Source organism: Periplaneta americana, chromosome 11 (assembly GCF_040183065.1).
Source record: "Periplaneta americana isolate PAMFEO1 chromosome 11, P.americana_PAMFEO1_priV1, whole genome shotgun sequence".
NCBI lineage: Eukaryota > Metazoa > Arthropoda > Insecta > Blattodea > Blattidae > Periplaneta > Periplaneta americana.
The window spans coordinates 98,581,550-98,725,728 of record NC_091127.1 but is presented as its reverse complement, the minus strand read 5'-3'; positions in this window follow the sequence as shown (position 1 = coordinate 98,725,728).

Here is a 144,179-nt window from a genome sequence, read left to right as displayed (position 1 = left end):
GAGACATCGTAACTTCAGGATTAATCAACTCTCGAACGTCAAGCAGGCTTGAATCGCCACAGTTGTTTATACCAGACTGAACTTTTATCTACTTTGGCAACTGTTATATATGTATTAGCAATCAAGTCGCCTATTTGAATCATCAACTCTACCTTTCAGCGTATAATAATTCGTACCCGAGTCTTTATTTAATTACTAGGCCCTTATTAAAAGGCTAGGAATTTTCTTTTAGTATGTTTGACATCAAGTATACAATCTCAAGTAAACAAATATTAACGCTTTATTTAACGCTATGTTTCACGTTCCTTAGAAAGGTCAAATTTATTTGAGATTTGTTTTTTTTTTCTATTTATATAACCATAGGTAATATCATGTAATAGAACCAGACCATTTTGATAACTAAGATACTGTTTTCTTTTGTCTTTTTGCCTCAATTAAACATTTCCAATATTTATTTCAATGATTTATGTTATTCAAAGTTACGAAATCTTTCCACGCCGACTAAATGCTATTTCGAGAATGATGAGCGAGATTCGAAGTGCACGAGAGCTACGAGACGAGACTCGAAAGACAAATGCAACGAACACAGCGAACGAGAGCGACAGTTAGTTTTGTTCATCTAAAATTAATTAATTAATTAATTCTTTCATTATATTTATTCATTCATTCAGTGATCTGTCCAAGGACAGGTCTTTCACTGCAAACCCAGTTTTCTTCAATCTTCCCTATTTTATCCCTTCCTAGCATGAATAAATTGAAGTAACTTTATGCAATCATCACAATGGACATATTGATTGATATTGCACATAGAATAGTTCATCGAACCCAGAAGTGTCTGAATGCTAATGGAGAGCACTTCAAGCACTTATTGTGATCAGTTTTTAAACATATCTTACAGCAATCCCTTGATGTGTATCAATTTAATAACAAAATTTTACTCAGATATTTTGCACCTAGATGTGTGTCTTGGGTCGCTCTGTATTTATGAATTTTATCAATACACAATAAATAGGTACATAAAAAATTTATAATAAGTCCACAACTTAATATTAATTTGAGTTTTTTGTGTAATTCTTTACCATTGAGGTATGCACTACTTTTACAATTAATATTTATGGACAAAACTAAATATATTATTTTTAAATATAGGGTAGAAAAGACTGGAGAATGCTGGGCTTGCAATGAAAGACATGCCTTTTGGGCAGAAACTATAAATGAATGAATGAATGAATGAATGTAGTTATATTCTCTGCAGAAACTATAAATGAATGAATGAATGAATGAATGAATGAATGAATGAATGAATGAATGAATGAATGAATGAATGAATGAATGAATGAATGAATGTAGTTATATTCTCTGAAATAGAGTATACATGTCACGTGCAACCATAATCATGTACAGTAGTGGTAAAGAAAACCGGATCGACCCTTGTAGCTGATTTTAGAGCCTTGTTCACTCCAGAGCACGATAGACTGGTAACTAAGACTTTCGTGGTTCGAATCCTGCCTGGGAAGGAAACTTTTTTTGTTCATCATTCAAATTTATGTCCAATACTTTTCGATTGCAGCGATATTTTATTACTTAATTAACTTATTATTCCCAGAACACGAATTTTATCAGCAATCGAAACGTATTGGAAATAAATTTGAAAAAGGAACAAAAAAAAGTTTCCTGCCCAGGCAGGATTCGAACCACGAGAGTGTTAGTTACCAGTCTATCGTGCTCTGGAGTGAACAAGGCTCTGAAATCAACGACAAGGGTCGGTCCGTTTTTTTTTTTTTTCCACTACCGTACATTGGACACAAGTATGAAATTTATACATAGAGTACTTTACATGTTCAGACGTAGTGAGAAGAATAAAATTTAACTCTGAAACAGATAAATTAAACAAAAACTATCACCAGTTCTGAGAATATCACTAGAAACATAACTGCCGTACTGAAAACGATGCTCCAGGATGTGATTACGTAAGACAAACACATGTATTGCTGTTCCGCCGCCTTTGGTTATAAAACGTGTTGTAATTTCAAGCCCCTTTATCTCTTTCTCTTTCAATGACCACACACAATTTTAAATTCCACCCCTTTGCCTCCAGCTACCTTTGAATTCGGGAAAAATTTTACCCTTCTCCCAGCTTGCATTTAAAGAGCTCTGGTGCATAATTTAGATACTATTTAAGTTACACGGAAAACTTTCCGGTGTGGAAAAATATGTTTGTGATGCAAACTGACGCCCGCGAACCCGTTTACAAATGTTAGATTTTGCTCTCCATAGCTTTCGCCACTTCATGTAATTATTAGAGCCCAGTGTTTGGTCACGTTGAACTACAAGTTTAGTGAACGGATACCTATCCTCTCCACTGTTTTGAGCAACTAACGACGCAGCAATAATTCAACTACTGATACTGCGCATGTACAGGGATATCATTTTATTTTTACTATAATTTTTATTGTACCTAAGTTTTTTAATGTACTTCACTCCCACCCCTTGTACTAATAAATTTCCATTCGTCTTCCACACGTTCCAGAAAATTAAATATGGTCGCATTTTTCAGTGAAGAAAGAGCATTCATTCATTATTGAATCATATTTTCGCACATATACTGTGCGTCCGTTTGGCTGCATAACTTCTCGGTTTCCCCACCCGTTTCTGCTGGTCCCTCTGCAAAGGCTAGTGACTAGGTTTTTTAGCTCTTTCCTGAAAATATTTGCTGTTAGGAATTGGACGTCTACGTAACATTATACAACTGTTCAAAATAATTTAGATAAAAGGACCTCGATAAGTAACTGTCACGTGATTTTTTCCCCTTTCTACAACCCAGCGACATAACCACTTGGACGGACAGTAGATAGCATGTATGAGTAAATTAATCTGCACAGATCGAGCAGAAGTGAAGATTGAATTTACTGTACGTAAGTACTCTGTTATAGAGTAGGTAAGGTAAATATTATAGGCTATAAAATGAGGCGCAGGATTATGCACCCCCATGTCGCCTGATTGAAGTGCTTTGCATTATTTCTTTTGGAATTTACTGTAAACAGTTGTGTTTGCTAAACAACTTACAAGAGTAGAACAATTAAAGAATTATATTCAAGAAATCATACATTCAATAAATTTCAGAAAATATTCTTAAAAACTTTTTCGATAATATGCATAAAAGAGGCACTAGAGGCATGTATAATCCCAGTTTTGCTATACGGCTGCCAAACTTGGACACTGACCGAGAGACAACGCTCAAGTATACAAACATGCCAGAGGAAGATGCAAAGGAAAATACTGGGCACCACTCTACGAGACAGAATGACTAACGAAACACTACAAAGACTGACGAACACTACTGACGCAGCAGAACGAGCAACGGCAACGAAGTAGACCTGGGGGGGGACATGTGGCGAGACTACACCAGGCAAGATGGACCCATGCAGTCACGATGTGGGACCCCTACGTCGGAAGAGAGGACAGAGAAGACCACGGCTCAGATGGTCTGACATGTTTACCAGAGAGGCGGGGAAACAATGGTCGAGGACAGCAAAGAACAGAGTTTTGTGGAAAGAACTAGGGAAAGTCATTGTAAATAGATAACGCAATCAGTGTTAAGATATTGTAAATAGTAAAGTTAGTATTAGTGAAAGTGTAAGATAAGTTTTGTAAATAGTAAAGTCAGTGTTGAGAAAGTGTCAGTTAAATAGTGTAAATAACAATCAGTGTTTGTCAAAGTGCCAGTGTCAGTATAATGTGTGTAGTGCAAGAAAAAAAAATGAACAAAGAACAGTGCGGAGACTAGTTAAAGTTGAACAGGATTATTAATCATGTCACAAAAGTAGTATACACGACAAGCTCGCCTGGATTGGCTCACCAAGCGAGTACACTTGAGCCATCCCTGTCGAGGCGGTTCTAACCCCATCACAGGAGGCCTGTGCCCAACATGGTACATCATGGCTAACATTCATTCATTCATTCATTCATTCATTCATGCATAAAAGAAATTAAGCCTGTATTAAAATGAACGGCCACTGTTTTCAACAATTTGTTTAAATATCCAAATTTTGGCCATTTTTAAATTTAAATACACTCTCCATATTGCATGATAATGTGCTATACAGTGCATAATGAATGTGTCCACCTGGATAGTTCAGTTAGTCAGGAAAAACACTTATTGTTAATACTGTACTGTATTTTGATTATATAAAAACCTAAAAAGTGTTAAAGAACTCAAAATCGTAATATTTCCTAGTTTACGTAAATGGTTGCACTTCTTTTTTTCCCTCCTATACTTAGTGAAGAGATTTATTTGTATTTTACTCTAGTATCATAAAACCCCGATCGTGGAAGGGGATAACAAATACTAATTCCGGTTCTCAACGTTAATCCAAAGGTATAACAAGAATTATTATTAGAAATGTTACTAAAAACAAAATGATGTCCCGGTATAAATTTGTATAGTCAACTCACGAAATAAGTTAGTGTATTCATCTGCAGAACACTGTTTTCGGAAATGCTTGTTTATAATATAAGAAAACATAAAGCATTGTTTATTATTTTTAAAAGAAATTGGCCTATATAGTAAATTGTAATTGTTATTAACAAAAGATTGCAAGACTTCCACAACAATAAAAAATTGTAACCCTGATTAAACGTAAAACACGATAAATTTTATCACTGTAATATTCAGCAGTCATCTTTAAATACATTAAACCTGTAATGAATGTCTATGTAGGGTACGTTTTAAAATTTTCAAACATAAATGTTCTCCTTCTTTCGGATAAATAGCTAATGTTTGTATTTTTTAAAAACTGCTTTCATTTTCACAACCATACATAAAATGGGATACATCGATGTGTGTATTGGCATGACCCTCGTCCAACAAAACATTCAAAACTTTAATAATAAATAATCGACTGAGGTGAGGTGGGGTGTGTTGTGTGTTTATGATGTGGTTGATGTTTCAATTTTCTATAAATACATGTCGACAAAAAAACAGACTGATAAATAATCTACACCTAACTATGTTACCATTGGTACTCTTTTTTATATTATCTTCTGCGCTGACTGTACCGAACATCTCATGTGCGTCAGCTACGTATCATCTACATCCCATAGCACAGCTAACATGTTTTCTCCATTCAGTAACCAAATGCTGGCCTGTAGTAATTATATTCTAAAGCATAGATACTACCTGCCATTGCTAAACACAGGTACGTAAAGGAAAGAACGAATTAGTCTTGCATAGGTAGTAAATGAAATATACAGGTTACTCTCTTTAATATTCGGCCACTTAGGTTTGTAACCAAATCAATGTTTATTCTGATTATCTTAATGACAAATATGAACAACAAAAGATATAAAATCAACAGTTCCTCTTTCAAGATCCTACTAAGGAAAATAATCAGTTTATTCTTCATTATAAAGCATAGAAATAAATTCATAACAAAAAATTGACAATTATCACATTCACTTTAATATTCGGCTACTTCAACTTTTAACTAAATTCATCCTCTGTAGAAACTAAAGAAATAACATTTAGTGATCTGTAGCATATCCCCTTCTTCTTAAAACCTCTCTCTAGCATTGTGGCAGGTTAGAAATTTATTTCTTAATGCTTCCAGTGGGTATTTTATCCCATTTTCGTGTTCGTGATTTCAGCTCAGCCTAGAGATTTTATATGGGGTTCAGGCAAGGGTTTTGGGAGGGGTGTCAATAACTTTGAGACAATTACACAGGAGCCAGTTCCTCAAAAATAGGATTTGTGCTTAAGGTAATTATTCTGGTAAAATTTAAATGTGTCCCTTATGCCCAATTTGTCTGCACTTCTGTGAATTCTAAATGTTGCTTCAATATTCGAAGGCAATCTTCCTTCTTCATTATCCCCTCGATTTGTGTCATCTTTCCAACACCTGATTCACAGATGCAACCTCAGATCATGATGCTGCCTCCTTCATATTTCAAAGTTTGCTTTGCAAATTCTTAATTTCAAGTTCTTTGTTTGACTTCCGCCATACATTTAACTTGCCAACTGAATCAAAAACATTAGACTTACTCTCGTCTGAAAAAATTACGCCATTCCACTAAGAAATATCTTTATTTATATATTCCCTAGCAAACTGCAGCTTCTTTTTTCTGTTCACCTCACTAATGAAGGGCTTTTTTCTTGCCACTCTGCCATTGAACTCAACTTTTTTTATTATTCTTCGGACAGTTTCTGGATGGGCACTTTTTCTATTCTCATCAAAGAGTTCACCTGTTAATTTTGGAGCACTTAGTCTCGGGTTGTTCTTTATTTTACGAATTATTATTCTTTTTTCCCAATCAGTCAGTATTATTGGTTGTCATTTTTGAGGTGTCGACTTTAATCTATCTCCCTCATTACATTTCTTTATCTTTATTACGTCCCCAATTATGCTTCTTTATCTTTATTACGTCCCCAATTATGCTTCTTTATCTTTATTACGTCCCCAATTATGCTTCTTGGTATATTTAATATTTTATTGATTCCTCTTTCAGATTACCCCTTTGTATGATGGAAAATTACGAGTTGTCTCTGTTCAAATGTTGTATTCCGACCTTTACGCCCCATACTGCATCGGCAGATGCTTCAGAACACATGCAGACAGAACAGCAAGCACAGAAACACTGTGCCTACTGAGGCAGCAACCCCATGCTCAGGTAGACAAATGAAGTGGCCGAATATTAAAGTAACGCGCTCTTGTGCCAGTTAATAGAAAAATACTTTAAATTCATTTGTGTAATGGTCTGAAAATTTGTGTATTTGATATAATTACTACTAAGTATCAGAACATCGTTCTCAATTTTTATTTTGGACTTAGTCCAATTTCTACTGCAAAATAAAGATAATAAAACCTAAAAAAAAAAAAGGATCCGGGCGAATATTAAAGTGAGTAACTGTATTCTTTGCTTAACAGTGGTTACTATTCAAATAGTCCAGAGTTAATGAGATTGTTTTATGACATTAATAAAGCAATATATGAATACCAATCATAAATAAAGCCAAATGCAATTACGTGAATTCTGCTCAATAGCCAATTCCAAAGCCACTTATTTCACATAATCTTCATAGGATATGATTCATGCATATTCAGCAGTTTAGACATCTCATACACAGCGCAATGCACACATGTGGAAAAGCACATCATCAGCGTGTCACGAATTGTAGCAATGATCATCTCGTTCACCTGTATTTTGAATGTTGGGTTAGTGTAGGAAATGATCCGTGACAGCGACAGTAATCACAGTAACATGCCCATTTCAATAATTTTTTTATAAATATAATATATTTACTGCTTTTTCATTACATGTACCATATTGATATCAGTTCATCTCTCAAAAAATTTCCAAATGTTTATGAGTAAAAACATAAGCCTTCTGTAACGTCACGTACAACAGTAAACATGTCAAATAAAATTTAAATTGCTTTTCACTACAGTGAACAAATCAAAGTGGATTTAGTCGATAGAGCAGGAAGCTATAGCCTGCCCGGAATAACACATAATACATGAATCACAGAACTCTAAATGCGAGTGAAGTCTTACCAATAAAAACATGTTTGTTCTACTCGTAGACTAATACTCGGAGATCCACTCTAGTGATGGGAGATCGTGCGAAGTGCTTTGCAAAAAACGCTTACAATGATATAGTGTATAGATACTTTTACAGCTATTTACATCCATATGAGCGATATGAGATGTGTTCGTCACGTATGAAAAATGTGCAGGCTATAATTGAAGCGTCGGCTGGAACAACGTTGTAAGTTACAAAATTTTCATTCGGCGTGTTTCCGTGTAATAATGTTGTATTTCATGTTACCTTGCTATACTCTTTTGCTTGCAACTGTCCATCAATGCAGTAATTTTTCCACTCAAAAGTTTGCTACCCTATAAGATCAACGTTGTACGTGCACACATTTTTGCAGCTCCTGTAAATTTTACTAAATGTAAGTTATAACGTTGTTCCAGCCGACGCTTCAATTAATTGAAAATCTCCCGGTAAAAAGTATGTGACATCAAATTAGTGAAACATGTACTTCGATGGAAAAATTAATTTTGAAACATTAATTTATAACAATAAATTGTGCGTGTGTCTAACGCCTACGCACTTCACTTGCGTGATACGGGTTCCGCGTATTGCAGACAGATATCAGATTGCACACCACTTCGGCGGGCCGCGCTCTGCATGATGTGTATCTGTGGAGAGTTATGTCGCGTACTAGAGTAAGTGTATGTGTAAGTGTTTGTATAAGTGTAGTGTAGGGAATGGGTGAGTATGATGAACGAGATGGGGAAACACGGTTCCGGCATGTAGCCTACTCCTGTCGAATAGCACCAAGGGAACCGCCAGGCTTAACGTCCCAATCCGACGGACGAATCACTAAAAACAGTGACATATATCTTCTCTTCATATGCTCTGTGGAGAGATTTGGGATTTAATCCAGGCATAATGGTGCACAATTTAGTGATCAGAAGTTGTACACCACCATCTCTCCTAGTTCCGAGGTAGATTTTTACATGAAAATATCTGATCTCGCCGGGAATCAAACCCGGGATGGCTAGCCTGCAGGCAGATGTGCTACCACAAAGATAACTCGGCGGAATCATAAATTATTACAGCCAACAGCTGAATAACTTGAATTCTTGATTATTCAAATGGTTCTACAAGTAAATACAGGCCTAACTAAATGTGAGGCTCTTATATCCAATATATGAATAACTTGAATCCTAGATTATTCAAATGGTTCTGCATATATATGTCTAACTAAATATGAGGTTCTTACATCCAATAGCTGAATAACTTGAATTCTTGATAATTGAAATGGTTCTGCAAGTAAATATAGGCCTAATTAAATGTGAGGCTATTACAACCAATACCTGAATAACTGAAATCCTTGATTATTCAAATGGTTCTGCAAGTAAATATAGGCCTAACTAAATGTGAGGTTCTTATATCCAATAGCTGAATAACTTCTATCCGTGATTATTCAAATGGTTCTGCAAGTAAATATAGGCCTAAATAAATACGAGGCTCTTATATCCAATAGCTGAATAACTTGAATGCTTGATTATTCAAATGGTTCTGCGAGTAAACACAGGCCTAACTAAATATGAGGCTATTACATCCAATAGCTGAATAACTTGAATGCTTGATTATTCAAATGGATCTGCAACTAAATATAGGCTTAATTAAATGTGAGGCTATTACAACCAATAGCTGAATAACTTGAATGCTTGATTATTTAAATGGATCTGCAACTAAATATAGGCTTAATTAAATGTGAGGCTATTACAATCAATAGCTGAATAACTTGAATCCCTGATTATGCAAATGGTACTGTAAGTAAATATAGGCCTAAATAAATATGAGGCTCTTACATCCAATAGCTGAATAATTGAACCTTTGATTATTGAAGTCGTTCTGCAAGTAAATATAGGCCTAACTAAATGTAAGGCTCTTACATGCAATAGCTGATTAACTTGAATCCTTTATTATTCAAATGGTTCTGCAAGTAAATATAGGCCTAACTAAATATGTGGTTCTTACGTCCAATAGCTGAATAACTTGAATCCTTAAGTATTCAAATTGTTCTGCAAGTAAATGTAGGCCTAACTAAATATGAAGCTCTTATATCCAATAGCTGAATAACTTGAATCCTTGATTATTCAAATGGTTCTGCAAGTAAATATATGCCTAACAAAGTGTGAGGCGCTCAGCGCACAAATGACCTAATACGTAAAATTATATTTCCACTTTATTACACTGTAACAGTTATCGAAATGCGATACACAAATGAAAATTGTGCTCAAATCTCATGGATAAACTGGGAATGATGATTACGCCTATTTACATTTTGAAGAGAAATATATGAGAAGCTCTTCAAAGCAATAAACTTATATCCAAATTTTGTACGGGGACTATTTGTGCGCTGAGCGCCTCATATGCTCCTGTAATTATTATTTTTTCTTTTGAACGAGAATTATAGATTTGATATTACACCTCTACAATTTCGTTTTATATTTTCAGTTTTTGAAGACTATTAGGAAAATATGATAACTTTATAGTTAATTTATTTCTCTTTTTCATTGGCATGACGATGTGCTAAATGTACGACATATGATATGATATGATATATGATATGATATATGATATGTTATGATAAGATATGATATGATATATATGATATGATATAATATATGATATGATATATATGATATAGGGTAAACTAGGGTCTGTTGGACAATCGGGCATGTTGGACACTCCGTATTTTAACGTGTTACCACGCCACTTGTGGGCACCACATTCAGCTAGAAGTCAATGACGGAAGTAGGCACGAGTGGGGCTACTTCCGTCATTGACTTCTAGCTGAATGTGGTGCCCACAAGTGGCGTGGTAACACGTTAAAGTACAGAGTGTCCAACATGCCCGACTGTCCAACAGACCCTAGTTTACCCTATGATATATGATATGATATCTTATATATGATATGATATGATATGATATGATATAATATGATATATTTATTCATCTATCATATATCTGTAAGACAAACTTGGTACAATTCTATATTACCTGAGATCTGTCTTACTTTACAATTTTAATCACCTATGCTAAGTCTTAGAACTAAAAACAATAAACAAAGACAAAAAAGAAAAACAACACGCACATACACACTACAAGATTAATTTAATACACCATTACCTTTAACTTTCTCTTCCCATTTCATCCTAACTATCATCAAAAATTTTCCCAATTTATTTAATGTATCTGAATGAAAAAATACAAAATTCAGATAATAAGATTAAAACTATTTGGGATATTATTAAAAATGAAACTAATCGATATTCAAAGAGTGAAAATATTACTTGCATTAAAATCAATGATAGTAAAATAGATAATCCAAAATCAATTGCAAATCATTTTAATGACTTCTATATAAATATTATTCAGAACTTAAACATTCAAGATTGTCCAGAAGATGCTGCACTTGGTTACCTAACTGATGCATTTAACACTGAGTTTTTAGGTCTCAAATTTATTCCCACTACCGCAGCAGAAATCATGCATGTGATAAAACAACTAAAAACAAAATATTCCTCTGGATATGATGAAATTCCAAGTAAAGTTCTGAAAGCTTGTTCTGAAATATTATCCCATCCGTTAAGCTATCTATGCAATTTGTCAATGCAATGTGGTATTTTTCCAGAAAGACTCAAATATTCAATAGTAAAACCAATATACAAAAAGGGAGATAAATGTACTATTGCTAATTACAGACCCATATCATTATTAACAACATTTTCAAAAGTGTTTGAGAAAGTTATGTATAATAGATTATATCATTACCTGGAGTCCAACAATATATTAGTTTTAGAACAGTTTGGATTTAGAAAACAAAAATCGACAGAGAATGCTGCTTTTAGTTTGGTGGATGAAATACTAAATTCATTAAATTCGAAACTACATGTAGGTGGGATTTTTTGTGACTTGGCTAAAGCATTTGATTGTGTAGACCATAGTATATTAGTAAAAAAATTGAAGTTTTATGGTATTAAAGATGAGATGTTGGGTTGGTTTACATCGTACTTATCAAATAGAAAATAAAAAGTAGAAATAAATGTACCAAATAGTCATAAAGTTACTTATTCAGAATTTAGAAATATTAAACATGGTGTTCCGCAGGGGTCAATTTTAGGTCCATTGTTGTTTCTAGTTTATATTAATGATTTAGCCTTGACCATAAACAATTTATCTAAAGTAATTTTATTTGCAGATGATACAAGTGTAATTATTTCAAGCAAACAATACGATCATTTTATAAACACTTCTAATACAGTGCTGAATCTAATGAATGAATGGTTCCATGCAAATAAACTAGCACTTAATGTTGATAAAACCAGTGCAGTCAAATTTAGTACACACAATAGTGCTCAGGTTTCCTACAGTATTCGATTAAATGGAACTCATCTCAAAGAATCTATAAGCACAAAGTTTCTTGGTTTAGAATTGGATAATCACTTGAACTGGAAAACGCATATAGAATGTATTACTCGTAAATTGAGCTCTGCCTGTTATGCATTAAGATCCTTATCTACTATTGGTGATATAAACTTACTTAAAATGTCATACTTTGCATATTTTCACTCTGTAATGAAATATGGATTAATATTCTGGGGTAACTCGTCTGAAGCTAAACACGTTTTTGTTTTACAAAAGAAAGCTATAAGAATAATGGCCGGTGTGCATAAAAGGACCTCATGTAAAAATATTTTCCGAAACTTAGAAATCTTGACTTTACCTTGTGAATACATTCTTTCCCTAATGATGCTGTATATTAAGAACCAAGATAAATTCAGTACTAATCAAGACATTCATCATTTTAATACAAGACATAAATCAGATCTTCATCTACCCTCTGTTAGTCTAAACTGTTTTAAAAAAGGAGTTCGCTATTCATGTATAACAGTCTTCAATGCACTGCCTAATAATCTTAAAGATTTGAAGAACAACGAGAAAAGGTTCAGAAAAGAATTAACCAAATTTCTACATACTCATACCTTCTACACAATTGATGAATTGTTTATGCTTGTGAATTGAATTATTCTACTTAAATGACATGTACAATTTTATATAGCTCAACTAAAATATGTTTTTATATTGACTTAATCTGTTTACTATGTATTGTATTTTTTGTTTAGCATAACTGATGAATTGTATGTACTGTATACGTCAACTGATGAATTGTTTAAGCTTATAAATTGAATTAATCTACTTCATATGAATTGTATAGCTTAACGAAAATAAGTTTGTAAATTGAACTAATTTGATTGTATATGTTTGTATAGTTTGGCTGATGAATTGTATATGTTCTTAAAATGATTACTAGTCTGTGTAGCTCTACTGATGAATTGTATATAGACCTACTGTAAATTGAATGGTAATATGTATAGCTCAACTGATGAATTGTTTATGATTATAAATTGAATTAATCTACTTGATATTAATTGCACAAATTTGTATAGCTTAATGAAAGTATGCTACTTTGTATTGTATATATTTGTATAGTTTTGGCCGATGAATTGTATATGCTTTAAATTGAATAGTAATCTATATAGCTCTACTGATAAATTGTTTGTGTTTGTAATTTGAAGTAGTTTGCATGATATGTATTATCAATTTCTGTATATCACAACTGGTTGAATTGTTTATACCTTAAATTTAATTAAATTGTTTTGTATTATAATATAGCTCAACTTATGAATGATCGTTTGCGTTTGTAAATTTAATAATCTGATTGGCTATGTATTGTATACTTTTAGTAGAGCCATCGATGTAGCTCAGTCGGCAGACTCGCTGGGCTGCTGTTCCGGAGCTGCGTTCGGGCTTGGGTTGGATCCCCCTTTGGACTTTGGTTTCTTCCGAGGTTTTCCACAGCCGTGGACTGAAGCCGGATGGTCTATGGCGAGTCCTTGGCATCAACACCTTTGATTGATTACCCCCTTTGATTTGATTACCTGGTTGGGTTTTTCCGAGGTTTCCCCCACCGAAAAGGCAAATGCCGGGTAATATTTTGGCGAATCCTCGGACCTCATTTCATCTCACTACATCTCGCCAAAAAAAAAAAAAAAAAAAAAAAAAAAAAAAAAAAAAAAAAAAAATTGTACAACATTGTAAAAATTTTAGAAAATTACTAAATTGTAAAACTATAAAACTTTGTAAAAATTGTAATTGTAATATTGTAAAATGTTGACATGTTCCACATCTTAAAGCTTCATTGCTCATGTAAGATCTATGGAATAAAATAAATGAATGAAATGAAGTATGACATATTTTCTTATATGCTACATATTTGTTCATATTTAAAAATTATTATTTATCCACTTTTTCCTTGTATTGTCTATTTCTTGACATTCTAATAATATATGGAACGCGTCTTCTCCCATGTCGCAAAGGGGGCAGATATCCTTCCCTATGGTACTCCTTCTCTTTTTCAATTTCCATATTCCTAGTCTCCACCAAGCTAAGCCCATCCTCACTTTCCTATTACTTATTCTGACATATTCTTCTTGTTCCCATGACGTTTTAATGTCCTAATAATTACTTAATGTTCTTAATTCGTTGAGATTTTGATATAATTCCTGTCTCGTAGTTTCATTACACCTATCTTTTACGATTTTACAAATTACATTTAAATTAATTACTCCAATTTCCTCCCATAATCATCTTAGACCTAATCTACTCACCTTGCAGAAAGTATATTCTATTATCCATGTGCTGAAAAGGATAAATGTTCATCTTCCCTCTTGCTTAAGAAAGTCCCTTGTGCAGACGCTTGTATTTCCCTATTTTGACTATTCTGACATTTTACTCACTGACCTTTCCAGCGACAACAAAACGAAACTTCAACGTGCTCATAACTTGTGTGTACGTTTTGTAAGCAATGTTCGTAAATATGATCATATTACCCCATCCCTGGAAACAATAGGTTGGCTTAAACTAGATATGAAAAGAAATTTACATTCACTTCTCTTTCTCTTCGAAATATTGAACTCTTCTATTCCTTCGTACCTGTCGTCTCGCTTCACTTACCTTTCTTCTCACCACAATCTGAACACACGCTCTCGTCATGAAACAATACTAACAATACCATCCCATCGCACCTCCTCATACTCATCCTCTTTCACAATAGCCCTGCCAAGACTCTGGAATTCGTTACCTGCTAGCATCAGGGACTGTCGAAATAAAATTGAATTCAAACGCAAACTTACTAGGCGCTTGGTCAGTAATTGAGACTCGTTCAGACATGGTTTCTTGTAAATAGTTCTCTTAATCTATTTTTAAATATTTCGATATCCGATAATTCCATCACTATATAATTTTGTTATTATAGGTTTAATTTGTAATTCAGTAAATACAAAAATATTCTTTGTTCTTAACTTCTATGATAAAATGTCTAGCTTTCATTAATCAGGTAATCTTGTCGTACTTTAATTTTTATTGTAATTGTAATTGTAAATTTAATTTTAATTGCAATTTTATTGTTCATATTATAGTTGTAATCCCCTGGTAGAGGGGAAGAGAAGGCCTGACGGCCTTATCTCTACCAGGTTAAATAAATAAATACTAATACTAATACTTGTTCTTTAAATCTTGTAGCCAATTGGATTTCAAATTCTTGTCTTTGAAGAAATTGCAAACACTTCTTTTCAATAGCACTATCCTCCTCCTTCATAATATGACCTAAGAATTTTATTTTCCTTACTAGTATCATTCCTATAATACTATCTACTCCCATTTTGAATCTAGCAGCTAGGTTAGAGGCGTTCCACGGTATTCCTAGAAATTTCTTACAAAATTTAGATCTAATTCTATCAATAAGCTGGCTAGATAAATCATTACCCCAAATTTCTATATTATACAATATTTTCGATTCTACCATAGCTCTACAAATATTAAACAGGTTTTTTTTATCTCTATATTCTGTCATTTATTCAAGCACTTATCTATCGCTGTAAGTGCACCATCACCTTTATTAAATGTCATTTCATTTTGAGTCATCCATTTACACATCCCATATAATATTGCACCTAAATATGTGAATCTAGAAACGCAATCAATTGGGTCATTGTTCAAAAACTATTTCTCTCTCTCTCTCTCCCTCTCTCTCTCTCATTTTACTCCTGTTTTTACAAAGTAGGATTTTCGTTTTCTTTCCCGTTTATTTTCAGGTCCGATTTCATGCAATGATTTGAAATTTCGTTAATAGCATTTTGTAGACTATTAATCGAGAAAGAACCAATTGCACAATCATCAGCGAAAAGTTGTCCCGGCATCGTTTTGTTGAAAATGACTGGGCAATGAGTGTTAGCATTGTAAATATTGTCTAAAATATCATTAATACATATATTGAAAAGATATGGACTCATATTATATCCTTGCCTTACCCCTTTTGTCTAATGTATCTGGATAGTTTTTCTTCAGCGAGCTTGATCTTGAACTCTGCCTCTTCGTATAACATAGTCACATTTTCTATGAATTTAGAATTGACTCCCATATTTTCCATTTTAAACTATAATTTTTCCCTACTGACTGAATCAAAAGCTTTTTCTAAATCTATGAAACCCCAATACATACATCCCCTTTTTTGAGTTCACATATTTGTTGTTTATACTTTTAATAATGAAAATGTTGTCGCTCGTCCTTTTCATTTCTCTGAAACGACTCTGAAAATCCGAAATAATTTTATACTCGTTTAACCACTTCCTTAATCTACTTGATAATAAGCCAGTATAAATTTTCCTAAACACGTTAATAATGAGATTCCTCTATAATTATTTGGATCTTTTTCCTATCTCCTTTCCCTTTATACAGGGACATCATTTTATTTTTACTAACATTTTTAATATTAACCTGGCTATACCTTTCTATTAACGATTGAAACAGGAAACACCGTTTGCTACCCTTTCCACGACGGAGTTCGATGATACTGGCGTAAAATACAAATCACTTTACTAGGTATAGGAGGGAAGAAAAGTAGTTCATCCATTTATGTAAACTAGGAAATATCGCAATTTTGAGTTTGATAATTTTCATTAGGTTTTTGTTTAATCAAAATATAGTACAGTATTAACACTTAGTGTTTTACATACGAATTGAGCTATCCATTCGGAAGTATTAATTATGCAGTGTATATTGTACTGTTACGGCACATTAACGTACAATATAGAGAATGAAGTTAAATTGAAAAATAACCATAAGATGAATATTTAAACACACTTTTGAAAGTGGTGGCCGTTCATTTCGATACAGGCTTCAGTTCTTTTGTCCATATTATCGCACTATAGACTATTCTACCCAATTCCAATTACCAGTTTCGTCCTTCGTACGAGTAACTCATGTTGAAAAAATTCTGTACCTACTCTATAAAAGAGTACCTTACGTACTGTAAATTCAATCTTCACTTCTGCCCGATCCGAAAAGATAAAATCACTCAGAAATGCTATCTACTGTCCGTTCAAGTGGTTTTGTCGCAGGGTTGTAGAAAGGGGGGGGAATCACGTGACAGTTAATTACTTAAGGAGGCCCTTTTATTTAAGTTATTTTAAACACTTGAATAATATTACGTAGACGTCCAATTCCTAACAGAAATTAATGTTTTCAGAAAAGAGCTAAGATAGCCCAGCTACTAGACTTTACAAAGGGGGGAACAGAAGCAGATGGGGGAAACCGGGATGCGACATAAGGAAACGGACGACAGTACCCGTACGAAAATATGATTCAATATTGAAAGCTCTTTCGTCACTGGAAAACGCGAACATAGTTCTGAAACGTACTATACTCAGTAACCCAGTACTGCTTACGCGCCCTCGGCTCTGTGTCGTGAACGGTTGGAAGTTTACTAGTAGCAGGGGTGGGAGTGAAGTATATTCCAAAACTCATGTACAATAAAAATTGAAGTAAAAATAAAATGATGTCCCTGTATATTGGAACTAAAATGGCCACCTTCCATAGTTCCGGAAATGTACGGCATACAACATCACAATATTTGTAGTATATAGATTTCTTATACATCGTTATTCTTATTAAAAATGTGAGAGGAATTAAGCAAGTATAGGAGTTTGCGTTATCCGTGTGAACTTTGTGTTGATATTTCGCAATATTGCATTAAAAGTCCACAATAAATTATGTTTTACATCATTATTTATACGAAAGATATGAAGCGTGTTCTGCATGTATGATCACATGTTTAATCTAAAGATTCTTACCCGCATGAAAGCTGTGCGAGATGTTAGACATGTATATAAAACAACTTTATTTTGTAAATCATCGGTATGAACGATGTGCGAAGTATTTGGCATGTATCTCAACGTTTGCAGGCTGTAGTTCAGTGATCGGCAAAGATGGCGTCATATAAAATACATTTCGCAAAACATAGCAACGAGAATGGTGGAAGAAGGGAGGTGTAAGAGAATAAGTCGCGGAACACATTCACCATTTTAAGTTTTGCGTGCGCAGAGACAGACAGTGAACAAACCCAAACCAAGAAAAAGTTCAACTAAGTTCTCAGTATACAGATTGAACCGTAAGTAATCTCACTAATTTCAGGGGGTTGTTCTACGACAGGGATGTCGAACAGCGCTCTCGAGCTGTGAACTGCAGAGCCTTCACTCCTCCCTTATCGTGCAACGGTTGAACACAGCTAGCAGACAGACCGGGCGAATGATCGTAAACAAAAGCGAAACTGCGGCGGCTGGTACTTCGATAACTTTTATACATCTTACCAATTGATTAGGAACTCAGTTTACATTTGCACTTGAATCTAAACAAAGAATCTAGCCTACCTGAGGACGAATGATGATGATGATGATAATGATAATGGTAATAATAATAATAATAATAATAATAATAATAATAATAATAATAATAATAATAGAGTTTTATCTACTACGTCATTCTATGAATGTTGTTCGTTAGTGACGGAAATAAATCATAATAATAATAATAATAATAATAATAATAATAATAATAATAATAATGTTGTTAATATCATATTTAAAATATCAACTTAGTGGGTATGTGTTGTTCAAGTTCAAAAACGTAAACTGTTTTGATGCATAAAATTAATTACTTTGAGCGTCACTTGAAATTTCTTTCTAGTTTTTGTTATGGATTCAAAAATATCTTCTCCTCGAGTTCGATCCTTTAGTGAAATGGCATCTACAAGATCTCCATGAACATTGAAATATAATCGACACTCCTTATGAATATAGCTAGCTGCGCCGTATCTTTGCGGTCGGTACTTTCATCGAGAGCTTTAGTGAGTAATAAGTGAAAGTTTTCATTCTTGCTATCAGTTGTTCCTCTAAGTTATCTCTCATTTATGATACGCGCTCTGCAACAATATTACGAGACAAACATATAGATTTAAAATCATTAACGTATTCCGAAAATATCTTTTTTTCAGCACCTATGAGACAGCCTTTCACAAATTCTCCGTCAGTAAACAGCTTTGAAGCTGTTGCAATAATTTCACAAATTTTGTAGCTAGCACGAAGCAAGCTCGTTCTACTAACCCAGATGATGATGGAAGGTTTTCTGAATTCAATCTTGATTTTAATTCTTCTGCAGCCTTTTCACGAGTGAAACCAGATAACTTTTCTGATCCTTAAACTCCAGCATGACGTGTAGAATTAAAATGCCTTTTAATATTATGATGGCTAATGTATCCAACTTCCTTTCTACATATTAAGCAATGTGCCTTTCCGTCCTTTAAGATAAATAAATATTAGTCTGTCCACTGACTATTGAATCGTCGTTCCTTATCCTTATTTTTAATACCAGCCGCCAGAGTTGATAAACACACTGCGTACAGAACACTGCTACTGCGAGCTGAATGACTGTTGTTTCAGCTCAGCTACGGTAGGAAACAGTATTAATCGTTTCACAGTTAGAGAGCGCAGTTCGACATCCCTGTTCTACGACATATTTCAAACAAATTAAGTTTAATATAATTGGTAATACTGTGATACGAGTAATATTGTGTTAGTTCTTTTTAAGAATCTATTACAATTTTACTGAGCGAGAGAAGAACCAATATTACTGGTATCACAGTATTACTAACCTTTACACTATGAATAGTTTTTTTTTTTTTTTTAAGAATCATAGTCCAAAAAAAAGGAGATATGAAGCATGTGGGGAGCGTATTGTAGCGACCATATACTGAATCAATTGTTAAGAAAAAAAACACTATAGGTCTATGTTACGGAGTCTATAGGAGTGGAAATTTTCAGTGATTTTCGTAGAACAACCAAACAAGCCCGAAAGTTTTTTTTTTTTTTTTGTGAAAAGTTTTTGTCTGACCACTACTCTAGTCTGTTGATTAATTAGTTTTTTTCATCATTTTAATGATTGGAATGTCCAGCATGTGTAAGCCATGTACCTTCTTTACATTGCTATCCGTACGAATTATATGCTACGTAATCTACATCTATGACCAAGTTTTTATTCGGAGATTTGTTTTACATCGACGACCAAATAACTATAAGCGGTGTGTAGTCAGTGGATTTGCTGTACATCGTTATTTGTACGAATGTCGTGTGACATGTTCACAAATTCTTGTTAAAGTTGACTGTTTATGATTACAACATCGCCATTTCTATTAAATATTTCTGAGTGTTCTGTATGTATGGTTAGATATTTTGCAGTCTGTAGATGTGTTTTATATCGTTACGCTTACAATAATATGCGAGGTCTTGGATATGCATGGTCGCATTTTGTAGCGTGCTCTTATGTTTTACATCACTATCTGTATCAACGAATTGCAACATTTTCGGTATGTTTGGGCACATTTGCAATTTGTAGATCTGTTTTATATCCTTCAGCGTCTGATTGTTATTCAAGATGCTTTCTATATACATATGTGGTAACATTTGAAGGCTGAAGATCTGTATTACATTATTGTAATTGCAATGTTCGTGCTGTTATTCAAGTATGAAAACATATGAGGACAGGTAAATGTTTTGTTTTATTATATGAATAAGGTGCGAGGTGATCAGTATATGTGGTGAAATCTGTAGTCAATACTCTATAGCTTTCTTTAACTTCGTTATCAGTATGACAATATACGATTGTTCGTTGCGTGGTCGAATTTTTGTCAGATTTGTTTTAATGATTAAGGTGCAAAAATCATACTTATATTGTTTCATTTTTATGTTATATGCTATTCTACAGTTATATCCCTGCGATGTACTACATGTTCACAAACTAAGGTATATCATTATTTGAAGTCTATATTGTGGGCGAACTCGATTTCCTAGCGGTTGATGGTAAGTAGATAAAGGCACAATCGAATTCCTTCCCGTATCAACGAAATACACAACCGAATTCCTTGCCGTTCCTACCTGAAGCGTTCACAGGCAAGTCTATGGGCAGCGCAACTTTAGCCTTTTGAGTTACGGAAATGAAACAATTACATTTGAGTTTTTCACCAGATAACACTTAGACTTAGGTTTAGAAAGGGATCTGTATTTGACTGATCCCGAGGTTATACCCAACGTACATGTAAAGGGTTGAAGATTCCATTTAGTTCAGACATGGTGGCTGAAGTTCAGTTCCCTGGGTCTCAGTAATGTATGTAAAGGAACATAACACACTCTCTGAAGTCGGCGATAGAAAATCTGAAAAAGTACAATCTCCAGCTATCGATCAAATTCCAGCAGAATTAATACAAGATGGCGGAAACGCGTTATCTAGCGAAATTTATAAGCTTGTACTTGCTATTTGGGAAAAGGATATTGTACCAGAATAATGGAAGGAAGCCATAATTGTACCTATTTTTAAGAAGGGGGAAAAGACTAACTGTAGTAACTTTCGAGGAATATCTGTGAAGTGGGAAGAAAAATCTTAATTCATCTTATGGCCAGAAATTCGGTTGTATCCCATAATTATCCTATACGAAATTGGAGTAGCTTCGCGTTCTTCGCAAGAGAAATAATTTCTCTGTCGTATGGAACGTCTAAGAATTAATTCGTAAAGTAAGGAATATTATTTTACATTGTTATCTGCGTGAATTATGGACAAAGTTCTCGGCATATATTGGTATATTTTCTGTTAGTAATTTGTATATCATAATAATGCTTTGTGAGTTGGTCGCAATGTATATACACTGTCACATTTTTACTCCATTAACATTTTACCAGGCAGTAAGATAATGCCTGATTATTGTAGATTTTAAGTGTTGTATTGGAAAGTCAACACTAAGTATGTTCCTTTTCGAACGACCAAGTAATATTTGCCGAAAGTAAGAATTGATTGCAGAATTTGTACGTACATGAAATGAGATAATAACAATGTTCATTTTGAAATATCGACACAGAAAACGAAAGTTATGGAATTTAATGGCAAATACCACAAAATAACGAAAATAATTTTAAATTATATACCTTTATAACTCTTAAATTCTTCGAATGCAATCTTTCATATAATATTGCACAGTGATATACACAAATTATAAAAATATCAGCAAGTCGTTGCTGCAGTCAGATATATCCCGGTGAAGAAAATAAGGAAAGAAACAACACTAAAAATTTTATAAAACATTGGCATATGGTTCAGAAACATAGATATTAAGAAAACAAGAAGCAAGAACATTTGAAACCATGGAAATGAAGCTGCATAGACCTCTGGCTGGATAGAAACGTTTTGACCATAAATACAATGAAGAAATCAGAAAGACATTAGACATAGAAAATGTTACAGAAATTATATATATATATATATATATATATATATATATATATATGTATAGACATAGATCCTCGAAAGTTACTGCAGTTAGTCTTTTCCTGTTCTTAAAGACAGGTACAATTATGGACACTTTTCATTGATCTGGTACAATCTCATTTTCCCAAATAGCAAGTACAAGCTTATAAATTTCACTACGTAATGCGTTTCCACCATCCTGCATTAATTATACTGCAATTTGATCGATAACTGAAGACTTGTACTACTTTTTCAGTTTTTCTATCGCAATTTCGACTACAGAACGTGTGGGTTCGGGTATAACTGGCACAGCAGTTTGTATTTGAATTTCATCGCGATCATTTCTATTTGGCCCATTACATTTAGTAGTTGCCCAAAATAATTTTTTCACCTGTTCAGGTTGGAATGAGAGTCTGCAAGCATAATTAGGAACATTATATCCAGACGTTTGAGATGGGCAGGGCATGTAGCACGTATGGATGAATCCAGAAATGTATACAGAGTGTTAGGTGAAAGAGCTGAGGAAAAAAAGACATTTGGGAAGGCCGAGAAATAAATGGGAGGATAATATTAAAATGGATTTCAGGGAGGTGAGATATGATGCTAAGGATTGGACTAATCTTGCTCGGGATAGGAATCGATGACGGGCTTATGTGAGGGCGGCAATGAACCTCTGAGTTCCTTAAAAGTCATTGGTAAGTAAGTTTAGACATAGATGATTCACATATATGAGAATAATGGATAGCAGCAGAATACTACTAAAAGTGTGCAACTATAGACCTCAAGGGAGAATATCTGTTGGAAGACCACTTACAAGACGGAGAAAACAGATATGAAGTCAAATGCTGAAGACGGAACAGACTCAAGACTGCCTAAATCTTATGATGACGATTAGGCTTCGTATTCCAGCTACCTATAAACTGGAATGAAGTTGCCTGATTCGAAGTATATGTGACGTCACAGCGCAGGTACAGGTACATTCGTATACAAAATAGTTACGCACCCTCTGCTGTCTTCCTGTAGAAAGTGAAAATCGGGGCGCAGTCATAGTGAGTAGTCTTAACGATCACTGCTCTTATTAGTCGTATTATTTAAATAACTACATCTTTGTGGCTGATTGAAGGTTCATTGCAGAGGTAAAATGCCTTAAGTAAGAGACTCAACTATGTAATATTGCGGGGCATGGTTGAGGATATCTGAACTAATATTTTCACTCTCAATTTAGACATTACACATAAATTGTGTAAAATAAATGTAAACAGTGCACTGAAAGACAATGAAATACCAAGATGTACAGAAAGTGTATTGAACGTAATTCAAAACAATCAATACCATCACCTGTGGAGTAACGGTGGCCCGGGTTCGAATCCCGGTCGGGGCAAGTTACCTAGTTGAGGTTTTTTCCGGGGGTTTCCCTCAACCCAATATGAGCAAATCGTCGCTTAAGAACCAATGTAAATTTTACAGGAGAAGAAAAAAACCGAATAAAAACCATAAAAATAACTCTATAGTCTTGAAAAGTGGTGTATGTCTATGAAAGAGATTAACTAATTTGTAACTAAGTGAACATGGATGATCATGGCCGTAGACATTTGGCTATGTCACTTACGCGGTATTGGAACTCTGCCGTTGACTATATTTTGTTAGTTACGCGGTATTGTGAGACAACTTTAGCTGCTTCAGGACATATGTTGACATGCGTTTTCTTTACGTTAAAACTACCTTCTGGAAATATTATTCGTGCTCTTGTATATGTCATTGTGTTATCTGAATTGCTGTCCTGCCGTCTGACTTGAGGTCAAGGTCGATAGGCTGTAGCTTGAGTCAGCACTCGATCTACATTCCAGACAATGATTGCTGCATTCTTACAGTCAATCAAATGCTGAAACTATGGGAAAGGAAAAACGAAGACACAGTTCAGTGTTTATTGTTATAATAATAATAATAATAATAATAATAATAATAATAATAATAATAATAATAATAATAATAATGACAATCTGATAACAGGTAGGCCTACTTTATTTTCACACTACGTATTTGAATAGATAAGTAGAATTGTTACTAAAACGTTGCTGACAAATATAATTTTATAATAAAATGATGATAAATAATAATAATAATAATAATAATAATAATAATAATTATTATTATTATTATTATTATTGACTGACTTACGAATAATGAAAAGAAAATCATATAAAAATGTAATAATGACGATAACAATAATTTTTCAAGCACAATATCCGTTAAACACAATAAAGAAATAATTATAGGCCTACACTAAATCACAAAAAGTAATCCTTGACTAACCCTAGTGTAGAATACTATCATAAAAGCTATGGCAGTTTCTTGGAATAACATTCTTCAATTGCTGCAGAAGATTCCATTTTGAGTCATTAATCTTCAGCCTATTGTACATTTTTGGAAAAACGATATTCCTGGAGAGCTTCTTAAGGCGCCCAGGCATCTCTTGCAAGTCGTCATTGAAATTGCACTTGAAGGTGTTATACCATCAGGGCAATACTGAATGACTCTTAAGTCGGTGACCGTAGAGTCATTTTTATTCCTCCCAGTTCGAATAGAGTCATATAACCACAAATCTTTAGTCGAAAAGTTGATGAAGAAGTTATGAGTCAGATAATGGACTTCATAGGGGAATGGTTTCTTCCTAGCCTCTTTAGAAATCAAAGCATACTGGCTAGGAAGTATTATTTCACGCCCTTTCAGTTTACATTCAATAGAACTATGAACGGAATCGCATTCCATTTGCGTATGTCCTTTTTCCAAAAATTTCTGTGTTATTTTAACACCAGTATTAATGGCTAAACTTAATAAGGCATTTCTGTTCTGGTAATTACAACCAACATAATACAGAATGACTGGAAGTAGGCGATCTTTTAGTTGCTTGGTTAACGTATCTACCACGCAAGATGCAAACTTTGTCTCATCGAACCAGTAGCATACTGCTTCTTGAGTGGCTAGGTTGTACATTGTAAAATTATGCACAGCTAATTTTGTTTTATTATACATGGAATTAGCCTGCACAAATGGTGCTACTTTAACTGCTTGGATGTCCATTGTATAAACTATACACAAATTTTTCTGCCCATTTTCTTTGTCTTTATATTTTTATTTTCTTGCCAATTCTTTCCTTTCATTATGAGTTTTCCACTCTTTTTGCCAGGTCTTTTCGTAGGAGTGAAATTCACAAGATTTGATACGTAAACTTTCCTCTGTTCCCAAGTCATAGTTTTCCAGAATGCCTGAATGATGTGCCTTCTCTCATTAAAAATTAAATTACAGTCCCTTACTTTCGAATTTTGGCACATTTTATAACTATACTGTGGCCCCAAATTCCTTTCATTTCTTTCCGTATCATGTGTCACTTTGCCATCTTTTGATCTCGTGTAGCCAAGATAAGCTTCCCCTTCTATTCTAAGTTTTCTATTTTTCATTTTCTTCCTCTTACCTTTCTGTGGCTTTGAAATTCTTTTTCTCTTAAATGAAGTTTGCTGTTATGATTCTTTAACTGAAGAAACATAAATGTTTAACAACTCTAATACTTCTTGTTAATGTTGACACAAGTTTCTCCGGTCTTAAATGCAGAATATAGCACAGATAGGATTTCGTTCTCGCTAAACTGACCGTCGTCCGATTCATTGTCCATTTCTTTCCTTATATCTGTAGGCCTATATAATAATAAAATAATAAATGTACTACATTTCAGTGAATGAACTTGCTGTGAGATTCTGCGTGAATTCAGCTCAACTAACAATCAATTTACATTAGTGAAATAATTCTATTATATTTACCTTTTAAATAATTGAAACTGAACACTTCTTTAATCTTCTCAGAATATCACACACTGTTGGCACAATTTTACAAGGCAGTAACGAGAACCAGCTTCCGTACTGAGGGCGCGCAGGGAGTAGACATAATATCTGTTGTCAGATACGCGGTATTTTCAACAGACTTCTCGTGACTTCAGATACACGGTATTGTACCCCCCTCCTTCACACGCAGGCCATTCATGCAATCAAATTCCCGCGCTTGTCAATGCATGCAGATAACAGTGGAGGTACCATCTGTGCAAAAAAACAGTTCTGACCAAAAATGTCAGTTACGCGGTATTGTTTCTTAAGCGACGAAATGCTGAGTAACTTTCGGTGCTGGACCACGGCATTATTACCTTCACCTCATTTCAGACGCTAAATAACCTAAGATCTTGATATAGCGTCGTAAAATAACCTACTTAAATAAACAAATAAATAAATAAACCAATACCATCAAAATCTGAAAATTATGAAGATATTAAATCGACGTTTAATATGAATTTCTGTAGCCTACCATGATGTTCGGTGCAAACATCCCAATTAATAAATTAAATAATCAAAAGTTTATGAATTTCTGGAAAAGTACATAGAAAATTAGTGGGTTTCCAATGATGAGTGACATGCAATATCCTAATGAAAGACGAAAAATTGTCGGACAATAGAAATTTCTTATACTACATCATGCACCAATAACGTCATGTGCTATTGAAAGTATTTCTTGCAATATAAAACCATATCAAGTGACATCCGCAGATGTTCAACTTCCGTAACTTACGAATGCATGTTATTAGGCCTATTCACTGCAAAGATCACGACGAAAATGAATATCAAGGCTCAAGTATGTGTTTACTAGTATAGCTTCAGAATGTCGGGAATTGACTGTACTCCACGAACACGCAGCGACGATGTGTTTGTTTATATCCTTATCCGTTGCATTATCTGTGTTCAGCGTACCATATACCCAATGTGTCTTTAAGTTCAGTCTTTAGGTAGCTGGAATATGGAGCCTAATGATAATTATTATGAAATATATTTCATATCATAATATCCGTAGAAGCGATATATGCATTTTTCGACACGTGTGTAGATATGCAATATATTTGGCATATAATCGTCTTTTATAATGAAGACTCTAGGAATACGTTCTACAACTGTATCACAATGCATGACGTAAGAAAGATTAGGCATCTACAGTCACTTTTGTAGCTTGCAGTTATACAACGTTATCAGTAGGGAGCATATTTTAACATATTTGCATGTTTTATTCCTTAGTTGCAAATTATATGGTTCCATTATATAAATTCATTTCAAGTCACTTGAAACTAAAAGGCAAGATTTTATAATGAATATACATATACATGCATACATTATTTACGGGGTTAATGCATATTCCAGCTTTTAGCGCATATAAAATCATATTTTGTTATTCTTTTAGCAAAGTGACGCTTAAATCGTGACTAACAGTACGGAAAATCTAAAAAATGGAATACAGAAGAAACTCGGACATTTAAACGCACTACAGGAGCTATATTTATTTACTGCAATATGACAACATGCAGACAGTGCACTGTTGTCAGCGAATCATTTTGACAATGAACAAAGCACTGAATTATTGCTGGCTCTATGAAAATTTACAATATTAAGATGTTATGATGGATGAGAATTATGATTAAAAGAACAGTTATTCAAAACAATAAGATGGCTTCTTATTGCCTACTCCGCACGTGCAAAAGATTTTATCACTAGAACGCTGCAATATGATTGGAGCAGAAGTTGCAGGAAGTGTTCATAAGTTTCATGTTATGATGGATGAGAATTGTGATTAAAAGAACAGTTATTCAAAACAATAAGATGGCTTCTTATTGCCTACTCCGCACGTGCAAAAGATTTTATCACTAGAACGCTGCAATATGATTGGAGCAGAAGTTGCAGGAAGTGTTCATAAGTTTCATGTTATGATGGATGAGAATTGTGATTAAAAGAACAGTTATTCAAAACAATAAGATGGATTCTTATTGCCTACTCCGCACGTGCAAAAGATTTTATCACCAGAACGCTGCAATATGACTGGAGCAGAAGTTGCAGGAAGTGTTCATAAGTTTCTTTGCACTTGCTAAACTAGAAATTCGCCACCTGTCAACAATAATAATACACCATAATACAATTTTCTGTTTTTTACTTGCCGACGTGGCAAATCAGAATAATAATTCATTGTAATATGGTCTCAGGACTTAGACAACTTCGACATTGTCTAGAGTGCATTGTATTTTAGGTGCAAGAAAATTATTAATTTTGAATTAATTTTTATCAACGACGCCTAACGAAAAATGTAGTACAAGTAGCTTAAGTAGCTGGTTGAAGGACATGCAACTTTAGCAACTAATGGTGTCTCAATATTCTTATGTATAACAGAAAAACTTTGAATAATGGTAAATTGCAATTTTTTTTCAATTTTATTTTGTTATTTTTAGTGAATATACCGTGGTTTTTTTAATGCATACGTGCATGCACATTTTACCGATTTTAGTGCATATGAATCCGCCCCCTAGTTCTCAGAACGTGTGATATGTTCAACACCTACGACCACTTTTGTAGCTTTTACATTTACAACATTACCAGAATTTTTCGATATTCGATATATTCAGCATCTACGGTCAATTTTGTAGTAATCTGTGTTCCGTCATCCTTTTTATACGGCCAAACCATCTTAACTATGCTGTTTTAATGTCTTCGACAAGGAATCCTTTCAGCTTCATTTTTTCCCTTATCATGTTGTTTCTGATTTTTTCTCTCCCCGAAATCCTTGTAGATCGTTGCCAGAAATCCATTTCAGTCGAATGTAATTTATGTATTGTTCCTGATTTCAGATGCCATGTCTCTGATGGATTCCGACGGGAAGAAGAAAAAGAGGAAGATCGAACTTAACCTGGACAGAGGGAATAGTTAGAGATGAGTGGCCAGTGGCCATAAATTCTTGAAATGGGTACAAGAAGATGTCAAAGACATTGTAAACTTGTGAAATAAATGAATAAATCACACTTTTACCCGTTGAACTATGTGGAAACGAGATCATTTCATTTATAGTCGCATTTGTAGACTATTTATTTTGCATCATTCGTATGAGCGATATACGAAATATACGGTGCGTATTGCAACATTTTTAATCTCTATAAAAAATGTTCCATATCGTTATCCGTATAAAAGATATGCGAGATTTCCAGCTTTTACGGTCATAATTATTGTGTATACATTTGTTTTTGATTATCATTACTACAAAATTTATGAGCATTTGCAACATGTAGGACAGAGAAAAAATTTTAATCTATAAATTTATTTCACATTGTTATCCCAATGAACGTTGTGCATATGCTCGGCATGTATATCGCAGTATATATAAAAAGTTGTTTCACATCATTATTCTTGTGAACCATTTGCGAATTATTCAGCATACATGGTAAAAATTAAAACTTTAGGCAATAGAGTTTCTGTTTCGTTACCTCTATTCAAGATCCGTTTGGTGTTCGGCATATATGTTTGCACTTGTAAAATATGAATCCATTTTACGTCGGTATGAACGATGTGAGTGAAGTACGGCACTTACGGTGACATTAACGTCTAGAATTCTTGTATGTCTTTAACTATTCATTATATGAATAAAATTCTAGGTGTAAGGATAGCTTGCTCAAATATTTAATCTATAAATTTATTTTACATTAACATCCATATTAGTAATACGTGGACTATTGCATATACTCAATCACAATTTGTATAGATTTTTCTTTCATCTTTATCCATTTGGACAAAATGACACATTTTCAGCATGTAAACATATGATAACATTCGTACTTAAATGAAATATCCTAATATCATTACCCCTACGGATAATGTGCGAATATTTCAGCATACAGGGTGATTCAAACCACCCGTAACAGTAATTTATCTCGGAAACTATTGCATTAAAGTTTTCGAGACAAAAATATTTATTACTAAAGCACATGTGAAATTTCACTTGAACTTGATTTCATCAATCAGCCTTAACAGGAAGTAGGGTCAGCGGAGTATTACTTTAAAATTTCAAATGGGAGTCGGGGTCAAATATGGTACCTTTCGATAGAGCGCTTCAAAACAAACAACTTTCATAGGAAATGTTTTTATCAAATCCTACTCTTTCAAGGAGAAAACGTACAAAAAGACAATGCCATCAATATTGAGAAATGTTACAATACGAAAAAGTAAACAAGACAATTAATATTGATAGATGTTACTGAAAGACTGGACTATTCCATTAATTTTTATAAATGTTAAAACTCTCTGCCGTTCTGAGCAGCACACACCCGTACTCTCCTTCTAACACCGTCAGCAATTCTTAACATTTCGGCGTGGTCAAGTGACTGGAAAGTCTCTCGGATTCGCTGTTTCATGTCATCTCTTGTTGTGGAACAATCTTGATAGACGATGTTTTTTAACCGTCCCCAAAGATAGAAATTCAAGTATTCAAGTCAGGAGATCGTGCTGGCCATGCCACAGGACCGCATCTGTTTGTAGTACGTAGGAGGTATTTGTAATCACTCTTAACTTTTAGTTAATTATTTTATTAGTCACAAAAGTAATTGAAAAATTAGGCAAATGTACATACGTAGGTACAGAGAAAACAAAAAATTTCTTTCTTATTGTACATTGTTGGGCAAGACCATCTGAGCTTATTATCTGGCTAAGTGCAGTGTACATGTAGACCTGGCCGTAGAGACTGTATTGCGGTGACTAAAGGAAACACTGCTGAGCGAGCAAAGGGGAAGGGATAGTTTACTTATATTCACCCCTCGACGGTACTGCCCGCCACCAGGTTTACACTCAGCCAGGTAATTGTGCGTATGGACTAGCCTATATCAACATTAAATGTACTTATCAAGTTTACATTTTCTTCTCGTAACATTTGTCAGTATTAATGACATTATCTTTTCATGCGTTTTCTCATTGAAAGAATAGGAATTGATAAAAACTTTCCCTATGAAAGTCGTTTGTTTTGAAAAGCTCTGTCAAATGGTACCATATTTGACTCCGACTTCCATTTCAAATTTTAAAGTAATACGCCACTGACCCTACTTCCTGTTAAGGCTGATTGATGGAAACAAACTCAAGTGAAATTTCATATGTGCTTTAGTTACAAATATTTTTGTCTCGAAAATTTTAATGCACTAGATTCCGAAATAAATGACTTACGGGTAGTCTGAATCACCCATTGTCTTTTCATATGTTTTCTCATTGAAAGAGTAGGAATTAATAAAAACGTTCCCTATGAATGTTGTTTGTTTTGAAGAGCTCTATCAAATAGTACAATATTTGACCACGATTCCTATTTGAAATTTTAAATTAATGCGCCACTAACTCTACTCCCTGTTAAGGCTCATTGAATAAATCAAGCTCAAGTGAAAGCTTACATGTGCTTCAGTAATAAATATTTTTGTCTCGAAAATTTTGATGCACTACTTTCCGAAATAAATTACGGTTACGGTGGTCTGAATCATCCTGTATATCATCCATTTTACTTGTAGTCAATAGATTTGCTTTAGATACTTCGTTATCCATGTGAAGGTTGTGCACGTAGGTCCTATACGATCTATACGAACAATTGTCCTTCCTCTGTTGCGCATCATCAAGTGAGACATATTGCCTGATAAGAAATGTACTTATCAGCCAGGACCTTAGTCAGATGCAACGAAATGTATTAATGGAACTAAAACTGCAACAATCACTATTAGGTAGATATCAGTTAATTATAGTTGTTTAAACCTTCATTTTTATTTATTAAGTCCATCTGTGTTACAATGTGTTAACACGCTGAAAATTATATCAAATGCAGGTTTCTTCCTTTTACGAGTGTAACACAAAATAACTAATGCAACACCTTAACTAATGTCGCTTCCACATTTCTTCGCACATAGCAAAATTTCAGAAAGAAAGAATTCTTATATTTTATGGGAGGTATATTATCAAGATATTAACTGGTTCAAAGACAATCATAAGCTTGTGAAATGGTCCTGTCTACAGGCTCCTGAAAGAACTGTTAACGACAATCTTAAAATAACTCTTGTTACGATTAGTACGTAATTGTTAAGAATTATTATATATTATCGTTGAATTTATCCACTTTATAATCCCTAATTAAAATAATTGTATTGACATTTTTATCGTAGATAATATGAAACATACAAATAAATAGTCTAATACTGAAATGGAAGAGTATACAGAGTGAGTCAAAAGTAGGGACCCATAGTGTTAATCCGTTCAGCTTGTATTGTCTATATGATATGATTATCTCAAATGGTAACTCTCTTCAGCATATCACATGTACAAACGACGCTTCCAGTTCTTCAGGACAGTGAGAATTGTAGCAGGCGGTATTTTCAGCAGGCGATATTTGCACGCCATAGGTCACTGAAAGCAATCAATTTGTGTAAAGGTAGGGACTTGTACTCTTTGGCGGTCAGCGTACCTTCCTTAAAATGCGGACCAATGATCCTCCCACCCCATATTCGACAGCACACCATTATCTTCTCCGCAGCCTGCATCTTGAACGCATCTATCTAATTCCGATTGGTGTCACTCCACAGTCGCCAGTTTTGGGTGTTGACGAGGCCCCGCTCAGTAGTCCGCGAGGTCCCCTAACCCTACACAAATGGATTATTACCTATGGGGTTACATGAAAGTAATGATTTCTTCTACTGAGATTCGTGACCTACGCCATCTACAAGGGAGGAAAGTGGAATGTGCTGCTTTAACTGGGAGTGTCGTCTGAACGTGAGCCTTGCTGAATTGGATCACCATAGAGAGCATGTCATATAGACAATACAAGCTGAAATGAGTGACACTATGGTTGCTGACGCTTAGCTTACGCCGTATTTTGTACATGCCAAAATTTGCTTATAATAAATTTCGTTAAAATATGTACCTTTTCAAATGCGTCCCAGCGAGATCTGTAATTGGAGGTACCATCACACGAACAATTCCGCTGAAGAACAACGGCGTGCGGCTGGCACAAATCTCGCTGGGACGCCCTATTTTAACAAGTTGAAGACGAAAACGAAGTTTGCATATAAACCTACATTGGATATATACTTTACATGCAAATCTAGGTTAAATGTGTAAAATATTTGAAAGAGTATCGGCATGTATCATTTGGAGTTTATGGATTTGTTTCAGACATTTTTACTTATGAACGATGTTCCGTGTGTTTGACGTGAATAGTATGGTCACATTTATTGCAGTTTTTTTTTTCGTACTAACAATGTGTAAGGTATTCGGCATGCATGCCACATTTGTAGCTAGTTAACTTTATTGCATCGTTCTCCATTAACATTATGGGAGTTTTTCAACAAGCAAGGTTATATTTTGTATTATAGAAGTTTTGGTTTACTTATGAATCAGTATATATGATGAGTAGTATGTTCGGTGCGCATGAACACAATTTACATGCCGAGATTTATTTAGAATCCTCATTCAATGAAATAGAGGACTGGCGTATTGTCGAATGTTTATTCGACAGATGCTCTACATCGTTATGCATATGACCGACATAGGATGTGTTCGGCATGTTGAACCAGGCTGTCTATACTTTTTAATTTCATATCTATACGAAACACGTGCTTGTTCATGTTTTTACTCATATATTTTCATTTCGATGTACAGTGTAGTTTTGCATCGTTTTCTTATTATCTAGTAACATGTTTAACAACCATACTGATATGTGTAATATTTGAAGGGGAGTATTTCTCTCTAGCTAGCAGGAGGCATTTGCCCTTCACGAGACACAATAGACAACCTCTATCTGTATCCTAAAGTTGTAGAGTTCTCTTAAGGCCACCGTGTAGATTTCGGAGATAAGTATAATTATACAGAAATTTTTGCTGTGGTGACAGATAAAGTAACTGAAGAAAGGTAAGATGTATATATTTTTTTAATTTATACGGTTCAAGCTCTTTTAATTAGATACTTTATCTACACATGTTCTATCGCTTTGTGAACCCGCTTAGCTGTTAACGCTGCTGGACACAACATTGAACGAAGTCACTGTGAGTTCGTTTGATCCTTTAGTGCTATTTAATTTTGTGACTTTAAAGCTACATTTCTAATACAAACTGAATAAAAGATGTAATATTCTGACATAATATAATGAGGAAAATTTGAGCATTTAGAGCAGTCATGTCAAAGCAAGAGCATTTTTCTGAACTTGACGTCGTGCGCGGGCATCAAGCGCTAAGTATAGAAGGAGGAAGGATTATGTACAATACAGTATATGAATAAGCAGCATGTTGAATTACGAAAACAGTGATGTACAAACTTCAAACGGAACGTGGAATTTTATGTCGTTATTTTTATATGGTTTCTTTCTGTTCTATATTATATTATACCATATTATATTATACTATATTATATTATATTATATTATATTATTTTATTGTATTGTATTGCATTGTATTATATTATATTGTCTATAAAACGAAAGTACTAACACTGATTTCTTAATATTGCAGTTGTGTTTTAAACGTTAATAACATAATAAAGAGTTAAGAAGGAATATTCACATAAATTCCGCAGTAGCACCACTATACTATACTATACTAAGTGAATGAAACACATAATTTATCAAGAAAGCGATATCCCAAAGAAAGAGACTGAGTATGACATAATAAGTTGGAATTAATATTGGCTGGTATCTTTAGCCTTATAAACGTAATCAATACATTAATCAAAACAATATTATAGTACAAAGCAAAGTTACATAGGTATATGTTTTAACTGTAACTAATGTTACATAACAAAACTCTTATCGCATTATGCTTTTAAGGTGATATTGGTTTGCAACTTTCTATCATGAGAATATTAAATTATTTTTTCGAATTCTGCTGAAGCTATAGACCTGACGTTTTACCAACACATGGGCACATATCTTTTGTTTATGATGTGACAGTAGTTGCTTTGTTAATTCATTTCCTTACAAACATTTTCTATGCGAATATTTTCAAAATCTTCAATTCACTAACTTCAGTAATACATATTTACAATATATTAGATTTACGAAAACATTGTTTTAGTACCTATAAGGCTAGTAAATAAAACATATCTGAATATTTCAATTTTCTATAAAAAATTGAGAAAATATTCCTTTTGAATAAAAAGGCAAACTTGTGAAAAATGAGCAATAAAATTAAAACTTACATTCTTATAATTCACTTATACTTCTCAAACAAATCTAAAAATTAACATAGATACAATTTTAATAAGTAAGAAGCGGCATATGCTACCTCACTCGTCTATCTCTTTCCTTCCCGTTGTAAAGCGCTCAGGCTCTCCTAAGCTCTAAAGCGCGCGCTTGCGCCTATGGGCATCAATTGACATGACTGATTTAGAGTAAGAATTATATTGTAGAAATTTCTAAATGTTATAACACAACCAATTCTATTTGTTATCAAGTGATGTTGTTGATAATGAAGTTTAAAGTAAATAAGAGTCCAACAATAAGTGCCATTTTCGTGAAACTTGTGCTTCTAATGCAATAAACATAATATTTACATATCTTTCCCTGCAACATAAATAACAATAGAACTTCAGACTCTATCCTTTATCGTTTTATTGGGCGCTCACAGTTGGCGAAATGTCTATGCGCTAATAGTTCTATCGCATATTAAGACTGAATTCTCTCAGAAGATTGAAAATGGTAATTAGATTTTTATTTATTTCAAGTCTACTATTGTGAAAAGGAGTAGACTGTAATATGTTGTTAATAGACAATACTTATAATTATAACCAGGCAGTGAAACTCAGTGTCCGATGAAAATGGTTTGCTGTTCCATCACTATAAGCACGGATTTGTTTACTTGCGAGTAAGATGTTCAGCAGTGAAGACAGATAGGTAGAGACCACAAATTTTCACATAATGATCTGAAATGTAGAATTAATATATTTTTTGGTCATATAGGGGAGTCGGTAGGCAAATTAATTAATAATTTCAGTTTGAACTTCAAGACTGAAATACAATAATTATTTAAGCATGTTAGCAAACTAGTGCTTCAGTAAATTGAAAAATACGAGTTACATAATTCATATTATTTGTTTGTATAAATTTAAACGAATTATTCAACCCAGCAAACATTGTACAGATAAGGTTAGTGCACTCACACAAAGGGTTAAAACAATAAGTTAATGATATAAAACGAACTGATTGCAGTGTAAAATTTCTTAATTTGTAATAAATAATTTGAAACAATCGTCCAACACTCTCTACGTTAAAGTTGACGTGATTGAGGCATTAAGAGCTCTCGTGTTTAAATACCCTGAATTTACATCTGTTGTGTTACAATGTGTCTGTGTTCCTTGCACATCTGTTGACGCAAAAAGGTTTTTCTTAAAAGTATAATTGAATTGACAATGATCGTAGGAATAGAATGAAAGAAAATAATATTTTGACTTCTGTTATGGTTTCATTCCGAAGATATAAACAGCAGATGTTGCATAATACAAATAGGCCTAAAGTTTTTTTTCTGAATGTTGTAAAGTTGTATTTAATTTTTATAGGCCTATGTTAAATAAATTGACGTATGATTTTTTATCGTTATTTTGACGCCTAATACGTTATATAGGGTCATTTTTTCATGTCGAAGATCCCTTTCCAATTCATATGAAATTATTGCAATTATCTTAGAATTAATTAAAGATAAAATGAGAAATATAATATTATCAAGTTTTTTTTTCCGAATTTAATACGAAATTCTGTGGTTGCTAGCCCATGATGTAAGTTACTCGTCGACTGCAACACAAAGCAAGTAAACAGCAAACATCAGCTGTGGCACCGTCTTAGTAACAATTAACGCATAGCGTTCAACGACTAACACCGCCTTCTATTGTACACAGTGGAGGAACTCTAGAACACAATTAACCTGAAACCACCTTCCACAGACACACCGTCCAATCGTATATAGGCTAAGTCCACACATTATTTTGGACACTGTATTTAAAATCCACTATTTAAAAAAAAATCCAATCACTTTAAATCCCTTTATGTTTTGGTACACAGTTTTCAAGTCCATATTGAACAATGTCCGCTCATAATTATAACGTTCATATTCTCACGTATGTCACAATCTTGTTACATATCATTGTACCCGATGTGAAGGAATTAGCGTCATACATGGAAGGAATTTATGTAAGAGAAAAACAAACCGGTGGAAGAAGAGAGTCGCTACTCACTGTAGATTCCGATCTGACATACATACATACAGATACATACATACATACATACATACATACACGCATACATACATACATACATACATACATACATACATACATACATACATACATAGTATTCTGCTCCTGGGCAGGTCTCTCACTGCAAACCCAGCATTCTCCAATCGTTCCTATTTTCTGCCTTCCTCTTAGTCTCCGCATACGATCCACATATCTTAATGGCGTCTATCATCTGATAGGCTATCTTCTTCTGTCCCGAACTCTTCTCAGTTCACTGGTTGCAGATTTTCTTTCAAAGGATAAATTCTGTAGCTTATGGAATGTTTTTATGAAGTTCTAACAGATCAACCATGTCCTACTAACACCTTTGAAGTTTTGTGTAATATACTGTATATCAGAATCAAATAGTCACATATCATACGACAATTGAGTTTGTGGAGTACAATATAAAAAACCAAAGCAGTAACGAATTCGCATTACGTATCTGGTTAGCGGTCACCAAAATATCAGACAGCCCATTGAAAAGTCAAACGTCGTCTTCCGGTAAGCTTAATGTAACACTTTAATTAATTAAATATGAACATGAGTATAATGACTTAGCCTATCTACTTATTACAAAACAAATATTATATCATACAATAATTTGTTTTTATTCTAAATATGTTATGCAAAAGTTTTAACTTATTACCATAATCAGGCTATAAATTACACTATCAAAATGTTCATGCCAATGTTTGGTTACAATAATGATTGACAATAAGATAAAAAAGTCTGGATTTAATACTCCTAATCATGTCAGGTGAAGAATAAACTGCATACAGTTCTGCGTTGTGTAACTTTCTCCATTCTCCTGTAACTTCATCCCTCTTACCCCAAATATTCTCCTAAGCACCTTATTCTCGAATACCCTTAGCCTATGTTCCTCTCTCAAAGTAAGAGTCCAAGTTTCAGAACCATACAGAAGAACCGTTAATATAAATGTTTAGAAATTCTAACATTGAGCTTTTTTGTGCAGACTGGATGACAAATCTTCTCAACCGAATAAAATAGACATTTTCCATATTTATTCTGCGTTTAATTTCCTAAGTGTCAATTATATTCGTTACTGCTGCTCCAAAGTACTAGAATTTTTCTACCTCTTCGAACGATAAATTTCCAAATTTTATATTTCCATTTCGTAATATGTTCTGGGCTCGAGACATAATCATATACTTTATCTTTTCGGAATTTACTTCCAACCTAGCTCTGTACTTGCTTCAAGTAAAATCCCCTTGTTTATCCTAATAGTTTGTGAATTTTCTCCTAATACTGTATATTGAAGTTATCCGCATAGACAAGAAGCAGATATAACCCGTTCAATTACAAACCGTGTCTTTTGTTCTGGATTTTCCTAATGGCATATTCTAGAGCAAAGTTAAAAAGTAAAGGAATATTTATTTTTCAATCACTGACTTTACTGCAATATATGTAAAGTACAAAACCTTTACGTTACATGTTTTAAAAATCGTATGAACGTTTTCGTTGGATTATGCCAACATCATCAGATACGACATTCATTCTAGCAATATCATTAGTCTCTACAAATACAATACATGTTAAATAGCATACAGAGTAATAAAAACATACTAAAAGCCAACATAATTAGGATACAAAATGTTATTCTTGTGTGACTGCCCTTATTATCAAATATATATATATATCGTCGGACACTAAGACATCCATAATAATAATTTTGAACAAGCACTCAAGGCAAACCTACAAGATATACACCACGATGCACACATATCTGGACAGTGGAAAGACGTGCATCAATAAGAAATAAGAACACGAACATAAACAAATTCGCTAATGTAGTTCAAATACTGTAATTGCATCTCTTCACATTTTACAATATGCAGTTCATACCATTTTTTATTATTTTACTTGTGAAGACTTGCAAACACACACAAACACACACACACAAACATATATATATATATATATATATATATATATATATATATATATATATATAGGGTACAGAGGGGTAAATCAGATAGCAGGGCTATATGGATAATTTTAAGGTTTTTTCGCATGCTCTGTGTCTACCGATGACGCCATTTTGTCGTTTTTAGCTTCACAGTGAATGAAAGAGTTTTGTTAACATTTGTGGTTAGTTTGGTTAGAATTCTCCTATCCTGAGACAAGAAACACGAATTATTCTAACGGACAGTAAGTAACAAATATCTCTAGTATATGCAACATGTAATATTGTGGTCAGTGAACGTAAGATTTATTTGTCTTCAAATACTAAATATCATATCGCTTTTATCTGTGATGGTGTCCATGGTATGCAACAGTCCATCAGACTGGATGGTGACGCTATCCCTTGCATTGTCTTCATTCTCTTTGGTTATAGATAACCTGCGGGGCTATTTCAATACATTTTTGTGGGGCTATACGGATAATAAATATATTTTTTCTCGTGCATAATTACTAAAAGTTACTTTCCATTAACGAATGAATATTTGTGACATTTCTCCAGCATTTCTAGGAACATTGTGCACCAGGAAAAGTTCTTCTGATTGTAGATGGTCATTCATCCCATGCAGCACTTTCTGCTCTTGAATACTGCCAGAACAATGACATGGAAATCCTTTGTCTTCCCTCACACACAATGCATATTTTTGCAGCCCCTCGATCGTTGTATTTTCAAGACACTCAAAGCTAATTATCACTGTGAAGCAACATCACGACTACACAAGAATCCACGATCTAATATAACTAAGATCCAATTCTATTCATTATTTAGTGAAGCTTGGAAGGCAACTGCATCTGACAATAAATGGGTATTCCTGTACAGGAATTTTCCTCTTTAGATCTCAAGCAATCCAGGTCTTCCATTTTGCAGCTTCTGAGACATATAGACCTTCCATTACTGCCACTACTGAAGACATGCAAAACTAAGAAATAGTTCAACCTGAAGAACAGCTTAGTACTTCGCAGCCTCCTGTGCGAATCGCTTCTGAAAATCTTACAGAGGTTCTTCCTAGTCCCCAAAAGAAAAGAACGCAATAATCTTCTCGAACTAAACAAACAGCCTGTCACAGCACATCATCAGAGAATGTAGCAGCTGTTAAGGCAAAGAAAGAGGTCCAATTAAAGGGCAAACAAACTCGACTTCAATTCAGTGATAGGCCTTAGGAGAATGTCAAAGGAAGTGGAAGAAAAAATAAAAAAGCTAAAAAGGCAGGTGAAGAGAATAAGACTATAAATGTGTGTTTTGCATGATCAGTTACTACTTCAAGTCATCAACTCTGAAAGGTGAACGGATTCGCTCCTAGAAATGTAAGATATGGTTTCATGAGAAGTGCGTGGGAGCACAAGGAAGAAAACAATTCATTTGTGGTAAATGCTTATAAAATAACCATGTAATTAATAAATTAGTTTCAGTGCATAAAAATACCAACATTACATAGCTTTTTCATTATTATCCATATTACCCCGTAGCAGTATCCAATTAGCCCCACTTAATTTCTTCATTTCCAATTTGTCGGGTAATTCGGATAGCTTAATTTCAGTGTCAATAGTAATTTCCCTTTTGTGGAATTAATTCCACAGTACAACAAAATAATGTACTATTTGCATGTCTACTTGTTTTCTCTATACAAGATCAAGTTTTTTCTTAATTTCAAAATTGTTGTTAACCTATCCGAATTACCCCTCTATAACCTATATTAATTTTCACGTGTACTTTTAACTATTTGATAATAAGGGCAGTCACACAAGAATAACATTTTGTATCCTAATTATGTTGGTTTTTAGTATGTTTTTATTATTCTGTATGCTAATTAATATGTATTGTATTTGTAGAGACTAATGATATTGCTAGAATGAGTGTCGTATCTGATAATGTTGGAATAATCCAACGAAAACGTTCATACGATTTTTAAAACATGTAACGTAAAGGTTTTGTACCTTACATATATTGCAGTAAAGTTAGTGACTGAAAAATAAATATTCCTAATATATATTACAAACTTTTCTGAAAATCAATCAAAATGAATTGCAAAATAAAAAGTAAAGGTCATAGTGCATCTTCTTGCTTTCGCCCGGAGTGAATTGAAAAATTATCAGGCAGAAACTGGCCTATACGGACTCTGCTGTACTTTTCACTGAGACACTTTTCAATCAGTCGAAGTAGTTTCTTGGGAATACTAACTTCAGTAAGAATATTATATAAAACCTCTCGCTCAATCTAGTCATATGCCTTCTTGAAATCTATGAATAACTGATGTACTGTACCCTTATACTCAAATTTCTCCTCGTCAGTGATTGGAAGAATGTCTTCATAATATGCCGGACGGAGCTGCTGAGCTTGAACGATTTGGAGTGGTTCATACGTATTACTTTTCCCTCTTTTAAGTTTAGTTGTATCAAACATACTCCAGTGTTCTAGTACGTTGTGTCCCTTTCGCAGTCGAAGGACAGTACGGTCGTCTGAAGTTATCGGAAGCCACATTCCTGATGTAATTTTGCAATCTGCATTTTTTTTCTTCAGATTTTGCTCGAGAGACGAAAAATCTAGAAAATGTGTTCCATCCATTTTCTTAATAACAAATGGCTTAGGGGAGACTGTTGTACCTTTAAACACTTTTCACATTTTATTTTTTTTTATTTTTGGAAATGAAATTTTTGAAATGAAAAACTGCTTGAAATAATAAATTATTGAAAATTCCTTTACAACTTCATGTAAGTATTTTCGTATTTTACAGATCTGTTAAGGATGGAAAAAATAAAATGAAGGGATATGTAATGTGTTCAAAGGTACAACATGTTCATGTACCTTGGAACATACCCTCTTGCAAGTTGGAACACATGGACTATTGGTGGGAATGTAGCTGTAAAAACAGACAATTATATTTAAAATGTATTTGCCATCATAAACCAGAGCAGGTTTTCCTGATTGAGATATTATTTAGTAGAGGAGTAATAACTGTTTCAAGAGCTTTCTTCAAGGCATCCCTATCAATTGGGGGCCTCTTAACTCCAGACTTACTTCGTGACATGATCTTAGAATAAAAGAAGAACAAAAACCGATAGTATCGTGTACCTTGGAACATGTTCCATGGTACAAGATGTTTTGTGTTCAAAGGTACAAGAGGGTGCACGTTTAAACAAATATGGCTCCCAAAACTAGAGATTCGAATAAATCATGGAAATTAATATATGTTATTACTCACAGGTGATAGGGAACACAGTATACTTGATAGATAGTAACAAATATAATCTGGTTTTGTGTTAGAAAATATATATCAAAGAACCAAAAATTTACTTTCGGTACTAAAAAAAATATTTTATTCACAGAACTCACACTCCGTAATAAATCAAACTGATACCTACGACCAGAGCTACTTAGTGGCTTTCTCTACCATCTACTTCTACGGTAACAGAAAAAATTAAAGATTAAAAAAATGTTCAAAGGTACACTATGATAAAGGCACAACAGTCTCCCCTACTTGAGTTTCTAACTTGATAACATGTTTCCAATCTTCGCTTTTTCTTTTCAAGAAATGCGAAATTCCTGTCACGTGGCAGAAAAATAGCACACTTATTTTTAAAACAAACACCTCACAATGCCAGAAGAATTAGACACATTACATATTTAATTGCATAAAAGTAATAAAAACAAGCCACCAACAATAAAGAAAATTGCATAACTTATAAAATACCATGTTGGATATACAACATTTATGCACTGACTTGATTCCGAGGCTTCTTTCCAGGTACTATAATGTTCTTTCCTCTTTTATATTCCTCCCCGATGTTCCTCAGCATTTTGTTTTTCACATCCCTCCATTTCTGTATGTTTACCATCCGACGTTTTTCTTTATTAAAATGATTTCATGAGCTGCACGGTAGAGAAATGCTTTTTACGCCCGTCATGTTTCTCATCATATGCAACATCATTTTAGGGACTGCGAATTTCAAAGCCTTATAATATCTTCCACACTTAATAATTCGGTTTTCTGCCACTACAGTACTAACAGGGATGGAATATGCAACATTTTTCCCCTGTAACTAAAATCCGTAAAATGGATTGTGCAACATTATTCTGGGGAGATATTCAATTATAAATATTACAGAATTACGACACGGTCTAGAAACTTTAATTGTCTTGAAGAAGGATTCTAATATTTAATGTAATGTTCTTGAAGAAACAATTATTCTCGCACTAGTTGGAACCCTTTAATTTTTAATGTTATGTTTGTTCGCCTTATCGACGATAAAATATGAGCAAAGTTTTAAACGATAGCGATTTCTATTCATAGCTTTGCAGTGAGCTCATGTGGTCGTATTCTAATTAAAATCTAAAAATAAAGAAAAGTCACTTCAAAGTCGCTTTTGAGAGTCTTGTGTCGGTGTCCACAGCATTTTATCTACCATAAATAACCAACTCTTATAAAACGGAGATAAATATTAGATTTCCTGCATTATATACCGTCAGCTTTAGGCGCGAGTGCTGCGGGTTACGACGAATAGGAGACTAATGAGACATGAATGGAACATCTCACAGATAGAACGTCCTATTGAAAACATCACTTGGCTCGACCTCCGACCCCAAATTCCGAGTTCCGTGGAGAAAGAGGGATCCGCAGAGCCATGCGACTCCATTGATAATGTATATATGGAGATGGTGAGTGGAGGTCGAAGTTACAAATTTAATTCCGAAGTTCCGCAAAACGACTTGAAGAATTTTGATGCATTCATTGACGAGGGGAATGAAGAGGAACAAGGAAAACAAAGGGAAGAATGTGTTTGGTATAAGGAAGAAGGAATAAATGATAGAATGGAAGACGAAACGACGGATAATATGTCAGTGTTCATGAAAACATTAAAGCGACTTAAAAGTCAGTAACGAGAGAAATGAAGGTTGTGATAAAATATATTAGACATGAGGTGAATGAAGAATAGGAGGCAATAAATGTAAAGAAATAAAAGGAAGGTACAATTTAGAAGAAAAATAGCTGAAGAATAAGGAGACACAAGCGAAGTTAGAAAATAATTAATGTAAACAATATTAAATGAATGAATGAATGAATGAATGAATAAATAAATAGGTATAAATAATTATAATAACATGCATAATTAATGCATTCAGGAATGTTTGTCCAAATATTTTCGTTCAATACAACATTTCGTCCAAATTTCTTTGACAAACATATTTAAGGCCAGTGGAATAAGTCCATAGCATTTTCGTCCAAAAGTAAATTTCATCCAGAAATTTTTTAGTCCACAAAAATTTAGTCCAATGTACATACATGTTGTCCAATCGTGATTGATTCTGGATTTTCAGATACTAGAAGCACTTTTAAACAGATGCCAACAATATAGAACCAAAGAATGGAGAACTCAGAAAATGGACATGTGTTGCTAGGGAAATGCATACATTAGTTTTACTTAAAATTATCGGGTATGGATAGCAAAATACTTACTTAAAAAAGGAACAAACCACTACTTATAAAAGACGGCTACCGTTATCAACACCACTCTTATAATAAGGATCGCACCAGGATATATTGGCGATGTAAGAATCGGTCAATCTGTAATGAAATTACACAGCAACCCGCAGAACCCCGATGATGGAAATTAAAGAAGGAAATTACACTTTCTTAGAAATGGCTGCAATGACTGCATGATCTTTGTTCTTTGAAATAACTGAATATAAACCTTATGTTTTATTTCAGTGATTTTTTTTTTGTAATAAACATAGCTACGAAAATTTCAAGTAAATAAATTTAGATAAAATCAGATAAGGATAAAATATATATAGGACGAAATTTCACATAATACTAAAATGACATGGACAAAAGATTTGTGGACAAAATATGATGCAGAACAAGCATATAACTGGACAAACGTAAAATTAGGACCAAATTACGAATGGACGAAAACGTAATGGACTAACACTCTGCTAGCATAATTAATTATATAATTCAGTTAATAAGGGAGAAATCATATACAGGTTGTCTCAGAAACGCCGTCCACATAACTCGAATACACAACCCATATGACTCCAGAAGGGAATTCGGGCGTAGAAATTCGTTATCACTACTCGTATTTTACATTAAACCTTGTTTTGAAATTAAGATCATTATTGTTTTATAATAAATCAACCAAAATATTTGCGGATTATCGACTAAGAAGAAAATTTATAAAGATAAAAGTTACATTATTTCTCATTGCGTTGGAATGACATCCTAGAGATACATTATTGTCATTATAGGTTTTCGCGCATTAATACGTAACGTGACAAGCGCGGAAGTTTCAACATAAATTTTCAGACAATCATGGATGTCAGAAGTATGCCTACTGGATGTCATCCAAGCCTTTTCAAGAGGCAATGAGAATACGTTGAGAACTTTACAAGATATGAGATTGATAAGAAGAAGAGTAAGATGCAAAGTTAGAAATTGTAGGCGATATTGCTCTCTCGTAAGAAAAAGTGACTGCTATTTAGGATATGGTTGAGTGGAAGAGAAGGCCTTATGGCCTTAACTCTGCCAGTAGAAATAAATCTATTATTACTACTATTACTAGTCTACTAAATATAATAAATGCAAATTGCACGTCAGTGTACGGGAGGATAGTTTTTTAAAAGGAACAAATCTATCTACTGTGAACATGTTCGTGTTATTGTTGTGGTGTTAGAGCAGTAATTTCAAACATCATGAACATCTGAAAAAAAAATACAATATTACAGCACACAAGATAGGTAAAGTCCCTGATTCAACGATTTTAATATGTAAGCAATAAAGTAATTAGGCCTACATGCTTCATTTACTTCGTACAGATAGGCGTACATTTTAAATTGCATTTCTTTCATTTCCAAGGTTGTAATTCAAGACAAAAAGAGTCTTCATTTTATAACATTTCCTTTTGTCTCTTTCTATCGACGTATCTCTATCTTAGCGAATTATAATGGGTATTACTATTTTATTGCCTTTTGTCATCTAGTCTGCTGTCAAAAATTCTGGAAGTTAGAATTTATAAAACAGTTATATTACCGGTTGTTCTGTATGGTTGTGAAACTTGACCTCTCACTTTGAGAGAGGAATAGAGATTAAGGGTGTTTGAGAATAAGGTTCACAGGAAAATATTTGGGGCTAAAAGGAATGAAGTTACAGGAGAATGGAGAAAGTTACACAACACAGAACTGCACGCATTGTACTCTTCACCTGACATAAATAGTAATATTAAATCCAGACGTTTGAGATGGGCAGGGCATGTAGCACGTATGGGCGAATCCAGAAATGCATATCGAGTGTTAGTTGGGAGGCCGGAGGGAAAAAAGATCCTTGGGGAGGCCGAGACGTAGATGGGAGGAGAATATTAAAAAGGATTTGAGGGAGGTGGGATATGATGGTAGAGACTGGATTAATCTTGCTCAGGATAGGAACCAATGGCGGGCTTATGTGAGGGCGGCAATGAACCTCAGGATTCCTTAAAATCCAGTAAGTAAGTAGGTATTATTATTATTATTATTATTATTATTATTATTATTATTTTGTAATAATAGTAACAGGAGCTGTGCTACTATTATAGTCGTGTCGCTGTTATTTCCGGTGTGACTCCTCCCCTTTGCTTACGTCTTAGGAAGTGAAGGCTCTATAAAGTCTAGGTAGGTAGTATCGTTCGCCATTTTTGTTTTTTCATTGCCAAGCTACCAGATGAGGAATCTATTTGCTTCACCGTTAAACATTATCATGTCGTAGCTCCTATGATAATAAATCAAACGCACTGTAATTGAGCAAATAATTGAGCGGCAAATAACGTCCTCGTGTGATTTCTGCGAACGGCAACGATAGAGCCAAAATGGCGGGCGATTATATTAAGTATTAATCGAGCCTTAGGAAATGCATTACATCATCAGTAGCGAATGACAAGATCCACACATTTAAATGTAGCCGACCTGCAACATGATTGGCTGCCGGAAATAAGAGCGACGGGACAGGCCTAGTCATGTTTCAACAACTAACTCACGTGATTATCTGTTGCGCATAGAATTTGACGTTACCTTGCAAGCTGTCACTGTATAAAAACGGTTAGTGCAGCGGATTTTAACCACACTAGTTCCGGGGTCGATTTCCTCTCAAAGAAATACATTTTTAAACATAAAATACATTATAAAACCCACTGCAATGTTACTACACTTTTCGCTAAGCGCACTGTTTTCTCTCTTAGTCAAGAACAGTATGTTTCCAGATTATTCCATTCTGGTATAACGGCATAGAAATAGAGGAAAAATTCGTAATTTCTCTCTGAAGAGTGCTTCGTACAATACAGAAAGTAACAGTCTGCCTATAGGAAAACACACAAAGAGAATATAAAGCAATGATACAGATAGTTGGTGAGGTTGGAGGGAACTTCTCTGCAACAACGTTGTGTAAACAACAGTTTCCAAGTCGTCCTTTACCTTCATTGTCAGGATAGAGATACCCGGAATTTAAAAATCTATCTGCGCCCTGGGATAAGGCCTACTGTTGATAGGTGCAGAAAATGTGGTCTGGGTCTATTTAGAGAAAACACTCACGTTAGCAATAGATAAGCTGCAGCGAATTCAGGACTCTCTAAGGTGACCCTACATCGAATTCTCCAAGGAAATACGGAGTAAGTGACACCTTTATAAAATTCAGTTAGTACAAGAGTTGGGCGGTCATGACTTCAGACCACAGTTACCTATGTAATGAGATGTTACGATATATTCAACAGTCGGATTTCATTACGCAAGTACTCTGGTCAGATAAAAGTACCTTCACCAACACTGGATTCGTACATCATGGTTTGCTGGGCAGGCAACAATCCTCGTTGCGTCCGTAAGCATCATACCAAGATTCTGTGGAAGTTCAATGTGTGATGTGGTGTAGAGGTAATAAACCATTTTGTACGTGATTAGGAACATTTAATGTAGTTTCAATTCATTGGAAGAACCGTCCTTAATTATCATCATTTAATAACAAACAATAGTCTAGCAATAAAAATTAAATTATGGTTTATTTAACGACGCTCGCAATTGCAGAGGTCATATCAGCATCGCCGGTGTGTCGAAATTTTGTTCTGCAGGAGTTCTTTTACATGCCCGTAAATCTACGGACATGAGCCTGTCACTTATAAACACGCTTAAATGTTATCGACTTGGGCCGGGATCGAACCCGGAACCCAGAGCAGAGTAGCCAGCGCTATACCGACTACGTTACCCAGGCCGACAATAGCCATAAATTGTAGCGTGCATTAATAGTACATATTATGAAAAACAATATATTACGGTAAACATAAAAAAAAAACATCGACCATGACACTAAGAAAAGGAGCTGTGTTGAAAAGAGTGTATGAAGAAAGAAAGACGCTGAAGCTAATCAGGAAGAGAAAAAGGAATTAGTTGAGCCACTGGTTGAGAAGAAACTGCCTTCTGAAGGATGCACTGACGTATCAGATGATAGATGATAATAAGAAATATGGATCATATGCGGAAAGTAACAAGGAAGGTAGAAAATAGGAAAGACTGGAGAATGCTGGGTTTGGAGTGAAAGACCTGCCCTTGGAGAGAACACTATAAATGAGACCATGACACGTGAGCCGTGCGAGTATACTGCAATATGGCTTGAATAAATAGGCGGCATTTCAGGGAGAGCCTATACTAAAGTGGAACGACTTAAACTAAATAAAAAAAACTAAAATGGACATGTAAAGGCAGAAAGAAAAGTAAGATAACACGGCAAAGGAAATTGAAAAAAGTGAATATTGCGGAAATAATATATACTATTTGTTACTCAGGAGAACACGAACGAAAAAATTGTTAATTATTATAAACATCGCTCAAATAAACATCCTATGCCAAAAACGTCAGTAACAATATGAGTAGATATATAAATTGAAGGACACTATTTTTTTAATGAAGTAACTATTAATAATTGCCTAATCCAGCACGAATTGTAAATAATAGCTTAATTCTTCACTTCTTAAACAGAAAAGCAATGGTCAGCAACTGATGAAGTTTGTATATATTTAATGGATAGTATCGCTACTACGTTACACAATGTAAACATTGATATTTCTAACATACTTCTTCCTGCCGTTTCATCTCCCGCTCTTCATCTCATGAGTAACAAACAATACTTTCTCATCACTATGCTCAACGCGATTGTGAAAAGTGAGCCGGGCAAGTCTACGATAATGGAGCATCACATCAACAGCGAACACAGTCCAGTATTTTAGGTAGAAAGTCAGACTATTGTAGATGTGTAATTTGGGGGGTGGGCACTGAAATTCACGTATGTACAGTATATCTCAAAACATTGAACAGGGAGAACGGTTTCTAATTAAGAGAGATACGGAAACCGAAAAGTGTCACTCTAATATCAAAAGTATATCAGTTGTTTATTATAAGAACATTATGAGCTTATAATTTTCCAATGGTTCACCAACGAGTAACAAATTAGTTTACAAGCGAGAGGTAATTCCTCTTAAAATGGAGTTTTTCAAACCTAGTCACGGAGGGTCTTTAAATTAATTCAACTGCTAGGTATTATAGCATCAGCAAGACTTTATTTTGTCATAATGAGACAAGAAATCTCGCCATGAAATACTTGATACTGTCTACACAAAAGGGAAACACGGAAAACCTCAATCAACTAATCAGCCCGAACAATTTTCGCACCTGCGACAGCAGTCGCAGATTGCGAGATAGACTTCTTAATCCTGAGCTATGTCATTTCATACCTGTAAGAAGTAAGCGGATTATTGGTCTTTGTCAGTTAATTGAGTTCTCAGATATAACTGGCCCAGCAATTCTTGAGGTCGTTTTGTCACTTTGATGATAGAACCTGTATGAAGTTCATAAGTTCCAGAACATAGTCAAATGCCCAAAAGTCAGCTTCTGAACATATTTTCCGTGAAATTCTAAAATCTGAAACTATTAGAAATAATTGGTCGAATTCTATTTTTATCAGTACATTTAGAATATACGAGCGTCTATCATGTTAATATTCTTATACATAAAAAAGAGTCGGAGAGAGAGAGAGAGAGAGAGAGAGAGAGTGAGTGTATATACACTCTTCCTTCGCTCGATTGTGCAGTAAAACTTGTTAAAATGAATACTTACACTCCATGAGACTTCATTCTTGAAAGTGTTTAAATATATAGCCTACAGTTTTCTTTCTATGAAATCAGAGCGTATTAGCAGTATGTCATCATCATCATCATCATCATCATCATCATCGTCATCATCATCAATAACATTCTTGGATTAGTCCTCCTGGCGTGTTCCACTTCCAGAAGAAAGTTGGTCTTTCCAGCAGTATTGTCTTCACAGTATTTCAATGAATTCAACAATACGTGACTTCATTGTCACAAGTTCTAGATACATTCATTTTTAGTTCTACGACATCAGAACAAAAGGTGGTAAAAGTTTGAAAGACATTTAGGCGACGCGTATTTTAGCCCTGGCTTCTGAAAAATTATGTTACATGGTAAGGACGTACACAGAGCAGCAGATAGACTAAAGTTAAAATGAAAACGACCCAACTTATACACTAAACCAGCGGTGGCAAAAATGCTATCGTGCGCCGAGCCACTGTGTAACCTGCAACGTACATAGCACCTATGGAGGGAGGCGACACCCGAAGGGGAAGTGAAGCATCTGTCTGACATTAACGGTTTTTCATTTTCCTTACGTCAAGCACTTAAATAAAATTATATACTGTACAAGGCTACAAACTAATGTTTAGTACGTGTAACGAAGAAGGAAATGAACAAGAAAACATAGGACACATTATCACAATCTAAAATTAATTGTCTTCAGAATGTCTCTGCGGCAGAGTTTCAAAATCAGGAATTATGTCACTTACTGCCCATCGTAGTTGATCACGAAAGGTATTTGTCTGTCAGTCGTGATCTAAACTTGATTTTTACTATTTTAATTGTTGAAAATAATTTTTCACAAACGTAAGTTGTAGCGAAAATGGCTTCAACGACCAAGCGAAAGAACGAAGCTTCAAATATTTATTTTTTGGCAAAGATTTGAAAAGTTCAACATTTGTCAAGTCCTTACATCTAGCTTTCATTTAACATCACATTGTAAATATGTTAGTTTAAATTGAAGATCTAACCGCATTATTCGCACATCTGCTGAAAAGCATCGACGTACAGCGATGATGATGATGATGATGATGATAATGATAATGATAATAATAATAATAATAATAATAATAATAATAATAATAATAATAATAATAATAATAATAATAATAACACTTAACCTTTTAACGTTTCATCAGTAACATGTAGTAATTTATAATGCCGTTTTATATTATACAACCGTTTTCCTAGTAATACTTGTGAACAAATCATACATTTAATATTCTCATCATATTGTCAGCAAAAAAATGCGTCCTCCCATCCTACTTCAAACTTTCGTTTTTATAGAGGTACTTCGTTTCGAGAGAGACATTGCGACGATACGCCACTCGCAGGTCAGAGACAAATACACATGGAACGGAGTTTGACTCCTCTGAGTAAGAGGGTGGGGGTTGTAGGTAAGAAGCAAGGGAAATGCACTGCGAGCCACAATGTGCTCGTGAGTCGCATTTTCGCCACGGCTGCACTAAACACAAGTAGGCCTATCCATTGTCGTCGCAGCAATTTCATATCCTCAACAGTAACTAACTAATTATTGGTTTTATTTATGATTTAATTTTTATATTTGATCGAAATTATTATTTATATCAGTAATAAATTTTGAAATTAAATAATAAATCGTGAAACAAGGATATATTTTATTACATGCATTTAAATATGCAAAATAAAATATATGTGCATTTATAAGGGATAATATTCGAAATATGAATTTATGGTCAAATAAAGTTGGCTTTATTCAAACGTAAAAACCATGATCGGCAAAGATCCACTCTTACTTTTTTAATATGTCAATCCAATGAAAATGAAGTTTCGCGATCTATAGTTATAACGTCTTAAACTGGCTGCATGATTTTAATGTTTGCTTCATATTTCCATTCCTTTGTAAATTCTGGCAAGCAGTGCATGAGTACTGTGCTCCTTATTGCTTTAATATTTGTTTCATCTCTCTCCATTTATTTGTTTGTTAATTTACTCTTATTTATTTACTCATTTATTTATCTATTTAATTATTTACTAATTTACTTATCTCTTTACTTTTTTACTCATTTATTTATCTATTTATTATTTATTTATGTATTTACTTATTTACTCATTTATTTATCTATTTACTTATTTACTCATTTATTTATCTATTTATTTATATATTTAATTATTTACTTATTTCTTCTTCTTCTTCTTCTTCTTCTTCTTCTTTCTCTCAGTTTCACCTCTCCCTTTTAGGTGCATTTACACGACCCACGCCACCCGGGCCTTACAGGGCCGCGACCTGTAGGGAAAGGAATTAATCTATAGATCACATACATACTTTTTTGACCACACAAGACAGGGAGGGCCTCCCCGGATGAGGGATCAGCTCAATGCCAGGGCCACCTCCGATACAACACAAACATTTAAGACATTACACATCATTCACTCATACATATGAAAAAGATTAAGGGAAGGATCGCCGTCCATGGCCGGACTTTCAAGAGGTACAATCCCGGTATTTGCCTGGAAATAACTGAGGAAACCGTGGAAAATCTCAGTTAGGATTGCTGGCCCTTGGGTTCGAACCCCGGACCTCGCGAATGCGAGGCCAGCTCTCTACCACGCCGCTAGCCCGCTCGGTTATTTATTTATTTATTTATTTATTTATTTATTTATTTATTTATTTATTTATTTATTTATTTATTTATTTATTTATTTATTTATTTATTTATCTACTTATTTATTTATTTATTTATTTATCTATCTATTTACTTATTTATCTATTTACTTATTTACTTTTCCATCCATCCATCCATCCATCCATCCATCCATCCATCCATCCATCCTTCCATCCATCCATCCATCCAGTATTTTTTTACTTTTTCAGTTTAGGAAAACATAGTTATTCTGTACTACGAAATATAGTTTCATTCCATTCGATCTTAGAACTATTTTTCAATAGGACTGATTTTATTCCACTAATGTTGCCGCAGTTCTATTCGAGCTCTGTAGTATTTTATATCGTATTCTCATTATCTCTTCTGTCTCCTTTATTATTCTCTATTCTAATTTCATATCTATACGATGTTTTCACGTGAATACTAAAATATCTACGTAAATATAATGTTATATATCCTCCTGAAATAATAAATTAAATGTGAAATAACTTTTGTATTCTATTCTTATGTATTATATTCTGTATCGTATTTCCATTTAAGTTGCTTATTGAATTATGCATTACTAAGGATTTATCGGAGAAGTTATCCGATCTTCTGTACACTCTTGTGTTAATTATCTGTTTTGCAAATTTCACAATAACTATTGTGTAATTCGGTATTGATTTGCAGCCCTAGGAACAAACTAAACTTGTGAGTGTTCTTATAACATCTAGGAGGAGCTTTATATCAAGAGTTTAGTTTTCACAGAAAAATTCTCCAAAGTTCATTCAGTGTTCTTCTTTATGAGTTACCAAATCTTGCTAATTCTGAAATCATCTTACTTATCAGTATAAACATATATTCTGAGATCAGTCAACAAATTTATTTCGTTTATTTTGATGGTTTGGATCAATAAAAACCATTTTTATTTTACCTGGCTTATGGCCTTCTTTCTCTGACATAGCCTAATAAAATTACATTTAAATTTTTGTAAAAATATTTAATGTAGTTAAGAAGTATGCTGAAGTACTTACGCTCAAACACTTTGCAAAAACTGGCGCACTAACCTGTAAACAAGAAGACATTGTTCAATTAGTAACATAAAAAAGTCTCAGGGTTATCCACAAATTCACTACGAGCTATACACAAGCCCTTACATGTTCCTGTAATAACATATGGTTTCATAACTTCATTAATCTATACTAATAATATATCTGTAACCAAAATTTTTCTGGCAATTTTCGCTTTTCCAGAAATAATTGGTGTTAACATGTATAGTTAATCAACCCAAGACCAAAAATCGCGTTTTTTTATATTTTTTTGCATCTCTGTCTGTCTGGATGTTTGTTACCTTTTGACGCGATAATGGCTGAACCGATTTTTATGAAAATTGGAATATAACTTAAACTAAGTTCGTTCCAACTTAGATTTTAGGCTATATAGCATTCAAAATACTTTATTTAAAACTTGGGTTATAAGGGGGCCTGAATTAAATAAATCGAAATATCTCGAATATTATCGATTTTATGAAATATTTACATAGAAAACGTTTCTTTAAACACGATATACGATAAGATTTATTCTATGCAAAATTTTGATAAGACTGATATTTAACGAGATACACGAGTTTAATAATAACAATGCGTTTTATCAGTGCCGCCTCTAATACGGTATAATGAAATGAAAACAAAATTACTACGTCTATTCAAGGCGGCCTTGCACGACAAACGGAAGATATTCATTTAGCACTATTTTTATATGGATATAATTTTATTCCATGATGGGAATATATCTAGACTGCTCGAGAAAAAGAGTACAAGTCAAAAAATGGAAAAAATAAGATAAGTCAATATTATGTTGCACCATTACATGTTCTGCAGATTGGTATAAACAATATAAGCAAAATAATATAATTATTCAATTAAAATACAATGGCTATTTTAGTATAAATAAAATGAGAAAAATCCTGCTCGGGAAAAAGAATATAAGTCAACTTATATTGTTATGGCCATACCAATCTTCAGATCTTCCTTGGCTCTAATAGTATAAGTCAGTTTCTTGTTATATTCTTTGTAGCTTACTTAGTTTGACTGATTCTAAATCAACTGCAACATCTAGAAAGAGGACACAGGATCCACAAAAGGACAAATTTCGTTTAATAACACACAAATTTCACTTGAGCGTCAATGGTCAGAGAATTCCTGCATGTAAAGGCTGCTTTATAAAAACTTTTGAGGAGACAAATAAGTTCATAACTCTTGCACTTATAAACAGAAACGTAAGAGTCTCAGGCCAAATATGCGATGACAAGTGAAGGCCTTGATTCTCCACCTAACAAGCATAATGAGAGGAAAATAAAGGAAGTTCAGGATCATATTCACTCTTTTCCATTATACGAGTGTCACTACACTCGCCGAAATATCACAAGGGAATATTTACCACCACATCTCAATCTGAAGAAAATACACAAACTATACTGTGAAAAATATCAGAAACACCCAATTTCAAGACCCATTTATCAAAGGGGTTTTCATAAACTTAATATTTCATTCAAAGAACCAAAAACAGATACATTCCACAAATGTGACATATTAGCAAAGAAACTGAAAATTTCACGGGATGAAACAGGGATTGTTAGGTGGAGATTCAACAGAAGATCAATATTCACCATGCTGAATCAGATAATGCAAAAATAAGAAATTGGCGAAGACAGACAGTGTATTACGCTGCTACACCATTGATTTGCAACAGTGTCTACCAAGCTGTAACTAAGAAAAAGAAACGGTGGTTTGATGAAGATTGTTACATGGTAGTAGAAAGAAGGAAACAGCCAAAATTGAAATTCTTACAGGATCCAGTTGAGGCGAATAGAGATAATAATTATTTCAATAAAAGACGGGAAGCAAAACGTACACTGAGGAATAAAAAGAGAGATTACTCGAAGGAAAAACTGAATGAGGTAGAAACAAACAGTAAAAATAAAAATATTGGATATTTATATAAGGGCTTAAAGGAATTCAAGAATGGATATCAGGCAAGGGTAAACGTGATCAAGGATGAGAATCGTGACTTGCATGCAGACTCACATTCAATCCTGAACATATGGAAAAACTATTTTCGGCAACTACTGAATATACATAGACTAAATAGAAATGATCGGGACGAAATTGAAATACAAACTGCTGGGCCATTTATACCCGAACCCACACTTTCTGAAGTCGAAATTGCGATAGAAAATCTGAAAAATTATAAGTCTCCAGGTATCGATCAAATTCCAGCAGAATTAATACAAGAGGGTGAAAGCTCATTACCTAACGAAATTTATAATCTTGTACTTGCTATTTGGGAAAAGGAAATTGTACCAGAACAATGGAAGGAGTCCATAATCGTACCTATCTATAAGAAGGGGGACAAGACTAACTGTAATAACTTTCGAGGAATATCACTTTTGTTGACGTCGTACAAAATTTTGTCCAATATTCTTCTGAGAAGATTAACTCCATATGTAGATGAAATTATTGGGGATCATCAGTGTGGTTTTAGGCGTAATACATCAACTATTGACCAGATATTTTATATTCGACAGATAATGGAGAAAAAAATGGGAGTATAAGGGTACAGTGCATCAGTTATTCATAGATTTCAGAAAGGCATATGGCTCGCTTAAGAGAGAAGTATTATATGATATTCTTATTGAATTTGGTATTCCCAAGAAACTACTACGATTAATTAAAATTTGTCTCCGTGAAACGTACAGCAGAGTCCGTATAGGTCAGTTTCTGTTAGACGCGTTTCCAGTTCACTGTGGGCTAAAGCAAGGAGATGTACTATCACCTTTACCTTTTAACTTTGCTCTAGAGTATGCCATTAGGAAAGTCCAGGATAACAGAGAGGGTTTGGAATTGAATGGGTTACATCAGCTGCTTGTCTATGCGGATGATGTGAATATGTTAGGAGAAAATCCATAAACCATTAGGGAAAACACGGGAATTTTATTTGAAGCAAGTAAAGAGATACGTTTGGAAGTAAATTCCAAAAAGACAAAGTATATCATTATGTCTCGTGACGAGAATATTGTACGAAATGGAAATATAAAAATTGGAATTTTATCCTTTGAAGAGGTGGAAAAATTCAAGTACCTGGGAGCAACAGTAACAAATATAAATGATAGTCAGTAGGAAATTAAACACAGAATAAATATGGGAAATGCCTGTTATTATTCGATTGAGGAGCTTTTATCGTCCAGTCTGCTGTCAAAAAATCTGAAAGTTAGATTTTATAAAACAGTTATGTTACCGGTTGTTCTTTATGGTTTTGAAACTTGGACTCTCACTTTGAGAGAGGAACATAGGTTATGGGTGTTTGAGAATAAGGTGCTTAGGAAAATATTTGTGGCTAAGAGGGATGAAGTTACAGGAGAATAGAGAAAGTTACACAACACAGAATTGCACGCATCGTATTCTTCACCTGACATAATTAGGAACATTAAATCCAGACGTTTGAGATGGGCAGGGCATGTAGCACGTATGGGCGAATCTAGAAATGCATATAGAGTGTTAGTTGGGAGGCCGGAGGGAAAAAAACCTTTGGGGAGGCCGAGACGTAGATGGGAAGATAATATTAAAATGGATTTGAGGGAGGTGGGATATGATGATAGAGACTGAATTAATCTTGCTCAGGATGGGGACCAATGGCGGGCTTATGTGAGGGCGGCAATGAACCTGTAAGTTCCTTAAAAGCCAGTAAGTAAGTAAGTATGATAAGAGAAAAATACACTAGTGGCCTATCAAATGGTTCCGCTATGTTAAGGACACAAGAAATATTTTGTTCAACTTGCCTAAATGAGGAAGAACCATTCAGGTCCGTCTGCGAAGTGGTCGGCAGAAGTTGATTTATTACCCAGAAGGTTGTATCAGAGAACCTTACAGTGTCAAAAGAGAGAGAAAAAAGGTTTTTTGTCCTTCTGCCATTGATAAATCCAGTGCTCCATGAATTCTATAAGACGCTGAAGATTACAGAGGCCCAAAATGTGTATTGTGATGAGAATGATGATTTCTCCGATGTTTAATTAAATTAATATTCCAGCCAGGTGATGACATTTCGAATCACTTTATTTTTTTTCAAATAGTTTTATGCCCAGTGACTGCAAATAACATTGCGAGACCACTGAGTGATAGGTACTGAATGAAGATTGTTTTCGGAGGCCCCAGTTTATAGACTTTGTTTAATGATGAGAAATTTTATTTTTATTGCTTTAGTGCAAAAAGTTCATGGGCTGGAAAGAAAGTTGTTAATTACCTCACTGTTACTAGTATTAAAATATTGCATAAGTTAGTACTTCTGACTTGGTCAGTATAGTATAAGTCACTGTGAGGTTGTGGTCCAAACAGTATAAGACAGCTTTTCTTTATTTCTGTATAAATTCATATATGTTTCTGTACTTTAATTGAAAGATTTCATTTCTAAGTAATAAATATGTAAAAATCAGTTTTCTAGTACCTAGCATTAGCAAACAGTAAGACTGTAAACCATTAAATTGCTTGTACTGAAAAGTTGTATATTTTGACTTATACTCTTTTTCCCGAGCAGTCTAGAATATAAGTATTTATCAATATTAATATACAGAGAATATTTCTGTGTTTGTATGAAGTAATCTCAGAAGCTAAATAATCGATCTGGATAATTCTTAATTTGAAGGTGTAGTATTTCTAGATGGACATATGTCATTGCGGTAACTCCTGATCAAAAGGAGGATTAAAATAAATTCTTACACACAGAAAACTTGATATTTTTTCGCAATATTGTATACTTGATTATTCAATCTTTATTTGCTACACATAAAATAGTGCTCTAATTTTATATAGGCTACTTCAGTTTCTTTTTTTCCACAGAACTTAACAGCATTTTTTTTTTTAATTTGTCGTAAAGATGAGTATTTTCCCTGGACCAAAAGATATGGAGTAAAAATTCGTACTTTACCGTTGAGCTCACTAGAGCTGAGTTATTCTACAAATTGCCACGAAATGGCGTTTCTGCGCTCAGAATTTATCCATACTCGTTTCCTGTGTCCTTAAAATAATATTAAATTTATGTCCCACATTTATTTTCATCTTTTATTTACATAAACAATTATGCACTACCGAGCGAATTGGCTCAGACGGTAGAATTTCAGACTCGCATTCGGGAGGTCCCGGGTTCTAACCCCATGACCGACTAATCTGACTAGGGTTTTTCATGGTTTCCCTTAGTCACAAAGGAAAATGCCATATGGAAATTTACACGCCATGATTCATCGCCGCCTCAATTACCAATACCAAAATTATTAATCAAAATCTATAATCAGTTACATGAATACAAGCCATCTACAACACACAATAGAAACAGGAACACAACAAGAGTAAAAACGGCCTACTGATAGCCTGTACACACACATTCTAAACACTCGACATGGCCACAGATGTTAAAGCGTCTATAAATAAACTTACAAAAAAATATGCACAGTGAGGCCAATATAAAATTTATCTTCATACACAATCCACTCTATATTGACATTAATTTGGAGTGATTTTTTAAAGGATGCATTCAAGACTAATTTAGAAAAATGTTAAACGAATTATCCTTGCACCAAAAACGGATGTTCCCTGAACCAAATTATCCAAGTTTAATCATTTGAATATAATATCAATTAAGAAACATGTTAAAGAAATTATCCTTAAAGAAAATGAGTGCACTCTGGACCAAAATGGTTATATTTTAATTATTTAAATTCAATTTCAATTAAGTAACCTATTAAACAATTTATCCTTCTATCAAACATGAACGTTCCCTGCATCAAATGTTCTATTTTAATTATGTAATTACTTTATATTTATTTCTAACAAGCGCAGCGAAGAGGACAGGTATGGCTAGTTTCATATAAATTCTTTAATTTTTTTTATATTACCTATAAGTAGAATTTACAATGTGCGTCATTGTTTGTTTTTTCTTGTTAAATGGATTTTACATTAAATTTTATTATCCAGGACCTAATGTTCGCTGTAATTCATAATAAATAATGTTTTTTTAATATTGCATCTATTTATTTCTCTGTCCTTCCCTTTGTCTGTAAGTTTAAATTGAGTAGTAGTCTTTACTTTAAGCTACTTCTAAATACATACATAGGCCAATATGTAACAATTTTAAATTTTATCAGTTAAAACTATTTGTAGTTTTGAAATCGAACTTTGTATAGATTGGTGAATTACTCAAAATCGGCATTAAATATGTTCTTGTAATTTTCACTACATAATGAACAAAGTCAAATACAACAATTTACAGGGTATAAGGGGTATGAGTGCCGTCCTTTTCACAGTAGTTGGGAACGGTCTACAGGATCAAAAAATGTTCGTACAACATAGGGTCAAAACGTCATAGTTTCTCAGAAAAAATATTTCTTTCCTTGTTTTAATTGCGTTGTAGTGCTTATATCGTTAGTAAAATTACGGAAACAATTACATCAGTAGGCATTTCTAGCAAAGAGTTAATATTAGTTTAAATAAATACTTGTGTCTTTTATTACGTTTTAGTGAAATAAAATAATAATGCATGCTTAAATTTGTTAATATTCTGGCATGAGAGACGTGGCAACTTTCAGCAGGATTCATGCAACTGACGTACAGCTCAGCTGAGTTGAAGCTTCCTATCCATAGAGCTCCTGCCGAGCTGATGGCAGTTCGATACAGGTATTCGATAAGCAACTTACAATGCCATTCAGAGTTGAGGAATATCATATGTTATTAATTTCTTCAGAAATTCGTCATAATTGAAGTTCGGCAAGAAGAATGTACCGCCAACGTTTTCCGTAAAGAAGGTTACCTAATCGGCGAAATTTTGTGGCAGTTTCTCAGCGATTATTAGAAAGTGGGAGTTTCTTACCCAGTTTCAAAAATCACACAACCAGAAATTTCTTTAAAAATGATAATGATTTACGGAAGCGGGAGAGATTAAAATTTTATATTAGAAAAAAGTTCGTGTGATTTTGTGCAGTAAACCATTATTGTTTCTTTTTTAGAAGTACAAAAAATGGAGTAATATTGTTAAATAAAATGTAAATTTACCATCATGTTCTATTAATGAGATTGAAAGTTTGTATTTGCTGCTCGTTTTACGCAAACAACAATTTATTGCCCTGTCCTCCCCTGCATTAGAACAGAGCATCTGTTTTGTATCGGTTTGTCTGTACCCGCTTGAGCTGCACTGTGTACTTCCAAACGCCCTCCTCCCCATCCAGCAATGTTGCAATACGTCTAATATTGTACATTTTAACAATCAGTTAAATATTACAGTCAGAAGAAAATGTAAGGTCATTTATTCTTCCTTATATCATGAATAAGCATCAGTTAAAATAATGACACTTATACCCCTTACACCCTGTATACAATATACATAATCGGTTTGTTTCTTAATACATAAATATATCAATAAAATAATTAAAAATAATGTATATATTTAAAAATGAATAAATAGATAATTTTTATTTTTTGTACCTGGAATACATATCTGGCTTTACGTACAAACTATTTTTCAGACGTTTAGTGTTCGACATACTCATTTTAGTTTTTGGGATAAATTTGGAAACTCGTTAAATGTTCTTCGAGACACTTGTCATTATATTTGTGTGATGGAAAATTCCAACATGAAAGTTTTATGTTATCAAAAAATTAATAGTTTTTAGAAAATAGGCTATGTAAGTTATTGTTATTTTTTTCTAATATTTGCGTCGATAAAATTGATGATAGTGAGAATGTATATGGCGAGGTGATGTCGAGGAATCGCCATAGAATTACTTAGGTCTAATATTAGCCTTACAGTTACGGAGAACCTCACAGTAAACCTAAACAAGTAATTGGCCATAGCGGTTAGAAAACCATACCACAGCACAGCTCCGGGTCAGTAGGGAAATGCGCATACGACTATACAGTCGCGTCGCTTTTATTTCCGGCGTAGTTCCTCCTCTTTGCTTACATCATAGGAAGTGAAGGCTCCATAACGACTAGGTAGATATAATCGTTCGCCATTTTACTTCTTTTGTTGCCGGTTAGCAGACGACGCTATTTTCCGTACCGTTAAGCATTATCATGTCGTAGTTTCTATGACAATCAATCATACTATAACTTTTAGGATTCATAGATAAAATGTCAAGAAAGAAAGATTGAAATGGAATCTTGTAGTTCTCAAATAACGTGAAAATTCTGGCAATATTAATAGGAGCAAAAATAACAAATATTACAAATATTCTGTGTGTTAAAGGTACATGAAAAGTATAATACATTTCGATAAAACAAACTCATTTTCACCAAAAATGTTCAATAGGATCATGACTCTCTTAGTCCACGATTTTGTAAACACTGAAAGCAGCGCGTGGATTTCAAAAATAGGCCTGTCCTTTCTCTTTTAACAGATAGAAATTGAGACTTCATGTCTCCGCGAAGCAAAATCACTCCTCTCTTTAACTCGCCGTAACTCGCAAACCATTAAAGATTTTGAGCAACAGCCACTTTAAATAATTTTCACTCTTTCTAAATATTTTTCGCGGTTTGACCCCAATCTAACGTGAAAAATAAAAAAACGTTTGTCGCTTATCAACTTTTGAGGGTGTCAGTGTCTATTTCGAAAGGGTTACTTTGAAGTTAGTAATTTTTTCTCAATTAAAAAAAATTGTTTCTGAATTTTTTCCTGTACATTCCCCAGACATTTATCCATGATTCCCCTAAAAATTACAGCGCGATTGATTGACTCTCATAGGAGCTACGACATGATAATATTTAACGGTGCCGTAGAGAAAGAACCAAATGGTAGACGATTATATCCAGTATTTATACAGCCTTAGAAAGTGCATAACGTCATCAGCAACGAATGGCAAGACGCAGAAGTATAAAAGCAGCCGATATACAACATGATTGGCTGCCGGAAATAAGAGCGACGCGACTACAGCTACGCATGCAACTATCTCATTGCTACAGTCGTATATCTTATATGAATGTACAGGGACATCATTTTATTTTTACTTCAATTTTTATTGTACCTGAATTTTTCAATGTACTTCACTCTACTACTAGTAAACTTCCACCCGTCTTCCACAGAGATCCAAGACCATATATATGCAGTCAGAGTCACGGTTACAGTAAACAGTAGGCCTACTGAGTGAGTACAGTAAGTTCCAGAAATATGTTCTTGTTTTCCAGTGACGAAAGAGCTTTAAATATTTTCGCACAGGTGTCGTGCGTTTACCTACATCGCATCCCGGTTTCCCCCACCCGCTTATGTTCGCCCTTCTGTAAATTTTAGTGGCTGGACTGTCTTAGCTCTTTTCTGAAAGCATTAATTTCTGTTAAGAATTGGACGTCTACGTAAAATTATACAACTATTTAAATTAAATTAAATAAAAGGGCCTCGTTAAGTAAGTAACTGTCACGCGATTTTCCCCTTTCTACGACTCTGTGACATAACCACTTGGATGGACAGTAGATAGTATGAGTAATTTTGTCTTTTTGGATCGAGTAGAAGTGGAGATTGAATTTACAGTACGTAAGGTACTCTCTTATAGAGTAAGTACAGAATTATTCCAACATGAATTGCTAGTGCGAAGGACGAAACTGGTAATTGAAATTAGGTACAATAGTCTGTAGTGCGATAATATGCACAAAAGAATTGAAGCATGTATCGAAATGAACGATCACCATTTTCAAAAATGTGTTTAAATATCCATATTATGATTATTTTTCAATTTAATTTCATTCCCTGTATTGTACGCTAATGCGCTGTAGACAGTATACTATACACTCCGTAATGAATACGTCAGCATGGGTAGCTAAGTTCGTCAGTAAAAACACTTATTGTTAATACTGTACTATGTTTTTATTAAACAAAGACCTAATGAAAATTATCAAACTCAAAATCGCGATATTTCCTAGTTTACGTAAATGGATGAGCTACTTTTTTTTCCCTCCTATAGCTGTATTTTACGCCAGTATTGTCGAACTCCAGTCTTGGAAGGAGGTAGAAAACGGTGTTTCCGGTTCTCAATAGTTAATTCAAAGGTACAGCCAGGTTAATATTAGAAATATTAGTAAAAATAAAACTATATCCCTGTATGTATTTCAAGGGTTAAAGACTTCATCTTGTAGACGAATTTTCCATCCAGATTTTCTGTATCAGTGACCATCCTGTCTAAGTCTGCGTAAAGGCACCCGCTTTCCCTTAGAAACGCAGACACACAAAACTTTAAATGGTATTCGAACAAAATGACGAGCACAACGCGTTTCACTGAAGTTATTGGGAAAAGAAGAGTAGGTGGGGAAGGGATTAAGTCCATATACATGAATATAAGGAGGAAGAAGGAAGAGGAAATGAAGTTCTACTGGAAGTAAACTCACTTGCAGGAACACTCTTTTGCGACAGACAACAGACAGACAGCCAGGCGGCTCTGATAAGGGTAGGTCATTAAATCTTCTTAACGGCGCGTTTCTATGTTCCATGAGGCTCTCGTAATGCTTGTCACAGAGGCGTGTTATATTCCAAGCATGGCCGTCGCCGTATTACCACGAATTCGAGCCATGGGAAATGAAGCAGCTCTTACGTATTGTCAAAGAGACTACTCACCTACATAGTGATGATAGGCGCATCATTTTATCTACATCTGTTTATTATCACGGTATGTTGAAGGAGAAAGGCGGCTCAAGTCGTAAAGGAAGGGATTTTGACATGACTATTCTGATGTACATACAGACATGGAGAAATTATTAGACTAAAACTTTTTCTTGGAAACATAATATAATTCGTCATATCAACTGTCTGTATAATTCACAGAGTCTCTATTGTCGTAAATGTGATTGCTTACTTCTTCTGGTATATTTTTACAATGGTTAAGTATATTTTTTCTGGCTATGTTCGTACTACGGGTGTTTTAATTATATACTGCAGAAGATATTCTCCCATGGCCTGCAAGAAGACCGGACATGAACGAAATTGAAAATCTGTGATTTATACTGAAGAAGAAAGTGTACAAAAAGAGGCTTACAACAAAATATGGACTTATTTAAGCACTGTCTGATATCTGACTAAATGATGCTGATATTCAAAGAAAGTGTCAAACTTTAGTTTCCAGCATCCCTGACAAAATCAACGTGTTAATAAAGAATAAAGGAATGTTGAAAAAATATTAGTAACCTCAAGACTCAATTTTCTGTTCATTATATCTGTGCAAAATACATTTTTGTTCATTATTTCTACCGATAAATATAGCTTCGTTGCACATATAATTAATTTAGTTTAATAATTTGTCCACGTCCGTATAAAGTTCTCTACTATACAAAACATCATTGCTTCGATATATAATGCAGCTTTAAAAGTTTACTAAGTAGTTAAAAGTCTGCCTGAGTGGCGCAGTGGGTAGAGTGCTGGCCTTCTGTCCCGAGGTTGCGGGTTCGATTCCGGCCGAGGTCGATGGCTTGTGAGCGTCGTAAAATAAATCATAATATTGAAACCTTAAGTACTATGAATCGTCTGCTGGAACGGTTCCTGCTTACTCCTTCTCTATTTATCTTATCTTCAAGCCAATTCCTCCGTTGCTTTATCTATGTTTCAGTTCGGACGAGACCTGCATCACGAGAATGTCACGCGGGTTATCTAAATTTTTTCTCAAGTGATATTCAGTTGTTTGAAACGGTCTCACACACGTACTATAGTAGTTGCGTTGTATTTCATTGTATGTACATGTTTTCGTTATTTTTAATTTTTCGGATTGTTGTGTGGCATGTGTCATCTCTACATGCAAACAAGGCGGAAAAAGCAGGACCTTCTAGGCAATGTGGTTTCCACGTTTGAAGAGAAAAAACAAATATCCATGATCTCGATGTGGAGTTCCTATTTGCTTGGAGTGCTCCGGGAAATTTGTGTGAGGTGTTTGCACGAAGATTGAGTAGTGCTATGAAGAAGTGCAGTGTTATAAAAGTGTTGTATTATTTAATTAAAAAAAAAAGCTGGAGAGTGAAAAATAGGTCTTTTATACAGTAAACATTTTCCTTTCCAGAAAATTGAATAATAAATGCGCAAAATATTTCACTGACATGTTGAAATGTAGTAAATATGAGCATTATATTCTGAATTCTTATTATTTTGACAATATAAAAACGTGATAATCGCTTAATAAATTTAAAAATGGAAACGTTGGGAAAATCAGAAGTCATTACTGCATTTTTTGTTATTTCTATTGTTTGTAACTATTTTAGACTATTTAAATTTTACGAACGACTTATCTTTACATATTATAATAATCTCTAATAATGTATCAATGGTTAGTTTGCTACAGACTTTTTTTTAGTAGGTTATTTTACGATGCTTTATCAACATTTAGGTAATTTAGCGTCTGAATAAGATGGTGATAATGGCGGTGAAATGAGTCCGGGGTCTAGCACCGATAGTTACACAGCAGTTGCTCATATTGGCTTGAGGGAGATCCCCGGAAAAACCCTCAACCAGGCAACTTGTCCCGACCGGGAATCGACCCGTACCACCTAGTTTCGCGGCCAGACGTGCTAACCGTAACTCTACAGGTGTGGACCTACAGATGTTGTACATAATAAATTCTTATTCTATAAAAAATAAAATGAAAAGAGGTCTCACAGACCCCACCATAGTACCTACGTGACAATAACATTGTTCATAGTATTTGAGGGTTAAATTTTAACTTTTTAAACCACACTGTTTACTACAAATTACTAATGTGTCCAAGCTGTAGAGTGCGCATATAATGAAGAAGACCAGACGGTTTCCACATATGCTGCTATTTAACTGCACGCTCTTTGAAAGGCAAAAGCGCATCCACTCCATATCAATCACGAGAACATTCTTTGCAATATCAATTATCACTGCATTTTATTTTTAGAAATGCCAAGTATACTATAATAATAATAATAATAATAATAATAATAATAATAATAATAATAATAATAATCCATGGCGCTACAGCCCGTGGAAGGCCGCTGGCTGCTGGCCTTACGCCCACATGCCGAAGCAGAGGTAGAAGATCATCCAACCAGAATGGAGGTATCGTGTGGTCAGCACGATGATCCCCCCAGCCGTTATAGCTGGCATTCGCAACCGGATTTCACTACCTATCGTAGCTTCCCCATGTGCATCACGATGCTGGGTGGGCACCGGTCCCATACACTGGCCGAAATTTCATGAGAAAATTTCTTCCTCCATCAGGACTCGAACCAACGCGCATTCCGTAACTCGAGTCCTAAGCAGGATGCCTTAGACCGCGACGCCACGGCGCGGGACCACAGTCTACTATAGTTTCTGTAAATTTTTAAGCCATATTCATTCTACATCATAATTGTCCACTTTATGTATAAATAATACCATGCATTTGTATGAATTATTATGAATTTTTATGTAATAGAAGATATTTGTATGTAATTTGTATTTATGTTTCATTTATACTGTCGTTGTTCCTGCAATAACTCCTATGTGCGAAATATACAATTTTTAAGTAGGAGGGAAAAAAAAACATTTATTCATCCTATGGCATCCGTACATAGGGATTGTGAATTATTACATTTTCGAAAGAAAGACATGTAAGTACATATAGCAGATTTTATTATTTGCTGTATCACTATTTAATTAATTTAAAAGAGCAAAAATCTGAAAATCAATAATATGTCACATAGGAGTTATTGCAGGAACAATGATGATACAGTACTCGGCATTACAGCCTCTATCACAAAGTAGGCGCTTCGTTACCTTACATACTGTACTTGAGGAAAACAGAGATAATATTATCTTAATCAGTCTCAGTCACAGTGATTGAGTCTTAAGGAGTACTTTCTGTCTAACTTTTGTAGTATGCTGTCAACTACACTGAGTGGACTAGATGACAGCCAATAGATTGGAAATACGTCAGAAATTTACAGTATATAGCTTCTTCCGTGCACGTTGTATGGGATGAACACGTTTTAATTAACCTGACATTCTTTTGTGTGTTCTGAAATTAAACCGAGTCACTACACAGAACACAGTACGAACTATAGAGAACAAAAGAGGGATGAAGTGAGTATAAGTTACCGGACATGCAGTTAACAATGGACCATTATTATTAAAATAATGCAGTTAATGTTTCAGAGCTTCTAGTTTTAGAGAGATATGTGAAATGAGCGTTCGTACGTATGTCGTTCTGGAATGAAGTTAACTGAGAGAAAGTAAATAAGTGTTCGTCAGTGCTTATTTTTTAATGATATCTTTTAGAAAATTTTGTAACTATCTGAATCGAATTGCTCTGAATTAATGTTTTCAATCAAGTCCATATTTATATTGTCAAAATTGTTGAAGAATTTCTTAAAAATGATTTCCGAATAATTTTGTTGCTAATTGAAGACCTCCTTCGAATAAGGGTGTAACCAACAAATCTATAATTCTCGTTGCAGGATAAAGGAAAATAATTTCAAGAGCATATCTCATTAGGACTTTATTTACTACCAGAATCATTTGATTAATCAAAGATACAAGTTTATTTAGCTATGGATGCATTCATTTATTGTTATAAACGAATGCTTCAAATTGCTTTGCTACCGAAGTCACATATTCCATTAATATGATGTTACACCCTTTTTCGAGGCAGGTGTTGAATTATTATCTGTAATTACGAAAGACAACACTAATTATTTAATTAAAATACATGTTATTACCCTCGGGGTCGATTTCGCCTGTAATGGAGTTTGACTTCATCTTCAATCTTTATAACAAGGTATGAATTTAGTGTCAATGATTTTTTATTTATTTTATTTTACTTGCTATACAGCAACGTTGTATCAACTATCGGATTATTTAGCGTCGATGGAATTGGTGATAGTGGGATGGTATTTGGCGAGATAAGCCAGTATTTGCCATATTGATTACCTGACATTCGTCTTACATTTGGGGAAACCTCGGAAAAAATACAACCAGCTAATGAACCCAAACGGAAATCGAACCCACTCCCGAGCGCAACTCCGCACCAGCAGGCACACGCTACCGCCTGAGCTACGACGGTGAATCGATTTTTATTTTTCTGGTGACTTTAATGGTATTTTCGTTACAAGTATTTACTGGATAAACATTACCTCTCTAGATATAAATATCTGACTCTTTGAAGCACTGACCTGTAGGCTCCGCGAAAGAAATCGAGAAGTATTTATTTCCATTAGTCATTGTATTCTTGATACATAAATTTTCAAACTGAAGTTCAAAGAAGGAAGTAAGCGTATCGCTGCTGTTGGAAAGTGGTGTGGGTTAATAAAACAAAAAATCGAGTTCCTCTCCTTTTCCCCATGCCTGGTCTACAGTATACTCTTAATGAATGATGATGGTTGTCATAATGGTGATGATAAAGATAGAGAATTCTTGGGATGTCGCAGGGAAACAGGAGTAGCCGGAGGAAACCCATGTGTTGCCTAGACCACTCTTGCTCAACACAAGTTATAAATTCAAGGTAGAGCGGGGATTGAACCCGGACCCTTAGTTTATAAGCCCAGTGCTCTAGCGCCGAGCCACCATGGCGTTTGTTCTTCAGAACATACCTCTGCAACAAGCAGTTGTGTAGGATAAATTTAGTTTCTTCTGGAAATACTACTCCTCCAAAATATGAAGACATTTTAATTTCATTACCTTGATAAGGCTGTATTACACTATCGAAGTTCTTTGATAAGGAATGTGATAACAAAATATTTTATCAAAGATCTGTGAAAAAACATAGGATTTTGAGTATATTACACTATATAAAAATAGTTTATCAAAGGTAACCTAAAATTAAAGAATAAGAATCATTAGCCTAAATAAAATATTTTTGTTTTTGTAACAGATTTGAAAAAATTAATGATGAACAGCAATATGCATGTTTAGCTACTTAATTCAAAATATTACAATTTGCATATTGCTGAAAATAAAACAGAAAAGGAAACGTCTGAGAGTAAAGATGGATTGCAAGACGTCACAAGAAAAGTATCCATCAAAACTTAATTTTAAAAAAGAGATGCAATGCGGGGACTTGAAAAGTTAGGTACATTATTTGAGAAATGATGAAGATAATAATTTCCAGTTTGTCGAGACTTGTGCATCAGCATTTTGGTCGTAGTAACAGTCCAACAATATTTACGTTCCGGCTTATTGATTTCAATTTAGGCAGATATTGCGTAAAATATAACAAAATGCACTTACAATACATTACTTTGTTATTCATACATGGCCAAATCTATCATAAAAGCATAATTTTTAATTACTTTATTCCAAATATTAAATTACATTTTTGTAGTTTGAATATAGAGAAATAGCATGTGTAAATATCCAAAGCAAAAGCACTTCAAAACTAAAAATCTTATTTATAACAAAATAACCATTTTTAACACAAATACAAGCCACATTCTTTTTCATACACTTCAGTGCGTCGTAGGCACATTTGCATTTCTTACATGGCACAAACAGTCGTGGATCATGACCAGGCACAGTTTGCTTCGTTTGTTTATCCCGTCATGTAGTGCTCTTCAAGATGAATAAATATAAAGAGCTCAATTACGATTTCAAGACGACAATAACTGTCAATCTTGTCCTAAAAGAATATTCTTTAAGTAAAATAGGGCAACTTGTTAACAAAGTTACGCAACGTTGCAGCATATTGTTAATAAATTTAAATATAAAGATTCGGTGGAGAATACACCAAGAAAACCGAAAGGAATGAAGTTACTTGAAAAGAGGGTGTCATTGTGATACAAGTAAAATCCAACCCTACGGTAAGTGCTCCAAAATTGAGATCATCATTGGAAGTAACTACTGGTAAGGAGGTATGTACTGAGACTGTCCGTTGGGTACATCGTAGACATGGTTACCACGGTAGAATCATAAGCAAGAGGCCATTTGTTAGTAGGAAGAACATAACTTCAACATTGAAGTTCGCAAACGAACACTTACGAGTACATAAGTGCCAGGAATTTTGGAATAATGTTGTCTGGTCTGATGAGACTAAAGTTAACCTATTTGGCTCTAATGGCGTCGGCAGAGCGCGGAGGAAACCCACTGAGGACAGTATGTGGCCAACACACTGTCCCTATAAAGCATAGGGGTAGTTGTTATGTTGTGGGAGGTGCATGTCAGCAAGAGGGGTGGGAATATGGAGTTCATTGATGGTCTCACTGACAAGGAAGTGTACGTGAACGTTCTTGAGAGGAAAGTGAAACAAAGTGTCGGAAGAATTGGGTATGACGCCTACATACATGTTCAAACATGACAACGACCCCAAATATACGCCGAAATAAATAAGACTTGGTTAATTTGGAACGTGTCTGAACTATTGAAAACTCCTCAAAGTGCTGATTTAAAAATGATTAAACATTTATGGGCTTATCTAAAGCTAAGGGTCTACAGCAAACATCTTTCTTCGAAAAAAGAATTGAAAAGGGAGATTGCCAAGGAATGGTAAAAAATCAGCCCTCAAAAGTGTGAACGGCTTGTAAAGTCCATGTAGCGAAAATTTGAAGCTGTTATTAAAGCCAAGAGCTAGTCCGCAAAATATTAAAGATCGGTGATTTAATTATTTTATTTATTAATTATTTTTTCATTCTATCGGCTAAGAGAAAAACCGAAAATAGGAAAGATTGAAAAAAGCTGGGTGTGCAGTGAAAGACCTGCTCTTGGGTGGAACACTATGAATTAAATGAATGAATTACTATCGGCATTGTGGACATTAAAATCACAAAGGAATTCCTTTATTACATTCCTGTTTAAGTTTCAAAAACATATAGGAAAGTTTTATCATGATCAGTGTTATAATGGCTTAAAGTAAGACGTATTAAAGCTAAACTAGAGCCTAGTTTATACAGTCACTAAGCTCAATATGTAGGAAATATGCATCCATGGATAGTTGTTAACCACTAGTATCGCTACTATCGCCTCATTACAGACAATGCGAAATAGTATCTGCACAGTCTATTGTTTCTAGTACCCTCAAGAAATCAAGCTTCGTGACTGCATATACTAGACTATGGTTAAACTGTGATGGGTACTCAAACAGTAACGTGAACATTAAATCTCCAAAATACCCAGATTTTATAAAATTACTCAAAAATCGGGTAAATTGCCCAGGAATTGGAAACCTTGCTTAATATATTCGGAAAATTCAACCAAACGAAACACAATGTGATTCAAAGTTGGTTCATAACCAGAAAACTGAAAATCTTAATTTTGTGTGTCGTTAAATTTTCATCCCGATGTCTTCAATTATTTGAATATCTGTGCAATTTTTAACCTGAGTAGCATTATCAGAATTGTAAATAAGATAAGAAGAAGCAAAAAATGGTAGTATCGTTACTAGAGTCCGGGTATTTCGTAAATATTAAAACTGCGTTTTTGTTACAGAATACTATGTCACTTTATGCATGAGGCTGCTGGTTCGTTCTCTTTTTTAATGCTTCATTTGAAGCACAAAAGTAAATTACAGTGGGAAAAAGTGACTATTAATGGTGGAAAGTAATGATAAGGAAAGCAAATCTATTTGGAGAAAATGTGTACTACAATTTTTTTAACTAAACTGATTACGCAGTGCGAGGCGTTTCTACACGCAAACAAACGCTTTAGGTTAATGCTAAGCGGTCTATAGATGAGGGGTGGGAGAAAAGGGGTTGAGTCGCAGTATGGGTGAAAACGCTGTGCACGACTAGTGGTTTGCTGAATACATCGAAGAGTGAGTTGGTGTGTACAGTTTTTCTGTTGTTTCTTTCACGTCATGAAAGATCACGTAATGTTTTAGTTATTGTACTTTACAGATTTATTTATTTCTGTAGTTGCAGAACGAGTGCTTCGACCCAAAGTAGGAAAGAGAAGCAGAGCTCTTTGAAAATATTTCTTATATCGCAGAAAACTTTTGCGGCATAGCAAAAACAATCAACGATCTACAGACTTCGAATGTTGAAATGTGTCATGCTCTACGTACTGTGCAAAACTTGGCAGAGGTAATTAACGCAGGTGCAAATGATCCTATCCGCACGATTGTAAAACAAAAATTGAAACAAGTTGTTGCAAATAATGCTGGATACTCTCTATTTTGTTAAATAAAACTTTTTCAAATAGCAAAAGGACTTCCGATATTACAAAAGTACAAGACATCGATTTGAACTATTTTAAATAAGCACCGATAAAGTCGAGTGATGTGGAAAGATACTTTTCTCAGTATAAGAATTGTGTGAATAATAACCGAAGGAGTTTTTTGTTTGAAAATTTGAGAATGTACGTAATTGTACACTGTAACAAAATGGACACTTAAAATATTATTAATTGCAGTAATCAGGTCAGGCACTATCTCCTATAGATATGTTCATTATTGAACCTGTATTGAGCATAACCTACCAATATATTTAATATTTTTGGATTACGAGAAGGCATATGACAGAGTCAATAGGTCAAAACTATGGAATACTTTAGAGGAATATAAAATTCCACCGAATTTAATCAATGCTATAAAATCCCTATATGATCAAACAAGTCTCATATTCTCTGAAGAGGGCAAGAATAATAAGCCTCTGGCAGTAAACCAAGGATTAAGACAGGGATGTAGTCTGTCACCAGCACTATTTGATCTATATATAAATAAGGTATTAAAAGAATGGCAAGAATCACAACCTAAAGGTATAACCCTGAGAAATAAAAATGTAGTAAAAACAATATTGTTTGCAGATGACCAAGTACTGATAACGGAATCTGAAGATGATTTACAAAGGAACGTGTGTAAATTGAACACCATATTAAAGTTATACAATATGAAGATAGTTACAGGGAAAACAAAAGTAATGGTAATGCAAGGTAAAGAACTACGCTGAGCAAAAATAGTGATTGACTCGGATATTATAGAACAGGTGACCGAATTTAAATATTTAGGATGTAAAATTTCTGCAAACAGGACAAATGCCGACTTAGAAGTGAACACCCAAAAATGTAACAAATTGAATGGATGCATAAACAGATATTTTGGGAACAACATCAGACCACAAATAAAAATTAGACGGCACGACGTAGTGTAAAATCCGGAAGTGAGACTTGGACACTCCGCCAACAAGATAAGAGAAGATTGGAGACTTTGGAGAAGAGATTTCTACGGTACAGTATGGGAGTGACACTGAAAGATAGATTAGAAGTGAAGACAGCAGAGCACACTTCAAAGTGAAACCAATGACTGAAGAAATTCAAAACTATCAAGAACAGTGGCTTAACGATATTCTACATATGCCACATTCACGTTTTCCGTGGGAAGCATTCAATTATGTACCTGTAGGTACACGAAATATAGGTCGCCCGCTGAAAAGATGGAGCCAACAATTCCAGTGAACTCGGAACGGGAACTCCCCAACCTTTTATAGGAAGAAGAAGGAGAAGAAGAAGAAGAAGAAGAAGAAGAAGAAGAAGAAAAAGTAGAAGGAGAAGATATATTCTGTATGATAATCAACATTTACATATCTTATATATTATATTTATATTAATAAACATAAACGTTACGGAATTGATACTCACTGCTCATTGAGTTTATTTTATACACCTATTATATTTAGCAATGTGTTTACATTTCCTTCCACGCGCTCTCTCCCCACTCCTAGGTGCGTGTTGTTGATATTATGTCCATAGTAAAGTTGTCGTTTACCGCAGGGATAGTGTGTAGAAACGCCTTGCTTTGCTGATTAGATTAAAACCGTTTCCTCACACTCAATTATCGCTGGGTCCGTTTTCTCTTTAAAATTGATTATATCACCAAAGCGATGAGAACTTCATCACGAAAGGATTGAGTAGAATCTGTGGTACAGAAAGACGATTCTGTTCTGCAATGTCACGCAGTTCTCTGGTACAGTAGCAGAGTTGGCACTGTTGGAAATTCGTACACTGTGCACTGGAATAGCCGCATCCAAAACAAATTCTCCCGATGTCTTCCCTCGTTACCTCCTTACTTGCGGTGTTCACAGTTATTTTAATAATTGTCAGTCATTCATTTACTACAAACGTGAACGATAACAGATAGTTAAAATATGTATAATCATGTGTATATAATGGCTATTTTTTAATTTCAGGTGCTTTGAGACTATTGCTATAATATTCGTTAAGTAAAGAGTGATCTTCTTCTTAATTAGTTTTTTCTTCAATTTTTAAGTTCAATCTTTAATCTGTAATTAACATGAAAACCCACTACACCAATATTGGGCACATTTTCGAAATTATGAAACATAGAGATACAGAGAGTAAAGACCGAACTGTGATTACAATGAATAGGTATAAAGTGGAACTTGGAGGAGTTTATTAATTACATAAATGAATAAGAAAGTAAGTTGATACAATCAAGTTAAGAGCTGCCTTGAGCACTGGAGTCGAAGCAGAAGACAGAATTCAACGCCTGCAGAGAAAACTAGGAAGGAATATGGAGAAGAGAAGCTAATGTTAAAAATCATGTCGAATTTTCATGTACGTAATACTGAAGTTGTTTTTGGCTCAATGTTTGTTGCACACTACTGACTTCCTTGGTTTACTCTGCTAGTTTTGACAAGGATATTATGAAATTTGAATATTTTCCACAAGGTAGTTCTGGTTCTAGATTCAAAGATTGTTCCATTTTTTATATTATGACCGCCATATTTTAAACATTTATTTTATCCTTTTCGTACGAAAAGTAAAAACAGAATTATTACAATATGATATGATATATATTTCTCAAAATCTTCGGTCCTGCTAACCCTTCACATTTCTGTATTCGGGCCAGCATTCCCTTACTTGCACTATTTACAACTTTAAACAAGACGTATTTTGACACTTGAAGCCTGTTCTTGCTATGTCTTTCATGTCCCTTCCTTTCACTTGACCATCCTTTTACTTTATCCACTACTATTCTACTTCCCTTCTCTTATTCTCAGTTCCCTTAAAAATCATTCCTACCTTCATAACTAACTTAATACTTTGAACAACAATATATATATATATATATAACTTATTTAATATAATATAAGACCTAACGCTTGTTGACTATTTCACTAAAAACTTGAACTATTATTATATTCACTGTCTAAACTCTTCTCACACAACACATTAGCGCTCGTATCCTAGCAACATTGCTTTCACTTTATTTATAACACTGTTTAACACTGAAAAAAAAGTACAATAATTCACTTCCATTTATCCATTACCTAGCTGAAACTACTACTATTTCAACCCACTGACGCACCATTTCCTCAGATTATAGACAGGTTTTCCTCCACTATTACCCCTCTTTTCGCACTCCTGGCACGCTTTACATACTCAATACTTCCCCTTCTATTCCCCGCACTTATTTCGCTTCCTCGTTCATCAGTCTCTTCTTTCGTCGGTTCAGCTTTCCTCTCTCTCCCCTTTTGTCTTTCTCCAATTCTGTTGCCATCTGATACTATGCTTGTTCCGCTGGCTTGGCCTTGGGGTGACGTCATTACTGGTCGTCTACTAGATGGTGCAGCCATGGATAAATATATAATAGGATACGAAACTGCGGTCAGCACCATCTGGCAGTGGGGGCTGAAATAAGATGATCAACTCCCAACGTCGTAGGTGGTGAACATTAGAACTACGTGTTGGGTATATTACCCAGAGTTCTCTATTTATCCGTTCGAGATATTGCTCGAGGACTCGACGAGGAGATAAGATGGCAGACAGAAACTTGCTAATAAGTGAACATAAAATAATATTACGTGTGTGTATAAGCAGTGCTTGTTAAACAGTGTTGTTTATGGACGTTGTAAAAATAGTGTTGTTGAATGTATTGTAAAGTAATAGTAATAGAGTATAATAAATTGAACTATCTAAGTAGTTCTTGCAGACTTTTCAATTGCGCTGTACAATAAATACCCAAAGAATACAATCCCAATTATCTAATCTTTTGCTTTATTTTTTTATTCTGTGTCTGATTATATTTTAATTGGGTAGTGTAAAATAGATAGTATCTTTTATCTTCCTGTTGGCTCCGGTAAGAATTTTCAGTAGAAGCTGCTATGAGGAAAAAAATGTAAATGTTTTATTTTAAATTGGGTTAGTTTTGAATATCTATGAGGGTGGGAGGGAATACTTTCTGCACAGTTTAATATTTTCGTCACCAGGTGCGCTGCTAAATGCATGGAGTAATTACTCTTTTCGCTACTTGGTGCGCTGCTAGATGTAATAGCGCCCCTCCCTCTAACAGGTGGCAAAAAAAAGATCATTTTCTACAACAGCGCCTCTAGTATGTGTTACGGGAAACTCGGTAAGTTTCGGATCCTATCATATTCATCCATGGTGCAGCCGCTGCCTTAGAGTTCACCGCCTGAGTGGAATTTGCTGACGATGGGTTCTTTCGACATTCTTCCCTCGCAATCTCCTGAGTCACTGCCCTCATGTCTTCCGCAACTTTACCTTTTCTATTTCTTCCACTATTATTCACAATCTTTCTATCTCTCTCCTTTATCTCTAATCTTTTACTTTCGTCAATATTCTCTCCATTTTCCGACGCATTCAAGTTTTCCAAACAAAATTCAACATCAAATAACTCCCCATTAATTTTCAATTTGTCCTTAATCAATTTTGCATAACGTCCATTATTCCTATCTGCTTTCATAAACGGCACTAACACCTTCCTTCTACACCTCACCTCGTATTCAAAATCTTCATCTATACTAATGCTCGAGTCTTTCAATGCTTTCTTACAATCCATGATTTTCTCTTTAATCATCCGTTTTGCTAGTCGGACCAATATGGGCCTATTTTCCTCATGCCCCATTCTATACACCTCTTTCACTTGACCATTACCAATGTCAATGCTTAACCATTCCCAGCACACATTTACTATCACTTCATATGTGTCCATAGACTGTTCTTTCACCTGTTCTTCAATACCAGAGAAAATTAATTTGTTCCTCCTTTTCTCTTCTTCTAAGTATCTCACCTTCTTTTTTTTATTGTTTTCCTTTTGTAGATCTTACAATTGTTTGTTAATACTATCGGTGGTCGCCTTTATACTTGTGGTATCCATTCTCCACAGATCTTTCACCTCACTTATTACTCACTATGAAACAGCTTACGTATACTACTGCACTTTGCTAAGTTAGCAAACTCGCGGTCAATCACGTCTACTCGGTTGCTTGCTCATTGAGAACTGATTATTACAATATACAACATTTTGGGATAATGTTTTTGATCACTATTAACCATGATAATAACGATAATAATTATAAATTAATGTTCAAATACGTTATTGTTATTATTAATATTATTACTGAAATTAATATTCCAACGGTAATCTTGGAATATTCCCTACAACCAATTTTACAATAGCTTGCCATTCAAAGAAGAAAAAAAAAATTAATACAAAAACCTTTACGTTTTTGCAGTTTCAGCTTTCTAAACAGCCTAATTTCGCTTCTTACCGATATTTGTCGTGTATAAGAACAATTACAAAGTTATTGTTATTATTAATATTACAATGAATGCTGAATGAAACACACATGAGCACATACACAGACAATAATTCTGAAGTCAACCTCAAAACCAAGTCCATTGTTCCCGCACATTTTAGGTACAGTACTTTTCTCTACTCGGATTTAATGCTTCCGGCGTAGTCTTATATCCCCATTATTTCAGAGCACACAGTCGGCAAAAAGGACAAACTTTACATTACTGTTCAATGTAGAATTTCACTATATATTTTTCTAACTCTACAAAATCCCTGGCTTATAATGCTTGTAAAACCCGGAGGCAAATCCATAGACTACGCACGTAAAGCAAACTGAAACACGACCATTATAATAAAACCACTCTTGTGTTTCATTTTCTGAAGATATGTCTGAGAGTGGGTTGCAAATGCGTTATAGGATTTCAATGCTGCACTTCCATAAATAATAAGAATCGTCCTCCCATTACAATGAATGCTTTTCAAAAAAAAAGTTTCTCTCACATCTAGAACACACCTAACCCATACCTATGCCGAGGTACATGGATTAATGTGTCTTTAGTGCAATACCTATTTGGAGATTTTACTGCTATGGAAATCCCCCAAAGAATAAAACCGTTAAAAAGTAAAAATAATTTAGGGACATGTAAATGAATTCTGATGACTTAATATGTCTTTATCATTAAATAGCTGTAATTTTTACTACTATACGTTTAAACCACTGCCTGATGGATCGCATCTTATAGCTGCTTACAATGCCTGCTCAATCAGCGCTTATTTGCGAGTAATGAAAAAAAGTTACCTTACCACTAGGTGGCAGGTAGTGCCCACCGCTAGTAACATTATTAGTATTTCCAAAGAACCCTAAATAACTATTGTTACGACGCCCTTGAGTGCCAAAAGAGACGAGGGCTTAGGGAAACGATGGTCCAGGGTGTCCGGATCCTTTCGCAGTGCTTAATATTAATAATATTAATACTAAACTTAAAACTTAATTTTTTCTAAGCGATACTACATCCAAACATATGTTCTAATTAACGGGTTTATACGATATAAATACAATTATACAAGTAGGCCTATGCTTGCTTTAGGCGTTTACTAAAATTATTATTAAAATCAATTAATGTAATAAAATGATGTCTAAAACTGATATAAAATATTTCAACAAGTTTAAACATATTTAAGATAAAATATATCCTTCCTGTAATCGAGCTAAGAGATTATTGGAAATCACAGTTCGAATTAACGACAATGTGGTGGTAACTTCCAACTTGTAAAATAGCAGTTTCTTCAATCCATGGAAATATTATACAGACATTAGGCCTACTGTTTTATTAAGTTCAGTATTGCCAGAAAGCAAGTTCCCCATATATAAAAAGACCCCTTCGAAGTGTGATAAATTTTGCGCTCATTTAAATCCCCCCCCCCCAAAAAAAGAACGAAAAGAAATGCTGAGTAAAATACTGCAAACAGATAATTTACCCCATCTGGCTGAGGTTCTAGCTAATATGTATATCCATTATCAGGCAGTAAATCTCACTTGACGATATGTGTCAGAGGAATAACAATAATTGCTTGTATGCATCTAAAGCAGGGTTGGGCAGAATTATGCACTCTGTGCTTGCACGGTGTACTACGAGAGAACAGTGCTTATAGAGTGCACGAAAACCGGTTTATTCAAGTTGCGGTACGTACTGTATGTTTCAAAAGAAAATGTTATTCTACCAAACTAAATAACACAAAGTAATGAAAAACTTCTTTAAACACAAAACAAAACATGTCTGTTGCACATTAATTCATATTACTCAATTTCTCAAGATTTGGAGAAACTGTATTAGCAAAAGCTATGCGAAGAACTGCCGTTAAAAGTCCATCATTTCTTGTTTGAGATTTGTTTATTTTCGTAATAGAAAATAACTGTTCACACCCATAAGTAGAACAAAACTTTCTCACACAGCTTATGCAGATTGGGAAAGCGTCCTCTTGAGAATCCGTCATAAAACTGCATAAGACTCGACCTTGAATCATATTTCGCTCGCATCTCTCTGTCATATCGCCAATCAATTCACACTATAATGAAAGGGGGACGTTATCAATAATCAGTTGGAATCAGAACATGTAGCAAAAATAAGCAAATCCATTTCCAGGCAATCTAAATCGTGGAACCTTGATGTAAATTCCTCTAATAGACCGGATAGAATACATGCGTACATTTCGAAATTTTCATTGTTCAAAATTCTATGCGCTTAGATAAGGATGGGAAATGATATATTTCGCCCTTTTGGATTTGACGTATCCATAACAGCAATTTCTCCTTAAAAGCTGCAATTCTATCTGCAAATTGTGTAGTAAGAATTTCTTTTCCCTGATGTCCTAAATTTAGCTCATAAAAGCTGTGTAAGATCTGTTATAGCTGTTGGCACACTACAGCGCGCTGCAGCGCTCGCACTTGGAATTCCCCGTGCGCACGGAGGGCAAATGCACTCAAACGCCCATCGCTGATTTAAAGTCTGAGGTAGTGTAGCTAGCCGGCGATGGAGGGGAAAAGGAACCTGCCAATCTATCTCATTATATCTTGGCCTAGTTTCCTCATAAGTGGTGCCTTCTTAGTATCACTTGTGAGGTACAGACCTGTTTTCATACAGTTGACTAAACAACAACCTTTGGAAATATTAAGTAATAATTCCAAGTGTTTTACGAGATATAGTTTTCTGATCCTTTGCGGTTCATGTTACTGTAATATCATGGATGATTATAAGTTACACTTAAAAGACAAGAAATTAGCTTAATTAAGATTTTAATAAGAAACACATCACTGTAAATACATTATAATTAATAGTGTTGTTTTTAGGAAACCAAATGCTATATCTCCTACAAAAAATCTTGTTTAGAAAACAACATTAAATGAAACGTATTTCAACTCGAGTATTTCTTACTTCCAATATTATTTCAAGAAAAAAATCGCCTAATTAAAGAAAAATTACTTACATACACTGTAATTACTCCTAAGATTTCAAATTAAGAATTATAATTCACTCTGCACACTTAGCACAGCCAAACCAATGGTAGTTACTTGCTGTGCTCTACCGTCGAAACTGGACAGTAATGCTCCACGCGAAACTCAATCTAAGAAAGAGGAATGAGCAGGCAGTTACGCAGCCATACGATACGATCCAGCAGGCAGTGGTTTAAACTAATATTCAATAATTGCAAAATAAGTTACTATAACTATAGTTGATAAAAAAAAACTATTAATCTCTTGAAAACGAGACAAATATAACAATGAGAAAATATTGAGCAATGGAATCCTATTACGATTACTTATGTTACATGTTATAAAACTCTCCCTCTGCTTTTCTAATTAGTATTAGGCCTATCCAGCCTCCAGTTTTCCATCCCTATAATTTCTGTCATGTGTTATCACATCACACCCCTCACAGACCCTCCCTATATTCTTCTAATTACTTTTTCCGCCCAAGCTCCTAATCCACATTTATATTACCATATCTTGCTCCAAGAGACTTCCCCTCTCTTCATTTAATTAAATTCTTATCATTGACCTAAAACCATTGCATTCAATTCAGTCATATATTACCATATCACACTCCACGATATTCTCCCTCCCTTCTTCTACTTTACTTCTCCCCATCCCCTTCTCTCAACTCAACTCATATTTGTCACAATTTACCATATCATATTCTTCCAGACTCTTTCTCTCTTCATCTGTGATATTCTTCACATCAGCCTTCTTCTCCACAGTACTCATTTCTATCATACGTTGCCATGTTATCACACTCCATCACACTCTCCCTGTCTTCTTGATCATCTTCTTCGTATTCTTCTTTTCTATATTACACAAAATTTCTTAACATAATACCATATCATATTCCCTACCCATAATAACCTTCTGCACTACTGCACCCATTTCTGTATGTTACCATATCATTTTCCACAAACCAATACTTCTCTTCCTCTAATAAACTTTTTCTTATCGACGTTTTGACTATTACACTCAATTCTCTCATATGTTACCACAATATATCATATTCCACTAGACTCTCTCTCTATCCTTAATAATCTTGTTACCAACCTCCTCCTTTTCCATTGCGAAGAAGAAAATTCCGCCATATGTTAACTGATCATCCGTTCGGATTCTGAAGAGAACACTCTACAATAGAACAAATTCATAAAGTTGTAAATAAAATCAAAGATACTATAGAAACAAAAAAAATATATTGTTCTGCTGTATTTTTAGATATTCAACAAGCCTTCGATAAAGTATAGCATCTTGGTCTACTTTACAAACTGAAAGTCATACTTCTGCAACTGTATTATTTATTACTACGCTCGTACTTAGCTTCGAAAAATTTTCAAGTAAATTTCAGAGAACATTTCTCCTCATTCTATGATATAAATTCAGGTGTACCTCAAGGTTCACTCTTACGCCCTATACTATATACAATTTATACAGCTGATTTTCCAATTTCTAATAAAGTATTGGTGGCTACTTTGGCTGATAACACTGCTATTCTTGCTTCACATGAAGATCCATCAACAGCATCTGAAAAGTTGCAGAATGAATTCAAAGAAACAGAAGACTGACTAACTAAATGAAGAATACAAGCAAGTGAAAGCAAATCAATCCATGTTACTTTCGGAACCAGAACTGAAAACACTGTAACACTTTACAACAAAGAACTTCCTGAAGCAGACGATGTTAAATATTTAGGTAAGCATTTAGATCGCCGATTAACATGGCGTAAACATATTGAAACTAAACGTAAAGAACTAAATTTTAAAACATAAAAAATCTATTGGTTATTGGAATCTAAATCAAAACTGTCATTAGAAAATAAACTTCTTGTTTATGAAGTCATACTAAAAGCAATCTGGACATACGGCATCCAACTGTGGGGAACTGCTAGCAACTCAAATAATGAAATACTGCAAAGGTATCAGTCTAAAACTTTACATTCCAATGTCACTGTACCATGGTATGTCAGTAATGATGTCATTCATCATGATCTAAACATTTCAACTGTGAAAGAAGAAAGCTCTAAGGTCAGTAAAAATACCTGCACAGATTAAATCAACATTCCAATCATTATGCATTAAATTCGCTGGATAATACTCAAACAATAAGAAGACTTAAAAGAACCTTTGCTCTTGACGTCCCATTCATTTTTGCTACAGCTATTTGAAACATTGTTTTTTTTTCTTTTGGACCGATCGCTCATTTATTCATTTCAATATTTTTCTTATTTCACCATCACTTCACCGGACACTCTCTCCCTTCCTCTGTTAATAATCTCCCTATCACCCTTCTTCTCCATTGCACACAATTTTTTATAATAGGCTATGTTACGGTACCAAACTTCACCAGACTCTTCACTTCACCATCTCACCCTCTGATTATTTTCAGACCATTAAATTTTCTCCATTCCACTCGTTTTTATCCCCCACCAGACTCTCGCTTTCTTCCTGTAATAATCATCTTCTCATCCGAATTCTTCTTTAATAAAGTTATTTCCATATGTTACCATATCAATCTCCGCTACACTCTCTCTCCCTTTCTATACTTCTATTCTCCATATCTCCGTTCTTTTCCTTGCGCTGAAATATTGTCAAAATGTGCTACCATATCATTCTCCACTAAACTCCTTCTCCCTTCCTACAACTATCTTATCCGCCTTCCCTTTTATTCTCCATCTACCATAATGTTAACGTTTACTCCAACACTCTCCCTCTCTTCTTCTATACATCTTCTCCCCATTCCTGCTCTTTCCATTTCGCACATTTCCGTAATACGAGGGAGTATACCAAATTAAGATTGCAGGGTATATTTATTCAATATTAATATATTATTTTTATATAGCACACTGTCCAGTGTGCCCTGTATTGTATAGTTAACACTTCATTTTATACATTCTCTCCATTATTATTGAGACCTTTTTTAAACGTGAAACTAGTTTCTCAATGCCGCCCTCGTAATATGTGGGCCTGCAAAGTTAGTCATCGTTACATGGTTATAGGCACCAAAATGTTCCTTTATATCTAGAAAGTGTTGATTATCACTTAGAATTAGATCAGGACTATACACCGCATGTTCAAAAAATCCCTCGCCTTAAACTGTTGTAAGAGTTCTAGAACCATAGTGGTATTATGTGGTCGAGCGTTATCGTAGAGGACTATTACAGTCATCCGGCAGAGACAGATCTTAAACTATCCAGTACTGCACTGCAAACAATTGTGTTAATTGCAGCATTCTTTGATAGGAATACGCAGTTCTTATCACAGAATACGGTAGCCAATTTATCAGGTTGTACGGCCTTGAATTTCTTGGTTCGCGGGCAGCCTGGATGCTTCCATTCCATGCTGACAGTTTCGTTTCAAGGAGGTGTAGTGAACCCATGCTTCGTCGACAGTCACAGTGCCTTCAAGAAATTTCTGGTATCTAAAGGCACACCGTTGCAGGAATTCCAGGACTCACGCCATTCTCTGAGCCCAATAGTTTTTGGGGACAGCTCGAGGAGCTCAATGTACACACTTTACGATATGTCAAGTGCTGAAAATATGCCAATCGTTCCGCATGACTGATAGGGATGACTGACTGGAACGGTTGCGAAATATTTATTTTTGTCGTTATGGTTAACTGTATGCTGGTTGGCACGCTATCTTGGCAGCTACGGCCAGGAAATCCAGAAAGGAAGTTCGTACTGTCATTCGATATTTGAATGAAAAGGTGTCAGCTACGGATTTTCATCGTCAGATGGTGGAAGTCTATAGAGGTGTGATGAGTTGTCATAGAGTCACAGAATGGTGCTCAGAAGTTGGAACTGACCGAGGAGAACATCAGGCACGACATAAAAACAAAAGGAGTGTTCAACGTGCGATATTAGAGAACAGAAGAGTGAAAATAAACCGATATCGGCATGATTAAAAAATAGTTGGTGGGATTTTTCATCAAGTAGGAATGGTATAAAGTCGTGGACGATGAGTCCCTCGAGATTTACTAGAACACCATTTGACTCAGGGAACAGAGTGTACTCTGTCATTCCAACAAAGGTATGCCATTAACACACAAATTTTCTTGACCGCGTTATGATTGGCAAAGAGACGACGGTATTCCCCTTGATCACGTATAACAGATTGATCAGCCTAATGCACTTTCAAGACAACTTACATAAGTTTCACTACGCTGCCATCTAGCGACTGCAAAAGAAATCACGATATAATTCTATATAACTGCATGGAGTATCAGCTGGCACCAGTACTTCCATCTAGTGGTCATTACCAGAAGATTCATTGGACAGTGGAGATCATGGTGGTTGTTCTCTTTTATATGTTGCCATTTCATGACATGGGAATGGACAATCTGATACGACGCGGGCAAGCAGGGACTGGAAGTATCCGGGCATACCCGAGATCCACATCACATTCCTCTAATAATACATTTCCCATTCCCCATCTTGTCAATTCATCTCATTTCTCTCATAAATTCCCATATCTTACTCTGACCCTCTCTCCTCCTAATAATTTTTTTCTATTCTTCCCTTTCTCAATTCATTTAATTTGTGCAATGTGTTACCAAATTATCATATTCAGTTTGTCTCTCTCTTCCTATAATAATGTATTTTCTCCTTCTCTTTTCTCCATTCATCTCATATCAGCCATTATCTCATTTCACAATTTGATTCTCTTTTTCATCTAAAAATATATTTCCTATTTCCCTTCCTCTCAATCGATCTCATTTCTGCCATATGTTACCATATTACACCTTATTCCATCTTCCCATCTTCCTCGAATAATATATTTTCCATCCTCTTTTTCTGCAATAATCTCTTTATCTCACATGGTACCATATCACAGTATTACTGACTCTCCCTTTCTACCTCTAATAATATATTTCTCATCCTCTACTTCTGCATTCATCTCATTTCTCTCACGAATCTCCATATCATAGTCTTACTGACTCTCCGTCTCTTCCTCTAATGTATTTAGTTACCATCTCTCTTGTACTCCATACATCTCCATTCTCTGAGATGTTACATAAATCATAATCCGACTATTCCTCTAGTTATCTTTTCCCATCAATATTTTAGCCTACATTGAATCCAATGTTGCCATAAGTTTTCATATCATAATCTGTCATGCTCTCTCACTCTCTCTTCTTCCTACAATATCCGCCCAATCTCTTTTCTTCTTATTACTCACAACACTCAAATTTTTTCATAATGTTTCCATGCCATACTTCATCAGATTCTCCAGTTCTTCATTTTGTTAACCTTTACCCCATTCCGTTTGTTTCAGTTTGTTCATTTCTTCCGTATATTTTAATATCATACTCCTCCTTGCTCTCTCTCTCTCTATTTCTCCAGTACCAATTTTCAAATCGCTCTTGTTATCCACTGTCCTACATTTCTCATATCTTACATTATCATACTTCATCGTATCTCTTTCTCTTCCACTGTCACTCCTATCTCTATTTTTGTGTTATCATATTCTACTCTACCAGTCTCCTTCCTTCCCTCTAGTACGATTTTCCCGAAATTCCGTTTTTTTCCATTGAACAAAATTGTCTTTTAATTTATTCAACTAGTTAGAGAGTACGAATTAAAATTAGCCTATAAGATAAAAATGTTTCTAGCCACTACCGTAAGAGCCAGGCTCGTGTACGGTGTGGTCTTAGCCAATAATATAACATAATATTTATAAAGATAGTTTACTAAATATTGTAAGTAAGTTAATTCTTACCAATGAATAATACAAAAGAGCAAAAAAAAAAAAAGAAAACAAACAAGAAGAAGAAATAGAAAAAGAGAGAAAAACACATTTAATATAAATTGACAATCAGACAGAACCCAGTGATATTTAATAAAAACATGAATATAGTCGACAGAAATAAAACGTAAAAAATACACACATTTGTTAATATTAAATATCATGAATAATTTTATAAATTTATTTTTTAAAAGGTTCAGTTTTAAAAAATTCCAAATTTAGAAAATAGTTTGTAATTTTATTATAAAGTCTTTGGCCGAAACTAGCACCATGTTTAAGAGTTGCACTTGTATGACATTTATTGCTCAATTAATGGAAAAGTAGACTTTGTGTTTTCTAGTTCATCATAATACCGTGCCCTACCAGACTTTACCTCCCTCCCTCTCTCTCTCTCTCTCTCTCTCTCTCTCTCTCTCTCTCTCTCTTCTCTCCCTCCCTAATTATGTTCTTTCCATTCACCTTCTACTCCATAGCAATCAATTCAGTCATGCATCATCATATCATACTTCACCAAAATCGCCCTTTCTTCCTGTCATAAAATCTTCCCACAATATTATCCGTTCCACTAAATTTTGTCATTGTATGTTATATTACGTCCCGCGCCGTGGCGTCGTGGTCTAAGGCATCCTGCCTAGGACTCACGTTACGGAATGCGCGCTGGTTCGAGTCCTCATGGGGGAAGAAATTTTCTCATGAAATTTCGGCCAGTGTATGGGACAGGTGCCCACCCAGCATCATGATGCACTTAGGGAGCTAAGATGGTTAGCGAAAATCCGGTTTCGCAAAACAGCTATAACGGCTGGCGGGATCATCGTGCTAACCATACGATACCTCTATCTCTGCTCCGGCATGTGGACGTGAGGCCAGTAGCCGGCTGGTCGGTCTTGACCCTTCATGGGCTGTAGAGCCACGGATTTAATTTAATTTTAATGTTATATTGCACCCTACGATACGTTCCTTCTCTCTCCCTATTCTCTCTTCTATTCCATTGCAATCAATTCGGTCTTAAATTTAAATATATTCAACCATACTTTCTCTCCTTTCCTCTAATATTCTTCTCTCCCTTCTCCTTTTCTACATTCCACCAAATTATCCCATCTGGTACTATGTCATACCATACATACTCCATCTGTTGCTTTAATAATCTTCCAGATCCTATACACTGCACTGAATTCTGACATAGTATATTACTGTACTATTCTTCAATATATAAGTAACAGGAATATACATATAAGTATAATTTCAAGGGAAAAATTGTTCCAGAGCCGGGTATCGAACCCGGGACCTTCGACTGAGCGCGCCAACGCTTTACCAACTGAGCTAACCAGGAACTATACCAGGCCTCGGCTCAATCATTCCTCTTATTTCCACATACCTCAAGTGGGTTGACAACTTCAGAGCCCAGCATTGATTGAACACTTTCTTGTGACTTAAATTTGTGGTTTCCTGTTAACGAACAGTACAGTGCATTATACAAATCTGCCTTTCAGGTATAGAGCAGTGCGCATGATTGGACATACAACGAAAGAAAACTAATTTTATTACCTCAACTAGTCGTTCTCTTATGAACCAGGTCGCTCGTCCTCTGATCATGCGCACTGCTTCCTTTCTGGGGCTTATAAAGTATCTGTGCGACAAAACTTTTTTCTTGGCGACAGAACGGGCCGCTGATAATTTGTAAGTTCCGGATACATAATATTGCACATGCTAGCCTGGTCAAAGCCAAAGCTCACCAGATGACACATAATTAGATCATTTAAATTTGTTGTATTTTTTGTTGATGTGTTTCAAATATGTTATAAAATCAAATGGTGGATATATTTTAAATATGTATACCAGGGTCTCTGAAAAGTGAAATAACAATAAAATTTATAAATACAAAATCAATTCAAGTGAAAATGAACAGAAGCCATTTATTTATGCCGTTCTAGTACTGTCAGTTTCAGTAGTGTAGATCGATACGACACGGTTCTACAAAGTGAGTGAATAGTACTAGTTCAAGGTTCGAATCTCCGGCAATCTGCATTTTAAATTACAAATTTTCCATCACATGTCTTGCAATATATCCAGCAAAGCTAGATTTATGTCCCGACATAGCATTATACAACAAATTTCAAAACTCTACTAAACAAAAAAAACTCAAGCAATACTGTATACGGTATATATGCAATACATCTGAGGTGACAGTTGAAGATTCAGTTTATTCTTTCCAAAGTATAAATTTGCCAGTACCTTATAATTAGCCTATAGGCTATATTTGATAATGTTGAACACTCACTGAAATGTCAGAGCCTGGATTTAATCTTCAGAGAATACAAATATAATTTGTGATGGACAAGAATAGTTAATGGGGTACGTTTCTCGAAATATTCCCGTTATTACCTACTCGTCCGATTTCTAAATGCATTTCTCGTGTGGAACGCTAGAGTGTGTTGACATCGCCGCTTGTACGGGCTAGAAGTGGAGAAGATAGGGGAGGGCACGTACAGTGTCGAAATGAGAACTTCATCGTTACGATAATGCCATGTCTGCGAGCTAACTGAAACACGTGGTAGTAAGTTATTCCTTCGGAGGCTTAAATACGGATACAGAAAACACAAACATTTGTTCGGCTATGTGTTGGCACTACTCTCATCTGCCGTGTCTCTATCAGCTGTTATAGTCCATACCAAAGCCACCACGGGAATCTTACTCATCAGTAGAAATGAAACAATTCCTTCTATGGACACGAAGTTGCCTATGCTTCAACCATACAGTATGGGTGTCTCTGAACTCTGCACAGCGGTCACATGTAAACAAGAGCATGTTTCAGACATACCTACTTACAAAGTATACTTCGGTGCAACATAAACGTTGTTCAGAACATTTGCGATATTTTACTACTTAATTAACTTATTATTCCCATAATATGAATTTTACCAGCAATCGAAAAGTATTGGGAATAAATTTGAATAAGGAACAAAAAAAAGTTTCCTTCCCCAGTATACTTCGGTGCAACATAAACGTTGTTCAGAACATTTGCGATATTTTACTACTTAATTAACTTATTATTCCCATAACATGAATTTTACCAGCAATCGAAAAGTATTGGGAATAAATTTGAATAAGGAACAAAAAAAAGTTTCCTTCCCCAGGCACATTCGAACCACGAAAGTCTTAGTTACCAGTCTATCGTGCTCTGGAGTGAACAAGACTCTGAAATCAGCTACAACGGTCGGTCCGGTTTGTTTTTGCCACTACTGTTAAAAAAGCTGATACTGAAGGATAACATAAACACCAGTCAGCAGTAATGAAATAAGCTAAGCACATAAGTAGAGACGAACTCGTTAAAATAGTCGAAAAGCATTTTTAAATGTTATTCATAAAGCGGGGATGTTTAAATTTGAAAACTCATATTTATTAATGCAAAATAGTACGAAAGTTTTAATCCGGCGAAGCGCCGTGAGTTTGCGAGTTCAACCAGCAGCCGTAGTGAGGGGTCCTGTCGTCAGTCGGCTGATAGAAACATCGGGAACGTCCTCTGGAACTCACTGTATATGTCGTATCACTTCCTGTTTAAATAAGCTCCGAAATAATTGTATGAGGTTAAGGTCGCAGTGCTAGGATAGCCATCATAGCACAATAATGCCCTGCTAAGGGGAATTTCCTTATCTACAAAAAAAAAAAAAGTATCGAGAAAAATGAGTTTAAAGAAGCAAGTATAATTGTGATTAAATTTGTTGGTTGATTATATAATTTTGTTAAAGAATTTATAATTTCATTTTGTTTATTATAAATGTTTTCATGAATTATAAATTCTATTCTGTACAGCCCCTTTCGCTTTTTACTTATGATTACATAATTTATATGGTTTCCAGCTATATACGACATTACAAAATTATTGAAAGAAACAAAAATTATATTAATTCAGCAATTTAAAAGAAACTGCAGATACCGCTCTTTACCACAGCATGGCAGATGACTTAATATATAAATATCTGCCTTTATATCACAAAATGCCGTATGTTGCAGCCCTGCTAAGGAGAAGTGCGGCATCTCCATAAAATTAATAACTTTAAAAATAGGCATCTAGAACCATAAGGGTCCAAAACACAGAATCGAAGTTCTGAGAAAAATTGTCACTAATTTATGAAATTCAAATTATTATTCAGATTTCTAATATGTGAGGTTTGATTTGTTCCTGGTACAATCTTATACATCCTATAATATCTATTAAAATATATCAGAACATATAAAAATTCACCACAGTGTGCTTTAGGCCCTTATGGTTCTAGGCGTCTCTTATGTTGAAGTTCTGAAGTTGGCGATTCTCTATTTTAATTAATAATGCTACATGAGTAATATGCAATATCAAATGCAGAAAACCATTAGTAACAAAAATTGAATACATATGATAAATACTTTCTAATTATTTCACAACATGACATTATGAGAGACAAAAAAATCACAATTTATGTAAGTCATGAACAAAATTATAGTATTAACAATGTATTATTAATAATCAATCTTTAAACATAAGTATGTACAAATTATTTACTGCATTGATAAATCTCACCAGAATTTAATTCTGTTTTCTGGAATGATTATTTTAAAGGTGTTCACAATTCTACCTCTCATCTCAAGGTCAAATCCACAGGGCTGATCCAGATATTCAGGGAATTGCATGCCGTGTCTTTTATGTGCTTTGTTTTGCATGAAATCTAAAGTTTTGTAACTTCCAGTTTCATTGTAGGTTGTTTTGTACTTCAATACATAGATACTTCTTACTGATTTCCTTGAGATAAGGTAGTTGTTTCGTAGTTTTCTTTCTGATGGGCAGTGTAATCTTTCTATTCGTAGAAGTTTGTGTGATCCGTTCTTTATTACTTCCATTTTTCCATTATTTTCATCTTGACAAGCGTGTAAAAAACTGCAAAGTCCTACGTTCTTTTCTGCTTTTTGAGAGATATTTCAACTTGTTGATGAATACTGTCAGCAGACATAAATATGTACGTATGTGTCCTGGTCCAAAATAGGAAAGGTTGATTTCTTGGACAATTATTTCTTTCGAATTCACCGTGGAGACCAAGAAAGAATACAGACACGATTTATTGTTCTAGCTTGAACAATTATCTACAAAATTACTATATTTGACATCTCTCTGCCTTTCAGGAACATGTAAAACGTACCTATAATACCTTCCTTATTTCGTCCTGTAATACTATAGCTTCATTCCAAACAAATACAAAAAGTTTCAATTTAGATTTCTTTCCCACTGAAGCGAATGTTTCATGATAAGCTAGAATTCGTAAGTTGATTTGCAACACTTAAATTAACATTTTCATTTTTTTATCATGTTGGATAAAGAATAGTTTTCCAAAGCTAATTTCACTAATTGTTTATATCCAAAAGAAGTAGACATAATTATAATTGTTTTAACACGGATTGTTGTTTAATATACAGACATCGGATTCTAGGGCAAATGGCTATTTTGTTTCTTTAGGAGAAAAGTAAAAATAATTATTAATATTTGTGTTTCATGGAAATTGGAAGGTATTCAAAGAGTTTTATAGTGCCCTAAAATGCCCTAAAATGGTTATTAGAGCCTAATTTGTTAATATTCGCCTAAAAATGCCTAACTCACTGTAAAGTTTCGCATTTTACTCTTACTTTTTATAATTTATACGTACATGCATTCACTGCGAAATTTAAGGCATTTAAAAAGTAGAAAGTTTGCTTCACACCGGCCATGAAACCATTGATAAAGGAAACAAAATGTTTTGAATCTCACGACACTCGCAATAGATTTCACCGAATTTAACATGTTTGGAGGCATAAATGCCGACAAAGAACCAACCTTAGTTTTGAAGCAAGCAACAATCACAACATGTGCTGCTACCGATTCAGAGATATACTATACTATAAAAATGACTGTTTTCGGTCTGAAACCGATTAGCTGTACTGCCCTTCAGAGTGTCATAAAATCACAATTTTTGGAGAAAGAGTGTTTTTGAAATATTTATGAAAAGTCGTAAAACTGCGAATTAGTAGGGTAAACCGTTACAAAATATTTAAAAGAATGGCCCTCCTAGTGTTAACTACCAGGAAATGCAACAATAAGTGGAACTTTGTATTTTTGTCCAATTGAATCTCAATAACAACGGTTCATTTGAATGCTCGTTAACAGTTGCTCTTTCCCTCACCTTATTTGTGTTGAGAAGTTTTGAGCGGTAGGACGTTTTCCTGTGAAGTTTAACGCGATAATGCCGAAAAATATAAGTGCAAAATCTACATTGATCCGGCAATGGCTAACAGAATATTCAGAATTCACTTATGATGGAAAAATAATATTCTGCAAGATTTGTAGCAAACAGGTATGTAACAATAGTTGAAATATATAAATTCTATTAATTTTAATGAGTAGGCCTATAATATTTATACACTGACTGAGCTATCCTGAGGTATAATTCTTTTTAAGACCACTACACTTTAATCTTTTAAATTCCGATAGTTAAAGTATTTGCAGGTCATTAAAATTTTGATTGTTCGAACCCATTAACTTTGTGATAGAAACACGGCAATACAACAATTAGGATTTTATTTTAATTCAGTTTACTTTACATTTTTAGATTTCGCACGAAAAGAAGTGCCATCTAAAGCAGCATGTGCAAGGAGCGGCTCATAAGGCTAAAGCTCAGCAGAAAAAACAACTGCAACAAACTTTACTAACACAGCCTACTTCATCCAGTCTCAGCAGCAATTTCTATGCTGATTTAACCAGAGCGTTTGTTGCTGCTAACATTCCCTGGAATGCAATTGAAAATCCGGTTTTAAGACAGTTTTTACAAAAATACTGCAAACAAAATATCCCATCTGAGTCGACCCTAAGAAAAAATTACTTAGACAGAATATACAATGAAACTTTAGCTTCCATTCGGGAGGATATAGGTGATTCTTACATATGGGTCTCTGTGGATGAAACCTCAGATCCTATGAATAGGTATATAGCAAATATGGTAGTAGGAAAACTTAGTCCTGATGGACCTTCGATTCCACACCTCGTATGTGTTAAGGAACTTTCGAAAGTGAATAGCCAAGCCATTGCTTATTTTGTAAATAAAGGCCTACAGTCTTTATACTCAGGTAATATAGACGATTCTAAAGTTCTGTTGTTTTGTACTGATGCTGCCTCATACATGGTTGCTGCAGCTCCACTTCTTAAAACATTTTATCCTAACCTCACGCATGTAACCTGTCTAGCACATGGCCTTCACAGGGTTTCTGAAACAATCCGGAATGAATTTCCTCTTGTCAATTCGTTTATTTCTAACACAAAAAAATGTTTTTGTAAAGCCCCATCCAGGATTTCAATATTCAGAGAGAACTTTCCAGATATCCCACTCCCACCTCAGCCGGTTGTTACACGATGGGGAACCTGGATTCAGTCAGTGGTGTATTATTCCAAGTATTTTAAAGAAGTGGTCACAGTTATTGATAAATTACCTGAAACTGATAGTGCAGCGTGTGTGAAAGCAGTGAAAGATTGTCTGAATGACTCACGAGTGAAAAACGATATTGCCTACATAACATCAAACTTTTCTTTCATACCTGCAAGCATTGAACAATTAGAACGTGAAAAACAATCTCTTTGTAGCCAAATAGCAATAGTAAAGGAAGCTCAAGTGAACATACATTCTGCTTTGGGCGAAACTGGGAAAAAAGTTAAAAATAAGTGGGACAACGTATTAAATAAGAATGTAGGATTGTCATTGTTGGAAAAAGTATCAAGAGTGATATCGGGGGAAAGTGTAAATGTTCCAGTAAGTATTGATGTTTCTATTGTACCTAATTTAAAATTTGCGCCTCTCACATCAGTTTCGGTTGAAAGAAGTTTTTCTGCTTTCAAAATGATTCTCAGTGACAAAAGGCAAAGGTTAACTGTGGAGAATTTAGAAAAAATTCTGGTGGTGTACTGTGCAGATAATTATAATAAAGTCTGAGCATGGAACTGAATTTCAATAACTTAAAATGAATAATCTTGATATCAATAATCATTATTTCATTAGTTTCAATATATTAAATTTGTGCAGCTCTGTTTATAAATATAATATAGTATTCTTTTTTAATGTTTAAACATACTTTTTTGTGCGTATTTTAGTGTATAACTAAAAATCTCAGTGAAAGAAATAAGTATGATACCTTGAAGTGCCTAAAATGCCTATTTTCATTAAAATAGAGCCTAATTTTACAAATTTTGAGCTTATTTTAGGCGCCTAAAACTGCAATTTTTAGTGCCTAAAAATCCGATGTCTATTAATATAACACTGTCAGGTGGAGACTGTAGCAGAAAGCGGCATGTGGATAAAAAGAGTGTAACAATGCTAAGAAAGACCTCGGTATATGCTTGGTACTAAGCAGCAATGCAGTATCTGCAATTCACATACCGCACTTTTGCGTAGCATGAGAGACATACTGCAGTCTTGCTGAGTTTATCTAGCGATTTTGTGCAGATACGGCAAAATAAAAAGCTTATATTTCATTTGTCATTGCAGATACCGCATTTTTACTTAGTCCAATGAATTCCTGACAGTACAAAACCCTCTAAAGTGCGAAAATCCCATTTTTCAATTTTCCTGCAGATACGGCACTTTTGCTTAGCAGGACAGAATAAACCTCGTCTGTTTAAAAATCCTATCCACACTGTAAGTTTTTTTTCTAATTGGTTAATTTACCACACCTTATCAACTGTTGCATTCATCTAGCGCCGAAAGTTATCCAGCATTTGCTCTTAATGGGTTGAGGGAAAACCCCGGAAAAACCTCAACCAAGTAACTTGACCCAACCAAAATTCAAATCCGGACCCGCTCGTTTCACGATCAGGCATGCTAACCGTTACTCAACAGCGGTGGACTCACTATAAGTTGGTGATGATTTATTTTGCTTCACGATGTCTAATAAAACTGATTTCTGATTTTCTATATTAAGATTTATATTGTTTTGTAGCCAGAACATAAGTGAGACAACGATGTTGAGAACGTTTTTAAAGTCGGAGTTTCTTGCATATTCGAAAACATTGCCTAATAATGTGCTGGATATCTAAAATTATGCTATCCAAGGATTTCCCTGAAACAGAAGGAACAAGCGTACAAAGTATTTAGCTGAATTCTTACGGTTATATCAACTTGTTGTTCTGTAGAGAGAAAATGTTTCTATACCATTAAGTACGAGAAAAATTCGTACCGGCACCGGGAATCGACCCCAGGACCTCTCAGCTGTGCGCGCTGAGTGCTCTTTAACCAACTGAGCTATGCCGGGACCCGATTCACGACGCCGGCCGAACTCCTCTCGTAGTATCGTGTTACGGCCTTACTGCCTGCACTTAAGACGATAAACGTCATATGTGTACAGGAGCGCATATTACATGACTTTATGGCCATATTCAACAACAGTTTCTTTAAACTGTTAACATCATATATGTATCAAATATGAATGAGGTCACGATACTACGAGAGGAGTTCGGCCGGCGTCGTGAATCGGGTCCCGGCATAGCTCAGTTGGTTAGAGAGCACTCAGCGCGCACAGCTGAGAGGTCCTGGGGTCGATTCCCGGTGCCGGTACGAATTTTTCTCGTACTTAATGGTATAAAAACAAACTGACTAGTCATAGTAGTCGAGCAAAATATAATGAGGTGGGCGGGACTTCATTCATATTTGATACATATCGAAAATGTTTCTGCTTGAAAAGGATTAAGATGCATCTTAGAAACTGTTTGTGCGATAGCAGTATGATATCGCTAGCCTAAATTCCATTCACAATGACTTCCTGAGTGAAATAATGAAAATCCATCCCTTCTACGAAAACATCGCAGATATTTTTACAAAAAACGAAGAACAGAAAGAATTAATACAATTTATATACAACTACCCACATCCGTGCGCTTCGCTACACTTGTCTACACTTGTTAGAAATAAATATTGACTTAAATCTAAATACAGTTTTGTAATTACTTAGTGAACAATAGCTTTATGTATGTTGTAAGTGGTTTGCTCCTGAATCATTTTGAAAGTTGTATTTAAAACTATGAATTTAACTGTTATTATCATGCAATACTTTCTGGCGTTGTTCAGTCAATTCTGCTTTTAAGGTTGATATCATATTAGTCCTAATAGACAATTAGTCAGCGTCTGAAATGAAATGTACTTCTAAGAACTGAAGACTCTTACTCTCAGCAGGAAGAAGATTTCTAGTTAAATGATAAGCCTATGCTTGAACTTTAAATGATGACATAGAATTGACTTTATGTATTTCTTTTGCACTAAACGATGCCACTTGGAATAAGGTGTTGTACCCTTTAATATTACTTAAAAAGTGTGTTGATAATGGATGTATTACGATCAGTAAGGTTTCAATTGGTTCTGAGAGCTCTTGAATCTCAGGAGGAACAACTTTTACAAAAGTGCAAATAATTCGTTTGGTTCATTGACATATTTTTTTTTTTGGATTGCATTTATTGCATAGTTTATTCATTTTATCCAATTTAACACAATTCAAATAAGCATAGTTAATATTTGGATTATAAAATAATGGAATGCTACGGCATACTAAATCAATACACTCTCGTTGTTCGTTAATTCTCTCAGATGAAAATTAATGTGATACATAAATATTATTAAAAAAAAAAACAGGAAACGAATATGGGTAAATTATGAGCGCAGGAACACTATTTCGTGATACTTTATAAACTAAATCATCTCCAGCTCCGGAAAAATACTCATCTATACAACAGAACACTTAAAATACTATTATGTTCAGTGACAAAAAAAAACTGAAGTGTATAAAATTAGAGTATTTTATGTGGACCAAATGAAGTTAAAATAATAATCAAGTAATATGATACTGCAACAGGATATCAAGTTTTCTGTGCATAAGAATCTATTTTAATCTTACCTGTCCTCCATTCGCTCAGGAGTCACCATAATAGCATGCAGCATTATGTCCATCTAGAGACTACACTTTCAAATGGTGAAGTAATAATTATACAAATCTGTTTTTTTGGGTTATTTTACGACGCTGTATCAACATCTAGGTACAAATCTGTTAAGTAGCTTCTGAGATTACATCATACAAATACACAAACATTCTCTGTATGTTAGTATTGATAACCATTTATATATTCCCACCATACAATAATTATATACGTATAAAATAGTGTCAAATGAATAATCTACGTAAAGATTAATTTTTTGGTCCTGCAGAATACGTCTGTTACGATAACAATTGTAGGATTAATCTTTACGTAGATTCTTCGAGCAACAGTGCATATTACTGTGGAATCCCGACCACCAATTCACTCAACTGAGTACGCTTCTTGTATAATGGCAGTTGACAATATAAAAATATGTCAGCATAAAGTACATGTGGAACTTGGAGTCAGGCAACAAAGGGAAAAACACAAGAAGAGAGGGATTCGATCCGGTGCTGTGGATTGAACTTCGGCATAGCTCAATGGTTAGAGCCAAGAACCAAGGACCCGGGTTCGAGCCCCGGCGCCGCACAGTGGTCTAGAATGCAAATTTAGCGGGACAAGCTAATAACTTTTCAGCTACCTAACAGGTTTATATGAAATTTTACACAGTACAGTAGTTACAGGTAGCATATATGTTTTGTATACAAGCTCTCGTTACGTTGGTATAAGGGGAACTACCCCTTATAGAGGGCACAATTAGACAAAATTAGTAACTTTTCTCCTATTTAACAGATTTTTATGAAATTTTACAAAGTAGTTACACGTAACATACATGTTTTGTATACAAACTCTGATTACGTTGGTATATGGGGAACTACCCCTTATAGGGGGCGCAATTACACAAAATTGGTAACTTTTCTCCTATTTAACAGATTTTAATTAAATTTTACACAGTAGTTACAGGTAGCATATATGTTTTTATAGGCTACAAGTTCTCATTACGTTGGCATAAGGGGAATTCCCCCTTATATGGGGACGCAATTAGTAACTTTTCTCCTATCTAACCGTCTTTTATGAAACTTTACACAGTAGTTACAGGTAGCATATATGTTTTGTATACAAGCTCTGATTACGTTAGTGTAAGGAAAACCGCTCCTTATAGAGGACGCAATTAGACAAAATTAGTAACTTTTCTCCTACCCAATATATTTTTATGAAATTTTACATAGTATTTACAGGTACCATATATATGTTTGTATACAAGCTCTCATTACGTTGGTCTAAGTTGAACTATCCCTTATAAGGGGGCGCAATTAAACAAAATTAGTAACTTTTGTCCTATCTAACAGATTTTTATGAAATTTTATACAGTAGTTACACTTAGTACATTTGTTTTGTGTACAAACTCTGTTCACGTTGGTATAAGGAGAAGTGTCCCTTATAGGGGGATGCATTTAGACAAAATTTATAACTTTTCTTTTTGTCTTAACAGATTTCTATAAAACTTTATACAGTAGTTACAGGTAGTAAACTTGTTTTTTATAGCCTACAAGCTCTAATTCTCTGGATTGTCTTTGTTTCGACCTCATACTTGCTATAATGGAAAAGCTTTCTTGGACAGCCATGACTTTTTCCAGGGTTAAGTTTTCAATAAATTTTCATTACTATCATGATGAGAACCTAATTTAATAAGTAGCTCACTAAGCCAATGTCCATTTCATTAATAAAAAAACGCATATTCTTTATCATCTTGCTCTCCAACGATATATTATCTTATGGGGGAAAATGTAATATTTTAGGTACAATTGCACCTTTTGGGAACTCGGAAAGCGTATTTGATACATAATTAACAAGCTGTCATCTTGAATTTCCTGAATTGTGCTTCGAAAGCAGATTCTGTTCACAGGAATTACATAACTACAACCGAGAAAAATTGTTCTACTGCACCTCGAAAGAATGATGCTCATAATTTATTACTTCCGTAAATCTACGCACCTTAAGACTTGATTTAAAATAGAGGTAAATACTGGAGGAAGTGAAAAAAAAAAAATCATTTTGGGACGGAACAAAGGGTTTTCTTTCTCTACCTTAGCAAAGTCTGCACTCAATGGTTATATTTATATTTTGTCCCGTGTCCATTCATGCTAATTTGATATGCTATAATAACATTAACTATAACAAAAACAAACAGTGTTACATACCTAAAGAACTACTTGACATGTTGGTACCAAATATGAATGGAATCGACCACTTACAACAGAGTTACAGCACAAAGAAAACGGCAGACTCACGGCACTTGCTGAGCAAGAATGCTGGGTGGCGAAATGTGGCATGTTACCGGCTTCTTATCTCGCTCTGCAGCCACCTCCGCTGATTAAGATAATCAATTGAGGGTTACTCAGTTATATAGGAAACATAATTTAAGGGCTTTATTTCATTTTTTTACATGTCATTTTTCTACCTTTGTCCTCCTAAACATGGATTTTAGACCATTGTGCGCCGGAGCGAATTTGTCTCCTCTAATATCAATTGTTAAATGAATAGCTTCCGTTTGTTGTTGTGCAAGGCGCCTTATAGACGAAGTCATTTGTTTTCATTTCATTATAGGTTATTAATCTGAAACTGTGACGATAAAACGCATTGCTATTTTAAAATTCGTGTATCTCGTTATTAAATATAAGTCCTACCAAAATTTTGCATACAATAAAACTTACCGCAAATTATTTTAAAGAAACTTTTGTTATGTAGTATTTGTGACAGAAATCAATAATAAAGCGAGATATATCAATTTATTTATTTCAGGTCGCCTTATAACCGCACTATAAATAACGTATTTCAAATGCCATACAGCCTAAAATCATAGTCAGAACGAACTTAATTTATATTTCAATTTTCATATAAATCGGTTCAGCCATTATCGCGTCAAAAGGTAACAAACATCCACACAGACTGACAGACAAACATACAAACAAAAATTTCAAAAAAACGATTTTTGGTTTCAGGATGGTTAATTATACATGTTGACACCAATTATTTTTGAAAAAGCAAACTACCAGAAAAATGTTGGTTACAGATTTATTATTAGTATAGATTAGGCGAGTTCTAATTTAATTTCAATAAATTAAAGTCCTGTATTATTTTTACAGGTGGTACTATTTAAGCATGTTTGGTAACTTAACAAAAGGTTGTGGTTTGGAGCGAAATTGACTCATTTTGAGAGAGGAAAGCTCCTCTTCTTGGCGAGTCACCTATTCATTCACGTAGACCTGGGTGGAGCAGTCGATAGAGTACAGGCCTTCTGTGTCCGAAGTTGTGGGTTCGATCCCGGCATCGCTCGATGGCATTTAAGTGTGCTTAAATGTGACAGGTTCATTATAGTAGATTTACTGGCATGTAAAAGAAGTCCTGCGGGATAACATTTCGTCACACCGGCGAAGTTGATAGCCTATAACCTCTGCAATTGCGAACGTCGGTAAATAAAACAATTCTTAAATCTTCGTTCACTCTATAGCCGCCACTGCAGCCACGATGCTTTAAAGTTTTCTAACAATAGCTGAAAATCCCTTTTCCATTTTATGTACCATACATACATCGAATTCATCGATTAATTTTTTTAAAGGAGATCTAGTTTTCGTTACTGCTGTAACCAATTTTCCACAGCTTTCGGTTTCCTTAAAGATTGTTTATTATAATGTTTACTATTCTTACACTTTTTATAGAGCTTTTGCTGTTCTCTCTAATGTTTTTGCATGATAATTGTAATGCCCTTTATTTCTTCTTTGGAAAATTTTGACGTGTTATACATTATTTGTTCCGTTCAGAATACAGTATATACTAGCCGGCACGAAATTTCCTCTTCTAAATAGTGTTTCCATATTTTTGTTTTAGGGTAAAATGTATTAACGACCGTACGAACTCTTTGGATCTAAATGAGCATGCTGTGCTGTTTGAACTGCTAAAACAGTTCAGAAATGTCCACTTTCCCATTTACTCCATAACACAAATATCACCACTATGAGAAGTATAACACAAATATCCAGTCTGCGGCTGTTGTAGCTGAACGCAGTTCTGGGGGCTTGGCATACAAGTTTAAACATTTGTCACATCGTGTTGTTTATACTAGCAGGCTTGCCAGCTTTACAATAACTGCTATTATTTAGGGTGGGCGAACGAAAAACTTTTGTCAACAAAGCCTGCTGGAATGAGCTGTAGATATTGCCTTCACTTCTTTAAAATTAAGATCACAATATTCTTATAGTACCGGAAGATCGCTAGTTCAATTTCCGATAGAATTATTTTAAAGATTTCTAATATTAATCTTTCATTATAATATAATAATAATAATAATAATAATAATAATAATAATAATAATAATAATAATAATAATAATAATACTTCATTGCCAGCAAAGATACATATTGATTTTTTATATAAAACTCTCTAGCAACCCCAGAAAGAGTAAGTTACATACTCGTGCACAGGGGGCATTCCACATAAGTAAATGTTAAGACATTTTATTGAATAGCGGCGTAAAAAGTAATAAAAAAAAGAGAAAAATAAAAAGCACATATCACAATAATTTAACTTTTAATTTTCTCTGTTAACAGAAATTTTTAATAGATTATTTGAAACAAGGAGCATTAGCAAATTGTATGTTTGGGAATTTATCTATTATCATGTTATAAAGCCTTGGACCGAAGTTGCTACAGTGGTTATATGCTACAGTTGTAGTACATTTAGGAACTGTCAAGCATATGTTGTCTGATCTTTTGGTTTTATATTTATGTGAATATACATTAAATATGTTTCGGTTTTTATGTACGAAATTCAGTAATGGCTTTGATATTCACTTGGGCTGTAATGAAATGAGTACTGAGTAGTTTTCTGGGGTAGAGATTAACATATAGGATTGGCAATCCTGTTAACAACTGATGATTTTTAATTAAATTCTACGTTATTAACAAACTGTCCAATTTAGTGCCAATACACTGAGGGTAGAAGGTATATGAACAACAATCTATGCTTCATTTTAAATGCGAGGAGAAACTAAGCAGTCATCGGCGTACTTCAATCGATTAAGGCGCTTGCCTGCCGATCCGGAGTTGCGCTCGGGCAAGAGTTCCATTGCTTGAGCTTATTACCTGGTTGCTTTTTCTCTGAAGCATTTCCCAACCGTAAGGGAATATCAGGTAATCTATGGCGAATCCTCTACCTCATCTCGTCAAATATCATCTATCCCTAATTCTATCGACGCTAAATAACCTAATAGTCTGTACAGTGTCGTTAAGTAACCAACTACAAAAATTAAACTAAGTATGTATGTATTTATTTACACTGCAAGTGGGCAAGCACCCGGTGGCAGTGGTATATACAATATTAACAATGTGATGTAATACTTACGATTGTATTCACATCTCTTCTTGGCTTGGTTTCTCGAGTGCTGAAACAGCACGGGTCCTTGCAGTAACGGCCCGTTAACACGGTACGACAATTTCTCGAAACGGGAATTTATTTCAATCCATTTTGTGAGGACAGCAGTGTAAACACATTTCGATTTTTCCTCGTGATTAATGGAATTTAAGTCATACATGGGAAAAAATCGAACCGTGTGTATTACTAGAGTTGAAAAACGATCGAGAAAGCAAGAGTAACAGCGCCGACAAAGTCGAAAACCCTCACGACAGTATTGCCTACGTCGTTGACTGCTTGTGAACTTTCAAGACATCGGGAGTGGCGAACTCTCGAACGTCAAATAGCCTTGAATCGTCGCAATTCTTTATACCAGACTGAACTTTTATCTATTTTGGCAACTGTTTTATATCTATAAACAATTAAGTAGCCTATTTGAAACGTCACATCTACCTTTCAGTTTATAATACTCCGTTCCCCAATTTTTATTTAATTACTAGGCCATTATTAAGAGGTTAGGATTTTCTTTTTATCTTTGAGATCGACTGTAAGGTTACACTCTCAAGTTAAAAAAAATATTAACGCATTATTTAACGTCATGATTTAGGTTTCTTTAAAATGCAAATTTCTTTGAGAATTTTTTTTTTATATTTAGATCACGACAGGTAATATCTGATAACAGAACCAGAACGTTTTGATAACTATGACACTGTTTGTTTTGTCTGTGTATCAATTAAACATCAGTAAAGTTATTTACTTCAATGATGTATGTCAGTCAAAGTTACGAAATCTTTCCATGGCGATCAAATGCTATTTCGAGAATGATGAGCAAGACTCGAAGGGAACTAGAGCGGCAGTTAGATTTGTTCACCTCTAGTGTGTACACTGTTGTTCAAGGGCCCGTTCACACGGTACGAGAATTTCTCGAAACGGGCACTTATTCGAATCAATTTGGTGCGGAAAGCAGTGCAGGTTCGATTTTTTCCCGCATATAACTTAAATTTTATTATGCAACAGGAAAAAAAAACCGAAACATGTGTACAGTGCTGTCCGCAAGAAATCCATTCGAATGAATATTCGTTTAAAAAATTACCGTACAGTGTGAACGGGCCCTTAGGTATGCTTTGGTCCATTGTGCGCTCTATACAGAGTGTTAAAATAGTATCCAATATTTTAGGAAGTGATAGTATGCATCAAAGCAAGGAAAAAATATCTAATAAACATAGGTCCTACAACACATACTTTCTTAGATCCGAACACTTGTTCATAGGATGTGCTCAAGGTGACGTCCATTTATGGCAATCCATTTTTCTGCCCTACAATACAGCAGGCTACCAGATAATCATACCGTAGTTGACACCCCTGGCATGGAATACTGATACGTCGCAAGGAATACTGAAAACAAAAGTTTGGTTGCGGATATGAGCAGGGTTGGGCAGGGAAGGTGTTGTGAATTTTCGTAACCAGCATGTGTGGACTAATGAAAATTCCCATGCACTTGAAGAAACAAGGCATCAGCACCGATTCTCAATCTACATATGGGCAGGCGTTCTTGGGGATAGATTAAGGGCCATACGTGCTACCACAGATATTAACTGGGGCTCGTTATCAGGACTTTCTTATTAACCTTGCTGGAGTATGTACCATGTCAGCAAAGACTACAGATGTGGTTCATGCATGATGGCACACCAGCACAATTTTTCCGCAATGAGCGTGAACACTTGGCGGTGACATTTCAGGACCGCTGGATTGATTGAGGCGGCCCCACACCTTGGCCTGCTCGTTTCTCAAATCTAAATCTTCTAGACTTTTGGTTATCAAGAACAACGAGGTCAATTTGAAAGTGTGCGTGATTCCTTACGCCGAAGGGCAGAGGAATGCATTGCCATAAGTGGACGTGACATTGAGCACCTCCTGTGAACAAGCGTTCAGATCTCAGAAAGTATGTGTTGTAGGACCCATGTTTATTAGACATTTTTTTTTTTTGTTTTGATGCATAATAACACCTCCTAAAATATTGGCTCTTTTTTTTTTTAATCCTATATATGTGATCATGGTCGAAGCTAAACAACCTGGATGACATTAGTGAATCCGGTGAAAGGGGGGCCATTCTGCCTCAGCCCTTGATAGATCCAGATTTCATCCCTAGACGAAGAGCCCAGGGGCCCGGTGCCCCATGCCTTTCCTATATCAGCATCGGAAATCCGTACTACTCCCAGGACTTCACCTCAGCATATTTTGATTATTGTAGATAATAGATTGATTGAGAAGGTGGTGGAGAGTGTTGGTGGAATGATAGAGGAGAACTGGAATACCCCGAGAAAAACACTCTGCAAGTCTACTTTGTGCATCACAAATTTAACCACGTCCTAGACGGGAATCGAACTCGAGCCGCCTGGATGGAAGACCAACGCGCTAGCATTAAGCCACAGACGCGGTCAATACTCGAATTGCGGTGTGATTACTTTTTATTGTGTACTCGTACCACATTCTAGTATATAGAGTCACGAAGCTCAATACGTAGGAAATATGCATATATAGATAGTTGCTAACCACTAGGATCGCTACTATCGCCTCATCACAGAAAATGCGAAATAGTACCGGCACTGTCTATTGTTTCTAATATCCTCAACAACTCAAGCTTCGTGCCTGTATATACTAGACTTGCTCGTACATAAAATAGCTGTAAATAACATCAGAGTTTGTGAGAACTGGTCACGTTCATTTAGAAATAAAACGAGTAGCACAATTATTACGTCTCTCCGTTATAGAAAATAAACCTTACCACTCCTGCAGATTTCAACAAGAAATTTTCACACCATCATAATGTTACTAACATATTTGTAATAGCTAATATTCTAATTTTACATACATATTTGTTACTTGTACAAATAACTATGTGTTTGCAACCATACAACTGTCCCGTAACTATAAAACAGTTGTAGGCTAAGTATAACTACTAACGCTGATATAATGTTGTAAATGTATTTTCACCTACCCGACTCTGTTGTTTATATATCATTTATCGTTCATGATTGATGGGCTGTTAGCGAAATTTGTTAATAGTTTTTTTTATCGTCTGCAAACTTATGTTATTTTACAATTCATTTTTAAAATGTTTCAGATACCTTTCTGGATAATATCAATGCATTTTTATGGTTCAGGCAATGACTTATCATACATTAAGGTATAAATCCTTTTATATTACATATTTTATGATTTGTATAAGGTTTTCGTCGCACTTGCAACATCATCATATACATACAATTTCTAATTTATTAACCTCAGTTATAAGTAGAGTAGATATCAATAATAATAATAATGATAATAATCCGTGGCGCAACAGCCCGCGAAGGGCAAGACCGACCAGCCGGCTGCTGGCCTCAGGGCCACATGTCGAAGCAGAGGTGGAAGAGTAGATATTAATCAAAACATTAATTTTTATTTTGAGGTTAAGATATTGTTTGTAAAGTTTTGCCTGACTGGCTTGTATAATTTTACATTTCATTCTGGAAGTGTTTCAGATAAGTTTCTGGATAATAGCAATGTATATTTATGGTTTTAGTCGATGACTTATCATACAGTATTTAAGGAATAAATCCTTTTATATTACATATTTTATGATTTGTATAAACGTTTTCGTCGCACTTGCAAAATTATCAGATTAATATTGATTAATATCTGCTCTACTTACAACTGAGGTTAATATATTAAACTTGTATGCATCCAATTATATTCCAAGTGCAACGAAAACGTTTATACAAATCATAAAATATGTAATATCAAAGTATTTATTGCTTAAATACTGTATGATAAGTCATTGACTGAAACCATAAACATTCATTGATATTAAATTTATGTTAATTTTCCGAACGCATGTTCTTTTGGCTTAGATGTGGAAAGATGATTGAATTTTATAACTTTATAACACTTGACAAAAATATAAATAAAGAACTGAATCTTAAAAAGCGTTAAAGTTGTTTTAAGTAGATTTAAGTTACACAGAAAACCCACAACAACAAAAACAACAAAACTTGTACATACATACTATTCCATATAACACGAACATTTTTTCCCCAATCGTAAGGCGAATATTCAATCACCTATGGGGAATCCTCGGCCTCATCTTGTCAAATACCATCTCGCTATCACCAATTTCATCTATGTTAAATTTTTATTTATTTATTTAACTAGCTAGCTAGTGGGTACAAATTAAATTTATGAAACAAAAATGTTACTAGCAACAACCGTAACAGCCAGACTCGTGTACGGTGTGGTCTTAGCTAACAATATAACATAAAATTTACAAGGACTGTTTACTTAATAGAGTAAGTAACTTAATCCAAACCAATAAGTAATACTCAAGAGAAAAAAAAAGAAAGAGAAAAAGAGAGAAAAAAACACATTCAATATAAAGTGACAATCAGACAGAAGCCAGTGATATTTAATGAAAAACATGAATATAGTCGACAGAAATAAAAGGTAAAAAAATACACACATTTCTTAATATTATATATCATGAATAATTTTATAAATTTCTTTTCTAAAAGCTTCAATTTTAAAATATTTCAAATTTGGAAAATGGTTTGTAATATAATATAAAGTCTTGGGCCGAAACTAGCGCCATGTTTAAGAACTGCACTTGTATGACATTTAGGCTCAATTAATGGGAAAGTAGACTTTTGTCTTCGAGTACGATATTCATGTCCTTTAGATTTATGATTTATTCATTTTCTGTGATAGTAAGTTAGTAAACTACAGCATCGTTAAATAACCAACTAAAAACACAAATATAATCTTTCCGTACAATGGTACATACAATAATTGACGTATCAGTGAATTACAATGATTGCAATGAAGAACAGAACACCAATACAATACTGTATATATACCACAAGATAATGTATATACAGTAGGTTTAATCCCTACATAATGGACACACTAATAAAAAAGGCAAACAAAAACATAATAAACCAACACAAACACAGCAAGACAACATACTAGTAACATTAACATATCACAACACGAACACTCGCAAAACTGCAGCTTCGCTCAAGAAATTAAAATACAACATAGCGTACAAAACAAACAACACATTGCAAAAATAGCTACGTGAATGTTCACAACAAACAAACAAATACGATTCAACTGAAGACTGAATGTTGATATGCAGTAGTGATGTCGACTTCTATAAAAGACAAACTCTTATATCGTTTAAAAATCAGATATAAGGAACAAATTAAAACAATAACCGAAACACACAAGACACAACATTACACGGAACACATCACCAACAAAAATCCATATTACAATAATAAAGGTGTCTACTTCTATGGAGTGAGGGTAAGCACGTCTGACCGTCAAACTGGTGGGCCCGGATTCAAATGGAGGTATGGACAAATTACCCGGTTGAGGACTCATCTCGCTAGCATTATCACCCTGATCTCACTCATACGTTAGATAACGGTAGCAGTTGATAAAGAGTTGCAAAATAAACAACTTAATAATACTTACTTACGGCTTTTAAGGAACCTGGAGGTTCATTGCCGTCCTCACATAAGCCCGCCATAGGTCCCTATCCTGAACAAGATTAATTCAGTCCCTACCTTCATATACCACCTCTCTCAGATACGTTTTAATATTATCCTCCCATCTACGTTAAAGCATTCCCAAAGATCTTATTCCCTCAGGCCTCCCAACTAACATTCTATATGCATTTCTGGATTCGCCCATACGTGCTACATGCCCTGCCCATCTCAAACATCTGGATTTAATGTTTCTAATTATGCCAGGTGAAGAATACAATGCGTGCAGTTCTGCGTTGTGTAACTTTCTCCATTCTCCTATAACATCATCCCTCTTAGCCCCAAATATTTTCCTAAGAACCTTATTCTCAAACACTCTGTCCCTGTCTCAAAGTGAGAGTCCAAGTTTCACAACCATACAGAACAACCCGTAATATAACTGTTTTATAAATTCTAACTTTATAATAATAATAATAATTATAATAATAATAATAGTAATAATAGCAATAATAATAATAATACTACTACAGAAAGAATAAACATGGAAATATAAACACACAATAACATATTCACAACAAATTTTCAACACTCAATTACAATTTTCTTTAACGTCCATACATTATTTTGTATAATACACAATCATCTCGACTCCAATTCAATCATCTCCCATCCATAAAGACAGACAGCAGCAGAACAATGAATAAGCACGAAAGTTGATGCAGTTGATCACTGGACGCTAAAGAAGGCGAACATTCCGCTGAAACGAGACCGTAACGGTTATGAATTTCGGTTTCAATCCTTGGTTTAAGAATTAAACAATTTTGTTGGGCCACCTGTGCTTATCTTCTTAAATAGTTTTTATAGTTGTTATAACATTAACGTTTTCGATACTACTTATGTATCATCATCAGATGTTAGAGCATTGTGTTGACTATATGTAATGAAAACCTTGCCTCATGGTACGAGTATTTTATGAATTTACTATTTGGTTGCATATTACTTATCATAATGTCTAAGCCTTATTGTTGGTTTAAGAGTTAAGGTAGATTGAAAACACAAGACTCAAATTTTGTTTCTGACATTTCAGTTATACACATATGAACGAATCCACAAAAATTAATTAAGCGTTTATTCTTACTTCATAATATGAGAACAAGATGATGCAAGAGTGCTGTTTTACTGGGTTCTAAAACAGCTGCAGGTCTAAGACAGAGATGGGCATTTGTGTGCATTTACACCTCGTACACTCGTGTGTGTTGCTCTGAGATTGTCTAAATTCTAGACTGATCTTCTCAGGACACTGTAGTCATTGAGCGACAAAAATCGATTACAGCACTTAAAAAGCGAACTCCTTTTTTTTCTTCCTTAAAGCATTACGTCCACTGACCTGTTACAACTCCATGTATAGTTTATTTGCCGCGTAAACTCCATTTCACTTGAGGGTATATAATTTAGTATATAAGGAGGCAACTCTATTATTATTCATTCGTGTAACATACTGTAGTCAATTATTTCTATACCCAGAAAATATTCTCGATTAAGTTTGTTAACACTAAACCTAGTTCTGATTTCTATATTTAGGATTCTCTCGTCCTTTGTTGCACCGATGACTGATCTTACAAAAAGCATTTCTGAAGTCTCTAATCAACTATTCTTCTTTGAAATCAGTATCCTTATTTCAACTTCCATATAGATCATTTCTTACGGCCATTGTTTTCTAATTTTGCCACTTAGTCCTTAATAGTGCTACACATATGGTTAAATATCCATAGTACTCGCATCAACCACTGCAATATATGAGGTACTGCAGAAAAATAAATGATATTAACTTTATTAACTTATTCAAGTGGCTGATTATTCGATATTATTTTTACTTAACTGATCATTTTACTTTGAATTGTGCGAAGAAAATTTAAAAATTAATTTTTTTTTTGATGTTATTAAACTCATGAAGACATTTTTGTAGGGTAACTTCATATTCTCAATTAAGGTTTGGTACTAAAGTTTTAATAAAATTCTTGCCACTAATATCGTGAGAAAGACTCGTATTTAAAAACTTGTCTGTGCAAGATATTGTAGTAATAAGGATAGACACAACTCTTTTCTGTAAACTGTTATAATTTTTGCATAGATATCTTATCCTTCGTTTATCCCAGGCATGCCAAAACCCTGCACATTGTGCAGGTGCCTCTGTGCGATGTGCACTTTCTTTTCCCCTACCTGGAGGGAGTGAATCGCCTTGGAGGGGAGCGCGACAGGGCTATGCAATACCTGCAGCAGAATAGCCTATCAGCTTTTGTTTTAGTAACACATTTTCAGTACGAGTGATGATTTGGCTGTGTTTGTGAATGAGTTATGATAAATAAAGTGAGGAGTTCACAAATAACGAAGACGACAAATTACGAATCATATAACATAATTGTTATAATGTTTTCCTCAGCCAACAATAATTATTTTAAAATGAAAGACTTTCATCAGCCCTTGTCGAGGTAATAATGTTGTGAAGTGACAGTTTAGATGAGATTAGTAAAGTTCTCAAAATATGATACTGCCAGCGATTATATCTTAATCAGTACTCTCACGGAAAAACGAACTTGCCAATGGCTCTGATATGGAGTTAGGTAAGAGAACTTACGACTTCCATTTCATAAGCTGGTAAGTGATGAGATTATATTGAGGAATACATGTGAAGCTCTTGAGGTTGTAAGGAGCGAAGAAAGCAACTATTTGCAAGATGAAAAAATTTTCTGGAAAAATATATAACGGAAAATTTTTCATCGCACGTCACTACATTAATTTAATATACTCATATAAATAAATCTTTAAACCTGACATAAAGAGAATATCGTCACTTCACAGTTTGTGAACTACACCTTTAATTTCTTTCAGTAACGTTCCCAACTTGTCGATACTTGTTCTCAACGTTTTCCAAATAAACTATATGTGAATTTAAATTCTAAGCTTAATTTATATCACTTATAAAAATGTGGAAGTTTTGTTCTTGTGAACTTTCTACCCGTGCTCAAGCAGATACGCTACACATTAAATGAGAAAGATCTCTTCTAACGAAACAGAGTTAGGAAATGATCCCAGGATGGAGGCAGCATTCCCTCGCTGAACTGCTATTCCAATGCGTTGACGAAGGAAATTGATACATCTAGGATCGCCGGTACGGGACAGTAGGCGTGTATCAATTTGGGTGAGTAGATCTTTAGCGTCTCTACACCACGGACCAAAGGTCTCAACTGCAAAAGCGACGAAGATGTAATTTGATGTTAAATGTTCATATTTGCGTCGTTTAGCATGATAAGCGGATTCAGGAGCAGATCCGGCACAATTGACAGAAGATTTTAAATGGGAAAGGGCTAATGTATCTACACATGTAAAATCCCAGATGAGTGATTTACCTTTGGACCAAGGAATTAATGTCAAGCCGTCAGGTCGTTTACCATCCGACCGGCTAATACCAAATGGTTCAAGAAGAGTTGGAATGTCACAGGAGGTTAAAGATCTACTAATGATGTTATTAATAGCAGAATGCCTAGGAATGCGACCTTTACTTCTGGCACAGCTTAAGGCATGATGTCCAAAGGAATCCACAGTCTCTCCGCATATACATTGGTGTACATGGCAAATTTTGCAGCCCAGACGCAATGCAGTAGCGATTTGGAAACATTTACCTCCATCAAGGTACCAACATAGGAGGAAGGCAGAGCATGGAGCCAAGATCCAGATTCCTTCTCTTGGAGAGCTTTAATACGAGCGATGTCCTTGTCAGATGTGAAAGAGGATATAAGAGAATCAAGTATTTGATCTGCAATAATCTCATCCCAGGCTTTTTGAATGGCTGGATTCTGGGGAGGAGCAAAGTTATTCGTTTTTTCGTACCACTTATTTAAAGCTTCAGGAACATAGCACATGTCGACAGCATCACTGTAAATAGGGAAAATGAATTTGATGAAGTCAATAACGCCAAAGACTTAAGATAAAAAAGCTGGTATACAAATATCAGTAAGTGTACGAATACCGAGGCCTCCTAATTTAATTGGGAGAGAAGCCTGTACCCAACTGTCGTTGTCAAAAGAAGTATTTAAAATAGATTGTAAAGACTGCTTTAATAAATCGTCTGCCTGCTGGAGAAAAGTAGGAAAAAGAAATAAGGGCGTAGTTCTTAAAAAATAAGTGAATTTAGGGATTAATAGGCAATTTTTGACAATGAAATAAGAGACTTGGGGGTGAAAATGTTCAAGACGACCAAACAGATTTTTCAGGAGCTCCAATTTTTGAGTAGCTATTTCATCAACAGAATCTAAAAAAAGATGGGAGAACCCAGGACGGACAGATTTGATTTTGTGACAGTTTTAATGCCAGGAGCAATATTCTGGAATGAAGATAAAATATTTGGGTTAATAGCAGAACAAAAATAAATTTCACATTTATTAGGATTACTCTCAAGACCAAGTTCGGACCCAAGATGAATGATTTTCTGTAGATCACAAAGAACATCATGGGAATCTCCAGCTAAAGTCCCATCATCCAAATAAAAGAGATTTAAGTCACTAGTTAATTTTTGGATGAGGGAGTGGACTGTAAGACTGAAGAGTAAAGGCCCTAAAGGGTCTCCCTGCTGACAGCCTGTTTGTGATAAAATAATTTTGGAATTAAAAAATAGATTGGACGAATATCTATAAGACTGCCAAACAAAAGGGTAAAAGCTGGGGAATTTTTCTAAAAAAGAGTTTAACATGATATCACGTTCAATGCTGTTAAATGCGTTCTTAAAATCTATCTTCAATAGAATTTTATCTGAGTTATCATAAGTATGTAAGAAGGGTCGTACAGAGTGTATAACAGATTCACAACCTTTAGGAGAAGCAAATCCTAGTTGATGAGGTCGAAAAATATGATCACTTTCAATCTTAATAGCGTGACGAATAATTTTAGAAACAAGGCGCCTGAAAGTATTACCTATTGCGATTGGGCGTATGCCACCGCCAGGTTTATTAACTGCAAGCAAAGAGGCACCAAAGAAATTTGTACGTACATTATCATTTAATTTACCTTGAGACAAGAAAATGGTTCCAGTATAAAAATTTCACAAAATCCTACTGCATGTAATTAATTGGGAGTATAAATATTTTCTTCAACATTTGTGTACCGATGGGCCCAATAAATAATAATGCTCGACGAACAATGAAAGAGTAGGGTCTATAACTTTACAATAATTAGTACCTACTACGTAAAATTAAATACTGTTCGTTTTTGTTGTTTCAAAGTTACTGCAATATTTGTTTTCTTCAAATATTATATAAAATCATATTAACAAATTATGCTTTACAAACCACTACTTTGTGAAGTATAACTGAGTAAGCCTAAAGTTTCTTTTATTTCAATTGTCAAATATAAACGCTGATAATAACTGTATTTTTTCTTCTGCTGAGTGTGCTTATAATGCCCAAATGCCTATTTAATCCAACCCTAGAAACGCAGAATAGATTATTTTACACCCTTCCAGCTAAGAACTGATAAGAGCAACGCTTGATTGATGCAGTCTGCACAGACCGACGATCTGAGCAAATAACTGCACATTTAGACTTATGGCTGATTTCTGGCATGCCTGGTATAATCCTCCATGGGCCGTCGCCACGGATTATTTCACTGGTTCTCCATTTTAAATTTTGTTAAAGAAGAGCTTTTAGTTCATAACATGGATTTATGTTAGTTAATTTTATAATTTGCTTCTCTTTCCCTTTTTAATTAGGCAAAATTTTGGCTTATTTCCATGAATCAGGAATTTTTCTTTCTTTCTCACATCACTAAGCAAACTGAAATGCGTATACAATTAATGTTGTTTATAAACAGAGTTTCTTTTAGTTACAGTATGGCTAGCACGATGCTTAGGGTCTCAATTGAATTCTTTGTAGGAAAGTGATCATTTTAATTTGTGGAAAAGTTATTACAACTGTTAGAAATTCCATTTAAAGTACCATTATAAAACAATGTCATATAAGTCAATCTGAAGATGTTGTAGGAATGAATTCTGCAAACCATTCTGGATGATCTTCGTAATGATATAATTTGAATAAACGTAAGTTTTTTTTAACCCTACGATAAACTCAGAATATATTATATAGAGTATAATTTCTTTATAATAAGTACAAAAGTTGTTTTCATTTTCTTTTCAAACATGAATTTCTATATTTTGTTTTCTTTTCAAGTTTACTGACATTTTATGTTCAGTTTAAATACGCAAATTCAAATAAAATTTAATACATTATGAGTAATTTCATTGTTTAAACTTTTGAACATAGCTATTATACCGAAACGTGATTTACTTCACATCGTTTGCGCGAATTTGTAGTCTTGATGATCCAACTTGTTGCAATATTGATCCTAAATACTTAATATTTTAACTTTCTTAATGCTGTGCCCTTGAATTTCAATTTTATCATTACTTGCAGTCATGTATTCAGTCTTACTCAGATTTATTTCCAATCCCCACTCTGTACTCTACCCTCAATTTCGTGCACATATAATCAGCACCTTCATTATACTGGAAAATTATCACCTGGTCTTCAGCAATCAGCAGGTTAAACATAAATATTTATTTATTTATTCATGTATTTATTTATTTTATATATTTTCAGTTAGGGCCTATATTAAAATCCAGTCTTCCTCTATTCTTGTTATTTTAATGTTTCCACATTATTTTAATATTGAATCGAATTTTGCGCGGCCAGATACCGTAAAAGGAACACTGTACGGCTCCGCTGCACGGGAATAAAACCTGATTACGCTGTGTGTACACGGTTGGTCTGAATTTCTCTCTTTACTTTCAAAATTTCTTCTTTATTTCTGATTGATGAAATCAGATTTTATATTCGATACGAAAATGCGTATACACTATTTCTAAAATTTGTATCACTTAAATAATTCGTCCTTTGTCGGTTTTGTAATAGTAACATAACAATAATTGCCCATTTGTGATAGTATCCCGGAGCTATTATTACATACAATTTCATAATTACAACATAATACAGCTTCAGGTGAACATTCGTTCATGGCCTAAAACTAAATAAACAATTTCATCATAATTTATAAACACTGAATTATATATCAGTATTAGGGCTAGTATATTAATTTTCGTTGCAACCCTGTTAAATTACACTAGACAAGAAATTTAACTTTTTTTTATACAACTTCGATCAAAATACCTCATTAAGGGGTAATTTGAGCTCCTTAATTAGGAACTATCATCCAAATTACTCTATTGGATCGCATTTCTGAGTTTTCGGTATGCCACTCTAATATGCATTAATTTTGAGTACATTTAGGAACACCCATGCCAATATGAGGTTATCATCTCTAAAAGTTGGCTTATATCGCACACATTAATAAAAACAAAAAACTAAATATTATTTCAATTTAATAAGGCATGTAAAGCTCTTCAAAAAAAATATAAGAGCTCGTACTTTGAATCAGAAGTATGTTTTTGTTGATTATCATTTGTAGGTCGAATCGGTTGTTTCCCTGTAAAGAAACCAGCAGTGGTTTCACTGGTACCCCATCATCATATCTGGGTCCGAATATCTTTGGTAGCGTTTTGACGTGAATCCGTTTTTAAAATCAGACCGACAACTGACAGAGGGGATACCAGAACAGAAACGACGATGTAACGTTTGCAAGGTGATCTATTCCAACACTGTAACTTCGTGACTAATAACATGATTCAAATCAATGTTGTCTCGTTCGATCGCACATACGTTACGATGCGAGCATTAACTTGAATTGGCGACGCGCATGCGCGAGGTGCGGTTTGGGACCCGCGGCAACTGGTGACCATTTTGGACATGCCGAAAATCTCCAGAGATATACTGTATTATATCTCGCGGCTCCGTTGTGCCAGCGCGCTGATTTAGATGTCAAATTAAGATCTCTTAGGGCCGTATTCATAGACATTCATAGTGCGGGCTTCCGATGGATGATCAGCGAACTAAAGTTTTTCGTATTCATAAACCAGTATTAGCGACATGTTATGATATGAATCCCGTGCAAGTAACCAGTCGATAGCCGGTGCTATAAACACGCTCGTAGCGCAGGCTAGCGCAATGTCTATGAATAGCGCCCTTAGGGTTTACATGAATATGTCTGGCTTAAATAGATAGTGATGCCACTTCGGGGTAAGTAATTAAATTTTTCGTTTTTGCAATAAATCTCGAAATTTTTGTCTAGCCAAAGTAGTAATTTGTCACATGATCTTTAGGTTCTCGCCAAATCATCGGAACTGCAAAAGGCATAGCTCTGGCCATTCCTTTCTGCCAATGTATTGACAAAGCAAGAAAAACAACATATCTGGGGGGGAGGGGAGGCAAAGCCTATCACGAACACCTAGCAGACAGTCAAAATAGAGTTTGTAAGCTTTCGTAATAGTCGTTGTAATGTTCTTCTGTTGTGATTTCGAGTGAATTTTCCAGAAAAAAATATAAAAGAAACTATTCGAATAGTTTACACATGTGAACTTCAGAACTTGACATGATATCTCGTGTTTACTTACTGTGAAACTCTAACACTAACATTTGTTTTTATCCTAGCTTAAATTCGTTAAAAATTAATTCAAAGACGTCTCACCATAATAAAATACTTAAAACTCGCACTTGATAACCAATCACACTTTCTTTACAATTGCTTGACTCAAAAGATAGAGTATTAAGCTACGGGCTGAAGGACCGTCCAGGTACCATTACACATTCCCCCGCCCCGATAAACCTAGCCTATATTCATCGGGGTATTTTGACGTTGGCACTTATTCATAGAAAAATATACAAGTCCTTACCAAAATACAAAATTATTTTTTCAATGATCAATGACGGTTTTTTTAACTAATTAACATGCTCAAGAATGTCTGTTTTATGTTTGTTTCATTCGCATATAGCTTGTAACTCAAAAACAGAGCCCGATAAAGACTTTCTCTCATATATTCGAATTTAACATATAACAATTCTGTAAGATCACATGGTTTCGTTTAAGTTAAAAATGGCTGTTGACTAGTGATATGAAAGTCTAAAAATTAAGCATTAAAATGTATACGAGATGAATAATATAATTTAATATTACTTACTGAGAAAGCTGTTCTCTCAAACGCAATAACATACCAATACCTTCATTGCCTACCATATACTACTGTGTTTATAATCACACTTATATTATAGATCAAAATCACTGCTAGGATTTATATCTGAATACATATTTATTAGAGCCGTTGCCATTCAAAATTGTATAACATATTTACTGATAATATTTGGAATGATATAAGACATATTTTATCCTCCATATTAGACAATATCTACGGGCGTAGTGCATATTTGAGTAAAACTCACTTACTCTACAAATATCAACATTTATTTCCATATTTTATGGTTTAGAAATTCTTGTGCCTTAATATTTAAAATTTACTTTACTAGAATCGGAATTTCAAAGATTTAGATTTTTCCATGAAATGTGGAAAGGCGCAGAAATATTCCAATATGATTCATATTGATTATGTATAATTTTTTTTAGTATTGAAATCATTGACATTTTGTTAAAATACAGACTTCATTTACATTATTTAGGTAACTTCTGTTACATTATTAGTCCGTATTTTGATAATGTTCAGTCCATGCGTTCATATTTAGCAATTTAATGTCCATAAATCCTAGTCTAACTCATAATGATTCTTTATATTATATTATACTACATTATATTATATTATATCTTATACTATGCCATATTATATCATGTTATATTATATTACTGAAATAATGTTTCATTACTGTATATTACATTATATACTTACAAAATTGTTTACAAATGGCTTATAAGGAACTCGGAGGTTGATTGCCGCCCACACATAAGCCTGCCATCGGTCCCTATCCTGTGCAAAATTAATCCAGTCTTTATTATCATATCCCACTTCCCTCAAATCCATTTTAATATTATCCTCCCATCTACGTCTCGGCCTCCCCAAAGGTCTTTTTCCCTCCGGCATACCAACTAACACTCTATATGCATTTCTGGATTCGCCCATATGTGTTACATGCCCTGCCCACCTCAAACGTGTGGATTTAATGTTTTTAATTATATCAGGTGGAAAACACAATGCGTGCAGTTCTGCGTTGTGTAATTTTCTCTATTCTCCTGTAACTTCATCTCGTTGATCCCCAAATATTTTCCTAAGAACCTTATTCTCAAATACCCTTAATCTCTTTTCCTCTCTCGAAATGAGAGTCCAAGTTTCACAACCTGTAATATAACTGTTTTTATAAATTCTAACTTTCAGATGTTTTGACAGCATATTAGATGACAAAAGCTTCTCAACCGAATAATAACAGGCATTTTCCATATTTATTCTGCGTTTAATTTCCTCCCGAGGGTCCTTTATATTTGTTACTGTTGCTCCAAGTTATCAGAATTTTTCCACCTCTTCGAATGATAAATCTCCAATTTTTATATTTCGATTTCGCACAATATTCTGGTCACAAGGCATAATCATATACTTTGTCTTTCGGGGTTTATTTCCAAACTTAATAACTTTACTTGCTTCAAGTAAAATTTCCGTTTCTTCCCTAATCGTTTGTGGATTTTCTCCTAACATATTCACGTCATTCGTATAGACAAGAAGCTGATGCAATCCGTTCAATTCCAAACACTCTGTGTTATCGTGAACTTTCCTAATAGCATATTCTAGATCGAAGTTAAAAAGTAAAGGTGATAACGCCTCTCCTTGCCTTAGCCCACAGTGAATTGGAAAAGTATCAGGTATAAACTAGCAATACCAAATAATTTTTTTTTTAATTGGTAGGCTACATTCCACTGTTTCAAGAGATTAAATAGAGCAAACTTTATTCGCCCTAAATCTGAAATGGGACTGTAAAAGTTATTTTAAAAAGTACTGGACTTCCTTTGTATTCATTTCCAAAAGGTTTAAAGATTCTTTTGTAGTTATGCTTTACTCTTCCCGTCTCTCCTCTCCATTGTCCTTTGTTCTAGTCCGTTTAACACGAGAAATGACTAGTGACTCTATTAATCGCATGTGGAATGAAACGTTTACAGATAAAAACAATATTTTAGTTCTGTTCGTAAATTTTATTACATAATAATGCCACGAACTAGTACAACATCTTCTACTGATGTACTTAATCATCACAGTCACGTTAATAGAATATTTTAAGAATATGTATTTAACAAATACAACGTCACGACATGTCACAATTGAACCGTTTATTACACGAAACCCCTTAGCGACAAAAATCGGTAAAATAGAGTAGTATCTGGATTCATACTCTTTAGACAAACGCATCGTTTAATACAGAAATCCACTATGTGATGCTTCACTAAATTCCCGTTCCATTGCTCTGAAATCCCAATTTGGTGCAGCAACATCTCAAAAAATGCCAAAACATAAAGTGTGTCTCTACTAAAAATACATGCTGTAGGCGATCATGATTTCTTATGGGATCTAGGTAGATATGGTTGATTTTGAAGTGTAAATTACTATTAATAGTAATGTTAAAGAATATCTGTAAGAATTGTTGTGTTGTTTACTATGTATATTTTTATTCTTATGAGTGTTTTATTAATGATATTAACATCCGAAATAATACCCACCATCTCAGTTGAGGTACGAATTCCAGAACAGAGAAGAGGCATTACAACTGAAAAAATTTCTTGTAAGAGGTAAAGGTTATGTAACATATAAAGGGAAAAAAGTAGCTAAGAAAACTACTGCTGAAGCTATAACATACAGGGCGTTTTAAAAATACGGGGCATAATTTCAGGTATGTATTTCCCACATGTAGACAATCAAAGTAGTTCATTACAACATGTGGCCGGAAATGCTTCATTTCCGAGTTATGGCCTTCACAACATTGAATGAAATTCACCGGAACGTTTTTCTTTCCGCAGGTCGTTGTCATTACAGAAGATGTTCCAAATGTCCACCTCCTGCTTGAATACAGACCTCACATCGATGTCTCATTGACCTGCGAACACGATCCCAAACTCCAGGAGTATTGGGTATGTCCTCAGAACATGCCACAATTCGATTCCGAAGGGATTCCAAATCAGACAACGGAGACGAATAAACCAATGATTTTAAATGGCCCCACAAGTAGAAATCGAGAGGATTCAGATCAGGTGAGCGTGGAGGCCAAGCAATTGGGCCACCACTACCTATCCATCGATCAGGAAACCTTCGATCCAAGTACCGGTGAGCCGTACGACTGAAGTGTGCAGGAGCGCCATCTTACAAGAAGTGAATGTGTTGACGATTGATCAGTGGAGTGTCTTCTAAAACATGAGGTATGGTGTTTTCCAGGAAGTTTGTGTACGCCTGCCTCGTAAGTCTGTTTACAAGTACATGGGTCCAACTAATCGATCACGAATGATACCGGCCCACATGTTGAGGGAGAACCGCACCTGGTGATGAGATGGAACAGTTGCACGTGGGTTTTCATACGCCCATACATGCTGATTGTGGAAATTTGTTATGCCATCTCGTGTGAACTGTGCTTCATCTGTAAATAATACTAAGGCAGGAAGTTCGGATTTACACCACACTGCTGCAAGAACCACTGACACAACCTAACTCGTGCAGGGTAATCTGCTGGTGACAGGGCCTGTACACGTTGCAAATGATAAGGATACAATTGATAGGCCTACTCTTTCAACAGTCTCCAGACAGTCGTATGAGGAACATTGACTTGCAACGCTACCCTTCGTGTGCTGATAGAAGGAGTCATGTTCACAGCCTCCAGAATCTCCTCCTGTACTTCTGGAGTTGTAGATCTTGGTCGTCCCCTTCCTAAACCAGGAGAGTTAAATTTTCCATACTCGCTCGCACAGACGGTAATGGAGACGTACAAATGTCTTCCGATCTGGATATTGTCGCTGTGAGTACCTCTCCTGGTACAAACGACGAGCCAGCGCAGCATTGCCGTCCGCCTTACCGTACATGAAGTTTATCTCTGCCAGCTCTTGATTTGAATACATGTAGCACAGTCTAACGCCTACACAACACTGAATGTAACCTTCCCCTCGGAATGAACTGTCAGAGTGCCCTCTTAATGTCTTCTTTGACGGCAACGACCTGCGGAAAGAAAAACGTTCCGGTGAATTTCAATGTTGTGAAGGCCATAACTCGGAAATAAAGCATTTCCGGACACATGTTGTAATGAACTATTTTGATTGTCTACATGTGGGAAATACATACCTGAAATTATGCCCCGTATTTTTAAACACCCTGTATAAGTGCTCAGGCAAGCGTTATTTACATATGGATGAAGAGAACATAATTCGGATTTGAAATACCTTCTTGTAACTAGGAAAAATAATTTCAGAATAGTAATTATTAGGGCGCGGATGTTGATGACCTGAGAATCTACTTAAAATGATCACTAAAATATCCTTAAACTAAGGAAAAATGACATGAAATTAAAAGAAAATGACATTTAAATATTATTCACCGCACTCGCACCACAAATTCTTAAAAATTATTAACCTTCGTTCAATGATTGCCCTGCAAATCTCGGAGAGAGGAGGCAACTTTCTGGAATTTGGCTAAGATAAAGGAAAAGATCATACAACAAAATAAAAGTTTTAAGGGTAAACTATAGATTTTAATGAGGGTTTACAATGTGTTACAATCAGGAATGGTCCATGTCAGTGCCCTCTTTCTCTGTCTCCTCCTTCCGCGCTTCACTTTTGTTACCAGATCCTCCAGATGAGGGAGTGTGAATGATAAAAATTGTGGGCCCAGAGTGCATTCTTGTATCTTTGTGTTAAAAATACTGTCTACTACACTAGACATCCCTTCTGAATCATGTTGAGGACAAAACGTTCTGGTCAGGACACGGTGAAAGTTTCCCTCCTTCCAAACATAAATTCTAGACACCCTCGTACCAGCAAAAGTACAGTAGCGGTCAAAGCCCTCACTTAAACTAAGCTGTTGTCAAGCATTTTATATTACTTCCGTTGTGTATAGTAAAGCCTTCAGTGAAATGAGGAGTGGAATTTAGAGTCTATTGCAAACTATAAAACTCAAACTTCATTGTTATTTACTTATTGAGTAGGTAATTACTAATGACCTATTTGCTTAGAAAATGATTTAAGACACCTATCGGTAAATTAGAATGCAAAATGCATTCCAAATGGTCTAAAAGTTCTTCAAAGTATTAAAAATGACCAAATAATGTCGAAAAAATACAAAAATGACCTATTAATTCAAAAACGTCAAAAATACCAAAAGTGTGATATAAATTATTCTTTTACGTTGATATTAACACAGAAAGGATTTCTATATTGATAGGCATCGTCCTAATGTGATAAATAAAAATATGACTTTTCATCAACATCCGCCCCCTACTAATTACATTTCAGTTCAAGAAAAACCACTCATTTACCTGTCTTTTTACCTTGAATCGTGTACTTCAACGTGTTCGCAAAAACGTTTTTATTAAAAAAAAATCCATGTTGTCTCTGCTCTCACAGTAGGTCGAATTTATATGTAACCTGTTAGTTGATTGCAAAATCGTAGGCTCCTGGAATTGTATGTGAAAGAGGGAGGTTCGTAACAGTCAATCACTACTTCCCAGTGTGTGGCCATTCCTTCCTTCCTTCTTGTGACGGCGATTTAGTTTCAATCCAGCGGTTTTTGAGGAAACGTAACCGAGTCTGCATTCCTAAACAGCTATCTACTGATGAAATTCTATCTTTCAAAGTCTGGTTGTCACGTTCGTAAAAAATTATAAACTCAAATGGAATTTTTCGGAGTTATACCAAAATTAAAAACTCTAATGAAATTTTTCGAAGGAGTTATACCAAACGACAAGAGCATCCCAGTATATATAAGATATTATGAAAATTTAAGCAATTTATCCACAGTTGGCAAAGTCGGCAAACCCCTGGTATATTTCTTGCAATGATGTCCATCGGTGACTTGTCATTTTTATCTTTAGTCCCCGAAAGATTAATAATATTATTCCTACATTAACAACGAAGTAGATTTTGGGATGCATAAGAGGTTATGAATATTTCTGCGGTGGGATAGAAAAGTGGTCGATTACAGAAGCTGATTGTCATAATGTAGACTCAGAATTAAGATATGAATAGTCATTTTGCCTAACGTAATTCTTAGTATTACGTTTTCTAAGATTAAAATGTTTTTTTTTTTCTTTTAAGCTATTCTTAATATGTTCTTCTGCTTTAAATTCGGATTCGTACGGTTTAGAAACACACGGAAAAAGAACCGACTCCTTTTAATTATTTTTCAGTTGTTATCCTTAAAAATGTTGAGAATTAATATCCTTATTAATACATATTAAAAACGTATTTGAAAATAATTATTTATTGCAGAATCTCCCTATGTAGAAGACTTCAAAAAATATTTTTAAAGCCCTATTAAAGCATAATTTTGAAAACACCATAGAAATCTTTCAAACGTGAGTTCTTTTTATTAACAAATGTTTGTCATTTAAAACAAATTTCTTTAGAAATAGTATATATTTTACATCTGGATTGCACAACTTTTAACACTATATCACTTCGGAATATGTATTATATGTCTTTCTAGTGTTAAATATTACTGTACCTGGCTAACATGTACAGTAATATTTAACACGAGGAAGACATATATTACATATTCCGAATTATACATTTTGTTAGGTTCTCAAAACATGGTCAGTTGAGATAGGGAGGCTTATGAAATAAACGATTCAATTCAGTTATCCTAGGAACCACTCTCAATTATCATACTACCTTACGAGTTAAATAATTTCGCTTTATAGTTGTCTCAATCAGAATTGAAGCGGTGGTTGGAAAAAGGAACATAGGTCTAAATGTTCTATAGTTCCTGTAATTTTTATTTTGCGAAATATTAACACCAGAGTTCAGAAATGAAGTTTAAAGGAATTAGTACATTGCTTCTTCTTGTATATTGTTATTATCTATGTGCTGTATCCAAATTCTGGTGAGTACTAAATATGTAATTAAAATTTCACTATATAAACAATGCATAATTTATAATTTCTGAACAATAAAAAATACTGATTATTGTTTTATTAAAATAATATTTAATGCATTAATTCTGAACTTAAAATTTATTTTACAGGTAATGGAAATAGATTCTCACGAGGAAGATTCAAATGAATCATGCAATCATTCTGTGCAGACTGGTGAAAAAAGCTTGTAAGAATAGAGTCTAGAGTTAATGAAAACATAAAGACAGCAAGCAATTCTTCAAAGTGTATTTAACATGCCTACATTAAAATCATTCCAGCCTTCTTATCGGAAAAAAGGTTGTGATTTTTAGAGTCAAAAAGTGAAAGATATTCAAGATTTATATCAGTTTATTGATGAAGAAATGACTGTAGACATTTCAGGTACAGAAGAGCAGAAAGTAATGTCTGATATTGGTGCTAAAAATAGGCCTATGTAAAGTAATGGTTATAGTGTACTCTATACTCTTGATAATTATTAAAACTCTTCAATTTTGTGCTTGTTTTATGTATTAAAAAAGTATTTACTGAAGTGTTTGTTGCTTAATTGGTACCTTTCATTGTTTGACAGGAAAGTGGCATATACCGCTAATATTTTGTAAAATTATTTCAACACTTTAACGTATACTCACCCAATCAAAACAAATATAGGCCTATAATAATTAAAAACAAATCGAATAACAAATTATTGGGTGTGAGATCATGTTAGTATTTTATTTTATTTCTCTGAAGAGAAAATAAAAGTTCAAAGTTTTGTATCACAAAAACATGGTTTCTGTTTATGTGCCCTTTTTCCAGCCACCACCTCAATTATACTGGACACCGCAAGAACAAATTAATCCCGAACAGACCAGGTTTTCTATACCTTTAGGCGTTAAATAATACCTCAAGTTTATAAAGCTTTCTCTATCTTTTATCCGGAAATCAATATCAAATAAAGTTTTTTTTTAGATTAAATAATTACGTAAATAATTTTCTATTTGCCCAGAATTTCCTACAAAACAGAAGAAACGTTTTCTTTCTGAAGGTAGGGTTCTTGAGGGATCAGTTAACAAGTTATTAGACGCAATATGACACTCGTCTGAAGAGGGAGTGGAGATCATGGCAGGTGATAGTCTATGACGAATGAATTCTCTTCGTCTGTTGTCATCTGAAAGACTGCTCAAATAAAATGGAAGTTGTCATGAGAACGTGATATCTGCTAAATGCACTGCCATCCACTTCATGCTCTTACTCTGACGTTAATAATATTCAGCTGTCGCTGTTACAACTGAAAATAACACATCAAACACGACTAAAATAATAAGAGCTATGACAGCATTTTTAGAAATTAAAAATCTACAATTTTGGATCAAAATGCACCTAAGTTATTTTCCATAACAAAGGCGATTTCAAGGACACCCTTGCGTTCCATTAACATCAGAGTTAAAAAGAGAGAATAATTATATATATGGTGTTTGGTCAAAACATGATAAATCCAAAAACAGATTTTGAGATACAAGCATTTTAATTTTAACGTTTTCTATACAAATAATAATATTCTAGTTTACATACAAATGTGAATGAAAATAGCATCAGATTAGTTGGAGATATCACGGCTATAAACGAAAGAGAACTGTTTTTATATAGAGCTGCGCTTTCAGCTAAAAAAGGCATTTATGTAGTTATCATGTTCTGACCAAAGACCATAGATAAATGGCAATTAGTAAATACACAAATTATATGAAGAAAAAATGGTTCCTGTATAATTTCAGTGCAGAAAACTTTTGTATTGAAGAATCGCATGAACAATCTTAAAAATGATCCTAGACTTCCGAAAGAAGTAACAATACAAAGAAAGACATAATTCCAGAGATAGACCACACTGCCAAAAATATCTCTCTGCAATAGATACAGGTGAATTTCTACCAGACTGAATTAATTAAGTAAATATTTTCGAAGTTATTACAATAAATAAAAATTTAAAGTAACACACTAGTACATTTGTCAGCATAAATTTATTAAATAGGCCTTCATGTTTACAGTCAAAGATGATATTTCAGACTTACGAATATATATACAGAGCGTGGCAAAATTATACTGACACATTTTTTTGTCTTTTTCTATGTAAAAAGCAATGATGGCAAGTATGGACAGAAAGTGGGTTCTCAAAAAGTATTGGAAGAACGGAAACACTGCAACATTGCGGTCAAGTTAACAAGTAACATTCAAAAGATCGCCCACAAGTTTACTACTACTTGGTTATTTAACGACGCTGTATCAACTACAAGGTTATTTAGCGTCGATGGAATTGATGATAGTGAGATAATATTTGGCGAGATAAGGCCGACGATTCGCCAGAGATTACCTGACATTTGCTTCAAGAGTGGGCAAAACCTCGGAAAAAACCCAACCAGGTAATCAGCCCAAGCGGGAATCGAACCCGCGCTCGAGCGGAGCTTCGGATCGGCAGGCAAACACCTTAGCCGACAGAGCTACGCCGGTGGCTGCTCTCCCACAAGTGGTCAGGTCATTTATCTGATATGTAATAAGTCGATGCCATGGAATCTCTTCACAATATCACAAAAAACGGGCTGTTCCAGGTCAGTGTGCACACCGGAAAAGGAGATGTTGGTAGCACAGTCGTTTGTGGTAAGCCCAAAGAACTCGACCCGCAGAACCGCCGTTTCGAGCAGCTCTCTATACAGTATCACTATTCCATGACATGCTGGAGGACGACCATGACAGGCGCGTGCAGTTTTGTTAAGTAATGCTTAATGAACTGCAATACACGGACATGCTCCGCAAAATAATTTGGTCCGATGAGGCGTGGTTTAAGCTGTCGGGTCATGTGAACAGATAAAACCGTAGATAAATGAAAAGATCCCCAACTAAATGTATACTTTCGAGAGACTATTGAAATTTATAAGTGGATGTTGCAGCCAATGTTGACAAAAATCAGAACTACATCTCATGTTACAATCCGATCGATATTACAGTTATCCATTATACTAACAATATTATTACTAATAGTCTAGTAATTTTCATATTACTTTACAAAGGAGCACGTAATGAAATATTTATAACAACAATATCCGTACTTAGTTGTAGAAGACGAAGAAACCGTACCAAAAGAAGAAAAAGGATTTTCTATTTTAAGGAAAGAAGTTGAACTAGCGTTTAAGGAAATGAAGAACGGAAAAGCAACAGGAGTTGATGGAATCCCCATTGAATTAGTGAAATGCTTGAGTGAAGAAAAGAAGCAAATTCTATCATTATGCAACGAAATATATGAAAAAGACGAATGGCCTGAAGATTTTACGGAGACAGTGTTCATTCCAATACCGAAGAAAAATAATGTCAAGAAATGTAAGGAGTTCAGGACTATTAGCCTGATATCGCATTCGGCGAATATTCTCTTGGGAATACTGAATCGAAGATTATATTCTAAGATGGAAGGACAGTTGAAAGAAGAGCAGTATGGCTTCAAGAAGGGAAAAGGTATGAGAGATTCAATTAGACTGCTAAGAACATTTGGCGAAAGGTACCTAGAGAAGAATAAAGAAATATATGTAGTATTTGTGGACATAGAAAAGGCTTCTGACAGAATGGATTTGAATAAACTGATGGGGAACCTGAAGAAAATAGGTGTCGATTAGAAGGCGAGAAGGCTATTAAGTAACCTTTATATGAAACGATTGAAAGTCAGCATAAGAGAAGAAATGTCTGAAGGAAGTGAATTAGGGAGAGGACTATGTCAAGGATTCCGGTTATCATCTATCCTATTCAACATCTTCTTGGAGGATATAGTGAAGGACTGTTTTGAGAACATGGAAGAAGTGATAGTAGGAGGAAGAAGAATAAAGTGCATAAGATTTGCTGATGATATAGCTTTGTTAGAACTAGAGTAGATGATACTAAGAGATATGCTACAGGAGCTAAACGACAGTTGTGAACATTATGGGATGAAGATAAATGCAAATAAGAAAAAGACATGGTCAATGGAATAAAAATAAAAAGGTAAACTTACCAATTTCTAAATGAGGTAGTAGAGCAAGTCGACAGCTTCAAATAATTGGGATGTACTATAAAAGCAGTCGTACCAAACCTGAAATTCTCGACGGATCATAGAATGGTACGCGCCACAGTGAATATAAAGAGAAACAGAAGACATTTTGGGAATACAATAGCGAGCACCATTGACAGCCTAGATAGGCACACTTTCGGCCCTGCACTACAGGAAAGACTACAAGAAGTGGACCTATCCTCCCAGCGCGAACCACAGGATCTATACAACTCCATCGAAGCGGCCCTTACCCAAGCATCAATCACAGCCAGGAGAACAAATAGAACTAGGGAAAACAGTTCCAAGCTCAGCTCCTTAACAATTGCATTAATTGAACAAAGGAAGGGATTATATCCAAGCAGGGATGAAAACAAGGACAATAAAAACCAGTACGCAGAAATTTATAGGCAAACAAAAAGGGCGATCAGAAGGGAAGTACGTGAACACATCACAGAGGCAGTAAGAGCAATACTGGAATCTTCCAAATCAACAAGAAAAGCAAGAAAACAGAGAGGAAGTGGGAAGCAATGGCTCTTGGGAGCACGGGGACCCAGAGGCAACCGTCTAACAGAAAGAGAAGACATAGTGACGGCAGCCACAAACTACTACAGATCACTATACACCAGCTCCAAACACGAAGCAAATCCAAGCGACAGTATTCAGATGAACAACGTAGACGACAACGAGGTCCCACCAATACTTCAAAGCGAGGTCAGGACAGCGATAGGGGAACTCAAATCCGGAAAAGCGCCCGGAGAAGACAACATCCACAACGAACACTTGAAACTCGGTCAAGACTCCTTGCTAACACCGCTTACCGCAGTCGTCAACGAAATACTCAAATCGGAGACAGTACCTCACCAATGGAAGACAAGCAAAATTATTCTACTCCACAAAAAAAGGTGCCAAGGACGACCTGAACAACTACCGTCCAATCAGCCTGATGTCAAATATCTACAAGCTGTTCTCTAAGATAATCACAAGGAGACTCACGAAAGTACTGGATGACAACCAAGCTCCAGACCAGGCAGGATTTCGCTCAGGTTACAGCACTGTGGATCATCTACTGACAATCAACCAGGTCATAGTAAAAACGGACGAATTCAATATTCCCCTCTATCTCGCATTTATAGATTTCAAGAAAGCATTTGACTCGGTAGAACACTCCTGTGTATTACAGGAGCTGAGCAACCAGGGAGTCGAGCACAAATATATCAACATCCTAGCTAAGCTCTACGGAGACTCGCACGCCACCGTGATGACAGAACGAGAAGAAGAAACATTCAGAACAGAAAGAGGAGTCCGTCAAGGGGATCCGATCTCACCAAAGCTATTTACTAGCCTCCTGGAAGACATTCCGTAAGCTAAAGTGGAAGAAAAGACATGGAATCAATATAAACGGATATCGGCTCACGAACCTAAGATTCGCGGATGACATCGTACTTTTCGTTAAAAACGCCACCGACCTACAAGAGATGATACAGGAACTAAGCGATTGCAGCGCACACGCAGGCCTAAGCATGAACATGGAAAAAACCCAAGTCATGACGAACAGCCAACCACAACCAATCCAAGTCAACGCAACCAGATTACAGTACGTGGAGGAATACATCTATCTGGGCCAATTGGTCGGATTCAAAAGCTGCATGACGAGAGAACTAAAAAGAAGAATTGCATCAGCATGGAGAGCTTTTTGGTCACTGCAATTCGTACTACTTGACAAGAAACTGAACCGCAAACTAAAGCTGGAAGTGCTGCAATCCTGTATCCTCCCAACCTTACTTTACGGTTGTCAGACCTGGAAACTGACCGTGAACCAGAAGACACAGATTCAGATCTGCCAGCGCAAAATGGAGAGGAAAATCCTAGGACTCTCCCTCAGGGACAAGATTTCCAACACCAGACTCAAGCAGATGACAAACACCAGAGACATGGCACACAAAGGGGAGCGCCTGAAATGGAAATGGGGAGGCCACGTGTCGAGACTTCAAGGCTGGAGATGGGCGCATATTTCCACCAGGTGGGACCCACGCATCGGGAGGTGAAACCGAGGAAGACCTGGGACCAGATGGGCGGACTTCTTCAAGAGCCTAGCTGTACCCCTGTGGTCCAGAACAGCCAAGAACCGAGAAGAATGGAGATCGCTACAGTTTGCAAGTATCGAGTGAGAGTGAAAGTTTACATACACGAACTATGAACAAAACCTATATAGAACAGAACCTACCGTCATGCGGATTAGCTCACCGCATGATCTCTAAAGAGCTCCCCTTTTTTAGGAGGCCATAGCCCTTCACGGGAAATTCATAGGCTATTTCATTCATTCATTCATTCATTCATTCATTCATTCATTCATTCATTCATTCATTCATTCATTCATTCATTCATTCATTCATTCATTCATTCATTCATTCATTTTATTCGTTCATTCATTCACTATAAAAGCAGTAACATGAGCTGCTGCCTGGAAGTCAAAAGGAGGATAGCAATGGCAAAGAAAGCTTTTAATAGAAAAAGGCCAGCACTGATTCGATAGATAAAGAGAAGAGAACTTATTAAAAGTGTATTCATGTTAAGTTTTAGATTTGTCTGAGAAGTATAAGTGCATTATAAGAATGTACGTTTTAGTTTTAATGCTCATTTTTCACAAATTTGTTCTTTTTATTCAAAAGGAATATTTTCTCAACTCTTCTTTATAGAAAAGTGACATTTTCAGATATAGGCCTATTTATTTACTAGTCTTACAGATACTGAAACAATGATTTCGTAAATCTCATATACCTTAAATACGTATTACTGAAGATAGTGTATTACAAATTTTGAAAATATTCGCATGGAAAATGTTTGTATGGAAATGAATTAACAAAGCAAAAGATATGTGCCCACGTGTTGTAAAATTGTCAGCTCTATAGCTTCAGCAGGTTTCGAGGAAATAATTTAATATTCATATAATAGGAAGTTGCTCACCAATGTCACCTTAAAAGCATAATGCGATAAGTGTTTTGTTATGGAATATTAGTTACACTTAAAATATAGACAGTACCTAGGTAATTTTGCTTTGTACTATAATATTGTTTTCATTACTTCATTGCTTGCTTATATAAGGCTAAATATACCATCAATATCAATTCCAACTTATCATGTCATACTCATTCTCTTTCTTTGGAATATCACTTTCTTTATGGACGATGTGTTTCATCCACTTAGTACAGTATAGTTGTACTACTTGGAATTTATGTGAATATTCCTTCTTAACTCTTTATTTTGTTATTAACGTTTAAAGCACAACTGCAATATTAAAAAATGTGTGTTAGTACTTTTGTTTTACAGACAATATAGATATCAAACAGGAAGAAACCATATATAAATAACGACATAAAATTTCACGTTCCGTTTGAAGTTTGTGCACCACTGTTTTCTTAATCCAACAGGCTGCTTATTCCTCCTTCCATACCTAGCGCTTGATGCCCGCATACAACGTCAAGGTCGAAAAAATGCGCTTGCTTCGACATCACTGATGTATTGTATTGTATTTATTTACATTCCATGGTATTCGTACATCGCTTCACAGTTAGAATATGGAACATATCAAACGAAAAAAAAAAAATCTTAGTAGGACAATGAAGTAAGTCTTAATTATAGTCATAGTCTAGTTGAAATGTGTACAGAAGAGTTTTACAATATAGTCTACTAGTACAATACAAAGTTTTCAATATCAATACTTAATACAAGACGGAAATATTCATGAAGCGTTTTTGAATGTCATTAATTCACCTATAGAATAGAGGGCATGAGAAATTAGGTACTTCTTTAATTTGGCTCTAAATAATCTCATATTTTGAGTTTGAGATTCAACTCTTATGATGAAAGATATATATCCTTATAGAAGTTCCTTAGTTTACCGCTTTATGGTCGGAGTGTGTTAGCTGATGTGTCGGTGTCACCGGAACAGTTTTCTTTCCTTCTCAGTTGCGAACTACTTGCAGAATGCAGATGTTTCAAATCACTGTCGCGTCACAGCGCCCTCCTGACGTGAAGGCGTTGTCCTTTCAGTAAGATGCCGCAACAACTCTTCTTGATAGGCCTATATCTAGACCAGGAGTTTGGTTGGCGCCACAGTCTAGTATATAGTCACGAAGCTTGAGTTGTGAGGGTGCAAGGAACAATAGACTGTGCAGGTAGTGTTTCGCATTGTCTGTAGTGAAGCGATAGTAGCGATCCTAGTGGTTAGCAACTGCATATTTACTATGTATTGAGCTTCGTGACTGTATATACTAAACTATGGCTGACGCGACAGAGTTGACCTGGAGTGTAGTGAAGGGAAAGTGTTCGCCAGGAAACCACGTACCGTGTCACTGTTGCGCCAGTACTTTACATACACGTTCCATGACATCGATGTGTATGAGCAACGTGGTGTCTCAATGTGTTGCAGACCGTTTACAGTACTATGTTAATGCTGAAGAAGGACGCTTCGAACATGTCAATATTTTATCAACATTCAGTCTACATTTTCCACCCCACCCCCAAGCATAGCGTATGTGTACATTTCTCTTTCCTCTCATTATTCATAATCTGTAAACATTTAAAAATAATTCCTTATGTTTTACAGACACACTAAAGTAGGTAATACATACATACACACTTACATACATTCATACATACATACGTACATACATACATACATACATACATACATACATACATACATACATACATACATACATACATACATACATACATACATACATACATACATACAATCAGTGACGTAAACTTTTGAAGAACATTGGATCGGCTGTAATATACGAATTGTAAGTTAGAAGTTCACGAAAAGAAATTTCATAAATCTTCCCTACCATTGATCATAAAATACATTTTCATGATACTGATGTGACTGCGGAGAGAATATACAGAGTGTTTCCGAAGTGGTGTTACAAACTTTCAGAGATGATGGCTAAGGGCTCATGTAGCAATTTGAGATAAGTAACCATGGTCCGGAAATGACTGAGTCGAAAGTTATAAGCAAAAATAGTTGTGTGGAAATGGAATAGTAATTTGGCACCACATGCCCTCCTTCCATTAACTTTTGGAAGAGTCGTGAAAAAATGGTATGGGCCGGATATCTCCTACATGGGTACTTGGCCCGATACAATCTGTGAGCTTGTCTACTGTTCCCATTGACTCATCCGTATTCGAAAATCTGGTCTGTTTATTCCGCTCTCGTGTACTCCTCATTTCACTAAGACTGATCGACTGGACACTGCAACTTGGTTAGGATAAGATCCAGGGGCTACATAGCTGTTCTTCATAATAGAATGTTACCAGTTTAATATGTAAAAACTTTCTTCTTAACTCGGGGACTTGATTTGATCTAGAATATATAACATCTTCTAAATTCAACTTTTCAGCACTATTTTTATGTGGAACTCGATTAGCGGTAGGAGAGACAAGTGAATTGAATACCGACAATGCAACCTTACTCGATTTAAAAAAATCTGTTTCTAATTTCTTAACCAATCCACCATATATCACTAACCGATAATAATAATAATAATAATAATAATAATAATAATAATAACAATAATAATACGACAAATTATTGAGTGCGGTAGGGCCCTACTGTACTTAATATAGCATAACATAACACAGCGCAAATACATACGTAGGATTCACATATGCATACAAAGAAATTTTGTAGCTGTAAAAACCATTTATAATAACCAGGGAAAGGATTTATATGTAAATACATATTTACTTATAAAGCTAATATAATTTATATTTTGCATTATCTTTATGTTTCACAATGTGTAGGGTTGAAAAATCCTACTTTTATTTTCCATATTTTTCCATATTTTAGAGTTTAGTACATATTTTCGTTAATTTCCATATATTTTCCATATTTCATATAAAACAGTCCATATTATATTAGGTTTAACAATAAAACAAAACAAAATTCCATTAACTTTTAAAAATACATTTCAACAATAGAGATTTAAACACATGTTCAGTAATCCCTTTAACATCAGAGTTATTTGAAAATTAGCAGTCCTATCAACAATGGGAAAGTAAGTTACAAAACTGTATTAATTTAATTTAAAATTTTTAACAGACTTCAGTTGTGCAGCTCAACAGTTAAATGCCAGTCAGAGTACACATAGGTTCAGTTTTGTAAATCATACTATAAAGACGGTAAATATGCCAAAAGTACGTCATTCAGTCAATTTAAAATCAAAACTAACAAGTTACATTTCAGAATTTAAAGAAGATGGTTTATCAACTGACAATAAAATATTATTTTGTAATTTGTGTCAGTGTGCAGTATCATCTACACAAAAGTTCCTGGTGCAACAACACATTACAACTAGTAAACATCAGGCCAACAAACAACTAAATTCCAAGCAGAGACAATTGTTTTTAACACAACCAACAACATCGAATGTAAGATCTGAGTTTAACATCGACCTGTGCCGTTCTCTCATCTCTGCTGATATTCCTCTCTACAAACTAAAGAATAAGGTCTTCAGGGAATTCCTTGAAAAATATACTCAACATACAATCCCGGATGAGTCAACACTTAGGAAGACGTATGCTCCATCCATCTACGATGAGACAATACAGAAGATAAGAGATGAAATTAAAGATAGTTCAATTTGGGTTTCCATTGATGAGACTCCCGACAAAGAAGGTAGACTTGTTGGTAATGTAGTTATCGGTTTGTTAAGTGAACAATATTCTGAACGAATTCTTTTACATTGTGATGTTCTAGAAAAGTGCAATAACAAAACTATAGTTAAACTGTTCAACGAAGCTATGGGTATCCTGTGGCCAAAGGGTATTATGTACGATAATGTGTTATTCTTTATTAGCGATGCTGCCCCTTATATGGTCAAAGCTGGACAAGCATTATCTGTTGTATATCCTAAATTGACTCATTTTACTTGTGTGGCGCATGCATTTCATCGTGTGGCAGAAGTGGTCAGAGACAATTTCCCTAAAGTAGATTTGTTGATTTCATCAGTGAAAAAAGTATTTCTCAAAGCTCCCAGTAGAGTTAACGTGTTGAAAGAAATGTACCCTGAAATTCCATTGCCACCAAAGCCAATTTTAACTAGATGGGGTACATGGCTAGAAGCAGTTGAATATTATGCCGAACATATAGACTCTATTAACAATGTTCTCCTTGCATTGGACTCTGAAGATGCAGTCTCAATTGATACTGCGAAAACAGTTACCTGTGACATAAGTGTGAAGAATGACTTAGCTCACATTCAGCATACATTTTCATGCATCATAAAAACGCTCAAAAGTCTCCAAAATAGGCACCTTTCACTATCTGAAAGTTTTGAAATTATAAATAGTACTGTGGAACAACTGAATCGTGGTAGAGGTAAAGTTGCAGATGCAGTAAGAGCTAAGGTGGACACTGTACTTTCAAAAAACCCTGGATATGAAGAACTACAAAAGGTTGTTGCTGTGATGAGTGGTGAATCAACAGTGAAGATTAACTTGGACTTATCCCCAGCAGACATTGTGAAATTGAATTATGTACCAGTTACTTCTTGTGACGTCGAACGCTCTTTTAGTCAGTATAAATCTATCCTCAGAGACAATAGAAGAAGATTAACTTTTCAGCACTTGAAAGAAATGTTTGTAACCTATTGTTATGGTAACAGACAATAAAAATTGTGTTTTGTTGAAACTACATTGGAAGATAAGGTACGTCCATTATATTTTTTGTTTAGTTTGATTAAAATGTACCAATATTTAACGTACATAGTCATTTTTTTATAATTTTAAGTCCATATTTAATTCCATATTTTGGTAAAAATCCATATTTAATTCCATATTTTGGTAAAAATAACTACATATATATTTACATATTTCATATATTTTTAGTCCATATAAATCCGTTCCCTGATAATAACTGTTATAAATTTAATTGAACATCTAATGTTCAATTATTCTGAATAAATATAAAATACGTTAGATAGACATAAACATAAAATAAGATACATAGTGTGATTATTTAATGTGGCAAGTTTTATTAAGTCATGAGGGCCCGGAAGTTAAGTCTTCTATCTATACAGATAGTCGGTAGTAGGGATCCCAATATCCTATGTGCCCTCCGCCATTACTTCCAAGGAAGTGCCTCTGATACTCATAGGCCTATCTGTTAGAGGATGAGGTAATTCTAGGACCATAGTGCGGCCAGAAATTAGACCAATGAAGAAAATTAATGATCCTTAGGAAATCGAACACTCTAACTTCCGCCTTGCAGCGTTGTGCCTTCAACGCGACGCTATCGAGCGCCTCTTGACATACGGATATAAACAATTATATTGTGCTTTATTTTATTTTGAGGATCAGACTATCATTTGCAACACTTCTGTATTTCCAGTTTGCAATTATTGAAACTTGGAAACAGTTATTTCCTAAACGTATGTACAATGAATGCGAAGAAAACAATTCAAACATCCCCAAAGGCAATTACATGAATCTGATGGTTCAGAATGTTTGAAGATTGATTGCAGTTAATTTGCAGGATGTCAGTTCAGTTCAGTTAAGTTCTTTATAGATGATATATGAATTTGGGACTGTAATGAATGTCAAGTGAATGGAGAGGGACATCGGAAGCAAGGAATGAGTGTGGGTTTCCATTTGAAGCCACAAACAAAATCCCCTTCAGCTTTGAAACAAGTACAAATTTACTGACATACATGAAACGTGATTTGGATTCTACTTTATGCACCAATAAACACATTACTAACTTTTCAGTATTGAATGACGTTTGTTCTATATCTCAATTTTAGGTTCAATGATTTTTTTTTCCGTTCTCTATTATGTCCGGATAAAAACCATGTGTGCTGGTCGATCATATTTCTGCGTACTCAGATGTGCATGAACATAAAGCAGCTTGTGATTCTCGTTCGAAATTATTAAAAAATCACATTCATTCAACTATAATAACATCATAATCCCGGTTTATAAAGATGTTCAAATCATTTAGAAATACGCTTCATTTGTTCCGATTTAGTTGGAGAATTGAATTTAGAAGGATTACGGAACTTAGCTTTTCACGGTAAAAAAATAACATGATACACTCTTGAAATTTTTCTTTCCTATGTAACACATTCAAAATTTAAATAATTAAAATCCTTTCCGAACGGATTTGTAAAAGGGAGTTCCTGCAATGATTGTATCTTCACGATAACACAACTTATGGAGAAACGACGAGAATATAATCTACCAACTCTAATAGATTTTATAGACTATGTGAAAGCTATTGATAAAGTTAAAAGAAATTTACTATGGGTAATAATAATTCAAAACTTTTTTCCTCAACATCTTATAAGGATAATACAAAGTATGTATATAAATACAAAGTTTAAATTGGAGAAATCCATAGAAGAAGATAATTTAGTAGAAATTAATTTAGGAGTACGACAGAGGTGTCCATTATCGCCTATCCTATTATATATATATATATATATATATATATATATATATATATATATATATATACACACATTGTTCTTTGCTGGCGGCCAGATCTTAATTGCAGAATCGGAAGATAATTTACAAAGAGCCATACATGAATTAAATAATATTACAAGTGAATATAATCTTCAAATCTCATATGAAAAAACGAAAATAATGGCTCTTAAAGGAAAGATCTGTTAAGGGCAAAAACTTGCATAAATAATAACCCCATCCAACAACAAAGTGATTTTAATTATCTTGGTTACATTGTGTCATATACCGCAATAGAGATGTGCACAATAAATTAAACAAATTCCAAACACTATGTGCTACAATGAAAAGAACTTTAAAAAATTGTAATAGAGCAACACTGTTAAAACTTTACAAAGTAATGGCGATCCCAACCTTGCTTTATGGGTGTGAAAGTTGGTTCTTGACTACCTCACAACAGAAGAATATAGAGGCTACTAAGATGAAATGTTTGAGACAGGTGGCAAGTTATAGACTCATAGATGTAAAGAGGAATGAAGATATTAGAAAAGAATTGGAAATTCAGAGTCTAAATGAAACAATCACTGAATACAAACACGGATGGCAATATTACATACAAAGAATGGATGAAGATTGTATACCACAAATAATATATAAGTATAAACCTGTAGGTAGAAGAAATGTCAGCAGGCCACGGATGAGATGGTCGGATAAGTTTTCTTGAAGACGGAACGAGCCACAAGGTTATGCCGTAATGAAGATGATGATGATTTAATTTTATTTCATTCAATCTAAGGGGCAAACACGATAATATATTTCCGCACTCCACTAATATGACGAAAGCAGCTATCCAAGAGCTTAGTTGGAAGGTGATTCTACACCCCCCAATTTCTTCCGATCTTGAGCCGTCAGATTTCCTACCTTTTTTGTTCTCTATCCAACAATATCCAAGAGACCTCTTGTGATAACGAAGATGCTTTACAAACTTGGCTTGATGACTTCTTTAACTCAAACCAACAGATTTCTTCAGACGCGGAATTGAACAACTACCCCAGTCACAGATAATGTACAAGAATATATTATTGATTAATTTCTGTCTTCTATTCATCTCAAATAAAAATTATGTCACAGCAAAGAAACGCTACGAACTTTCGCATGAACCCACTATCTCTAACAATGTTATTTGTGATACTTGCTATGTATGTCGGAAATTGAAATCCTAAATTGTGGCTTTATTTTCGCTTCTTGATAATAGTGTACTGAATGTCATAACCGCTCCGACAAACATTAATAACATCTTACTCATTAAATAAAAAGCATCGACTGATCTGCTATTAGAAGAAGAGAGAGTTGTTAGGGGAATGCCAAAAGAGTCATCTTTTGAGAAAACATTTGAGTCGGAGCTGATAAAACCGCAATAAAATTAGAACGAAAATGTAATCTCACTCAAATATAGGTCTACTAAGGGAACTTAAAAATGTGCAAATTACTGTTGGAAATGGAGGAACTCCTAGGACAGTCTCAAGAGCGGGAAGGTTGAACAGACTTATACGAATGTGGACGAAGATGTGACAAAGCAACAAGAAAATGGTGCGCAGGTATTGGAAATGGACCTGTGGGGATCACAAGAAAGATACACGATTAAATTTATTTTAAAATGGATAATAATTTACAAAACAAATATACAGGTTGAAGCGTAACTATTGTCATTAATTTGAGGTGGTTATTCTTTGAGAAACAGTTTAATACAATTTTGCTCGTTTTTGCTTCTTTATCGATTTAATACCTGCTTTACATGAAATATTCCATAGCGTGTTTTGGGAAATCCATTGATTAATTTCCCAATATGCTCATTCAATTTAAGGGAGCAATGTATTGTAATATTAAATGATTGAAGGAATGTTATTTTTTGTCCTTTAAATACGCAGAAATTTGATCCAATAAATGTAACATTAAAAACTTCCTTTGCGGAACCAAGAGTTAGATTTCTGCGAACCAAATTTATGAATATTTAAAGTTTAAAAGTTTTTTTTTTTTAATAATTTCTTATCATAATACATTGCTCTCTTACACTGGCTGAACATACTGAGAATTCAATCAATGGCTTTCCCAAAACACGCTATGAAATGTACCATATAAAACAATTTTTATCTCGAAAAGGAAGCAAAATCGAGCAAAATTGTATGAAACTATTTTGTTTGAAATATCTCAAAGATTAACACCCTGCAATTAACGACATTACTTTCGATCCATCATCTATATCCCCGCTTTCCTTTTTATTACACTGAAATAACCCTAAAACTTAGTTAGTAATAATTATATAACAAAGAATTTACAATTGAAAATGATACAAAGTTATGTCGTGAAAATACCAATTGATATTGAGTGACGCCCACACTTGTGGAGTAACGGTCAGTGCATCTGGCCGGAAAACCCGATGGCCCGGGTTCGAATCCCGGTCGGGGCAAGTTACCTGGTTGAGGTTTTTTCTGGGTTTTCCCTCAACCCAATACGAGCAAATTCTGGGTAACTTTCGGTGCTGGACCCCGGATTCATTTCACAGGTATTATCACCTTCATTTCATTCAGACGCTAAATAACCTGAGATGTTGATACAGCGTCCTAAAATAATCCAATAAAATAAATAAATATTGAGTGACAAGAGTTCCCCATGAGCCTAATCTACTAACAAATAGACCTAATCACGAGCTTACCTCAGAGTGAATACCAACAAGCTAAATTACTCGTACATGTCTAGGAGTACATTGTAATTCCTGAATATTTCTCGCGATGGGGTCTCCAGACCTAATCCTTGGCGAAAAATGCTCTTCCGTCGTGGAATTTAGACACATTTCAGCAGAATATTGCACTGCAGACAAAGGGAACATTTCAGAGCCACGAGCGCCACTGTCCTTTCATTTGCGATGTCATAGTACCAAGATGATACAACTGAGACTCTTTTTTTTAGCTTAAATGCAATTTAATTGTGATAGCGTTGTTACAAAAATAGCCTACTTTCCACAATGTATCTTACAATCACAATCCATATACTTTAGTTCCATATTCTATCGATAAGATGTTACTGACACCATATCAAATACAATAGAGCGTCTCGTTTAGGCACAGTGAAAACGTAAACGAAATGCAGGTAAAGTATGGGGGGAGGACGAGCCGTACGATAAACACGAGGTATGCACAAGGTTTTAGTTTAGGGTGACCAGACATCCCGTTTTTAACGGGATTTTCCCTTTTTTCAGTCTTCTGTCCCCTGTCCCGAGAAAAATATGCTCGGGACGACAAATGTCCCGTTCTTTAAAAATGGCGTCCAGTTTCCTTAAATTATTGTTGAAATATTTTTTTCTTTTAATTTATGTAATAATAATGTAAAACATTGATTATTCTGTATTGTTTCCATCAGATGTCAGCGTAATGAATTCAATAAAGGCCATGTTAATCTCAAAATATAATTTCAAAAATGTGTCTTGCATAGACTTCAATAGTTTGCTGAAGGAAAAGCCAACACTTCTAGCAAAAATTCACTCATCAAAGAAATATGATGCTGATTGTACGTACAGTTCATCTTCATGGAGAATATTATAATAGTTAAAAGATAATACGAGGCAAAAAATTTTGTTATGAAACAAGTTCAGAATACAGGGACATGGATATTATGTAAGATCCAATTAACCTGCAGTATTTTTAAACAGGTAAGTTAAGCTAATTAAACCCAGACTAGTTGCAATATATGACTTAAGCCAAGCTTCCATGCTATTCTATTATGTAGAATTATTAGGCCAATAGCCTAGTTATTGTAACCTGTGTAGTATTTATTACTTTAAAATAAATAAAACTGGATCTTGTTGCTTACATGTCAACTTCAATAACTGTCCCTTTTTTGTTAGGGGGGGGGGGGAGTCTAGTCACTCTATTTTAGTTACAACATTTATGGCGGAGCATTAATTGAAATTATATTTTCCAAAAACACACAAAACAAAAGAACACAAATTGCATAAAGTTATCATATAAGCCTACACCTTTTAACAAACAAGCAATTGTAACGTTAAAATAAGTAAATACGGACTATAAGAAATCAAAGTTTGCTACTTACATGATGTTGCTTTCAAACAGCATTTTTACGGTCATGAATTTCATTCTCTCTATGACTAACATAATATCACCGTCTTTTGTACAGTACCTGAACAAATTGAACTTTGAGAAGGAATATTATATTTAGGAAATAGTGTTGTCACTTGAGACCAATATACTGTAGTTTCGTTAATTCGGCAAAATTTCATTTGTTATATTGAATTATTTCAACGTTACAAGCCACCGGTGTGGCTCAGTCGGTTAAGGCGCTTGCCTGCCGGTCTGAAGTTGCGTTCGGGCGCGGGTTCGATCCCCGCTTGGGCTGATTACCTGGTTGGATTTTTTCAGAGGTTTTCCCCAACAGTAATGTGAATGCAAGGTAGTCTATGGCGAATCCTCGGCCTCATCTGGCCAAATATTATCTCGCTATCACCAATCTCATCGACGTTAAATAACCTAGTAGCTAGTTGATACAGCGTAGTTAAATAACCAAATAAAATAAAATAAATCAACGTTACAATTGCTTGTTTGTTAAAATGTATATAATATGATAACGTTATGCAATTTGTGTTCTTTTGTTTTGTGTGCTTTGGAAAATATAATTTCAATTAATGCTCCGCCATAAATGTTGTAACTAAAACCTTGTGCATCCCTCGTGTTTATCGTACGGCTCTTCCTCCCCCCCCCCCCACGTTACCTGCACTTTGTTTACGTTTTCACTGTGCTTAAACGAGACGCTCTACTGTAGTAATCACAATAATCATAACGCTTAATTTACTGATGGGTCTTTGCAGTACTTTAGTCTTCTTTCACAGAAATAATATTTATCTTATAATAATTCTCTTTCAGCTGCATCTTCATCTGTATAATCATTGTACCCTACATACAGTATTGTCTAACTTTATTCATTTTAGTTTATTTTTTCCCCTTCATTTATAGGCTCTTCTATTGTATTTTCAAATCTAACAGGAAAGTTCATATCCGTGACATGTAGCATTATCTCGAATTTTATCATTTTAATTCCTGGCTTAATATTTCTGAAAGGTTCAGTACTTACAGTACACTTTTCAGCTCCACGTTAAACACTGTTAGCCTATATTTAGGAACCTTGGCCGATTTTATACGCGAATATTTGAAAGGAGTGATGTGGAATGAGTCAGTTTGTCAGCATTATCAATGCGGCATGAGGAGAAAGGAGGAGAACTGCCTGCATGCTGACGTAAATTATAACTATGTTGAAAAACATTGGTCACGTATCTGC